At 37.5% G+C, this 141,083-nt stretch overlaps 2 protein-coding genes across 3 annotated transcripts; one reads left to right on the top strand and one right to left on the bottom strand.

The window, feature by feature from the left end:
- The first annotated feature begins 69,084 nt into the window (after positions 1 to 69,084).
- On the top strand, positions 69,085 to 91,303 carry oprk1.L (opioid receptor kappa 1 L homeolog). 2 transcript variants are annotated; one of them, NM_001355485.1, is made up of 4 exons: positions 69,085 to 69,547; positions 81,545 to 81,878; positions 88,728 to 89,080; positions 90,169 to 91,303. In NM_001355485.1, the coding sequence occupies exons 2-4, from the start codon at positions 81,571 to 81,573 to the stop codon at positions 90,684 to 90,686; spliced, it is 1,179 nt and encodes a 392-aa protein (NP_001342414.1). In that variant the 5' UTR covers positions 69,085 to 69,547; positions 81,545 to 81,570; the 3' UTR covers positions 90,687 to 91,303. Both variants share the same exon structure in this region, with proteins under 2 accessions (NP_001342414.1, NP_001342415.1).
- Positions 91,304 to 122,347: 31,044 nt separating this feature from the next.
- On the bottom strand, positions 122,348 to 124,626 carry LOC108718792 (neuropeptides B/W receptor type 1). Its single transcript, XM_018267260.2, has 2 exons — positions 124,385 to 124,626; positions 122,348 to 123,962 (listed from the first exon to the last, which is right to left on the bottom strand). Exon 2 carries the CDS (start codon positions 123,960 to 123,962, stop codon positions 122,997 to 122,999), a length of 966 nt encoding a protein of 321 aa, XP_018122749.1. The 5' UTR covers positions 124,385 to 124,626; the 3' UTR covers positions 122,348 to 122,996.
- Between the last annotated feature and the right edge of the window lie 16,457 nt (positions 124,627 to 141,083).

Below are 141,083 nucleotides of genomic sequence, written 5' to 3'. Positions count from 1 at the left end.
GTGCAATGTTTGTGGATTATGGAGGTTAGAGCACTGAATATGCAGAGATACTTGACACCTGACTGGTGACATCTATCTACTGATATGGACTTTTCCTTTTACTCAGTACCGTGGCTGTGGAAAAGAATATTCCAAATTGTATAGCATCTGTACAGACAGACTAAAAACTCTGAGAATGTTGTCATTTTCTTGTGCCATTTCTATAATAAATCTTATAAAATATTAGTTGAGTGGCCATCATCTGTGCAAACTGCTATTCCACTTCTACAAATCTGCTTGGGGACAAAACCAGACTTCCTGTCAGAGCGAGACGAAAAATCTATAAAGAATACGTGGGAAGCATTCATCTGAGGAAGAACGCATCTCTTCTTCTTTGTTGTGCTTCCTTTTTTTTTTTTTTCATTTGGTCTAATATGAATGGTTACAATGGTGGGGTTAAAAACTGCAGTGGGAAACGTCACTTGCACATAACTGAGAGGCGTCAAGGCGTTTGTTTCAACGCTGGAGCGAAAATGATAGAAACCTATTTTCTGGCCGCTCAAGTCAATGTCTTTTCTGTCGATGAACTATGAGTATCCTTGATGGAACATGCTGTTTCTGACATTATGAAGAAAGTGTGGATTTTCAAGTGCATTTTGAAGGCTCACTTTTTTAGACCACTAAAAATATAGTATAAAAATATATTCAGACACTATGGGGGTTATTTACTAAACTCTGAATGCAAAAATCACCAAAAAAATTTGATCTTTTTTAATATAAAATTGGACTTTTAAAAAATCACAAATTTTTCAGAAATTATTAAACCCAGAGGAGGGAAAAGTCTGAATCAGAACATCCGGCATCTCAGACCTGTCGAGGTTGCATATAAGTCAATGAGAGAAGTCCCAATGATTTTTTGATGTGTGCTGGGTTTCGTATAATACCCCGAATTTTTTGGAGTTTCGGGCAAAAAACACAAGAAATCTGAGTATTCGGGGTGAAAAATCGGAAAAATTGTGAAAATCTGATTTTTCAAAATTTTTTCAGATTTTTTCCCGCAATACAGAAAGTGTATTAATAAATAAGCAGAAAAAACCCAAGCGGATTTGGTGTTTTTTTGTTTCAGAAAATATTGAGATGAATTCAGACTTTGATAAATAACCCCCTATGTATATTTGCTATGATAAACAGATGATAGATAGAGATTGTGTGTCAGATTCCTTTCCATTTATAATGTGAGCTCTTGTGACCAAGGTCCTGATTGATAAAAGATATGGCACCTGTTTTCCAAAATGTTCGGGACCTGGGGTTTTCTGGATAATGGGTCTTTTTGTTATCTGGATCTACATACTTTAGGGGCAGATTTATTAAGGGTCAAATAGTAAATTTGAATTGAATTTTTGCGCCCAGGGAATTTCCTTCTTCTTTAAAGATTAATTATATCAAGTACAATGTACTGTTTTATTAGTGCATTAAAATAAAACAGTTTATGGGAGATGCCCTTCTTGTAACTCAGAGCTTCTGGATAACAGATCCCATACTGGTATATAATTGCAAGATTATTTGTTATCAATGAATTATTTGATCTCAGTCAAATGCTCTGCCTATGGGATCTCAAGCTACTATTGTATGAGAATGTAAATCTGAAAGGTCTCAGTCTAAGAGCAAGTAGTTTGAGGACCTTGTTACTTTATTAGGTATCAGATAGCAATAAAACCGACCCAGAGAATCAATTCAAATCATAAGCCAGAAACTGAGAGCACTATTTGAGTCTAAGGATCCTGTACAGACACAGGGTCATGTGCTAAAATAGACAATATTGTGTGTGCTTCAAGCAGTGGAGTTATTCAACCACCTTATTTAACCTTGTAGGTTGGGTGCAAAGCAGACCGGAAACCCTTGCCAGGGGTTTGCATAGATATACAGGAAAAAAACACCACTGAAGCTCCTCTTTGTTGCAAAAAGTGGAAACTTGAATTTATTAGGTCAATCAACCAGGGAACGTTTCAGGCTTACTCTTGCCCTTTCTCAAGCCTCCACAGTCCTTCCACAGAGTCCTCCCACTGCCAGCACAATACCCTCCCAACCGTTGATTGCCCCATTTTTGTAAAGTTCCGACGCCCTGCCTAGTGAACCTAAAATCAAAGAGATTTGGGAGGACTGTGTCGGGGTCCAAATTAAACTAGCAGTTGTTACCTGGACACAACAGTGCAATTAGCGGTATTGCATATGCAGCACGGAAGTGCATAGCAGCTGACCGGTGATCTGCTAACTGTATACCCCGAAACAGGTTCCCTTAACGCCACTGCCTGTGTTAGTTTTAAAATACTCTGGACATACTCATTTTAAAGTAACAATTAAAGCTAAGTTTTAATTGCTCTATATAGGAACACGGACACTTTGGGTGGGTGGTGCAGACAATATGGGTCATATTTTTCTTTTTCAGTGATTATTCCATTGACCCGCACACCACCTTTGTTTCCCAGTGAGGTGGTAGGTGCTTCCATTACTTCATTATTTCTACTCTCTGTTAAACTATATATAGGGCAATAATTGCAACCATATAATTAGATTTATTTTACAAATATTGGATGTATCTAGTATAGGTCAATCTAAAAACAACTGGACTTGCTGAGTAATCAATGAAGACGTTTCACTACTCATCCGAGCAGCTTCTTCAGTTCAACTGACTGGTGTGGGAAGTCCCCGGCATATAAACTCTTCCACTAATCCATTTACAATGGCACATTGTAACTCTTCAAAGTGCCATTGTAAATGGATTAGTGGAAGAGTTTATATGCCGAAAAACTTCCCACACCAGTCAGTTGAACTGAAGAAGCTGCTCGGATGAGTAGTGAAACGTCTTCATTGATTACTCAGCAAGTCCAGTTGTTTTTAGATTGACCTATACTAGATAAACCATGACCTGGATGAATGCAAATCTTCCTAGTCAAATATTGGATGTATACATGGGAAACCAGCTGCTCCCCTATATTTTTTTTTACAATATCTACAAGAAAACGTTAAATTCTGGTCATACCTGACGCTAGTGCTATATCAATGATATATTTATACTCTGGAAGGGTAGAAACTACAAACTTATTAACCACAATGGAACCTTGCCAGAATGGACTTCTTGGACAAACCAATTTACAGAAGCAATGACCAAACTATAGAAAGAACATGTGAATACTATTTTATGTGTGGACAGTGGACAAAAATCCAGGAGAAGATCATAAGATTCACTCACCAGTGATGGGCAAATTTGTCCCGTTTCGCTTTGCCAAAAAATTAGCGACTTTCCCACGAAATTCCACAACGTCAATTTATACCCCTGCGTCAATTTTGACGCCCACGTCAATTCGCTTCAATTTTGACACCCACGTCAATTCGCGTCAATCTTAAAGCCGGCATTAAAGTCAATGGGCGTCCAAATAATGTTGACGCACGGCAGTTTTGACGTGAGTGACTATTCCGACTCGCATCCATTTTTTTTTTTGAAAGCTGGTGAATTTTCGCCGCAGTTTCGCAAATCTATTCACCGGCAGTGAAATGCGAAAGTTCGATGCAAATTCACGCCTACCGAATTTATTCGCCCATCACTATCACTCACAACAAATATACACACAAATAGTATCTACGCTGTATTTTAAGGCACTGACTAAAGTAAAGTTCCAGCAAACAATCATGTGTGCTGTTTGGGAAAATGTATATCTTCTGCTATTAGGAACATTCTAATCCTAACTGGAAAATGAAATGGACTAATACAGATTGTATCTGAAAGCTAAACACACCCTTTGTTGAAATATAATAAGAAGGAGAGACGTCTTGCTAACAGTGGATCCACAACAGAAATAAACACAAAAGTCAACTCTCAAGAAGGGAAGGGGGAGTCACAAGTGCTTGGGCTGCCACACGTGTTCTTTATAGATCAAAGTGATTTTTTTCCCTATCATCCTTATACTGGGAGGAACATACACTGGAAAGATTGGTTTCATTATAAAACTAATGATTGGGTATTCATTTTGTAGTGTTCCTTCTCACTAATGTATGTTTGCAAAACTCTTATGACTTATAAAGCGAGCAGTGGAACCCATATGGCTCATAGAAAATATGCAAAAAGGAGATAGGAAATAATACATGTAAAAACACTCAATATGCAATTTGTAAGATATAGATCAAGATAGAGCAAGTACCTGCTGAGACCTTTTTGTGTAGGGAGGCTTTTTAGATTCACACGCTGTTGCTCTTAAAGGGATGGTTCGCCTTTAAGTTGACTTCTAGTACCTTATTCGAAGCAATTTTTCACTTGCTCTTTATCATTTCTTTTTTTGTAACTTTTTTTTATTTGCCTTTTTCTTCTGACTCTTTTCAAATGGGGGTCACTGACCCCATCTAAAAACAAATGCTTTGAAAAAGCTACAAATGTATTGTTATTGCTACTTATTATTACACATCTTCCCTATTCCGATTTTACAGTGGTTTTCACTCGAAAACATAATCAATTTGAGGTATTTCAGTTATTTTCCGCCGATAGCTCAATCAGTTCGAGTATTTGAGTTTTTTCACCCCGATTGCATTCAATTACGTTTTTAACATTCAGGTTTTTTCATAAATAAGCAAATATTCTAGTTGTGAGTTTATTCGAGGTAGAAAAAAACTCACAAACCTCCAAACTCGACCTCTGATAAATAACCCCCTAAATGTTTCCTTCCATTTAAAGACCAATTTATAATTTTTTAGATCTTTCTTTTTTAAAAAAACTCATGCGACTTTCCCCCCAGTATTATTTTTCTCTCCTCACTCGATTGAATATTTACAAAATAACTTGAAGCGATTAAATGTGAGCAAGGCAAACTTAGTTTACAAATAAAAATTGCATTATTCCATTTGTTTAATTGAAGCTATAAAATATTGACTGTTTTATGAATTAACAAAACCTAGAACATCAGCATCTGGAATTCTTCAGATACTGTACGCTCCCAATCTCATCGGCTTTAGGGATTTTATTCAAATTTTTCCAATTTTTTACATTTGATAAATCGTGAATATTTGAGTTTTAAAAGTATTATTTCCCACAATTTTTCTTGAACCCTGGAAAACAAGCAATCGCCAGATTTAATAAATTTTCCTTGTAGGTAATGATTATTGAAACTGCCCCATTTCGCATAAGAAGAATTTGTGAAATTTCACCAAATGCATTAGTCAATGAATCAATGGATGTTTTTTTCCCACATTTATTTTCATGCGAAATGGGCTTTTCCTTTCACCAAATGCGATGAGGTCACTCAGCCAGTGAACAAGATGCAAAACATACTAAATATATATATTGTTGTCTGTTTTTCTGATTGTGAGCAGACACATAATTTTGTGCTTTCTACTTGGCTCTATTTATTCAAAGGGGTTCCCTGCCGACATGCTTGCAGAAAATGCTTCTGCCAGTTCAGGCCTAATCAAGCTTATTTTATAATTAAAAATGAATGTAAAAATATACATGTTTCGTTTTCAGTCAGTCGACTGATGTAGTTGTGTTACAACTGGCCCCAGCTTGTATACCCAGACTTGAAGGGGCATATTAATCAAGGGTCGAATCTCAAATTTGAAAAACTTTGAAATTCAAAAAGACCAACCGAAATTAAGTTGAAGGTTTTTTTTGGCCGAATAAGTCCGTTATTGATCGAATAGGTCCATATTTGGCCGAATTCGAATCGTACGAATCGAAGTAATAGCGCATTCGATCGAATTCAAATCAAATCCATTTACAGTAGGTTCTAGGAGGTCCCCCATAGGCTAAAACAGCATTCGGCAGGCTTTAGATGGTAATGGTCAAAGTCGAATTTTTAAAGAGAGAGTGCATGATAAATTTCGATATTTTAATTTTTAGATTTTTTTCTAATTGAATTTGAACTATTCCCTAGTTGAAGTGCACAAAAAATAGCTTTGAAAATTCACCTTCACCTTTGATAAATCTGCCCTTAAATGTACAGATTACAACTAGTAGCCTTTTTAATAATTAGTGGTGCTTGCGAAGCAAAGCATCACTACTGTTATCTTGCAAACTTATTTTTATTCTTCTTCCGTATGAAAGTTTGGCGCGTAACTAGTCCCGCACCGTTTGTCCTAGACCCATGAATGAGGTGTCAAATCGTGCAGCTTAATCGGGAATGGGGTGGTATGACTTTTCTAAGGGGTGGGTGGTTAATTGCCCCTTGCGGGGGCAATTAACCACCCCGAAAAGTCCCATAGATTAACATTGAGGCCAACTTTTGACGGATTCTAGCGCAGAGAGGGAATCTTGTAGAAACGTTAAATTTACCACATTTGAAGAGGTTTGCGACCTGTGTCAGATGATACCCCACACGAGGGTATAAGTTTTACCCCCGGGGCAGGAGAGGTCCCCAAATTTGCCCCATTGACTTATAATGGGGAATTTATCGAATAATTAGTTTGTCGCAGACCCATGAATGAGGTGTCAAACCGTTCAGCTTATTCGGGAATGGGGTGTTGTGACTTTTCTGTCCTATTTTGGGGACCCAAAAAAGTGAGCGGAGCCGCAAACAACCAATCAGATTTTGACTTCAATGAGAAAATGTAAACAGCTGTAATTCTCACAGTAATAAAGCCAGAGCTCCCAAACTTGGCACCGTGGGTCACTGGGTGACTGCAGCCAAAATTTACAAAAAGTGGGCGGAGTCTACAACAGCCAATCAAATTTCAGCCATTCAATTAAATAGGAAAATTTTAAACTGCTGCCGCTCTTAGACGGTTAATGGCAGGGTCCTCAAACTTGGCACAGTTGGTCACTGGGGGACTGGGATTAAAATTAAGAAAAGTGGGTGGAGCCAAAACCAACCAATCAGATTTCTTTGATTGGTTTTTATGGGAAAAATTAAGAAGGCTGCCATTCTCTCAGTATTGATGTCAGGGACCTTGAATATCACAAATGTGGTCGCTGGGGGTTTCCACTTCAAGTTTAGAAAAAGTGGGCGGAGCCACCAACAACCAATCAAATTTCATTCATTGATTTTCAATAGAAAAAAATAGAAATGCTGCCATTTTTACACATTAAATGACAGCATTCCCAAACTTTGGTATGTTAGTCACTGAGTGACTGTGGTTCACAATTAGGAAAAAAAGGGGCGGGGCAACAACAGCCAATCAGATTTGGGCCTGAGTTTTGCCACGGCAAGCACCACTCACATTTTCTTCAGGAAATGTACCTCTCTAGTTTGCAAGTGTTACAATGTATTTGTATGTGTACATTATTTAACTAAATAATTATGAAGCACTGAATTAAATTGAGCCTTTCAACAGACACTGCCTCTTTCAATTTTACAAGTCCCTCTACTTCTTGATATTTTAATCATTACCTGAAACACAGTTTCCTTTCGATTTAGTAAAATCACGCTGCTTTTAATAGGTAACATTTTATTCAGAAAGCCAGCAGACAAGCCATTTAATAATTTAGAAGCTATTGTGAGTTTCATTAACTTGCTGAAGTGAAATTCAAGGGACAAAAGGGAATTATTTAAAAACAATCCCCATAGCTGCACAATTAGGAATTTTTATTCAAAGCCCATGAGGAGGAGTTCAAGGTTTTTTATTTTGGTTTAATAACAGGCCAGCGTGTAACCCTTTACCGCCTTCATGCATAAAGATTTTATAAATATGTGCCACAAGCCATGATTTTTCCAAGTATATTCAGCATGGAAAACAGCAGTGGATTTGGATTTACTGTACCATTGTGTTCTTCCGTACATGATGTTTTAAAACTTTTATATACACATTAACATCTCCATATATTACCCTTTTAAAACCCCTTTCCAGTATTTTAAAATTACGGTATGGGACCTGTTATCCAGAATGCTCGGGACCTGGACCGTATAAGGGATCTTTCTGTAATTTGGATCTTCATACCTTAAGTCTACTAGAAAATCATGTAAACTTTAAATAAACCCAATAGGCTGGTTTTGCCTCCAATAAGGATGAATTATATCTTAGTTGGGATCAAGTACAATGTACTGTTTTATTATTACAGAGTAAAAGGAAATAATTTTTAAACATTTGGATTATTTGGATAAAATGGAGTCTATGGGAGACGGACTTTCCGTAATTCCGAGCTTTCTGGATAACAGGTTTCCGGATAACAGGTTTCCGGATAACAGATCCCATACCTGTACTGCTCCTTTTTCTGTATCAATATCATCTATCTAAAAATCACAAGTACAGTTTTCCTTCTTGTGTATGAAACCTTGATAACAAAAAGGTAACATCCTACAGTGGTATCCATCCTTTATCTATGCCAGTATGATCATGATCTCAATCACAATTTTTTTTTTAATTGATTTTTGGAAAGACTTCAATATAAAAAAAAATAAACTGGCCTAGAAGTCTTAAAAGATCACAAATACTAAAGTATAGTACAGGTATGGAACCTCTTATCCTGAATGCGCGGGGCCAGGGGTTTTCTGGATAATGGATCTTTCCGTAATTTGTATCTTCATACCTTAAGTCTTCTAGAAAATCATGTAAACATTAAATAAACCCAATAGGCTGGATTTGCTTCAAATAAGGAATCATTTTTACAAATTTTGATTATTTGTTTATAAAGGAATCTATGGGAGACATCCTTTCCGTAATTTGAAACTTTCTGGATAGTGGATTTCCAGATATCAGATCCCTTACCTGTACATAAAATTATTTGTCCACTAAAAAGTTTCAAAATATTTCCATTCTCTTCAAGAGGAAACCATTAGTATTTCATGGTTTCCATATTGTGTAAATTAAAATATGATGCCGATTTATTAATTTTGGACTTGACCCTCCTGCTCTAGTTTATTTACTTGAACTGGAAGAACTTCATCAAGTTAAGTCGTGGAATAAAAAAAATAGAATCAAAAATATACTGTATGAAAGGGATACTGATGCTACAAATGAAACCTTTTTATACATCTATCTGTCACGGCCGGCACCCGATACCAGAACAAATGCCAAGCACCCTGGTCTCGGCTCGGCTTCACCAGTAGTGTGACCACCGTTGGGCTTCGGGAGGAGCCCTCAGCTTACTTGGGTGCCACCTGGACTTAACGAGGGGTGCAAGGCGAGATGTTCTGGCTGGCGAAGGGGCATGGCTGTTAGCAGAGTCTTTAGGCCGAAGGTCACGGTACAAAGGTCAAGGCAAGCGGATGGTCAGACAGGCTGGATCGAGGCAGGCGGATATCAGAATCGTCAGGCAGGCAAGGGTCAAAACCGGGTATCAATCAGACAGATGGGATCAGGCAAGAGAGTGGTCAAAGTTCAGGCTGGGTCAATATTCAGAGTTCAGAGTAGTCAGTATACAAGCAGGGTCAAACACGGGTAATCAAACAAGAATCAAGGTCAGGATCAGCAAGCGCAAGCAAAGGAAGCACCAGGATATCAATCCTATCACGGGCAGTAAAAAAAAAGCAGGAAGGTCCCTTTTAAACTTTCAAATTTCGCGAGTACGGAAGTACACGCTCACTAGACAGAACCCGGCGCATGAGAAGAGGAGCGGCGTGGTGGGCATCCCCGCCGCACCACTAGACCACTAGGGTTAGTAACATTCCTTACACTATCATTACATTTTATTAGCTTGCTATTTAAAAGTGCCTGATGCTTTTACATTACCTATCTGATCCTGCCTGTTCCACTATTAGTGGGGTTGCCATATTTTGTGCAGCAGGCTGAGAAGGGACAGTCAGGTTGGCAAAACAGTCAGGTTTATAAACTTCAAGTAAACTTCAAGCAGACAAAAGCAGTCAAATATCACAGACATGACCTATAGGTAAGTTCCAAAGTGTAACAATAAATTGCCCTGGTGGGCTAGTGGCTTAGTCTGCGGCCGGTGGGGACGCCCGCCGTTTGCGTCTTCTCCCTTTAGTGCCGGTGTCTCCTATGGCGCACGCGGCCCACACTTCCGGGTTTTACGTGTGATGTCATCACGGCACTTGGCGCAATATTCAAAAATCGTATTTAAGGGATTTTCATATGTAGCTTAGGGCACGTTGTTACGTCTACTTAGTTAGTTCCTGGGTGAATAATCCTGCTGTTATATTGGTTTTGACCCTTGCCTGTTTGCCTGACTATTCTGAACTCTGTATTCTGGCCATTGCTTGTTTGCCGATTATTCTGAACTCCCTAACCTTACCCTTGCCTGCCTGCTGACTATTCTATGCTCTCCAATCCTGAACCTGGCCTGTCTGACCATTCCTTGTATTCTGCCTGCATTGACCCGGCCTGTCTGACTATTCTTGTATTCTGCTTGTGCTGGCCCGGGCTGCCTGCTTCCACGCTTTGTTGTCTTCCATTCCAGTATCGGTGGTGAAACGATCATGCCCCTTTGCTTGTCCAGAACCTTTTGCTTTGCTCCTCTCTTAGTAAGACCTGGCGGCCTCCCGAGGTGAAAGGCGGCTGTTAAAGGCAGAAGCAAGAGCCGAGACCAGGGAGACTAGCACCGGTTCTGGATTTAGGGTGTCTTTTCGTGACACAAAGGTGGTTCTCCTTTATGTTAACGTTTAGTATGTAGAATGGCTCATTCTAAGTAACTTTTCAATTAGTCTTCATTTTTTATTTTTTACAGTTTTTGAATTAGCTGCCTTCTTCTGAATCTTTCAAATGGGGGTCATTGACCTCTAAAAACAAATGCTATTTAAAGCTACAAATGTATTGTTATTGCGACCTTTGATTACTCATCTTTCTGTGGTTGCTAGGGTAATTTGAACTTTACCAGCCAGATTGCTGAAATTGCAAACTGGAGAACCGTGTAAATTCGCTAGCGAAGTGGTCCTACTCTAGCGCTACTTCCCACCCTTACGACAGGCGAAGTTGCACTATGGCGAAGGGACGTAACTACACTAATTCACTAACTTGCGCATTTTACTGAACGTTACCTCTTGCGCCAGACTTGCCTTCGCCACCTCAGACCAGGCGAAGTGCAATAGAGTAGATAGGGCTTGCTTCAAAAAAAGTAAAAAATTTTTCTAAGTCCCAAAAAAACGCTGGCGTCTTTTACTTTTTTAAGGGTGATAGGCTGAAAAAGATCGTAAATTTTTATGGGGGTACCCTCCTTCCCCCCTACATTTCCTAACATATGGCAACTCAACTATACAGTGGGCACATGTATAGGGCAAAAGTGAAGCTGGCGCAACTTTGGATCTTAGTGAATTTGCCTAAGACTTCATTTAAAGGTGAACAGCCCCTTTAATGTACATTTATATTTTGTAGGGTAGTTTTTAATGTCGGTATCACTTTAATTCATCCTTTTTTAAATTTTGCCTAAAATAACACAAAGTAATAAATACACCACCCGTAGACTTCTATTGAAGCTTTTCAGATTTAAGTTGCTGCATTTTACAATTCACATTTTCAAGATTTTATAGATTGTTTTGGGTGATTTATTTGCAATAAAAAAAAATTATATATTAATAAATTTGTAGGGTTCAAAAAAGTAGAAAGTAAAGGAATTCTTCTATATTACTTTATGTACGTTAAGAATATATATCAAGTTTTAGCTTTTCTATATTCAGCTCACTTTTAGGTCATCCTAATAATCTGACCAGATATGCAATTTCACTGGTTTGTAGACGTAGCACATGCAATGTAATAGCAAACATATATTTTAATATAACAGAGCAAACTTAATTTGTGGCTTACACATTATAGTGCATATTGACTGATTCATTTTGCCTAGTATTGCTTTGCAAAATCTCAATTTATTTTTGCACAAATTAAGATAATTTATTTTTTACAGGATCATCAAATGTCGACAAACTTAGCATTTGTGCAGTTTGCCATGGAAGTTGGTAAAGACTTTGTACTTTTATTCTATTGATATATATTTTATACGGAACCTGGAATCTGTATGAATAGTTATTACATAAGGAAGATGCCATTGTAAACAATGTCACAAATATAATGGTTATAAGGCTGTATGTTGGCTTTTTATGTTTGCATTAAACCTGAGAAAATTGCATGTTACCCATGGAAAACAAATCATTTACATGCAAGTGTAAAGGCTCAGCCAGTGTAGCAATAAGATTATTTAATGAGTGTGAGACTAAAATACTGTTTACTACGCATTAATTAAAAATAATCAATAAATAGTTTCAAGTATAAATGTATATAAATTACATTTGTCTACTTCCTGCATTGCAAATGTTAAATTAATGTATATGCTGGCCCTGCCTATATCCCTTATAAGTAAGCAGAAGGTCTATCAACCAACCAACCTTTCAGATTATATCAGAGTAATTAAATAAATGTGAACAAAAGAACTGCGCAGAAAGTAATGGCTCACTGAAAATGAAATTTGTAATGTATTAAATATGTTCCAGTGAATTAAAATTATTCCATCCAAAGAATGGACAATTGCCATGCCTTAAATACATACTAAAAAAAAAATAATAAAAATGACATAGGAACAAAGTAGAGAATGTAATTCTAGAAATAAAGCAGTTCCCGCTGTGCATAATAAGAAGGAGACAGGTAAGTGTGGGGTTCTTTATTTCTGCAAGTGCCAAGCTGCAGGCTGAATGCTTTTCCATGAAACAGGCTCTCTGAAGAGACTTGTAATATCCATTTTATGCACTGCGGGAGGCATTCTGTTGTTTGTTATAATAAAAAAAGTCTAAACGCCTCCATATATATATATATATATATATATATATATTATATATATATATATAAGTATCTAGAATGCTCTGGGCCTGGGGTTTTCTGGAGCTCTTTCTGTAACGTGGATCTCCATGCCTAAGAAATCATTTAAACATTAAATAAACCCAATAGGCTGGTTTTGCCTCAAATAAGGATTAATTATATCTTAGTTTGGATCACGTACATGCTACTGTTTTATTAGTACAGAAAAAAATGTAATCTTTCTTTTACATTTTGAATTATTTGATTAAAATGGAGTCTATGGAAGATAGCCTTCCTGTAATTAGGAAAACATATTGTTCTATATATGTAAAAGATGAGGAATAACAGATACATCACCATACACCTTACATCAACATTCAGAATATTTTGGGTCGGGACTGCCAACCTAGGATGGATTAAGCCCTTGAATGCATTTTTAGAGGTAATAACTTTCCTGTAAACCCCCAGGGGTTCTTTGTATAGCATCTTCATTGAAATATTAGCCAGTTTTTGAACATAGGAGTATTGACTTACTGGGCTTCTAACATGGAAATGGTTAAATATATGTTCCGCATGGTTTTCTTATTAGCAGTGTTAATACATTTCACACGAAAACGGTTTATGTGTAGATAGAGTGCAGTTTAGACAATAGGGAGAACATACTGGGGGCACAGTAAAAACAAAGAATTTATAGGATCATTTACAAATACCCAGGACAGAAGTGCAAGGTCAAGAGACAATGGGGTCTGGCTGAACTCAGTACCTTATGATGGATAAAGATCCAGTGTAAGGAGCATAGCTCAATATTGGTGGGTGCAAGTCAGCAATGTCATAAGTGGAAGCCCTCATATTGTGGCATGGATCTGCCACCCCTCCCTTACTTGTACATCTTAAAAACATTCAAGTTAGGGGACAAGTAAGGGGCTGGAGGGGGTCACCTACGTGCCTCCACCTACCTGTCCATGAACACAGTGTTGTGAATGTAGGTAATGCAGTATTCAAGGGGGTGGCTGCAGGTCTCTGTATACCAAAATGGGGAGCAGAGACCTGCAGCAATTCATCTAGTGTGGATGCAAAGTACAAATTGCAAATTGTGCCCATTTTTCCACTTTGAACCCCATCTTCTGCTTTGTCAATTACCCCTTATGCTTTTTAGTATGGTATAATCTAAACTTGTAGAAAGGACACATCCAGTTCACATGTAAGCTAAATATTTTAATATCTGTAGTGCCTGGTAAAAACAAAGGGACATATAAAGTATTTATAACAACGTCGACTTGTTTGATTAATGCAAGAGTTAGGCTATAGTAGCAAATGCAGGTGTTAAACAAAAACACCAAAAATAGAACTAAGTGTAACAATGTTTGCTCACTGCCAGATAAATACGAGTGTTTAGTGCAAGTACATAGCCCTTGCCATTATACCATGTTTTGCGATCTTTAAAGGAGAAGGAAAGCTACTAAGGCAGTTTATTGCCAATAGATTAGCCACAACAGTGCAAACTAGAACTCCATTTTTATTCTTTAGAATGCTTTTCCATACCTGAGTAAACAACTCTAGACATTCTCTCTTTGTTTAGGATAGCAGCTGCCGTATTAGCTTAATGTGACATCACTTCCTACCTGAGTCTCTCCCTGCTCACTCATAGTTTGAGCTCAGATTACAATAGGGAGTGGAGGAAGGAGGGAGGAGCAAACTGAGCATGCTCAAGCCCAAGCCCTGTCGGTTTGAGTTGAAAACAGGAAGTCTGATACAGAAGCCCATGTGTACACAATAGAAGGAAAGAAATTCTGTGTTTCTTTTGACAGAGGACTCTGAGCAGCATTACTTTGAGGGTTTACAAGTGTGTTCATAGAGACCTTTCTGATAAAGCTTACTTAATGTTAACCTTTCTTTCTCCTTTAATAAGCAGTTCACATCTGCAGTCAGCACTAATATGCACTGTTGTGAAACCACAGTATGGCTTATTGTCCAACATATACATCAATACAGTAGAAACTCTTAGCAGTACAACCTACTTAGGCTCCAAGTACAGCATTAGTGTTTCCCTCAAGTTTTTATGGATTCCTTACCAAAAACACAGACACTGGAACAACAAGCATCTCTTATTCCCTGGGTTAGTATGGCGTTAGTATGACAGATCTACTTATATACATTAACATCATGGCTCATTTTGATTGTCTGCTTCTTGTGACAGCTAATTGCAGAATTGCAAGACAGAAAGGAGAAGTATGTGAGTATGATAAAACCATGGAGACAAGAAACCATGGACTTAAAATGATACCTTCCTTGAGTCCACAATTTGCTGTCAAATAATACTCTTATGCCTTCCATAGAGCAAAACTATAGACTAGAAAGAGCTTAAAATACAAATGTTAGAAAGTATTTTTGGATACTATTTGTTACATGTTAATATGTCTCCAACTAACTGCAGGTATGGTGTTTAGACGTAAGATGAATGGATCTGTGAGTAGACTGTAATCTTGCAATTCTTCCCTAGGTTATGTAATGCACATATATTTCATTATTTAGAATACGAGGTGCATTATTCTGGTCTCTATGCCAATGGAAGCTCTATATGTTTACATATATAAGGCCAAGTCTATAATGGAAGCTAATTGATTTTGCATGACCTTATTACTATAGCGAGGAGCATGCAGATGGGAGTATGTGGACCCCAGGGATATCACAACTCATCACTGAATTTACTTTTATTTATGTCATCTTCTACTATTCATAATAATTTGAGGTCATTACTGTATTTAAAGAAACATGTATGGGTAAAGGATCCATTATCTGGAAACCCATTATCCAGAAAGCGTAGAATTAGAGAAAGGTCATCTCTCATAGATTGCATTTTATCCAAATTTTTATAAATTATTTCCTTTTTCTCTTTAATGAAAACGAGTACCTTGTACTTGATCCCAACTAAAATAGAATTAATACTTATTTGGCCAAAACAATTCTATTGGGTTTATTTAATGTTTAAATCGTTTTTCAATAGAGTATGGAGATTCAAATTAAGGAAGGATCTCCTTATCTGGAAAACCCCAAGTCCCAAACATTCTGGATAACAGGTCCCATACCTGTACTATCAAACCCTTTCTTATGTAATTGCTATTAGGATTATTCTAGAATAGAAATCATGGTTGTCCAAGTAAAGCCCAAAGGACCTTTAGCACTAGAAGCCTGGCAAGTATACAGCAGTTTTGGTGAAGCTGAAAAACATACAACCTTCAAACATTACTTATTTCTGTAATTATTCTGTAATTCTGTAATTATTCTGTAATTATCCTGCAATTACTCTAATGTTATACCATATTAATTCATTATATTTTTTTTTGTATTTTTTGTTCCTAAATAGGGACAGAGTAATTCTGAAACTGAATATGTCCTTTTCATGTATATTGTTTTGTTATCCAAATCCTATTATGTGCAGTGATCTTCAGTTTATTCTCTATTGCATGTTTATGTATTGTTGCTAGGTAACACATTTATGTCCCTTTTATCGTAACTGTTTGTCTTTTCAAATGCTATGGTTGCTAAGCAATTTAGACTAGACATGAATCTTTTATAACCCCCTGACCAATTAGATATATAGATACAGTGAGCAGTGTACATTGTCATGCAGTCAGTGAGTCAGGTGGTCGCATGAAACGCGTCTCAGTGGGAGATGCAATTTATATACCCAGTATCTTATTTACACAAAGCCAAAGGAAAAACTGTTAATGAGAAAAAATGATGAATTATGTGTGTGAATCAGAGTGTGCCTTTGAATGGGGATCTGTAAAGAGGTACAAATTACTGTGATATTTTTAGGGTTGATTTAATTTTGAGGATACAACAATAACACATCTTATTCAGAGATAAAAGCCAAACACAGTAGGGTCAGACTTGCTAAAGAACAGCATCCTTCTAAAGCTAGCCACCAAGGGAATCCCTTCAGGAATGATTGGCCCTAGAGACATACAGTATCTGGGGTATAACTAAACCCTACGGTAAAAAAATGTGTTTATGCCGAGAAAAAACCTTTTTCCCTACTGGATCCCAACTGAATCCTCCATATTTCTTGGCCCACAAGCAACCTTTGTGTATTGTTACATCCTGGAGTAGCGAGAAAGCACCAGCCTCCTACAGAGTATGTGGGCCCCAGGGATATCACAACTCATCACTGAATTTACTTTTATTTATGTCATCTATTATTCATAATAATTTGAGGTCATTACTGTAGTTAAAGAAACATGTATAGGTATGGGATCCATTATCTGGAAACCCATACAGTAATGACCTCAAATTATTATGAATAGTAGATGACATAAATAAAAGTAAATTCAGTCATGAGTTGTGATATCCCTGGGACCCACATACTCTGTAGGAGGCTGGTGCTTTCTCGCTACTCCAGGATGTAACAATACACAAAGGTTGCTTGTGGGCCAAGAAATATGGAAATTATGCAGAGAAAAAAACCTAAGGTTTTTCCCTACTGGATCCCAACTGATGCTCCATATTTCTTGGCCCACAAACAAACTTTGTGTATTGTTACATCCTGTAGTAGCGAGAAAGCACCAGCCTCCTACAGTGTGTGTTGGATAACAAAGTAGGCACACACAAAATACACACAATCATCATTTTCAGGCATGCTCAAGTAAGTAACATAGAATCCAAACAATATTACAACAGTCCCATGGACATTCTAAATCATTTTCATAATAATAGGCTGGAATAGCAGTCATTTACGACTGCAAGTGTAGCATACGCAAAGTGCATTTTCAGACACAAATTGCTGTGTATTTTTGTTTTACCCACAAAGGAGAGCTTTTCCTATAATTCCAGTGTAGTTAAGGCTGCAAGGGGAGAGCAATTGCAAATTCAATTTAAATTGAACCTGATGGTACTTGTGTGTGGTAGCAAATTGGATTCAAGTTGCAGCTAATAGGTTCACAGTCGGGATTATGTTATTATGGGCTTCTTTACAAACATTCATATAAATATTTATAGTTTTTTTTATTTCTCTGAAACTCTAAATTTCGAGATTTATAAAGTTGAAAAACCACAAAATATTCTAATACAAAACTACTTGGACCTTTTTTTTAGCTATTCAGATTTTTAGAGGTTTTTAGATTTTTTTTGTTTAAAAAATTTTTTTTTTGTTTAAAAAAAATAGAATTTATAGACGTTTAAGAGCTTTTGAGAGTTTTGTTAATTTTCTTTTTTTCATTCATACTTTTTATAAATAAATCATTTATAATAAACAATAAATTACATAGCATTCGTGGTTTTAGAGAAAATTCGTTTATTTGTGGTTTCAAAAACCTCTAAAATGAGAATGTTGATAAATGGGCTTCCTTGGGATTATGTTATGTGATTTATTACTCAATACAGTTTTCACCACCCTCTGTTTTACCATAAAAAACATCCCTCCATCTTCCTCCCTCCCTGTGTCCCCTCCTTCCGTCTTCCTCCCTGTGTGCGTCCCCTCCCTCCATCTTCCTCCCTCCCTGTGTCCCCTCCTTCTATCTCCCTCCCTGCATCTCGCCCCGCCCCCTCTATTTTTCGGCGCAGTGGGCCCTGGGCAGACGCCCCTTAACTTGCTTTGTTGAAGCGGCCCTGTCCATATGTACAGCATGACCCTACGTGGGGCTGTGTTCGTAAATCACCCCTCCACACTTTTTTATCATTAAGAAGTTATTTAAAAAAGTTTGCCCTTTGATAGGCAATAACTGAATTTTGGCAGAATGAGCTAAGAACAATTCTACCAATATTTTCATAGAAGTATGTTTTATAAACAGGGAGATGGAAGAGATCTGCTGAAGTCAAATTTATATCAAGAAGAAATCTTTCCTTCAGAGCTGAGACACCAATCCCCTCAAATATCTCATTCAAGGTTGAGGAAACCACTTATGCAAAATACAGATTTTACTGATTTATAAATACAATTCCCATATGAAATCATTAAAATATGAAATCATTAAAGGGATCCTGTCATCGAAAAACATGTTTTTTTCAAAACGCACCAGTTAATAGTGCTACTCCAGCAGAATTCTGCACTGAAATCCATTTCTCAAAAGAGCAAACAGATTTTTTTTATATTCAATTTTAAAATCTGACATGGGGCTAGACATTTTGTCAATTTCCCAGCTGCCCCTGGTCATGTGACTTGTGCCTGCACTTTAGGAGAGAAATGCTTTCTGGCAGGCTGCTGTTTTTCCTTCTCAATGTAACTGAAGGAGTCTCAATGGGACATGGGGTTTTACTTTTGAGTGTTATTCTTAGTTTCTACCAGGCAGCTGTTATCTTGTGTTAGGGAGCTGTTATCTGGTTACCTTCCCATTGGTCTTTTGTTTGTCTGCTTGGGGGGGAAAAGGGAGGGGGTAATATCACTCCAACTTGCAGTACAGCAGTAAAGAGTGAGTGAAGTTTATCAAAACACAAGTCACATGACTTGGGGCAGCTGGGAAACTGACAATATGTCTAGTCCCATCTCACATTTCAAAATTAAATATAAAAAAATCTGTTTGCTCTTTTGAGAAATGGATTTCAGTGCAGAATTCTGCTGGAGCAGCACTATTAACTGATTCATTTAAAAAATTTTTTCCCATGACAGTATCCCTTTAAAATGGCCTGATTTTCCATTTTTCAAACTTTTGTATTTTGGTGAAACCTATGTTATCATGCAATTCTTTTTGTCCATTTCCCGATCCAGTTCCAGTTTGGTTGCCTTATGATGCCAAATAGAATTTTGTCAGTATGAGCTAGAAACAATTCCAGAAATATTATAATGGAAGTATGCATGGTTTATAAACAGGATGATGGGAGAGATCTGCTGAAGTTCAAGTTGTGTCAAATGTACATCTGAAACACCAATCAGTTCAAATATCGCATTCTAAAAACAGGTTTTTGCTTATTTATGAATACATTTCCAATATAAAATATGGGTAAAAAAACTTTCCATTTACTAATCTTTGTATTGCAGTTCCTAAACACATCAGTGTTTAACCATTTGGTTGCCTGGGTCTGGATGCTTTCAGTGATTTTTTGCGCACAGTAATACATAAATGCATCACATCTTTGAGCTGGTATTCAGTAGTACATGTATGGGACCTGACAGAATATACCCTGTAAGCTAGTTTTGTTTCCAATAAGGCTTAATTATACAGGTATGGGATCGGTTATCCGGAAACCTGTTATCCAGAAAGTTCCAAATTACGAAAAGGACATCTCCCATAGACTCCATTTTATCCAAATAATCCAATTTTTTAAAAATGGATTTCCTTTTTCTCTGTAATAATAAAACAGTACCCTGTAATTTATCTTGATATAATTAATCCTTATTGGAAGCAAAACCAGCCTATTGCGTTTATTTAATGTTTACATGATTTTCTAGAACACTTAGGGGCAGATTTATCAAGGGTCGAATTTCAAAGTTGAAAATACTACGAAATTCGTCCATCGAATTGAATTACTTTCGACTTCGAATATCGAAGTCGAAGTTTTTTTCATCGAATTGGGCCATTTGCGGTCTAAGTAAAATTGTTCGATCAAACGATGAAAAACTTAGAATCGAACGATTTGAAGTATTTCATCCATCGATCGAACGATTTTTCTTCAACTTAAAAAAACTTAGAAAACTGCTCTAGAAGGTCCCCATAGGCTAACATAGCACTTTGGCAGGTTTATGGCAAAGTATTGAATTAGAAGATTTTTTAAAGAGACAGTACTTTGATTATCGAATGGTCGAATATTCAAACTAATTTACTTCAAGTCGAAGTCGTAGTATCCAATTCGATGGTCGAAGTATAACAAAAAAATTTTACTTCGAAAAAAACCTTCAAAATAAGTGAATGTTAAATTGATGAGGGGGCTATTCTAAGCACTTTTGCAATATACATTCATTATTTATTTTTCTTTAATTCCAAGATATTAAGGGATACATGTACTGTTAATATGAATGAATTTTGTTACAACAGCGCCACCTGCTGGTCAGTTTCCCACCAGTCTGACCAGCAAGTAGTCAAGGAAGTTGTCAGGAGAAAGAAAGAGGCTGATGTTCTTCTGCTTAGGAATAAAATTAGAAACATTTCTCACATCTTTCCTAAGCAGAAGAACATCAGAGCAGCCTCTTTCTTTCTCCTGACAACTTCCTTGACTACCAGCAGGTGGCGCTGTTGTAACAAAATTCATTCATATTAAGAGTGCATGTATCCCTTAATATCTTGGAATAAAAACAAAATAAATAATGAATGTACATTGCAAAAGTGCTTAGAATAGCCCCCCCCATCAATCTTACATTCACTTATTTTAAAGGTTTACTTATCCTTTAACGTAAGAAGATCCAAATTATGGAAATATCCATTATCCGGAAAACCCCAGGTCCCAAGCATTCTGGATAATAGATCCCATACCTGTATCATAGTTTGTATCAAGTACAAGGTACATTTTTATTATTACAGAGAAAAAGGGAATCATTATAAAAAATTTGGATTATTTGGATAAAATGGGGTCTATGGGAAACAGCATTGCCATAATTCAGAACTTTCTTGATAAAAGGTTTCTGGATAACCAAACCCATATCTGTACATGCATATGTATCTTCCAGTTCAACTGATTTATTTTTTACCTTAGTCTCTAGTAGTGTGTAGCCATGGCTGCACCCCCATGGTTACTTCTTTACACAAACTATAGTAGTGTTTCTGAAGCAAACACACCAGTTTTACCAGTGCAGAGCAACAGTACGTTATATTGTCATTCCTTTAAAACACTTTGGAGTTGGAGTTACTGTTCCTTGAACAATGCACATGAGCATTGTATGTATTTTTATTGGAAAAAAGTAAGTATATCCTTGGAGCAACACTAAGGGGCAGATTTATCAAGGATCAAAGTGAATTCGAGGGAATTTTCTAAGTAAAAAAATTTGAAATTCGAAGTAATTTTTTGGATACTTCGACCATCGAATAGGATACTACGACTTCGAATTTACTCCGACTTCGATTCAAAGTAAAAATCGTTCGAATATTCGACCATTCGATAATCGGAGTACTGTCTCTTTAAAAAAAACTTCGCTAAATTAAACCTGCCGAAGTGCTATGTAAGCCTATGGGGACCTTCTAGACCATTTTTCTAAGTCTTTACACATCGAAGTAAAATCGTTCGATCGTACGCTAAAATTGTTCAAATCGTTCCAGTGATTTAATCGTTCGATCGAACGATTTTACTTCGATCATACTATGGCCAAATTTGGTGAAAAATACTTTGACTTCGATATTCATATTTTACACTTCGAAATTCGACCCTTGATAAATCTGCCCCTTAAACCCAGGTATGGGATCTATTATCTGGAATGCTTAGCACTTGGGGTTTTCCAGATAAGGGATCTTTTAGCAAATTGGATCTCCAAACCTTATGTCTGCTAAAAAACAATTAAACATTAAATAAACCTAACATGATTGCTTTGTCATTAATATGGACATGCAAAGCTTAGTTACAATCAAGTATAAATGTACTTATCAACTTAAATATGACACTATAGCACTTGGCATTCCCATATTGGATAATTGGTTTCCAGATAACCTGCGTTAGTTCTGTAAATATCTGCATACTAAAGTATAATGATGGTTGTTTCTAATCACCGCTGAGACTGCCTTTTTGCAATATAAAACCAAAATTCTGGGGGTTACATCACCATTATGCAATCATTTCTTTTGAGTCCAGTTTCGCTGCATATATTCTTACATCGTATTTACATCACGACCTGCTTGTTTTTGAAACATTCTGGAGTTGTTTGCATGTGGTGAGTAATTGCAATGAATGTGTATGGGGCCAATTTATATTCTTTGAGGTCTGCATGGAAACTGATAATACTGATTAACTGTATATTTTTGTCAGAATGATAACTTGTTATTCTAATATTCTCTACAGTTATTTTAAAGCTTGTGCTATAGCGGTAAACATTCTACTTATTCATGTCTCTCAAATATGTTCTATAATCAAATAAAACCTTACTGCTTATCAACTTTACTGCCTTAGTTGGAAATCCTATTTGCTTGTTTATGGAAGCCCAAGAGGCTAGTTATATGATGGGAGATTTGTAGTCCCTGTGCGCATTCTTGGGAAATTATCCTGTATTATCCAATTAAACATTGTTCTGCCTATGCTGCCACTCAGGATTAAAGGATAGCAAGCCCCAGAATGATACTATAAGGCAGAAGGACAATTTTCTGCTCAGCAGTTTATATCTTTACATATATTAGGGTGTCTTCTATAATATTCTTCTATAAGATGTACAGTTCATATCCAAGATGCTCTTGTTTGACTTTACCAATCAGTATGTCAAAGAGCAGGACAGACTGAAGTGTCTAATGAGATTTATCTGTGATTTCTATTGGCAGGTTCCTTAAATCACAATTAGCGATAAATGTTAAATGCAGCTGAATATTTAACTGAAAGTTAGTCTATGGAGCATGGCCCTCTCCATCCTCCCTATCTATTCTGTCTACTAGAGAAAGATAAAGGGAAATATAATTAAAGTGCAGATTTTCACTTCCACTAACTCTGCCAAAATTGCATCAATGTGTCAGGTGTATTTGCGTGATAAGATTGCAAATAGACTTCAAATTATATGTACTCTGTAAATTCACCAGCATATTTTCCCCATACAATAATTCACCCTTGAATTTATGACCTGTTATCCAGAATGCTCAGGACCTGGGGTTTTCTGGATAAGAGATCTTTCGTTAATTTGGATCTCCATTTCTTAAATCTACTAAAAAATAATCTATGCATTAATTAAACCTAACAGGATTAAATACATTAATCATTATTGGTTAATTAACCATATAATTAACCAATAACTTAACCAATAATTAATTATATCTTAGTTAGGATCAAATACAAGGTACTGTTTTATTATTACAGAAAAAAAGGAAATAATTTGAACAAAAAAATTGAATTATTTGATTAAAACGGAGTCTATGGGAGAAGGTAATTGGGAGCTTTCTGGATATCAGATCATATCCCTGTACAGCATACAGCTATAGCATATGTGGGATATTAGTATGCAGTATATGATGCAAAACAATTTCTGTAACCTGGATCTGCCCAAAAGCAAACATTGGTCCTTTTGATAAATTGTCAGATTTTCTAAGTTTTGCAGAAAAAATATATGATTTTTGCCAGTGTAAAATGAATTAAACGTTGCCGTACAGTATGGGACTTGTAACTTGAGGTTTTCCGTAATCTGGATCCCCATACCTTAAGTCTGCTAATAATCATTTAAACATTAGTTAAATCCAATAGAATTGTTTTGCCTCCAATAAGGATTAATCTTAGTTGGGATCAAGTATAAGGTACTGTTTTATAAATACAGAGAAAAAGGAAATCATTTTTTTTTTAAAAATTTATTTTCTTAAAATAGAGTCTATGGGAGCTTTTTGAATAATGGGCTTTCGAATAAAGGATCCCATACCTGTACTTGTCTTTGAGTAAGTTGCTCATGTTGCAACAAATTTTTGTTTGGGGTGAGATACTCCAAATTTTAACTTTGAGCCCAATGTCAACATTCCCTGTGTTCCCTTGTTTCTGTCTGGGCTTCTTACAGCTACAAACAGGAGAAAGAAAGCAAACTCTCCCTTTATTTCTTTCTATGTGTGATTAAAATACTTGGAGGAATACTTGGAGAAAATACAGCACAAAGAATAATATTCTCTGAGAGACAATATATTCTAATCTTTGTAGTCTGACATGAATAATAAAAAACCTCAGACATTTCTGCAAGCTTGTATAAAGGTCTTAGGTCTAATTTATGTAACCCTCCTCTTAGTTTTAAGCTTGGTTCCTGTCCATTTGCAATTCTCATATTCTGATGTGGACCATCGCAGCTTGCCATTACAGATTTAAATGAGAAATATTGTGTTTATCATCCATGAGTTTCATTTCATAGAAAAAAAAACAAAATAAATGAATTAGATGTTTTTTTCTGATGGACATTTGGGGCCCATTTATTAAACCTCAATTTTTTCTGGTGAAGGTTTTTAGGGGGAAAAAAAATCAGAATCCGAAAATACGCCATCTCAGATCTGTCAAGGTCATGTAGAAGTCAATGGCAGATGTCCCTGAAGTTGTTTCTTGACATTGTGATCTGCTGTGGATAATTCAAAAAAGTCGAGTTTTCACAGCTTGATTTTTCGTTTTGTCGCTCCGATTGTTTTTCAAGACAAATTATTGATAAATGAGTTCAATTTGTGGAAGGGAGTTTGGTCACCTTTATTTTCATAAAAAAATTAGAGTTTTAGTAAGTAAGCCCCTTAGAGCCCTTACTTGTATGACACTTAGGGATCTAAGTTGCTCAGGGACTTGAAACTCTTCCAATGCCCCTAGATCATCATATTATGCTGCACTGATGTGGTCATGAAATTGTGTCCCTTAGTGTTTGCGCACTCTTGCATTCAAGGCATAGCCCTATTCTGAACCTCACACTGGATTAAAAATCTGGCTGGATATGTAAACTACAACACATCTGGTGATCTAAATGATCTGCAAGGTTGGGAGTAGGATAGCAGATGCCTGTGTGGTTCCCATAGCTCGCCCTTCATAATACTGTACTGATAAACATAGGCAATTCTGTATTAACCAGGAAAGGGCTATTACGTTCCATTCTGGAGCACATGAACCTGCCCCTGTGGGCATTCATGGTGGGGCATTGCTAACACTTGTTTGTGGCCTCTGCATGATGTTAGTAAATGAGCTCTTATGTCTTCTACTTTGGAAGAAGGAGACTTGTCCAGCCCTTGTGGAGTGGTGAAGGTTTCAGAAAATTCAACCGTTTTTTTATTATTATTTTTTACAATTCAATTCTTTCCAGTTATAAGCTTGCTGTCCTGGCCCATAAGGTGAGCTCTTGAAGATTGGGGTCCCAATTTAAATATTATTCATCTTTATAGAGTATGCTGATATCAACATGGGCCACACCCCACTGCAGTCAAAGATACCCCTATGAGAGAATTACCCAGCTGTACTACCACTCACCTCCTAACACCCCTCTGCATGCAAATCCTCTTTATTGGCAAGTGCAATGCACTTCAAAGTTGAAACCGCCAATATAAAACTAAATTTATGTTCAAACCACCAAAAACTAATACTATAAACGACTGCTGATACTGATGAAATACTGGGCCAGATTCAATTCAGTGAGAAAAAGTTTATCACATGAAAAATCATAGACGAGATTCCATTCGAGGGGAAAAAGCTTTTCTCCAAATTCAGTTCCAGTTTTTTCCCATATACTTCAATAGAGTTTTCACATGATAAACAGTGAGATAAGTCTTTCTGAATTTAATTTTTATGTGATAAACCTTTTTCTCACTGAATTTAATCTGGCCCATTGTTGGATGTTTCACGTCATTGCAAATTAAATATTGATAGTACTACTTTGAGACTTGAAGTTAACCAACACTTTAATTGTGCTTGTATCTGTAGTAGAAATTAAGTTAAACACTTCTGAACTTCTGGTAGGGAAACTCAAGGCCACGCCACAGATTTCAGAACAGAAATTGGATACTGACCACCTTTAAAAGAGTTCAAATGCCGCTTTGCTGGCTTTTATTTTCAACATCACAAACCTTCAGCCCACTGGCTTCACTTCGGGGATAACATTCACTTAACATAAGCATGAAAAATCCCAATTCACACCCTCACTGGTGTTCACTTTACTCACGCTTTTCCTCTAGCCTTCACTGGCTTTCAGCAGACACAAATCCCAGAATCCTCTCTGGGACATACTTGAGACACTCTTGTCTCCTGTGAGGGTTTTCTCTTTACCTCTCTCCAGTCCTTTAGAGCTCTCTCCAACTCCAACACAAACTTTCCCTCCACTCAAGGAGGTTCTCTGGTGGCCCCTCACCCTCCTCCACTCAAGGAGGTCTCTAGAGGGAAGCTCTAAGGTGTTGCTCCACACCTCATTTTAACTATAGCTGCAGCTGCAAAACCCTTACATGGAGCAAGGAATGGAAGCCCACCCTCCTCTCTTCCATCCACTCCAGGGACCCTTAATCCATCTTTTCCCAAGTTAGTACAGAATTAAGAAACATTACTTGCTGCAGCAACATACTTTTCTATGGAGTTTTGATGTCATCAGGTTAGGAACAAAGGAAGCGCACATCCATAAGAAAATAACAAAAACCTGGGTGGTAGTCCATAACGTTTAGATCCATTCTGCAAAGATTGACAGCATCTTTGCAGAATGGAGATATATATATATATATATATATATATATATATATATATATATATATATACAACATAACATTGGTGTTATGTAGATTTGAACCCATATGCTAGTTACTCTGTTACCCATGTCTTCATAGAAAAGCCAAAGTTAGTCATAACAGGGTCACCAATTGGGTTTAACACTGTATAATCCTATAGTTAGTTTATATGTGTCTGTTTCCTTAAAGAGACACCAGCTAAGCCAGGTATTCCTTTCTTCTGCCTGGCTCTGTGAGCGGAGAGTTCGAAAATATATTCTGAGTTTACTGACAAAGACGCAAAGTACCATGTTTTTTTGTCACATTGGCACATTCAGATTTGCTTTTTGTGCCTTGAGGCAATAGCCATGAGCACACTTTTTTTGCCTGGTAAAGATTTGCAGTAAAATCTATGGTTTTAAAATTCCTTTTAAGACAAATCTGAAAGAGTCATAAAAATAAAAGTCCCATAGACCAATGTCTACTGAAGAAGGAGGTAAATAAGGACCTCTGGCCCCTCTATATGACTGATGAAACTGTATAGACTTCAGTATATTGTGCAAGGTCTGATTAGTTGTGAGTCTCCACAGATGAAAAAAATGAAACCATAATATCTAGCAAATAGCCTCTTACTCTTGCTTCAGCAGAAAAGTAATTGGCAGTAATGTTAGTAATAAAGGCTATACTGACAGTTCTAAAATTAAATTGAACATTGTCTCCAACCTCTCTCTTTGAACTAGAGACATATATTATCTTTTTATTTTTATGCCTTTTACTGATGTCCAGGATCATTAGGTCAGTCTTTACCACCTTACCATTCTCAGTTATCAGAGGAGTTTGATTCTCATTCTATAACTGTTCAGCTCTGGTTATCTGGAAAAGAGCCTTCATACAAGGCGTCTCACTGTTTGGGCATAAACAGTCCATTATTTCTTTCTTTTCGAAAATATAACCTTTATAGGTGGTATGAGTTCTGTACAGAAAGTGCTTTTGATGGTTCTGACTCCCAATTCATATTTATTATCCTTTTTTTCAAAACATTTACACATCAGTTTGCAGGGATTGTTTGTCATTCATGTCAGTCCATGTCCCAGTGGAGCTTACAAAATGCGGTATTGCAATATAATAGTTGTGGTTTGGCCATCTCTAGTGACGAATAGCAATAAGATGTTTGTTTTAAAGGGATGGTTCACCTTTAAGATAACTTTTAGTATGTTATAGAATGGCTAATTATAAGAAACTTTTCAATTGTCCTTCATTTTTTCTTTTTTATAACTAATTATTTTCTTTTTGATGACTCTTCTGACCACTTCAAAAAAACAAAAAAACAAATGCTCTGCAAGGCTTCACATTTATTGTTATTGCTACTTTTTATTACTTGTCTTTCTATTCTAACCCTCCTCTATTTATATGCCAGACTCTCATTCAAATAAAGGCATTAATGCTAGGTTAATTATGACCCTAGAAATGAGATTGCTGAAACTGCAAACTGAAGAGCAACTAAATACAAAGCTAAGTAACCCAAAAACTACAAATAATATAAATGAAAACCAATTTCAAATTGTCTCAGAATATTATTCTCTATATCATACTAAAAGTTAATTTAGTGGCGAACAATCCCATTAAAACAGCTGGCCAGTAAATGCTACCTGCTGTTTGGTTGCTAAGGTTTACTAGACAAGAAACAGACCATTTATTACATTACCCTAAGTTTCTTATCACATTCATGGAATAAAGATGCTATATTATTATGATCACTCTGTGTGTGTAACAATAACATTAAAGTCTATCCTAAAGCTTGACTTAATAACGTAATTGTCTTCTACAGTCAAGCTGATCTGTACTGGAAAAGGCAATTATTTCAACTCACTATAAGGAAGAATGTCAAGACCATTTTATCATTTGTTGTTCACTTGGCTAGTGATTTCATGTAGTAAAGCAAGCACGTAGAAGTGAATAAAGTTTTAACTGATGAAACAATTATGTAGACAACACCAATTAGTGGACCAGAAGGCCAAGTTGCTGTTAAGAAAATTACTCTACTTTATAAATGTTAGTTTAGATCAATCATTCCTAACAAGGGCACCCAGGCTGCTATATCTATTGAAGTAAATTGACTTTGAAGAAGCCATTATGCCCTTCTTTATCACACATTCCCTTATAATTCTTAAATCTGCCCTTTTTTGCCTCATCTGCTCTTCTCTACCCCACATTTGTGCTTTTCATTGAGTTAATATCCCCCAGATTAGAAGTGCCTCTCAAAACTTCAAGCTGACCTTTAACAGAACAGTATACTTTGGAACTACATAGATGGCTGTAGCATTGCAATTGCTGCTGAATTAGAATAACCCCAGCAACCTCCAACAACAGTTGCAAAATATCATTTGATATTGTGTCTGTCAGTGGAAAAATTTCCCGGGGGGGGGAAATCATTTTCATGGAAAAAGTGCTCCGCTGATGATTACTAGATTCTAAATTCTAACATTTTAGATAAATATTTGCACATCTTCAATGTGCTTCAATTTTGTTTTCATAGGTTGTTAATTTGAAAAGACTCAAAATCCCAGGCTAATGCTGACCTTCTAACATCCTTAGATATTTACTTTAACTTTACTTTCTTAATGCCTACACATGCCTAAAGGTCAGAACTGACTAACAAACACCTAGATGGGTATGTTTATAGATGAATGACAGCTTATTCTCTAAGGCAAAAGATAACTAAGGAATAACTTTAGCTTCTCTGCATTTCAATGCCTATGTTCAATGAAAATGCAGTTTATATCTCACAGAACTTTCAAGACACTTCTGCAACCTTAACCCCTTTTACTGCTGCAGTTGAACTAGCTGACTGAAGAAAAACGATTTTGTCTGAACTTGTTGAGATTGTCTCTGGACAATAAACATTTGGCTTCCCTTATGTGATTAATTCCTTAAACTCTCGTGTTTAAGAAAACTTGGATGCAGGTATATTTGTTGTTTTTGTTAGAGATTAACACATCTCCTGAAATTTGGTTAACATTTTATTTTTCCAGTTGGAAGCTTTGGGGAGTCAAAATATATGCCCAAACTTTCTCTGTTAGAGGCAATGTTACCTTCCACATCTTTGTGATAAGTTTTGGATATCACCATGTATCATCTTAGGAATCTAAGGAATGTATCATCTTAGGAAGACCTTTACGGCAAACATGTTTACATTGTGTAAAATGGATTCTGACATGGATCTCTTCATGTACAGATCTTGCGTGGGGGATGAGTTTATGAAAGTGGTGCCAGATCGAGGAAGGAGTTGCATTTTGGTAAGATGTTGATTAAATTGTAGAATTGCATTACAGGCATGGGATCTGTTATCTGGAAATCCATTATCCAGAAAGCTCCAAATTGCGGAAAGATCGCCTCCCATAGACTTCATTTTATCCAAATAATCCAAATCTTAAACAATGATTTCCTTTTTCTCTGTAATAATAAAACAGTACTTTGTACTTGGTCCAAAATAAGATATAATTAATCCTTATTGGAAGCAGAACCAGCCTATTAAGTTTATCTAGTTTTTCTAGAAGACTTAAGGTATGAAGGTCCAAATTACAGAAAGATCTGTTATCAGACCAGCACCAGGTCCCAAGCATTCTGGATAACAGGTCCTGTACATGTGATTAAATGTGTTGCAGAGGAGAGTAAGGTTTTGTGGCAGAATTATCAAGTCTATGAAGGTTTTCATTAATCCGGGTCATGGTCATCTGGTATTCCTAATGCAACTGGACATTCTGAATAATTTAGAATACATTTCAAAGCTCAACCCAGAACATGATTTTCTGGACTGATGTCTTAAATCCAACTTGAATTGAAGCATACGGATGTCTTTCATAGACAGAAACATAACTGCGCCATGGGTTCACTTGTATCTCTCTAGCAAATCTTTACATGGAAGAAGTGGAAAAGAGAGCTTTGAACATATTGAATCAAGTCATTGGTTCAAATATAATGAGGACACCTGGGCCAAAAGAAAACACAACAAGTTTCAGCCTTCACTGAATACATACACTCAGTGGACAAGAACATCAAGTTCACCAGGGAAGCTGTGAAAACCAGAAAAAGCACATTTGGATAGTACCATGTAAATAAAAGTATTTGCTGTTTGATTCACACCACACTCTAGAACATAAACAGGGTTATCAGAACTCTACACCACCAGACTGAAATGGTGTCATAAAATACAGATTATACAGACAAGGAATACATGCATCTCAAAGGAACTTTGAAACTGTTTTGATACCCAGTCTGGACTTTTTTAAACACATCATCGAGGTCAAGCAGGAAAACCAGAGGGAAGATGCAAAAACAGGTTAAAAAACATAGTAATCCCATATATGATAATTTTAACTCCTTCAAACCAAGCACAGAGCTGTACATTGGTGAGGCTAAACAATTCATAAGTGAATGGCACAATATATGAGAGCGAACTCCTCAGGACAAGGCAAGGCAGTCGTCTCTACATCTAAAGGAAAATGGAGACTCATTTGAAGACGGCAACATGCACATTTTGAACCAAGAAGATGGTTCAAAGAGTCGCGAAGAAGGCGATTTATGCTAAGCTGGAACAACCATCTACAAAAAGAAGGGTCTGGTACTTGTCAGCAACATAATTTGTGACCTTAACAACCTTACCCTAGTGGTTTCACACCAATTCACACTTCCAGTCATGCATTTTTAAAATGTAACATCTACCCCAACAAGATTCATGGTACCATTGTGACATATATAATTTTCCCACTCTGTGAGTTTCAACACCTACCTAAATATCTTTATTGAACTTTTGTGAAGTGGTGAATTTATTACCTTTAAGGGTTTAAAAAGCTACTCAGTTAAAGTGATTGAGCCATGTTGATGAGTGGTGAAACATTTTCAAAATTACTCAACTGTCCAATTGCTATAGACTTATGACTGCAAGATACAATAGTGAGTTTTGAAATGTTCGCAGAAGTCATCAGTTGCCCTAAATTATATAAAGGCATAAAAAAGCAGTGGAGGAATGCAAGAGGGATACATTTGGAGGGGAGATATAATTTCTGGTTATCCAATTTTAAGTGGAATTCAATATAGTTCTGTTCTGTTCTATTAAGGGGGTTCTTTATGAAAGACTGAGTTGTTTTCCATTAAAACATGAATTTTCGGGTTAAAAAAAATGTGGGTGTTTTTTTTAAAAAAAATCAGAATCCGAAAATACTCCAGCTAAAACCTGTCAAGGTCATGTAGAAGTCAATGGCAGAGGTCCCTTAAACCATTTGAAGATGTTTGTAGCCTTCATGATGTTCAGATTTTTTTGGTGGTTTCGCCTGAAAACTTAAACAATTTGAGTATTCAAGTTTTTCACCCAGACTACACTGATTCGAGTTTTTTACATTCAATTTCTTCATAAATTAAAAAACATTCGAGTTGTAAGTTTATTCGAGCTATAAAAATATCACAAACCTCCATTAATTGACTTGATGGATAACCCCCTCTATTTTGGCACATTCATTTGCCACATTATTGCCATGTCCCTACTTTATATACCCTTCATTATTTGGCACTGATTAAAAAAACTAATTAAATGGCATCATCATTGTTAAATGCAGTACATAATAATTGTTTTGTACTGTCAATGTACCCTAGAAATATTTCATCTTTTTTAAGAGTGTGCCACTCTTTGCCCTTGCTTGGGCATTCTCCAGAATCTGTGAATTAATTTCAAAAGCATCGGTGCAGAGAATCAGATGTATTGTTAATTTGTTATTTTGGGTGAAATATACTGTAAATTAACTGTTGTTATATAGTCCCTGAGAACTGATTGGCTAAAATTCTTGGAGAAAATACTTAGAATTATATATCATGCTGGGTTTATTCTTAGCTCTATTTAAATACATTTGCAGAATGATGCCATCATCTTCTTCCTCTTCTGTCTTCTTTTCTCCAGGCATGGGCTAACCCACCACCCAGTGATTATACTTTTAATTCTCCTTAAAATAAACACTCCTTCTTCCTAAAATAAACACACTGGGGTATATTCATCAAAGAGTGAAGTTAATAGTGAAGTTCCGCGACTAGAGTGAAATTCCGCCACTTTTCATTTCTATGAGATTTTTAAAGGCATATTTATCAAAGGGTGAACTTTCACTTTCACCCATTGATAAATATGCCTTTCAGAATCCCATAGAAATGAATTGTGAGCTGCGGAATTTCACTCTAGTGGCAGAACTTCACTCTTTGATAAATTTACCCCACTGGCTCAGATGGTATTCTCAAGTGAGTTAAAATTCTATACCGTTTAGGAAATAATCAAGTTACTCTACACTACAGTATCTCACTCTCGGCAACCTGTCACTCTTTATGCTCTCTTCATGCTGAGGTCTGGGTCAGATTTTGATTTACAGGTAGGTCTAATATGTCTTTTAGGGGGGCTCCCTTTCTTAGCAGAATAACTCAAATAACTAACTCCAGCAAAAACAAAAGGTAACAAAACAACAGACTTTGGCAAACACCCTGCACATGGAGAAACAGGATTTCCATCAGAGCTGGTTATTTTTAAAGCGTGAGCACCTAGGTTAAGGGTGCAACCCCCCTGACAGATGTATTAGACCTAACTGTCAATCAAAAACTGACTCCACCTACTGCATGAAGACAGAATGAAGAGACAGGAGACAGGTTTCTCAGAGGTGAAGAGTGAAGAGTAAATTATGTATTTGCAAAGTTGAGATCTTGATGCATTAGTAGTGCATGGAATCATTTGTGATATTCAAAACTTTCCTGCATTTTATATGAAAATGGATCTATTATGTACATTGCAGGTGCTGACAATGGAATTTAGTTAATAATAGTATTGTGATGCTGCTATAGACATCTCTGATTTCACTTAAGAAAAGAAAAATGTGAAATAATCGAAAAGAGCGGAATAAAGTAACATTGTCAAAATATAGTTTATTTAGGTGCATATTTATCAAACATTTAATGGGGAATCTTGTGTGAGGCTCTACAGAATTAATCTGTAATTGGTAGTGAACTGTTTTTAAGAAATGATTGGTCTATTTGGTATAGTGTAGCTGTACTCCTGCACTGGCTGGTAAGTAGCCAAAATGAACCCAACCCCAGCCTGTATAATTATTCTGATGGATTATACTTTATCTAAATCTACCTTCTCAAAATGCCATTATTAGTTGCCCTTAACATCTAACACACTTTAGCAATGGCTTTGCATTTAATTCAATTAATCCATAATAAGTCTGAGATGAAAGTTCATTAAGAGTACAATAGGTTAACAAATAAAAAAAAAAACCACCTCCTTAAAACACTGGTGAATCAATTAATGTTAATTAACATGATGGATAGTCTCAAATTAAGGAGCGCCTTATGCTTTAATCAGAGTTTGTGATGCAGTCACCCTGCAGCAAAATTAATTATGTGGAAAGAATTAACGGCATGCATTATTGTGTCAAAGGTCAAGAAATAAATGGTAATTCATAGAATCAGCTTATCTGTTTTTATTATACAGCACACAATACCAAAGGCTGGTCAACAGACACACACAAAAAATTGCTTAACTATTACACGCTTTCCAAAAAACGATGCTCCATAGAACCTAGTTCCAGGTTTACCAGTATTTTTCCTTATAAATATTGTATGATGGTTATCTTGCCTGAAGCTGTTGTTTTATTGATTATTCTGCAGTCATCATCAATATCTGTTAATTTGTGCGGATTATGTCACATGTGAAGATTAGTAGCTGCTCTCACAGCTGCCTGGAAATAGGTTTCCTTGTTTTCTGTGGGGGGCATACCAGACCCATTTAGCCATAGAAAACAATACAAAATTCCTGCTAGTTAGCAACAAGTGCCATCTGCATGACCATATGTTACTACAACACAGAGCTTTACAACAGCAGACAAGCATTTGCAATAATACATGTTATAAGGGATATGCATAACAATTCTTTTCAAGACTCCTAACAGTTTTTTTCACTCAGAATTCCAGCCCTCGCATTTATAATGTCCCCTGAGTCAACCTATACAACACTGATTACTGGCCTGTTACTCCCAATCTAGAATGAGACGCAAAATCGGGGGAGGTTTACTATCGTTGAGTTATTTCACACCTTATATTGTGACATTTCTATTCTATGTGTATTGTATATTGTGAGTAGGTTCCTAAGCTCAGTAAGTGACAGCAGCACAGAGCATGTGCAGTGAATTAGCAGAAAAGAAGATGGGGAGCTACTGGGGCATCTTTGGAGACACAGATCTTTACTGCTAAAGGGCTGTGGTTGTCTTGGGATGGTACAAAAGCCCAAAACATAATGTACAACATTTCTAGACACTTCTTTAGTTAAACTTTAGTTCTCCACTAAGGGTTTTAGTAGAAAAGTTTTTTTCAGGTCAGATTCAAAAGCAAAGAGTTATGACCCATGTGCCCAGCTCTCAAGTCTCTGATTGGTTACTGCCTGGTAACCAATCAGTAGAAACCAAGAGAGCCGTAAAGCAGAAAGTAGTGTTCTGTTCTGTTATGTTAGACATCCGTTCAATCAAGCATTTATACATTACATACTATATTGAAAACATTTTTGAATTTGCACAGCCTGTGTATTTCCCCAGTTTTGATTTTTATACTGAATAATACCTTTAAGGAATTCATGCAGGGTTACCTTTATGGTTGCTTGAGCCGGAATCCCTGAGCAATCATAAATCGGTCCCATAGAGTGTAAAGCGAGTGCAGTAGGCAGTGTAAAGAATAAGATATGGAATATTACAATATGTTGTAAACTACATTTAATTTTCAATGTCTACAGTTTAGCTATCCTATGGGAAGACAAAATGACATCACAAATGTAATATGATAGTCCCCTATGCATGGTCATGTATAACAGCCTGGCACCAGCTTTTTATGGCAAACTGCTGTTTGTATCCTGACCCATTCCCTGTAAATAATGCCAGATCACTACTGAATCTCCCAGTGTGGTCAAATCCTAGTGAACCTCAATAAATTGAATTTGAGTGATGAGCGAATTTTTTTTCACCAAGCATAGATTCATGGTAAAATTCAAAATTTCACCATCAGTGAATATTTTTGTGAAATTATGGGTTAATTTTGCTGCATAAAAACCACAATGACAAAACGCCAATTGACTCCAATATATTTCAAGCAAAAAAAGTCACTGCGAAAAACTGCTAATTGAATAAAATATGTTTAACAATTTTTTGCCACCGCAGACCAATACAACACCAATATAAATTAGCACTTATACTTTCAATATTTGTGAGAGTGGGCCCACATCATCTTTGCTTATTCTGCAGTTGGGTCAGTCATATGTGCAAGCATGGGCATTTTTTGGATTTGTTTGTTTCCATGTACCCCATGGTGCCTGTCAAATATCTGCACTTCCTACGCGTGACTGTACTTGAGTCATTGGTCATTGATTTTATCTTAGTCTCCTTTGTTCTTTTATTGTTATTATTGTTATTTTTATATTCTGGTTGTTCAGTTATGGCCCAGAATAAATTCTCATTGTTTGCTACCATCCCTTGTGACTGGCGTTCATTATTGCTTGATGTCACATAAAGCTTTGCCTGTTTTCTTAGATTTCTGGACTATTTTTGAATAGTATAAATTTAGTTTCAGTACAGTATGTAAGAAGAACTGCAATTATGAAATGGCATCTTTTTAATTCAATTTCAAATGTGATGTTCTAGTTCTCTGTGTTTCTTGGATCTCTGAACTTGTTAGAAATGAGCTATAGAGAGTTGCAGATTCTTAAAGGATTAGTAAACCTTCAAAATAAGTGAATGTAAAATTGATGAGGGGGCTATTCTAAGCACTTTTGCAATATACATTCATTATTTATTTTTCTTTGATTCCAAGATATTAAGAGATACATGTACTGTTACTATGAATGAATTTTGTTACAACAGCGCCACCTGCTGGTCAGTTCCACACCAGTCTGACCAGCAAGTAGTCAAGGAAGTTGTCAGGAGAAAGAAAAAGGCTGATGTTCTTCTGCTTAGGAATAAAATTAGGAACATTTCTCACATCTTTCCTAAGCAGAAGAACATCAGAGCAGCCTCTTTCTTTCTCCTGACAACTTCCTTGACTACTTGGTGGTCAGACTGGTCAGAAACTGACCAGCAGGTGGCGCTGTTGTAACAAAATTCATTCATATTAACAGTGCATGTATCGCTTCATATCTTGGAATAAAAACAAAATAAATAATGAATGTACATTGCAAAAGTGCTTAGAATAGCCCCCCATCAATCTTACATTCACTTATTTTAAAGGTTTACTCATCCTTTAATTATGAATTTTGCATCTAATTTTTTGGAATTACATATTTGGTAAATAATCCAAAAATGTATTGTGGCCCGACTGTGTTTGTTTATCAACATATTTTTCTTATTGTCTTATTTATAATGAATCTGTGGTGTTTTCATTTTATTAAGTATTTGCCTATTATTATTATTATTATTAACATTTATTTATATAGCGCCAGCATATTTTGCAGCGCTGTAAAGTAAATGTGTTTATACAACTAAATCACATTAATTACATAAATAGAACATATGGAGCTATATATATCACAACCAATACCAGTACAAAAGGTGAGAAAGGCCCTGTGCAAAAGAGTTTACAATCTAAAGGGAAGATAATAAGACACAAGGTGTGGGAGTGGGCAAGATCAGAATTAAGTGAGTGGGAAATGTATTACTGTATGTGCCTAGTTCCTCCTTTGTTCTCTGGCCTAAGACAGAGGATTGAATGTTGTCCTTTAAGAAAATACTTTAATTATTGGGAGATAGAAATTACTTGTTAGCTAAACAATTAAAAATGGAACATTATATCAATATATAGAATGATTGTGTGGTCAAAAGGGAGAGGTTGTTTAAAAGAATACACTCAAGAACCAGACATAAAGAGAATGACATAAAAAGAAGGGTAATGGGGAAAGAAAGAGAAAAGGGATAGAAGAACACCATACTTTTCTCTGCTCTGCATAGAACATCTCATTTGAAAATGCTAATACTGTTCTGAACCACCTGTGCGGAGAAACTTGGATACAATTCAAAAGAAGTAGGTAATTTGCCAATGGGCTTTTGCATAGGTGTTTTGGAGAAATATTGGGCCAATTTCAATTTGATAAGAAAAACATATTCCATGATTTATCTCATCTCATTTAAATTCTAAATAAATCTATGGGGGAAATCTAGAACTGAATTCTGAGATATGTTTGTCTGGTCAAATCGAATCTGGCCCATTGTGTGACATTAGAAATTTTATCCTTTTTCTGTGGGACTGAAATTCTATATTCAACTCTTTTATTAATCTATATATATATACACAACAGAATGAGCGCTTTAATATCACATTATTTTTTAGAATTATTTTATAGAAATATCACGTACAAAACTTATTTATGTATATTAGGAAAATAGTAGCAAGGAGAAAAGGTGGCATTTACTGTATGCAATATTATTATAATAATGAAGCAGAATATTCAGAATAGTTTGCATTCTGGATGGTTTTGCATAGAAATATACATTTTGTATTCAGAGTATTCACTTCAGTTTCTGTGTATTTAATATAAACTTGGAGACACACAGTTAACAGAAAATAGGAATACTTTAATGAGTTTTACAAGGGTTGAAAGCAGATACTCAGATAACAATGGATATTTATAGGTAATTGAATGCATGTTAAACCTTATCTTTTTTTTTGTGAAGGTCTGAGAGCTTCTTGAAATGTGATAATACCATGTCCAACATTCAATCCTGGCAAGCACACATCTGTAAAACCTTATCTATCAGTGGCACCTGATAACTAAGGGATGAAAAGAAAGGCTGGCAGTAATTCATGAACTCTGCGTTGTTCTTAAAGTAATCAATCTTGAAAATTCAACAAATCTCAGAAATGTTCAGACTTAATTGAGACTTAATTGTTTGAGCCATGAGCTAATGACCAGACTGAAGTTGGGGAGAAGTAATAACCTACTAATTTCAATACGACTTATCTGCAATCTACATTGCTAAGCTAGAGCAATGAATCTCAGTTGGGTTGGATGAGATGCTGATCGCTTGGAAAAGCACACCAACTATTCAGTGCTGGTACTCAACTGAAATAAAGAGTTGAGTAATTAATATAATCCATAAAGGTTAATGCTAAAAAATACGATTTGTGAAAATGAACAAAAAACGAACAGTAGTAAATCGGCCCCTTAATTTATTCAAAGCAGTCGTTCACCTTTAAATTAACTTTAAGGGGCACATTTACAAAGCTCGAGTGAAGGATTTGAAGTTAAAAAACTTCAAATTTCGAAGTTTTTTTTTGGGTACTTCGACCATCGAATAGGCTACTTCGACCTTCCATTGGGACTTCGAATCAAACGATTCAGACTAAAAAACATTTCACTATTCGACCATTCGATAGTCTAAGTACTGTCTCTTTAAAAAAAACATTGACTACCTACTTCGCCACTTTAAACCTACCGAGCACCAATGTTAGCCTATGGGGACCTTCCCTATAAGTTTTCTAAGCTTTTTCTGATAGAAGGAAAATCGTTCGATCGATGGATTAAAATCCTTCAAATCGTACGATTGGAAGGATTTAATCGTTCGATCGAACGATATTTCCTTCGATCGTGCGATCAAAGTATTTGCGGTAAATCCTTTGACTTTGATATTCGATGTCAAAGGATTTTACTTCGATGGTCGAATATCGAGGGTTAATTAACCCTCGATATTCAACCCTTAGTAAATGTGCCCCTAAGTATTAAGTAGAGAGTGATATTCTGAGACAATTGGCAACTGGCAGGGGCGAAACTACAAAGAAAGCAGACCCTGCAGAGGTATAGGGGCCCCATGGGGCCCTAATTAATGAGTAATTAGTATTAGTATATATTGGTAAAACAGGACAACCTCTGGAGAGTTTAGGGGCCCCTCAAATGATTTTGCTCTGGGGCCCAGTAAACATCTAATTATGCTACTGGCAACTGTTTTTTATTACATGTTGTGTTTGAGTTATTTAGCTTTATATTCAGCTGCTTTCCTGTTTTCGATTTCAGCAATCTGTTGCTAGGGTCCAAATTACCCTTGCAACCATGCATTGATTTGAATATGAATAGGCATGAATAGATGGATACTTAATAAGTAAGTAGCAATAAAAATAAATGTGTAGGCTTACAGAGCATTTGTTTTTGGGTTGGGGGGATAGCTGGTAAGAGTCATAAGGCAAATATTTAAAAAACTATAAATAATGAAGTTGTTTAGACCTGGCCGTTCTCTAACATACTTAAAGTAATACAAAGTAGCAATAACAATACATTTGTCACCTTACAGAACATTTGTTTTAGATGGGGTCACTGATGCCCATTTGAAGCTGGAGTCAGAAGAAAAAAGGCAAAAAAGTAAAAAAAAAACTATAAAAAATAAATATTGAAAAGTTGCTTAGACCTGGCCATTTTATAGCATACTAAAAGTTACTTTAAAGGAGAGTCACCCTTTAAGTTTACTAGAAAAAGAGCATGACTTGAAAAAAAACAACCGGAAATCTTTCACCCCATGAGTTAGCCAGTTAATGGAGTATGAAGTGCTAAAAGGGGGACAATCCAAACAAAGCATAATCCATTATGTGGGGGGGAGATATATGTTCACTGGTCATGTAATTATCTGCCTTGCAAGGAACAACATGGAGTAGCTTTATTTTCACTGTTTCCCCTGATTAGCTCAAGGAATAACAAAAACCATAGATTTTTCTTTATTAATACAATAGGCAAAGAGTATATTCTACACATACCCTATCCATCTCTCTCATATTGAACAAAGGGGTATTGTGTCCCTTTATACCATAGGCAGCAGAAGTTATTTTTGTTTAGGGGGTCCAGGCAGTAGTAGGCGCGTAATGGGCCACTGTAATTGTTTGGTCACGCCCACTTGTTGGCCACACCTTCACTTCATCCACTTTACCATGCGAATTTTCAGGAAAACCAAACCTCAGCAATGGGGGCAGTAATTTAGGTTTAAAAATGACACACTTTTGGTCTAAGTGAAGCCTGCCTAACTTGTTGACCCAGGGAAAGGAGAAAAACTCCATCTTTCATTGATATGGTACAATATAAACACGCACAATATAATTACAACTGAGTTGTTCCTCTCCCAGTTTGAAAGAACAAAAGAAGCATCTAATTAACCTGACTGCTAGCAATAACCTGTAACCCAATGGCCAAGCGTTTGTTCAAGTGACAGTGTTACAGAATGGTTATTGTTTTGTCTCAGTGACATATGATTCCATTATAAGAAGAGGTGGGAGGAATATTGTAACCTCTCACAATGTCCTTGTAAAAGTAATGTTTTTATTAAATTGGGGGTTTAGCCAGTGAATCTGACCTAAAATTAGTTATATAAATCAGAAGCTTTTTACAAAGCAACTTAATGCTACACTTCCAGCTTGTAGTGAAAAGGGTGAGCAGAATGTCAAACCTACAGCAAAAACAAATGGTTTAAAGTGTGACAATGAGATCTGACTGATTGTTCCTTTTAAGCTAATGTTTAGTTTGATCAAACTTGGCAGTTTTTACACTTTGATCCATAGACTTATTTTTCTGCAGTCATTTTGAAGATAACCAATGTGAGACAGATTATTCAAGAGATGATGTCCATGAAGTTCAGGGCTTGCTGAACCTGCCAATCGGTACAGTATCCCTACAACACTGAAGACAGTATAGATTAGTGCCTAGAACTCCCTCTTTTGGCAAACCCATCTCCTGCACAAACAGCTTTGCCCACGTTTAAAAGGGTTTTTCATCTTTGTGTTAAGTGTTAGTATAATGTAGAGATTGATATTCTGAGACAATTTGCAATTGGTTTTCAGTTTTTATTATTTGTGGTTTTTGAGCTATTTAAAGACTAATGGGTATATTTATAAAAAGAGTGAAGTTAGAGATCGCCACAGTCCTCTAGAGTGAAATTCCACCATTTTCCATTCATTTCTTTGGGATTTTTAAAAGATTATTTATCAATGGGTGAAAGTGAAAGTTTATCCTTTGATAAATATGCTTTCAAAATCCCATAGAAATGAATGGAGACTGGCGGAATTTCACTCTAGAGGACTGTGGCGATCTCTAACTGATAAATATACCCCTTACACTCTTAATTCTGTTCCATATTTTCCCATAGACTTCAATGGCATTTTTACATGCTAAACAACAAGATACATTTTTCTCATTAAATCTGGCACATTGTGCTGTTGTGTTCCCCACTTACATGCAATAGATTGTATATTCAACACGGTTTATACTCAAATACCTGACTGCTAGACATGTACATTCTATGTTTCTGAGTTCTATTCTGTTCCATGGAGATCATCTGTTGACAAAAATGCCAGTGTGGTCAGTATAAAACAGATTAAACATCATCTACCCATGCATGCAAGCAATAAGATAAATGGCACAGTGTTAGTTCATTCCTTGATGAAATTATTATGACTCTTCAACATGTAGGGGCAAATTTACTTAAGGTCGAATATCGAGGGTTAATTAATATCGAATATCGAAGTCGAAGAATTTACCGCAATTCGTTAGTTCGATCAAACGATCGAACGAAAAATCGTTCGATCGATTCGGAGGATTTTGATCCATTGATCAAACGATTTTTCTTTTACCAAAAAATACTTAGAAAGCCTATGGGGACCTTCCCCATAGGCTAACATTGACTTCGGTAGGTTTTACGTGGCGAACTAGGGGGTCGAAGTTTTTTTTAAAGAGACAGTACTTCGATTATTGAATGGTCGAATAGTTGAACGATTTTTAGTTTGAAGCGTTCGATTCAAAGTCGTAGTCGAAGGTCGAAGTAGCCCATTCGATGGTCGAAGTAGCCCATTCGATGGTCGAAGTAGCAAAAAAAACCATTCGAAATTCGAAGTTTTTTTTCCTCTATTCCTTCACTTGAGCTAAGTAAATGGGCCCCGTACTGCCAGTTACTCTCTAGAAAAATCAGGTAAATATGTCCATATCTAAAAATAACCACAGACTGAAATGATAAGTAATCACAAGAATGCTCTTTTTTTCGGCACCAATTACATAGTAAGAAGTATATTACTGAATAGGAAATAAGCAGGCAAGCGAGAGTATTTAATGTAATGGCTTGGTTTAGCATATAAAAGCCACATACATTGAGTTTGTTCTCTCCAGAGAAGAGAAGTTGTTTGGCTGATTTCATAATGTTACAAATATATGTCAGAGGTCAATGAAGAGGTATCTGGGGATCACTAGACTCTCAGAAATGTACCAGACTACCAGGGGGGGATGAAGGAAATCATTTTTTATTCAGCAATTAAGGACCTTACTTTTTTGACTCTCTGAGTATTAAAAGCAGCATCTTGTGGAATCCACAGTCAATTTTTTTTATATTCATAGTAGAATACCATTTTGTACATAGAGGTATGTGATCCCGTATATGGAAACCTGTTATCCAGAAAGCTCTGAATTAAGGGGAAGCAATCTACGTAGACTCCTTTTTAAGCAAATGACTAGTTTTAAAACTGATTTCCTTTTTTCCCTGTAATAATAATAATAGTAATAATAATAATAGTAATAATAATAGTAATAATAATAGTAATAATAATAGTAATAATAATATTAATAATAATAAAACAGTACCTTGCACTTGATAACTAACATGTTGGAGGCAATACAATCATACTGGATTTATTTGATATTTAGCAGACTTAAGCTGTGATGATCCAAATTACAGAAAGATCCTTAATGTGGAAAACGCTAGGTCCCAAGCATTCCAGATAGCAGATCCTTTACCTGTATATGTGCACATTGACTCCTGCATATATAAAGGGTCCAATTTATTATGGTTTGTAAAATTATTTATGCAATAAAAAAGTGTAATAAATTGTTTAAAATTAATATATAATCTCACATTCTGATTTATATGTAGCAGTCTCTTTCACATTTTATAAAATAAACCAAAACTCTATGGGGCAGATTTATCAAGGGTCAAATTTCGAGGGTTAAAAAACCCTCTAATTCGACCCTCGAAGTAAAATCTTCGATCAAACGATCGAACGATTTTAAGCGATCGATCAAAGGATTTTTATTCGACCAAAAAAAAACTTAGAAAAGTCCTGGGGAAGGTCCCCATAGGCTAATATTGTACCTCGATAGGTTTAAAGTGGCGAAGTATGAAGTCGAAGTATTTTTTAAAGAGACAGTACTTCAATTATCGAATGGGCGAATGGTCGAATAGTCGAATCGTTCGAATCGTTTGAATCATTCGATTCGATCGGATTTGACCAATTCGATGGTAGAAGTACCCAAAAAAATACTTCGAAATTAGAATTTTTTTCCATCCTAATTATTCATTCAAGCTAAGTAAATGTGCTCCTATGTGTAGGAACTTTCTGATTTAACTAACATATGGAATTATAATATTCTAATTCTGCCATCTATTAAAAATCATTTAAACATTAAAAAACTCAAATTGCCTCCAATATGAATTAATGCAGTTTAGTTACCATCAATAAGGTACTGTTTTATTATTACAGTAAAAAAAGGAACAACAGAAAAAATGACAGAGAAAAAGATTGAAATGATTTAATAATGGAGTCTATTGGAGATGGCCTTCCCATAATTGTGGATAATGTGTTTCCGGATAACAGATCCCATACCTGTCATGTTGATAAAATCAGAAACTTGCCTTAATTCCTGATAAGGACCTTAGTTGTGACCAGTGCCGTTTGTTAAATCAATGAAATGAAAGTAAAAATAATTTCAGTTATCTGCTTGCTCTATAGACTACTCTATTCTTCCTAAAGACGTTTATAGTGTGTGTGTTGCTAACAGAGGTTTCTAAGAGAAAAGCTATAACAAAACACAACACTTTCTGTTCTGTCTCATATCGGTATCCAAAAGTAGTCTTTTGTAAGAGTGCAATAAAATTGTCTTGTGTATTGATATTAAGACATTTTAGGATTTTGAATATTATATTTAGGATAACCATCGCCTTTCATTCAGACACAAGAAGCAAATTGGTGACTTCATTATATTGTGGTTATCACATTGTGGGTATTGCAGTATATGGATATTATAGGGAAAAAAGGAAAACATAAATAGTAATGTGATTTAATGCAATTTCAGTTCGTTTTGCATTAAGAGTACATGAACTCTTTAAGTATGACTTGAAAAGCCATCTCTAGATTATAATTTACTTTGGATGGTCGTTAGACATGAACTAATTATTCCTTGTGTATCAGACACAGAATCGTGATGAGACAAACTGCAGAAGAACATGAACATCATCAATGACGATTAATTAGGCTTACAGAATACCTTTCATAGATTCAGCTTCAGCAAAGAGGAGTTGCCTTCAGCCTAGTCAAACATGGCAGATAGGGGTTATTTACTAAACCTCGAATTTATCTGGTTGGGCTTTTTGGGGAAAAAACTTGAATTTTTCGTGAAAAAAAAACCTTGAGTTTTTCGAGATTTCTTATACCCCAATGCTGCAAAAAGACAGAATCTGAAAAATTGCCATATCAGACCTGTCGAGGTCCTGTTTAAGTCAATAGGAGAGGCACAAAACTCAATTTGAAGTTATGGTTTGTGCTGAGTTTAGCGAAAAAACAGAAAAAACGGGGTGATTCAGGAATAAAGCCCAAAATAATCAGACTATTTGGGTTTTCACTCAGTTTTATCTGTTTTTTTCCCAAACCTATTAATTGAAGTTTCTTTAATTAATAAATAAAGTTAAGCTAGGCAAGGGAGATTGGTCATGATTTTTTTGAATAAAATATGAGATATAAGTAATTAACCCCCTTAATGTATGTGAACTGTGCTAAGTTTGCACCAGGAAAAACTGTAAATCATACATTTTATATTCATATGTTAATCCTTTTTATGAAATATTCAGCCAGATTCCATTCAATCAGGAAAAATTATCTCCATCTTCAATTCCAAATATTCACATACGTAGACTTTTATTACTTTACCCTAGGGATGCAACGAATCCACTATTTTGGATTCGGCCGAACCCCTGAATCCTTCGCGAAAGATTTGGCCAAATACAAAACCGATCGGAATACTAATTTGCATATGCAAATTAGGGGTAGGAAGGGGAACATTTTTTTTACTTCTTTGTTTTGTGACAAAAAGTCACGCAATTTCGTTCCCCCTCCCTAATTTGCATATGCAAATTAGGATTCTGATTTGGTTAGGCCCGGCAGAAGGATTCGGCCAAATTCTGAACCGAATCCTGGATTCGGTGCATCACTACTTTACCCTGAGATAATTGTTTCCAATTAATTATAATCTGTTATACTCTGTTCTTAAATGTTCAGGATGCATTAATCTGAAATACCTTATAAGAATGTTTACTTACTATAATTTAGAAATTCTTACCATATTATTTGTAAATTCCAGCACAGACATCATCTTATCATTGTATTGTATATTTCTGTCATCAGCTCAATGAGATTTGGAATCTTGCCAGATTTACTCTACTGCACATAAAAATAACATGCACTAGCAGTGTCTGGGATGCCAGGAAAAAAGTAAGTAAAATGGCAGTTTAGCAATTAGACAGCTTTTCCATAAGCCAGTGCATGTTTTGCTAAATGGAAGCAAACAGTCCTGGAAAAAGGGATTAATGTCAATCCTAACATTTTGGCACCACTGTACAATGCATATTCCTTGTCCTTCATAGATAACTATGAGCCATTCACTCAAGATTTTAACGTTAGTTGGTCTCACACTCATTCAGATAATATCTTGACTAGTCTTTCATAAGAAACGGTTTCATAAGTTGATCTTTTGATCAGTCGATGTGGATATGATATGCTTTCTGGGGAATCACCAGTAAGTGTTCAAATGACTTGAGATATTGAGACTGACACAACCATGGAATACAATCTACATAATGTCATGCTTACTAAGCCATTTACATATGGCAGTTGGATGGTTTCATAATCATATTGTAATATTTCACTCATACCTTATAATCTCTAACTACAGCCTTGCTCTACCAGATACTGTATTTCTTTTGCTTCTATGTGGCTAAGAAAACTGAAATATTGACAAGTAGATGCACCCTAATACAGAAATACTTAAACATCGCTGTAAAGGAAAACAAGCATTCTTTCCAGAAATCCTCTTTTTGCATACACCACACTGAGAGGCTGATAGATTGATGTACAGAGGAAGACTTTGGGTTTTCGGAAAACTGGGCTGATTTTTTAATTGGCTACAGGCTCTTTGCCAGGGATGGGCTGCACCTCAGTGATGATGGTGCAGCCGCTTTGGGGGAGAAGATGGATTCGGTTGGGGGTACTGTTAAGGATATGGAGGACCACGTGTTCAAATATATAATGAACACAAGCTGATAGCAGTTATAATGAAGTTCTCAGGTCTCAAAATGTAAAAACTCGCCAATTGCAAGAAGAGGTCCAGGTGCACTGCCCTGAACCTTCAGCTGAGGGAGCGGATAACCATATTGAAAAAGAGCAGGCACTTCCAAAGACCAATCTTCCAGACATACTTGTAAAATAATTAGTAGTTTATTTTGGCACACAAGGATTCAGCCTTACACATATCTGTATCTATCTGGAAGATTGGTCTTTGGAAGTGCCTGCTCTTTTTCAATACGTATACAAAATTCTCACTCTGGTTCCAGTATCAAATGTATGTCTACTGGTAAAATCGAAGAGTTTGAGGTGTTGGCGCTGGAGGGGAAATATGATGTGATTGGAGTTGCCGAACCATGGCTGAATGAGTCGCATGACGGGGCATTTAATATCAGCAGCTATACTTTGTTTTGGAGAGACAGAGGCAATATAATAATGAGGAGAGCTATGTCTGTTTGTTAGGCAGGGTTTAAAGCTAATATAAAGGATGAGATGATGTTAGAAAAGGGCTCTTCACTGATTGTAAAGATCTTTACTTTTCTTCAGTATATACAATAGAGTAGTCAGAATTCATAGACCCACTTCATAGCTGCAGCTGAGTTTATTGAGTGGCAGACTCAGTGTAGGGTTCATAAAGCTTAATGTGAACAAGGCACCAGGGCCGGAAGAAATACACCCTTGGGTTCTAAGAGAGCTTTGTTCAGTTTTAGACCAGCCTCTATTTCTGATTCCCTCAGACTCGCTTTCATCTGGTAAGGTATCTATGGATTGGAGGAAAGCAGATGTCATTCCTATATTTAAAAAGGAATTACAATCTCATCCTGGGAATTATAGGCTGGTAAATTTGACATCCATGGTTGGCAAATTATTTGAAGGCTTGTTAAGGGATCACAGTCAAAAGTTTGTGCTAGTGAATGGCATTATGAGCAGCAATCAGCATGGCTTTATGAAGGATCGGTCAGTTAGAGAAATTTGATTGCTTTTTATTATGAGGTAAGTGAGATGCTGGGCTTGCAAAAACGTTTGATACAGTACCCCGCAAACGACTGCTTTCTAAACTATGGTCTGTTAGGCTTAATGAAGTAATTTGCACATGGATAGGAAACTGGCTACAGGATCGGGTACAGAGGGTGGTTGTTAATGGGACATTCTCTACTTGGAGTAAGGTTCTTAGTGGGGTCCCTCAGGGCTCTGTATTGGACCCACTCTTATTTAACTTGTTCATTAATGACTTAGGGGAGGGTGTTGTAAGTAATGTATCAGTGTTTGCAGATGACACAAAATTATCCAGCCCAATTAATTCCTTTCAGGATGTGGCATCCTTGTAACACGATCTTGACAAACTGGCAATCTGGTCGGCCAGTCAGCAACTTCAAGAACAAACAAGGCCTTGAGCTGTATTAAAAGGGGCATAGATTTGCAGGAGGAGGCGTTATTCTTCTACTGTATAGGGATGTAGCGAACTGCCGAGTATGTGTTCGCGAACGCCGTTCGCGAACACCGGCAAAAAATGCGAACAGTTCGCGAACTTCGAACATCCGAAAATCGTTCGATTCGAACGATCGAAGGATTTTAATCATTCGATCGAACGATTTTCGTTCGAATCGAACAATCGAAGCCATTCGATCGAATGATTTCATTCAATCCAATGGCTTCGATCGTTCGATTCGAACGAAAATCGTTCGATTTTAGCGATCGAATGGTCGAATGGTCGAACGATTTTGACGCGAACGCCTATTGGCGAACGTCGCGCGACGTTCGTGAACTTGCGGCGGACGCGAACAGTCGAAGTTCGCGTAAACTAGTTCGCCGGCGAACAGTTCGCTACATCCCTACTACTGTACAGAGCACTGGTAAAGCCCCATCTAGAATATGCCGTACAGTTTTGGTCTCCAGAACTCAAATGAGATATTATTGAATTAGTGAGGGTCCAGAGAGGGCAACTAAGCTGGTAAAAGGTATGGAGAATTTCAGCTATGAGGAAAGACTGGCCAAGTTGGGGATGTTCACACTGGAGAAGAGGTGTTTAAGGGGGATATTATAACTATGACCCATAGGGTGTTGTAAAATTTGATTCTATTTTATGTTTTGATAAATTTCTGATTTTTTTAATAAAGAAAGCTTGGCCAAACACCCATCCATGATTTTCCCTTATTTATCAATGGTACTATATTTTTTGGACTTTTCTCCCGAATCGCTTGACTTTTTCGGGTTATCATATTAAAACCAGTGCGCACCACAATATCTTAAAATTGGAATAGGGAAATGTGCCATTGAAGTATACATGACCGGTTTGAAATTCTGGGTTTTTGGATTCGGGCTTGACCCAAAAAGCCCAATCAGAGTTTTAGTGAATAACCCACCAATATGTGCTTTTTTAAAATATAATTCATTCTCAAGTAAAAACTTCATGCTGGGAGATTTTCCCTGCACTCTCTAAGCAAGAATGAAGTCAAACACTTTTGTGTTTAGCTTTCCCTGCAGTCAAAGTTCCACTAAAATCTCTATCATAAAAATGATTGTTAGGTTGGCTAATGTGTTAGAACTATGGTGTAAGTTGTAAAAGCCTTATCGGAAGTGGGTTTTGAAAACATTTCTTAGCTGAAGGTTTATTTGAAGTAAAGATTCTAAGATTGCTTTAGCCTATGAGGTAATGCAAGAGATGGGCAGAATAAATTGCTTTTCATATTAGAGTCTTTATAAGTCATCGGAAAATAAATTTCTTAGCTCACGCTGGATACTTGCATTTGTATGTGTGTGTATATAATTCTAAATACTTACAATATTACAAATGAAATGTATATTTACGCATTCTGAATTTTTCAAAACTCCATTACTGCTTTGAACTTTTCTCCTTTTCATAAAATTCCCATTATTGCCTGCCCAAGGGAGCTGAGAAAAACATTATGTCACATGGCACACACTTGATTTAAAAATATATACAAATAAGGTGTTGGTGGTTAAAATCTTTACGAGTACATTAAAAGCCCCTTTTTTCCAGGGTATGAAATTACATTCAGTAAATTGACTTATTAGATTTGCAGCCTTGCACAGTTATGATTCGAACAGATTTGGCTTTTGGCTCTGTCAGTCTAATAGTTTTTGCTTCCGCGCATTTTTCAAGAAGAAAGATCAGATCCATTGCTTCTGTGGTAGGAATGTGTTTTTGGGCAAGGGACAGGGTCAAAACAGTCACATTCTTTGGACTGATTTCAGAAAAACACATCTAAAAAGATATTTAAAATATGTTATATATGTACTTTTACTGGAATTTGACATATTCGGGCCTTATTTTTTAAGTGGTATCTGCATGTTGAGTTAACCATGCAATCTCGGTAGCCTTGAAAGACAGCTGTTGAACCCTAGGTCCCAGTTTAGCATTAGAAATCTGCTAATAACTTTTAAGTGGCTCAAATTAGAAAATTAAATTGGTTCAGAAACAAGAAATATCAAGTTCTAAGGCTAAAGTCACAAGGTATCTGAGAAAGACAGCCACATTTGCACAACTCTAGTTTCTCATTTTCCAATTAGTATCACTAAATATTTAATAAAACGTTAATAAGGAAGAAAATTTTTCCAAGCGGAGACTTTCACTGTTTTGGTATAGGCCAGATATAGTAAACCATGCATTAAAGGAGAATGAAATCCTAAAAGTGAATATGGTTAGAAATGCCATATTTCATATACTGAGTTAAAGGTTCTTTTTTTATTTGGTAGTAATAATCCAGGCCTTTAAAGTTGTCACACCATGAATTATGTTACGAGTGTCAGTGACACTCACATGCTTAGTGGAATTTGAGCAGCTGTTGAGAAGCTAAGCTAAGAAGTCATCACATATCATCAAGCAGAAAACGAGGTTTGCCTCATGTATCAATAAACTGAATTATTTACTTATTAGCCTTATATTGTGACATTTATATGATATATATTCAGTACATTAAGCACCAGTCCCTAAGCTCTGTAACCGAAAGCAGCACAGAGCATGTGCAGTGAATCAGCAGAAAAGAAATGGGGGGCTACAGGGTTATTTTTGGAGACACAGATCTTTACTGCTAAAGGGCTGTGGTTGCCTTGGGCTGATACAGAAGCCCAAAACATAATGTACAACATTTCTACCCTACTTCTTCAGTTAAGCTTTAATTTATTACACTAAATTATGTGGACAATGAATATATTGGCAGAAACCAAATATGAACATCCCTTTATCATCCAGCCAGGTTGATATAGCCTGTGTGGATGGAGTACGATGATGGGCCCTCCATGTAGCTTCTGTAGTGTGAAAAAAACTATTATTGAGAACAACGATTGAGAAAAGTTACCCCAAGAATTAACTGGATTTTACAATGAGAAAATTTTACCATGTTCATTGTCTTTTCAGGTTAAAAAAATAGAATGTGCAATATAAAACTTTGAAATCTTCATTGATTATAATCAAACATTCCCATTTTTAACAACCTACATTGTAAAAAAAAAACCAATGGATTGGATTAATAAGGCATTAACAACTACAGATTAGTTAATGCCTCCTAATGTAATAGTGTATATGTTCCCTGCATTTTATCATGTAGTCAGGCAGAGTCCTCCGTTCAACTCTCTTGATAGTGTGTTCCTATTGAGATTAATTCATTCTTGAAGTTCATGTGCAGGAAGACACTAGATAAGAAAGCTATTTAGCAGAAGGTATCATTTTTCAAGAAGATTAGAACCTATTTCAGAAGTGATTTAAACAGCACAGTCTGTTAGCTGGAAGAATATGTTCAGGTAATATAAACAATATGAAAGACCCTCAAGAAGTTACCAAGAAGAATACATTTCACAGATAAAGGTCTTAGCATAATTTTATGTTTAAACAACTCATATTTACCCTTATAAAATGACTTTCACTCACACATATCACAAAAAATACAGTATACAGAGGTGGGTGTTATATTGCTTGGACATATACGTACAGGAGATATCAGTACATTCAAGTGACTTCATGCAGAACAAGGGTATAGCAGCAAATATATATATATAAATACATATATGTATGTTGGGGGCTACAGTGGCTCTTTGGTCATCGTTGCTGCCCTGTGCTGGGGTCCAAAGTTGAAATTTGACCAGATCACCATCTGCAAGATGTTTGTTTCCCCCCTGCCCCACATTGAGCCCCTATGGCGGAATCTGGTTTCCTCTACACTCCAAAAAAATCAAGAAAGTTTAATGAATTCTGAGTGTTGTGTGAGTTCTTCATTCCTTAACTAAAGGTGCATACATGGACAGATTAAAGCTGCTGATATCGATCCCCACATTGAAGTCAATTATTGTGACGCCCATTGACTTCAACGTGTTTCGCAAATTTTTCGCTGTTTCATGAATTTCTCCACATGAAATTCGCCTATCACTATTATCGAGTACTGAAGCATGTAGTGTGTAAAATTGCATGTCCTCAGTTGAAATATACATTGCTGAGATCAAAATAGTCTCTGGAAGCAAAATTTGCATGTGAATTACAAATTGGGAGCTTAACAAGATATGTTCCCATGAGCATGCTGTACAGAAGGCCTAACAAGCAGAATGCTAGGAGTCATCGGAAAGATTGCTGACACTATGGAGCAATTGAGATGAGATGTCTGGAGCAAAGGACTATGCTTCCCCATTAGGCAAGCATGATGAAGAGTCTGGGTTAACTGGATAAATAGAGCAGAGATCCCCAAACTTTTGAACCCGTGAGAAACATTCAGAAGTAAAAGGAGTTGGGCAGCAACTAAAGCCGAACGATTTTTAGTTTGAAGCGTTCGATTCAAAGTCGAAGGTCGAAGTCGAAGCAGCCCATTCGATGGTCGAAGTAGCCAAAACAACACTTCGAAATTCAAACTATTTTTCCTATATTCCTTCACTCGAGCTAAGTAAATGGGCCCCTAACATTATATTTAGATTTTCTAACTCTTAAAATATTTTTATCTTCCAAATCTCTGTAATTTTTGCATTAAAACTGAAGGCAGGGTTTTTTTGGCATGTACATGGTTATTGTTTGATTAAACGTTTCCTGCTGATTTTAATTCCTGAGCTGCTGCTGTCACAGTTTCAGTTCTGATTGCTACAGAGATTTAGCAGGAGTAGCTCTTGTCTTTCTTTACCTATTTTTGTCTGAAAATGTTGTGTTTAAGCAATAAGAGAATACAGAAATAGGGAGTGTTGTCAATGATGAAAAACTCTTAAAGATACATTTCTTTACTGCAACCTACAGTTCCCAGATCATTTAAAGAATATGGGGTGCTTTAAATAAATGCATGTTGCTGAGCTGCACTATTTACATTTAAATGCAATCTATAGCCATAGATAGGTTTTCATAAAGGGTCCCTGATTTGGTAAGCAATTGGGCATTCCACAAAGGGTCACAAAAGTAACTTTATTCAAAGTTACATTAAAAATCACCATATTCTTCCACCCTATGCATTTTGTGTCCCAGGGACACTTAATCATGTGCTAACTCTATGCAGAAGGAGGAGGGTATTTAAAAATCTTACAGCTAATGGGAAAAGCCTTTAAAAAAACATACAAATTTTGCCTTAAAGCGACAGCATCATTCACATATAATATACATGTAGAAAAGATAAAGACATAGAAATGTACTGAAAATATTCAAAAATGTATAAAATACTTATACAATAAGACTATGGACTATTCTAAGCAGACCATTTGAATATGTATACACATATAAGTTTGTGAAACCATGTGGATATCTTTATGTGCAATCCAATGCTGTTCCTCTCCATAGTCTTTTTGTATACGTTTTATACATTTTTGAGTATTTTTGGTACATTTATGTTTTTATATTTTCTACACGTATATTCTATGTGAAGTTGGTTGTGCGAGACTGCAGCTCAAACGTAACAATGCTAGAAAAGAGTCGTTTGGAAAAAACAGTTGGTGTTGGAGCGAGATACATCAAATTTGAGAGGAAAAGTAACATGAAGGAGAAGAGTAAACTAATTTTAATAGTGTAGGGAAGTGTTATTTGCCCTTTCCCTAACTGCATAACCCTGTGACTTTAAATCTGGATCCACCAAAAGCATGGCTGCTGCTTGCACTGCAAGTTTTCAGCCACAGCCTGTCCAATCAGCAAGAAGGATTTGCTTCTGACCTTGTGACCTCTCTGAAAGAAGTTTGGAGCCAAAATGAAAGTGAGGCTTAGGTTAACCAGGAAGAAGAGAAGAGGAAAGCATGGACTAATACACTGAGAGCAGCCTGCAATCTCTCCTTCTCTCTTGTGAGTGTTCCTGCTGATTTATCTGAGTAGGAAGCTAGGGATTTCACCTATAGAACATTTACCCATATAGGGAATCCCATAGCCAGAGCACAGGGAGTTAGTTAACCCTTTCCAGTCAGCCATCATAGTGACTGGAACTAGTGCAGCTGCCTGAGCTATTGCTAGGGAAGTAATCCCTGTAGGATAGATAGGACTTCAGCCCTGTAGTGAGTTGCCAGCGTGTACACCGGATCTGGACTGTGGATTTCCCATCAGCCTCCGTGACACGTGCAGTGGATCCTCAGGATTTTAGGAAGCCTTTCCCTACACCAGCATTCCAAGCACAGTGTGGATTAAAGCTGCCAGACTGCTTGTCTGTATCTGCTCTGCCTCACAGGATCTCTTTCTTCTTTCATTATCACTGGGAGTTGGTGAGACCTTCACTTTACACACCCCGGGGTGCATCAATCTAGTGTTGCAACACATACCTCTTCTATTACTACTTTGGTATATACCCTCAGACCTCTAGTGTGCACACTCACCATTCTTAAAGTGACAGTGGACATTTTCATACCAAGGGTGATACTTATTATATTGTCTTATATTCATCGTATTATTGTTATTTTACTGTTCTTATTGCATTTGCATATATTGCATTTCTAATATTACATATTACTGCATATCTTGCCTATTGTGTGGTTTATTGTCTGCTACAATTGGTACCAAAATCACTGCTATTGCAGTTCCCAGGGAGTTGTATGCCACCAATATCTGGTTTTAGCCCTGGGTGGAGGCACTTAACTTATCCAAACTCCGCAAATCTCCCACTTAGCGGAGACTTGGGATCTATACTGTTAGCGCCACAGTGTGGCCCTGGATATTCCTGCCAAGAAAGGGTTACATTTTGGAGGCACTGCTGAGAGGACGATTTGTGGAATTTCAGTCACAATGTCTGCTATTACCCCAGAAGGAGTTAAAATGTGGGCTCTGCAGGAAGGACTTAATTGCCCTGTGCCTTTGCACTTGATCATATTCCCCTACAGTTACCAAATGATATGCTGGAACAGACACTGTCATCTTACCCAGGCCTGGCTCGTTCTGCTATAGTCACATCATCACTTTCACCCTTACAAGGATTGAAACAAGTGCTGTGTGTAGCTCAGTCTGAGCTTAACCGAGACAGTATACCTGCAATTATCTATCCAAATGGTATTTCTCCAAGGGGATGGCCTGTTATATATCCTCCTACTGTTCCTGCTATGCACCCACAATGCTTTTCCAGTCCCATGTCTGTGCAGCCAGACTCCTGCAGCATACTTATTAAAAATAACACTTCCCTACAATAGGATAATCAGTGGAGAAAAGCACGGAGTACAGAGGACAATATCATTTGGTGCCTTGGGAAATTAAAGAGTAAGCTCCAAGGCAGGGTAATAAGAAAATGTAGAAACGTTTCATATAATTTATGGCAATACTTTAACGACTCTGCAAAGGTTTGAGAAACCTGTGAAATGCATTGGAATTAATGGGAATTATAATACAGTTAAGGCATTTTTAGCTGTGCAATAGTATACTGTATTTACTGCCCAACATTGTCAGATAAGCTTCACTATGCAGCAAATGTTTTTCTTAGGGAAAACGGCTCCCATGTTGACAATCTCTTTTCCATCAATATTGAACTGTCTACCCTCACAGTTGCTCAGATCAGAAATTCCCACTGGTTAATGGTATAGGCAAGGAGTGCATAATAATATGGCCTGCATCTTTTTGTCTGGCCAAATTCAAAAACATAATCTTGCTGTTGACAAAACTGGGAATTTCACAAGCAAAAAGTTTGCTTGTTCCTAATTTCTAGCCTAGCCGGCAAATGTGAATAACAGTCCCGGGCCTTAGTCTTCACCATCACCAGCTATTCATGTATAAGAGGCAGGACAGGCCAAAGGCAGGTGAGAATTTTACAAGCCCGGCGTGCATGTTTTCTTTCATTATGAAAGTTTCCAAAGGAATACATCAGAAGCAGTATTTTGTCTTTAATTTTACCACAATGGAAGATGTAAGAAGGTGTGGTTAAACAGAGAGTATGCTTCCACTATTCAGAGAATTGTGCTCTTGGGACCTGGAAGCTGGAATATTTTTGGAAGAAACTGGCCAGGCACTCCATTCAACTGGTCCAGCTCAGATATTGGAATTCTGGCCAGTTTTGTACATATATTTATATACTGAGCACATAATGCTTATTAGCTCCATCTGTTTCATCTGTATCTATACTGAACTTGCTCTTCATCCATTGAAGTGACATTACAAAGGACCTGGTGTATAAGAAATCATTTCCAAATGGACATATGGGATTCTGTATTCTGTTCAACGTAATGCGTGAAGACAATTTATTTTCAATTCTATTTGTTGCTAATTTATATCGATAGACTTGTCTCACGTAAGTTAACTGGATTAAGAAGAGCACATGCCATTATGAACAAGAAAAAAAGCAACAAAAGGAAAAAGCAATTTCAAGCAAATCAATGCAAAAAAAATAAAATAAAATAAAGAAGAGAGAGCAGCAATTAAAAGTAAGAATTTTCAAAAGAGAAAATCAATTCTGTATTTTTGTAATATTCCACATGCTTTAAAAATAAGAACTGAAAAAGATGAAGTCAAAGGTTAATTATAAAAAGAAACGGTAGATGGAACAAAAAAACCTATCATTTTTGTAATGTCCTGCTGAGAGCACACTTCTTCTGTTCTTTTGCAGGTGAAAATTGAAACAGCTGTTTGTTATATGCTGCAGCTAATAGTTTCTACTAAATTTACTTGTTCAAAAATATAGGGAACCGCAGAAAGGAAATGTTTTATTTCTAGTTTTATATTGGGAATAAAACCGGAAGAGTTGCAGGCTTAAAATACATCAAGTAGATTTAGAATTCAATTCCAAACGGTCCTAGTATGGCTTATTTCACTGCTTGTTTTTATAGTTTTTCTGCATCTAATTTTCTGCAACTGTATTTTGTTTCATCCATGAATCCGTTCCATCATTCAGTCATTAATCTCTTCGGGATAGGTCACATCAGCGACAGCAAGTGCAACATTTCCATAATCCTACTAAAAATTAGTTACGGTTTTGCTTTTTGCATTGTTTCTTATTTTATGTACGATCGTTTCATGTGATGAAAGCAATTGGCTTAGCATATTTGATTCATAAAGTAGTTTTTAAAATATTAATCCCCTTTGCAGGTTTTCCCAGCACTCTCCCATTGAACTGTGGGGTCATTCTTCTGCAGAGGTGGCAGATAGTATAATTGGCCTCTAGTAAATGTAGTCCATACATTCAGCATGTTTACAGTTATTTTTTTACCCAACCCCTGAAAACCAAAGCTCAGTGTAATTTCAGTAATGATGCTTTACATTAATGAGGCCTATGTGTGTGCCCATATTTTAAATGAAAATTTTGGGGGAAAGGTTAAGCACTCAAGTTGTACTACCGTTAGTTGGACTCTTGCTGATGTCCTGCAATGTATTTTTGTTCTTTAGCTTTTCCCCTAGCAATAAGCAAATATTATTTGTGAAAAGGTGGAATTCATGCAGCCGCCATGGGGCTTTCCATCATAACAATATGATAGGATAAGTTAGGATATAAGTTAGGACTTTTGCAGCCAATCCCACTTAAAAAAAGGGAAAGGTGCCAAGGTTTTTTGAATTTTGATGCATTTTCAGCACACAAGATATGATGTAAGTGACAGAAAATTGAGTAAGATCTTTTTAGCACTTCGCCTGGTCTAAAGTGGCGAAGTCAACTCTGGCGAAAGAGCTAACGTTCAGTAAAATGCGTACTTTAATGAATTTGTGGAGTGACGATCGTTTGCTAGAGCAAAAAGTCACCTGGTGATAGAGTGCGAATGGCGATGGTCCAGTTTGCTACTGAATTGGCACCTGAGCCTGTTAGTAAATTGGCACTGTCCCTGCGGGTGTCAACGCTGGCAAAAAGTCGCTAGCGTTAGCCACTTCTTCTTAAGTAAATCTGCCCCTTAGTATTGAATGGGTGATTTATTTACAACACCGCTAAATGCAATTTCGCTCACAATAACCATGTTTTATTCCCCATGATTCCAATGGAAAACTTGACGCAATTGACCTTGCACTTCAGCTTGCAAATCGTTTGCAGTTACTATAATTTCCAGAATTCTGAGTGACGTATGTGCCCAATTCTGTGGGAACCCTGGACCTGCTGCCTGGTTTCAGAGGAGGCAGTAGCTGCAGGGTTCCCACAGCAACATGTGTCAATAACACTTGATTTGGAAAAGGAGGCAAGGGAAGGCAGAGAGTGCCGAGCACAATTACACAGAATTCCCACTGATTGTGGGAAAATTCACTGGGCCAGAACTTCTGTGTGTTAAGGGCATCAGTAGAATGATTGTAATCATGCATCAAGCCCTCTAAAAGTTTTAATGCTAAAGGTCAGGTCAGACCCCACTGTGGAGTCATTTGTTGTTCGCACAATAATTATATTTCCTGAAGTATGAAATGTCACATTTGATCAATTTTCTCCGAAAGGAAAAATTTGCCATGACATCAGCAATTTACTAAAACACAAATTTGTATGTCAAATGTTGATGAATTAACTTCACATCAATGTAAATTATAGGTGTTGTTTCTTGATCCCCAAGGCAGTTAGTCCCAATGCAATAACAATATTCTATCAGCAGTTAGCCTAAAGCAACAGAAACATGAAAATTGTTAACTAATTGGTTGCCATAAATTCTTGCATTGGGACAACTTTGCCCAGTTCTGCTGGAGAACATAGGTATTGGCCCTGATGTGTGTATGGAGCATTTTATAACGATAATAAAGACAACAAAGACTGGGAAGTGCAAATGTGAAAAATGGCTGCATTTTCACCCTCAATTCCTACCTAAGTGAATTGCAGCAGGTGCACCTGTGATGGCCTCATGGATACAACTCTGTCTCCCAGCAATGAGGATCTGTTATAGGTATCAGCAGGGCCGCCATCAAAAATCGCAGGGCCCCATACGAAAAAATTTCCTGGGCCCCCTGGGCTGCGCCCACCACAAGCCCCACCTACAGGTCTGCCCTCCCCATCCCACCCCACAGGTCCAACCCCCACCACACGCTAAAAAACCAAAACATTGGTGGCTATGGTTCCCACATGTTAATAAAAAAAATAAAGAAATATTGGTGGTCAGTGCCCCCCCATTGAAAAAAACATTTGTGGTCAGGGCCCCCCATTAAAAAAACATTTGTGGTCAGAGTCCCCCATTAAAAAATATTGGTGGCTAGGACCCCACATGGGGAAAAAAATTGGTGGCCAGCCCCCCCCCCCACATTATAAGAAAATTGGTGGCCAGGGCCCCCCTAACAACAGGGACCACAAAGGGTTACTTTTAGGGGCGCCCTGCCATGTTACACTTACTTCATTAGTGTGTCCCACCTGCTGTCAGTGAGCTGCCAACTACAGAAGGGAGGAGAGCACAGGTGGCTGCATCTTCTTCCAGTGACAACATTTTCTTCCCTTATTGGTCACAGAATTTAAAGTCCTGGTATAGCTGCATGGTGATTGGATGAGCTAGAGGAGAAGTTCAAACCTCAGCTATCCAATCCCTGAGCAGCTCAACCGGGACTTAAACTCAGTGACCAATAAGGGGAAGTAATGGACAGAAGATACCTCCCCTTGTGTTCCCGCCCTGCCTTCCCGAAGTCAGCAGCTCTCAGAAAGCAAGGGGGGCCGGCTAATCAAGAAAGTGCAAAGTGGCAGGCCCCCCCTTACCCTCGGGCCCCTACAACTCTCCCCCCTGTCCCCCCTGATGGCTGCCCTGGGTATCAGCTGCAATGGCACACAGCAGTGTAAATCAGCAACTGGCCATTACATGTTTAATTCTATTTTGCCTTTTTACCATTAAAATGCATTTTGTTTATCTCATACATATATTTAATTTCTGCTACTGTGTTAGTTCTATGAATAAACCTAAACATACATTAATCTCAATACATCTACAGGGATTCTGTTTCATTTTATTTTCTCTACTCTTCTGTATTAGTGTATTCTTAATTTCCTCCATTCAGATTCATTCTGTGGCCCCTGATCTGTGCTGTCTTCCTTTTTCAGCAAATGGCTTGAATACTGTTAATTCCCTTGATGTATCTGCATGTTTCTATCACCCCCCTGCATTCTCTCTTCTAAGCTGGAAATGTGACGGTCTTGATGTCTTTTTATTATTTACCATAAATCTCCTTAGTTACCCTTCTCTGGAATTTTTTTTTATCTTATATTAAAAGATATTTATATATTTTTGTTGACAGGGCCTAAAAAATGAAAACAATAATGAAGGTGAGGGTTAACCAGTAACCTGCAAAGTGTGAATATAAATTGCCATCCATTACCCTACAGTCTGTATTCTTCTTTAAGACGTTGTACCTTTTTTAGCCATTGTCTTGTTATATGTAAAATTCCATTTTGTTTTTCTCCAGTTTCCATAAATCAATTTTCATTTGGCTTACATCAGTCACTATTTAATCTGTGATTACTTTTCTTCCCTTTCACATTTTTCTATTAACCATTCAAATACAGGGCTCAACACAGCACTGTATTCAGGAGAAGTGGGTAGAGGAGGCTCCTGAACACCCCCTACCCACCTCCTAACTTGCATACCATTTAGACACAGGGAATGCTGACAGACTCAGGGTCCAAAGGGCTCCTGCCCTAATAGCAAGTCATAGGACAGGCAGTAAGGATTTGGCTGCTTTGTACCCATCAGTGTTGTGCTCTGCACCTACTGCTGGATTTATATTCTGGGACAGAGTGTTGCAATGCCCCTGCAGCAATTTCAATGTCAATGAGCACTAAGGGGCACAATTAACATATATTAATATGTTTTAATGAATATATATAATGCAAAATGTGAAGTAGGATGTACAGAATCCTTAGTAACATTGGACATTGACATTGGCCCCAGGCTGCTGAAACTCCAACATTGCTTTAGGGACCTGGTAGTGGATAGACACAGGAACTTGAGTCTAAGTAATAGCACTTTTCATGCACACTGCTGAACATGTATATTTATTGATTTTATATGACCATTTGCTAGATCCTGAGAAGGTTGCGTCTATTCTACAGTCTCTTTATACTACATTCATATAGAAATGGTCTACCCAGTTCCAGTTAACCCATCTTTATGACGTACAAAGCAACTGAAATAAATACATGAATCAATCAATAAATATTAATATGCATAAAATATTTGAACCTCAAAGAACTTTGATAGAAATATAAAAACAATGGAGAAAAGTTCCTTTGCAGTTTGGGATAGGCTAAAGTATTTCAGCTTTGTACAAGAAATGTATTAGCGTGTTCTCTTATTGACTTCTGTAACACTAGAATTCTGCAAAAGCTGTCTTCAGTAACTACAGTATGATGGGCCCATACCTGTATTTATATGACTTCTTAACAATAAGATCTAAAAACATGTTCTATCTTGTACAAAAGGAAAACAAAAACATTTCATAATAGTATATAATTACTGTAACTATCAACATTTTTGAAACACACAGTTTATTTTTAGGGGTGATGCATAAGAAGTACTCTGTCTGTATATAAAATATATATATATATAATACACAAAAGCCATGAATATCCTGTAAATTATATCCTTATAAACGGTGAGTTCTGATGTCATCAGTTATAAACAGTGAGTTCTGATGTCATTGCTGTCACATGACTCACTGAAACTTGTGTATTATAATAAATAAAGTACCCCCAGTTGTAAAATATGAGGATATTAGAAGTTACCTCGGAGTTCCATGACCTTCGGCCTCGTGTTTTTATATGGTCATGAAACTCCTCGGTAACTTATAATATCCTTATATTTTACAAGAGGGGGTACTTTATTCACTATATAATACACAAAAGCCATGAATATCCTGTAAATAATATCCTTATAAACGGTGAGTTCTGATGTCATCAGTTATAAACGGTGAGTTCTGATGTCATTTTAGTCACATGACTCACTGAAATTTGTGTATTATAATAAATAAAGTACCCCCAGTTGTAAAATATGAGGATATTAGAAGTTACCTCGGAGTTCCATGACCTGTATAAAAACACTCGGCCTTCGGCCTCGTGTTTTTATATGGTCATGAAACTCCTCGGTAACTTATAATATCCTTATATTTTACAAAAGGGGTACTTTATTCACTATATATACATGCTTAATAGTGTTTAGTACAAAGAAATACAAATACATTCATGGTTATAAGGTATCTGGCACTGTCCTGCCTAGTGGGCCATGCCCTGCTGCCACCAAACGTTTACCATGAGAATGACAGCGGGATTTTGCTAAGCTTAGCAAAGTGCTACTTTTGTAGAAGAAAAGCTTTGAAATAATTTAAATTTGAAATAATTTTTAAGTTTATCTCAGTAACACATTAAGCTTTAAATGCTCCTTTTGCTGATGGCACATAGGGGCATTTACTCTGCATTTGCTGCTAGTTACGTGCCCAAATGCTCCTGTGCCGCCTGTCACTGGCTTTCATGGACAATGCTGAAAAACACCAGATATGCCCAATGTGCCATTTGCCTTTTTGGACCACGGGACTATTTATGCTTTGTATACATGTATTCTATGTACTTTTAAACATTGTTATGGGAGCTATAAATTCTCTGCATTAATTAGCCAGGCACATACAAAGTAATATAAATAATTTTTATTTAATTTTTATAAATAAGTATTTTTGAGTATTTAAACCAAAATGTATTAATTTTTTTTCAAGAAAAAAATATTTCATTTGGCAAGGGGAGTAGGTGTCATAAATCTTACTGAATACAGTGAATAAGCAGAACCTGCATCAAGAAAAGGGAATGTTGGTCAGAAGTAGTGATGGGCAAATTCGAGCCGTTTCGCTTCGCTGGAAAATTTGCGAATTTCACGCAAAATTTTCGAAACGGCAAAAAATTCATGAAACTGCACCGGCGTCTCGTTTTTGACACCGGCGCCCATTTTTTTTTACGCCGGCTTCTGTTTTTACCGCCACCGGCAAATTTTTTTTTTTTACGCCCGCGAATTTTCGCGGGGCATTTCGCGAATTTAGTTGCTGCGAATTTGCGCCTGGCAAATAAATTCGCCCATCACTAGTCAGAAGCCACAGATCAGTGATAGGGATGTCGCGGACTGTTCGCCCGCGAACTAATTCGCGCGAACATCGGCTGTTCGCGTCCGCCGAATGTTCGCGAACGTCGCGCGACGTTCGCCAATTTGGGTTCGCCTTAGCAGGCGCTTATTTTTGCCCTCTCACCCCAGACCAGCAGATACATGGCAGCCAATCAGGAAGCTCTCCCTCCTGGACCACCCCCACACCCCCTGGACCACTCCCCTTCCATATATAAACTGAAGCCCTGCAGCGTTTTTTCATTCTGCCTGTGTGTGCTTGGAAGAGCTAGTGTAGGGAGAGAGCTGTTAGTGATTTGAGGGACAGTTGATAGTAAGTTTACTGGCTAGTAATCTACTTGATACTGCTCTGTATTGTAGGGACAGAACTCTGCAGGGATTTGAGGGACATTTTAGGTTAGGTAGCTTTGCTGGCTAGTAATCTACCTTCTACTGCAGTGCTCTGTATGTAGCTGCTGTGGGCACTGCTTCTGATCTCTCATCTGCTGACTGCTGCCTGTAACCCAATAGTCCTTGTAAGGACTGCTTTTATTTTCTTTTTTGTTTTTTTTACTTTGCTACTGTAAGAGCCCAGTGCTATTAGTCTAGCTGTGTTGGGGAGTGGGACTGGTGTGCTGCTCCTCCTAGTAGTTCACCACTACCAGCACCAACCAGAGTCAAAATTGTTACAAAGTATCTTATTTGCACCTGTTAGCTGTTCTGAGCTCTCTGCCAAAAGCTAATTAGGTTAGAAACTGGTTTTTTTCAGGCTGTTCAGTGCAGAGAAAAGAGGGACTGGTGTGCTGCTCCTCCTAGTAGTTCACCACCACCAGCACCAACCAGAGTCAAAATTGTTACAAAGTATCTTATTTGCACCTGTTAGCTGTTCTGAGCTCTCTGCCAAAAGCTAATTAAGTTAGAAACTGTTTTTTTTTCTGGCTGTTCAGTGCAGAGAAAAGAGGGACTGGTGTGCTGCTCCTCCTAGTAGTTCACCACTACCAGCACCAACCAGAGTCAAAATTGTTACAAAGTATCTTATTTGCACCTGTTAGCTGTTCTGAGCTCTCTGCCAAAAGCCAATTAAGTTAGAAACTGTTTTTTTTCTGGCTGTTCAGTGCAGAGAAAAGAGGGACTTTCCAGTACAAAAGAGGGACAGGGGGTTGAGTGGTCAAAAGAGGGACAGTTGGGAGGTATGCAAGTGCCACCTAGCTGTGTGAGCTTTTTCACATTCTGTCTAAATAACAATAATAATTCCGTGTCCGTAAACATCACCTGAGTGATGTTTTTACAGCAGCAATAATATATTCCGTATCCACTACTGTATACGTTGCCCTTGCAGGCATTGTTTGCCCAGTCTTTAACCAAGTGCCACCTAGCTGTGTGAGCTTTTTCACATTCCGTGTCCAGAAACATCACCTGAGTGACGTAGTGTGATTTCTGCCCTTTACAGCACAAAACGCAGCGCTGTGTCAACAATGTATTTTTCAGATACATTTTTGCCCTTGACCCCCCTCTGGCATGCCACTGTCCAGGTCGTTGCACCCTTTAAACAACTTTAAAATCATTTTTCTGGCCAGAAATGTCTTTTCTAACTTTTAAAATTCGCCTTCCCATTGAAGTCTATGGGGTTCGCGACGTTCGCGAACCGTTCGCATTTTTGGACGCAAGTTCGCGAATATGTTCGCGAACATTTTTTCCGCCGTTCGCTACATCCCTAATCAGTGACAGGGATTAATGGTCACTAAATAGGATTCTTGCTTAAAACTGCAGAATAACAGCTTCCAATATCACTAGAGAAATTATTCTACTTCTCCTCTCACTCAATCTCAGCAAAAGATGTTGTTACTTTCACAACTGCCATTAATTTTAGTGCTGCCATTCATGAACTTTCTATAACATAGGCAAGTGCTTCTCTGGTATTGACTCATTCCAAATGAGTTTCTACAACAATCCCTGAATCCTTGAATACATCCTGGGATCACTGAAGAATATGAATCATAACAAATGATAATAATCCATGGATCAATATATATTTTCTTCATTGTTTAACGGATTACAGAATACTTAAAATACTACCTTGAAGAGATACTTCTGGGCCTTAAGTGTATGAAAAAGTTCTGCCTTTGACACTTTGAGCAACCACTATGTATAGTGAAGGTCTGTGTAAATGAAGAGAACCAGTTGAAAGGTAGGAATATCCTGTGTATGTTTATACATTCAAAGCCTGATCATTTCACCTCAAACAATAAGATACAATAAAAATGGGATAAAGAACAGCAATGCCACTGGTGGAAGTCAAGTTTGCACCCCTTTGTACTCTAGCACTTGTATCCAACATGCAGCGGCGTAACTATAGAGGAAGCAGACCCCACAATTGCAGGGGGGCCCGGGGAAAAGGGGGGCTCAGACTGTGGGGTCAGCTTGCTCTATAGCTAACAAGAATCCCCCTTCCCCAGCCGCTCTTTTACCTGCAGCGGGATATCGGAGCACATGTGGGCATGGCGCTGGGGCAGTGGGTGGAGTCTTGGTGAGGAATGGGTGGAGTTGGTGCAGGAGTGGGCAGAGGTGGGAATTGGATGGGAGGATGTTGATCGGAGTGCGCTGGGCCAGTCTGAAGATTGTTTTGCAGGGGGGCCCATCACACTCTAGTTACGCCACTGCCAACATGACCCCTACAATAAGATCATAGGGAGCAGATCTCAGCTAAGCCATAGTTAACAGCTAAGGGTAAACCCCCATAACATATTTTATTACTCCCATATGAGGCAATAGATGGAAAAAAAGTGCATGACTTCCCGCCTGGGACTTTCAACTGGCCCCATGTTTGTCAACCAATTCACAGGCATAAGAATCAACAGAAATGAAAACCTAAACATCAGAACTGTGAAAGAATTCAGATGAGGGATTTTTTTTCTATGAAGAAGGAGCAGAAGCCTAGCCCTTGGGGTTGCAGTGGATGTCATTTACTTTGATACAATAATGCACAGAAAATTGAAATTTTTTATAGAAGGAATATCAACCTTGAATATCCAGTATAGTTTGTACTTGGATAGAAAAGCTGACCGAAAGATAGATTACAAAGAATGATGGTAAATCATGATGGTAAACATTTTCTAGTCGGACCAGTGTAGTACAGAGAAGAACTGCAGAGATTGTCCTTAGTTCTTGTTTTTTTTTTTTTTTTTCATTTTATTCATGAATGACCTTGAGGTTGGCATTGTAACTATCTCTGTACTGCTGATGATACTAAATTGCTTTAATGGTAGATAGGGAATGATTAGTGTTCTTCCTGCACAGTAAAAAAATACCAGGCATTGATAAATCAGTCCCAATAGGTTTCAAGCAGAATGCTTCTATTTTGCAGAGTGAATTGTTTGAATAAACTGGGTGACTCGGCAACAAACTTCTGAGGTTCAACTCTGACGAAGTCTGGATGCTTTTTGGACAAATTAAAGTACATTAAGGGGCAGATTTATCGAAATGCGAGTTTAAAGTTTAATAAATAAAAACTCACCCACTTTCTATGCATTCCTATGGGATTTTTAAAAGTTTATTTATCAATGGGTTAAAGTTAGAGTTCACCATTTGATACTCTTTTAAGCTACGGTCAGGTGATCCACTAGTATGAAAAATGCCTTTCCCTTTAAACAAAATAGGGAATGTTTGTCTATTTATTGCATCTGGTCATCTACAGCAAAGTCATCCCTGATATGCCCAGTCCTACACTCTACTTTCATCTGATTCATTAAGAATTCTGCTGCTTCATTATACATTTTAAACAGGGACTAAAGCTGACCATAGATGCACAGTTAATATAGTACGTTAACAAATTATTGTACAATATTCGGTGCGTGTATGGTGGGAAAAGAGCCGATCAATATCGGCAAAAGACTTGGATATTGGTTGGCTCATCAATTGCGCTCCACGGCAAATTTTGATTGCCCATTGTTAGTGCTGAATCATCAGATACAGGTAGAATTCTATTGTTTCTGCCTGTATATCTGACGATTCAGCTCTACACGTGTGTATTGAAATGAATGATCTTTCTTGGAAAGATCTTTTCCAAGAAAGATCGTTACATCTGTGGCCACCTTTAGTTTTATCTGCAACTTACCTGCTGCTTTCAAGGTTAAAACATGGTTCCCCTTTTATTGGCCACCACTGGGATCACCTGACTGTAGCTGGAAAGGGTTAGAGCTACAACATGGAGCTGACCATGGCTCCTGTATAAACCATAGCAAACAAGGTAAAGTTATACTCGCCACCAATTTTTAAAAACATTGAGCGTGGGCACAATTAGGCTGTGACCACAAAATTCATACAGACAAATACAAGAGGACATTAAGACATTTTGTGCATTTAGCTACTAATATAAATGCAGGGTTGGTCTGGGATACCAGGAAAAAACCTGGTGGGCCCCAGCCCTCATGGGTCCCCACTGGCTCAGACCTGTTCTCCCAAGCTGCTGATCAGTTGTTGCGCAGTGTCTTTTGCGCATGCGTCTGCAGCCGTGTCTTTCGCACATGATCGCATTTGCAAGTTTGGAGGTCGGTACGGGGCCACTGGGGACAGCCAGGAGGGCCCTTCATTTTGCAGCCCGGTGGACCCCAATGCTCCAGTTTGAATTGCTATTATTTTGGTTATCTCTGCTTTTGAAGTATTCATTTTGTAGCAGTTATGTAAGTGTTACCAGAGATGTCAATATCCTCAGTGTGCTTTCCCCAGTGATTTTTGGCTTTGGCCAATTGCTAGACTGTGTTTTTTTTGTTTGTTTTAAACTTTTAAACTGAATTACATCTAGAGTGGAGTGAGCTGAATATTGGTCAAGAACAGGACAATATTTTTGATACTCTGCAACATCAGAAGGTAGTTTTATGATATTGTGTGCTGTATTATATAAGAAACATACGAAAAATAATATGCTGTCATTAAAAGAAATGGAGCATCATTTTTTTGGGGGGAATGATTGCAATATTGAGATAACCAAGAGGGTTAAATCTGAATGGTTCTCACTGAGTTCACTGCATTGTATACTAAAATAGTAAAGAGTTCACTATGCTGCTATAGCAACAGGTAGAAATAGACTCTGTCCGAGAGACTGCTTTGTGTTATCTTCTTTAGAGTCGTGGTGGTTTCATGTTTTATACCTGATACATACATTTTATTGTCTCCTATACTGTAGATACTATAGTCATTAAAGTCCACGTTGAAGTTCTACTGCTGTCTGAGAAGCCTTAGCTTCACATTTCTTCCTTTTTCCCTTGTTTTATTGGTTTGTGTAAACCCTTTAACCCTTTGAATGGCTAAGGGATTCGTTTACGCTAATGAATTCCAGTGTGGTGTCAAACAGGTGAAACCTTTTTGGAACATGTAAGAGCTTCAGAGCTCCCTGCTGCTGATCCTGAGCACATACCAGTATAATCCCTGTACTTTACTCTCCAGTCTATATTTGTTAAATATGCTCCCATTGATGTGGATGCCAGTTAAACAGTTTGCTCCTAGACTTATCATTCTACACCCCAATTTTTCACCACTTGGTGCTGTCATGATGAGAGTTTACGATCCACCAGAGAGTGCTGCTACGGCTGCTGCTGTGTAAGGCAGGGAGATGGAGTGAGTGTAGGGGAGGGGCTATGGACCAGAGGCACAGGGAACAAGGCACACACGTAGGTTATCCCTGGGAATGAATAGGGAGAAGCTTTGGAAGAGAGAGTCAGGGAGGCAAAACCCATAGATTTCTTTTTTATTCATGAGACTTGAAAATACAGAAGCTTGCTGAGTTCACCTAGAGCTTAAGAGAGAATCCCGAGTACTAAAACTAGCAGACACATAGAGGAACGCTGCTTCATCTGCATCCTTCACTTCTTCAAAGCTGCCTGGAGCAGGTAAATTCCTTTTAACTACTACATTGCACACCGCAGTCACCCTTTCATGGTGAAATAACTGGAAACTCTATAAAACCGGGGGAAAGAAATCAGGATGTTGACAGCAGAGGAAAGTTCTAACCGAGCAAAACCTACTTGCTTTGAACTCTGCAGCTCTCTGGGTTTTTGTTCTGCCTGCAATTCGTTGAATGATATTATCTCTGTGAATGTGCACGTGCGGACTTTATTTCAAATCAATAACCATTTAAATATGAGCCTGATGAATGCTTGACTGTGGTAATAACTTATTTGCAAATCTTCATTTCATGAAGGGAAATGCTCAGCACAAATAGGAGGTTTTAATATGAAAGCTCAGAAATATAATGCTGTATGCTGTTCTGGGTTTTGGGTAAAGGGAATCTAGGGAGTTAGATGTAATATTCTCCCCACCTGCATGAACATACACACGTGTCCACTTTTACACACACATACATGGACACACACATACATTAATGGAGACATGTGCATGTTAATAGACATATAGAAAAAACACCTGAGCTTTGTCTATTTCAGTTATTTTTCAAAGACCATCTGGCACAAACATTTTAGATTATGTTAGTTGGGCAGAATATCTTCTAACGGAATGTGGGCTCAGATCCAGGCTATCTGAAGGAATATAACTCACTCCTGTGTGTATTTGCTGTACACTGAAAAGATACTTTACATCTGCCAAATGGGAAAAATAGGGATAGTGGGTGAAAGTCCCAAATCAATTTGGGAGTAAAAAGCAATGAGCAGCTATTCCTATGGATTCAAGATCTTAAAATGATTTTAGTTTTTCTAATTTATAAGCAATTATGATGTTAATGATCTTTTGGTAAAAGTCAATTTCCATCAATGTGTGCTTTGCTACCGCCAAGTTTACAGCTGTGGCTCACTAGATGTTGCTGATCTACAGTTTCCATCATTCCCTGTAAAGCCTCTGGGTGTTAATGGGATGCTGGGAGTTTTCACACAGTCTTCACCTAGTTAATAATAACCATGTCCCATGTCCAATCTAATTTCATGCTGTCATTTAGTACCTTAAAAATATTGGATGGTCAGTGCCCATATAATAAGGAATATGGCTTTTATTATTTAAAAAGGACATTTTTATGACACCAACAAGTCCCAAATGTGAAATGCGTGCACAAACATGATGACCAGAGGACGAATACAGAAAAACATCTGGGGGTGGAAGCAGGGTTTCAGTGCTTTGTGCTAAATGTATCAGTGCATTTTATATAGTCTTTTTTTCCATGACACATGGCTAGATTATAGCACAAGTGGAATGTAATTATCCTGAAGGGAAATGCATTAATGGCTATAAAGGCAGAGTATTGAAGATCAATTTGTTAAATAGGCAGCTATACAAAAGACGGAAAACAGAAAACTGTCAACATTATAGAATTAAAATGTTAAAGGTAAAAGGTTTATGTTGAAAATAAAATGTATAACTAAAAAAAGTGTCATATGATAAAGGAAAATGTAATCCTAAGCATGTTTTCCGTATACAATATTGAAAATAGTATCTGCTGATTGTGTACATTTTCTGCACGCCTTCTCCTGATTCTTGCAACAATGTTGCAAGCCTGTTGATTATCAGACCTGCCGGAGAACTGACTTCTGCTATACTGTTTAAAGTGTCAGAAACACAGAACAGAAAGGGGCAAAGAAACACTAATTCCAGCTATTTTATTGACAAATAACTTTTAAATCAGTGAATATTAGCATTTAATTTATATTGGAAAGTTGCTCAGAATCACATTTTCTTTTGTTATTCAAACAACTGTTTTTAGGGAGATCCATTTTAAAGGGGTTGTTCACCTTTGAGATAACTTTTAGTATGATGTAGAGAGTGATATTTTGAGACAATTTACAATTGTTTTTTATTTTTTATTATTTAAGGTTGTTGAGTTATTTTTTTTCAGCAGCTCTTCAGTTTGCATTTTAAGCAGTCTGGTAACTAAGATCCAAATTACCCTAGAAACCATGCTTTGATTTGAATAAGAGACTGGAATATGAACAGGAGAGGCCTGAATAGACAGATGAGTAATAAAAATTAGCAATAACAATACGTTTGTAGCCTTACAGAGCATTTGCTTTTCAGAGGGGGTCAGAGACGCCCATTTGAAAGCTGCAAAGAGTCAGAAGAAGAAGGCAAATAACTATAAAAGTATAAAAAAAAAAATAATGAAAATCAATTGAAAAGTTGCTTAGAGTTGGCCATTCTATAACATAATAAAAGTTACCTTAAAGGTGATCCACCCCTTTAACCTATATAATAGAAACTGGTGTTTAACAGCTGTAGAATCATTTTTATGTTTATGGGAAAGATAAGCATATTCTTTGTCCACAAACTTGCAAATATCCTTCAGAAATGGAATTGTAAAAGTACATTTGTTTATCCCATGAACTAGGAGGGGCCCAGGCAGCAGTGTCTGTTGAATGTTAGTCCTCCACACCAGTGCAGGGAAATTTGTCGCTCTCTGCCACTTGTACTACTTGTGTCAGAATTCACTATAGTGCGAATTTTACAGAATGTTACCTCTTTCGCCAGAGTTTCCTTCGCCACCTTATACCTTGTGAACTGATAAGATGAAGCTACAGTACATCCTCCTCAATCTTACGTTAGCAATATCATATCCTGTATGCCGGAAACTCATAAAAGTTCTAAAAGACGCTGGCGTTTTTTCATTTTTTAAAATGGGATTGCCTTCAAAAGTCCTAACTATTAAAGATTTTTGTGTTAACATTTCTTTACCAACCATTTGAGGGGTGTGTCACATTTGTTTTAGAGTGGGTTCAGGTCTACAGCATTAGAGGATCTCTTTTGTCTTTATTTTGCTTCCTTGGATACTTGTAGTGATGGGCGAATTTGCGCTGCTTTGCAGAAAAATTACAGAATTTCCTGCGAAATTCACGAAACGGCAAAAAATTTGTGAAACGGTGCGGGCGTCTCGTTTTTTACGCCGGTGCCCGGTTTTTTTGACGCCGTCTACAATTTTTTTTGATGCCGGCAAATTTTTGCGGGCATCTTGTGAATTTATTCGCTGGCGGCAAATCACGCAAATTTGCCGCAAATTCACGCCTGGCGAATAAATTCGCCCATCACTAGATACCTCTAATAAGTGGCCACTTCAAGCATTTGCACCAACATCACTAATAAAGACATATATGACTTATATGTACCCGCCCTATTCAAATTGACCTAAGCGTAAGAGTACTAACAAAATTTCGCTAGGCAGAAATGAATGCTAGCGAAAGATCACTAAGAAATGCTCGCATTAACTATACTGAAACTTTGCCAGGGTTTGGCTGCTGAGATACAACTTTGCATTTTAGTGAATTAGCATAGATTGTAACATATTTATGCCTGGCAAATGGCGCAAAGTGTGGCGGGGCGTTCGCAGACGAAAATTCACCCTTTAGTGAATTTGCCCCATGGTCTCTTTCGATATTGTACATCTTTTTGCTCTTGAACTTGAGCCCCCAGGAGTTGTGAATGACCCCTTTTGTGTTGCTGTTCAAGCATGCCAGTTTAAGGAAAACGATATCTCAGAACAATGTAGTTCTCTATAAAAAATATATTGCATAAAGCCGCCCATATGGAAACACTGCTTCATTTAAGAAATCTATTTAATACAAATATACTTTTTTAGTAGTATGTGTCATTGGGTAATCCTAAATAGAAAATTGCTATTTTAAGATCTAATGGCCGTCCCCTGAGATCCTGCAATTCACGGTGCACATAAACAAACCAAACAAACCATACATGTTAGGTCACATGAGCCAATTAACAGACAAAGTTATGTCTTTAACCCCCACACTTCTTCCTGTTACAGTTAGGGGCCGATTCATCAAGGGTCGAATATCGAGGGTTAATTAACCCTCGATATTCGACTAGGAATTAAAATCCTTCGACTTCGAATATCGAAGTCAAAGGATTTAGCTTAAATACTGCGATCGTACGATCTAAGGATTATTCCTTCGATCGAACGAATAAATCCTTCGAATCGAACGATTCGAAGGATTTTAATCCAACGATCGAAGGAATATCCTTCGATCCAAAAATCCTTAGGAAAGCCTATGGGGACCTTCCCCATAGGCTAACATTGACTTTGGTAGCTTTTAGCTGCCGAACTAGGGGGTCGAAGTTTTTTTTAAAGAGACAGTACTTCGACTATCGAATGGTCGAATAGTCGAACGATTTTTACTTCGAATCCTTCAATTCGAAGTCATAGTCGTAGTCGAAGGTCGAAGTAGCCCATTCGATGGTCGAAGAAGCCCAAAAAAAACTTCTAAATTCGAAGTTTTTTAACTTCGAATCCTTCACTCGAAGTTAGTGAATCGGCCCCTTAGAGTTGTAGTATTTCTGGTCAGGTGATCTCTGAGGCAGCACACAATGGTGGCTCAAGGTAAGAGATGTAAAAGGGCAATATTTACTAATATCTATGTTTCAGTTAGGAGAGATTCTTTATCTGATAGTTAAGTATTCATTCCGGGGGAAAGTTTTCCCTTTAAGGGAGTATGATGCCAGTGAAAAACCCTAAACCACAATGTAATTTTGCCTTTCCATCGATTTCAGAGAATTTTCACCAATTTCCACAATGTGGTATGGCTCAGTTTTGCTTATCAGGGATGTCAGAGGATAATGGCACATCTAATATGGCATAAAATAATGCCTTCATTTTCAGCAATAGTCTGGCATGATATAAATTATACTCTCTGAAATATACACCAGTTAGCTTTTTGTAATGAATCTTGCATAAAGATTTCACAAAGGGCAACATTAAAAAGTACAATGAAACTTTGGAAATACACCAACTGTTCAAAACCATTTAGGCCAAGCTTTATAAAGCTGGCTACCAGTGTCTTTGCACTTGACAATATCATTTTATTTGTATTCCCTAATATATTTCTTTATTAAACTGAGTTACCCTAAAAGTGTCCGAGGCACTCCCAAAGAGAAGGTTTTAATGGTTTTAATAGTCGACCAGTTTCTTCTTGTTTCAGATAATTAACTTTAATAGGTTTGTTTGAATATTCCTCGTCTGGTTTAAACCCTGCTGTGAATAAAACACAGGCATACCTGCATGAATTTATATTGGGTGTCCCTTAAAAAAGTTTATGGCTGTTTCTGCCTGTTGAGGGAACCCCCACAATATCTTAAGAAAATATGAACACAATGTTTCTTTCATTCAGCAAACTTGATAGCGCTCATCCTAAAGAAGCATCTCTTGACCAAAGTCCATTAAACTGTTGATCCAAAGGACAAAAAAAAATCCTAACTTATAGAGGCAAATCCAATTGTTGCCATATTATTCTGCTCTATCTCTGTATACTTAGGGAACTGTCCTTGCTACTGGAACTTTGTTACAATTTTAATGCTAAAGGAAGGCTATGTAGAAGGTTAGAATGGTTTTGACCAAACAGCTGGTATACAATTCTTATTGAAAACACAATAATGGGATAAAAAAAAATAATAATTTGAAATTCTGTTTTAATTGTATGTATATTTTAATTGCTTCAGTATTTATACTGTATCTAATTAAATGTAGTTTAATAAAAAAAAGAAAATCTCAGTTTAGGATATATGTGCATTTATTGTATGCAGGTGTAATTACATATGGCTGCCTCCATGGCTGGTAATTGTACATATAGGTGGGCTTACTGCAAAAGAACTCACAGCACTGTGTATATACCTAGTGGTTAAAGAGTTAAGTCTTATTGTTGCTTGCCTTTTTTAAAACAACTGCCTTAAAATGTCAGTACCATTTGCAGCGGAGATGGGTTAGTGCTGACATAGCAGACTATGGCAATGTTGGGGGAGGGGCACACAGAAATGCTGCCTTTTAGAATTGCATAATGAGAGAAACAGGGGTTAAAAGTCACTGATAGCTCAGAATAGAATAAAAATCATATGTATTTTAAATATTATAAACACTTAAATGTAACATTGTATGATATGGGAACCTTATCTGAAAACCCATTATCCAGAAGTCTCAGAATTACGGGGAGGCCATCTCCCATAGACTCGATATTAAGCACATGATTTAAATTTTCCTGTAATAATAAAACAGTACCCTGTGCTTGATGGGAACTAAGCTGCATGAATCTATTGTACTGGGTTACTATTTAAATTTATTGTTGTACAGGTATGGGACCTATTATCCAGAATGCTCTGGACCTGGGGTTTTCTGGATAAGGGGTCTCTCCGTAATTTGGATCTCTGTACATTAAGGGGGTAATTTACTAACAATTGAATTTCATTTTTTCCCACAGATCTCTAAAAATGTGTGGGTTTCTCATTGTTTTAAAAAAGCTCTAAAATTCAATATTTATTAAATGTAAAAACCATGAAAACAACTAATACAAAACTTCACCAGGTAAAAGTTGTGGAGGTCCTATAGAAGTCAATGGGAGCTGTGCTGATCTTTTTGGACCACTGTAAATCAATTTGGACTTTTAGAGGATTTTTTTACACTAGGAATTGGCCAAAAAGCTCAACTTTTTCAGGGTTTTTAAAGTATTTGTATTTTTTAACGTATTGGTCAATGTAATTTTCTGTGTTGTACTTTTTTATTTGGATTTTTTAATAAATCTCACAACATTCGTAGTTTAAGAGTTCGAGTTTAGTCGTAGTTTCAAAAACCTCTAAAATCCGACCTTTGATAAATAGGCCCCTAAGTCTACTTAAACTTAATTTAAACCTTAAATAATCCCAATAGGATTCTTTTGCCTTTAATAAGGATGAATTATATTATAGTTTGGATTAAGAACAAGTTACTGTTTTATTATCACAGAGAAAAAGAAAATCAATTTGAAAAATCTGAATTATTTGATTAAATGGGGTCTATGGGAGATGGCCTTCCTTCAATTCATAACTTTCTGGATAACGGGTTTCTGGATAAGGGATCCCATACTATACATAAGAAATGGTAATACAAATGACTAAAAACCCCAAGTCCCAAGCATTCTGGATAATAGATCCTATACCCTTCCTTGTATTACTGATATTTTAAACTGTACAGAAATATTCAGTACTTCAGAAATTGTTATGTGATGTAATTGGATAAATAGATCTGTGACAACAAACAAACAAAACAAAGACATTTTCCACTGGCAATGCATTGTGCCACACTGGTATTACGGGTCTAAAGACAATTACAATGAGTCAGTAACTAATAATTTAACTGTATCATAAAGTAATATTTACAAGGGACATACAGTATATATCAACATCTGCAGGATTCCCAGATATTTAAAATGTAATGGACTGGATTGACTCTAATATTTAGCTGGTCTTGGATGTCTAATCCCACAGTAGGCTTTGGAGAGGAGTAGGGGCCACAACACAAGGGGTGGGGTTGGGCAAGATCAGCAATGTGAGAATATTTCTGTGTACCTACAATGATAATTCATAAATATTGATTCCAGGTGTCAAGAAAATACTATGAGTATTTTAAATCACAAAGCTAAATGAATCAATATTAATTAAATCATTTATAACCATGTTGAATTATTTTATTATTGCCTAAGGAAGCTAAAGTGTGAAACAACTCTAAATGCCACGGGGGAAGAAAACAAAATGACAGACCGCACCTTGTATTATTTGAGTCTTCGCATATTCCCTCTCTTACCTTTTGATTAGAATTCATGCTTGAGGGCATTTCAGCGGAACTTTTATCTCTGCTTATCATGAAATGTACATTGTAGCTTTAAAAACCTGTATAGATAACTAATAAGAAAGCATTAACTCTTACTTTCATCCAGGACAATGAGTCCATCCATCCATTTTATCCTGTTGTGGCATGCCGCAAAGTCTTGCATTCTTTAATATAGGATATCATCAACATATGTAAAGTCCTATTTTCTTTAGCATGCCACCAGAATTGCTGCCATCTATCTCTCATGACTTTTTTTAGGGTGACATTAAACAAAAACATTACTGATTCTGATTCAGTCTTTGCTTTACTTATTGTAGTCCAAATGGTGACTTAACTTAGCTGATCCTTTCTCTTTCATGGCCTGATACAGTTTCTGTCCCTTAAAGAAGAAACAAACCCTTGCTACTAAAATCCCATACCCCCCTACCCTACATAGACCCCCTTCCCTGCTCCCCCAGCCTAGGTGGTACCTTTGCTAAATGCCCCTAACTCTTTACTTCAGGGCTGATCCTATAAAATATGGGGCCCAATTGGGACCATGTTGGCGGGGCCCCTAGACAAAGTGTTGCTGGCTACTGACACACCAAGTATTTAGGAAAATAAGGGCATACAGGCACAAAATAGAAAGGAAAGGGGCAGACAAGGTAAGAGAGTGAGAGGGATGAAATAGGGGCACATAATAGGGGCACACAGGGTAAGAGAGAGAGGGAGGAAATAGGAGAGTGGACTGGGCCAATTAGTTTGGGGCAGGCTGGGCCGATTCTGCTTGGGAGCAGGCTTGGTTGGATTGGGGGCAGGCAGGGCCTATCAAGGTTGGAGGAAAGCTGGGCCTATGTTGGGGGATAGGCTGGCTTATCTGAGTTGGGGGTGGGCTGGACCTATGGTTTGGGGATGGGCTGGACTCTCAAAGTTGGGGGCAGGCCAGGCAGCATCATGTGCTTAGGGAAATATTATCTGTGCTGCCCAGAGGTGCGGGGCCCTATTGGGCCCAATTGGTCCAATAGGCCTAAGGCCGGCCCTGCTTTATTTACTCCTGGGGGCAGATTCTGTCCAGCGGAGTTCACAGGCACCATCTTCAGCCGCTTCAGTAATCTTCTGCCGGCGCTTAGGCGAATTCCGTGACTTTCGGCACATGCGCAGTTGTAGCAAAAAGGAAATTGCTCCAACTGTGCATGTGCCGATATGCCACGAAGATTACCGAAGAGAAGAAGATGGTGCCAGTGAACTCAGCCACCTTGACGTTATAATGCAGTTTAATTCCTTTTCTAAAGCAGATCCTTGACACTTCAACCTTCTCTGTTGATGTATACACACATACAAAGGATACATTAAAGGAACAGTCATTCATCCTAAGAATGCATATCCTTTCGACAAGCTTGTTCAGCTGATTTTATCTGTTCTCAGTAAGGAAATCAGTGCCTCCTAATCCCTACTAGCTGTAAAGCAGAGTATATTTTTCTGAGGGCAGAATTTCTATTCCTCTCCATAACTTAACTCTTGTTTTGCTGTTTACCCACTTGTATTTTTTCAATCCCTTTTATTTAGGTTCTGAAGGGCACCCGTCTTCTGACATTCCATGCTATATACATCTCCATATATTGTTTTCAATAACCTTTTTCTTGCCACCTTGATCATTGTCTGCATCAGCAACTGCCTTTCTTTGTTCTTTGTGCTTTTGTAACATTCAGTTTGTACATTTGTTTGTTCAAACATTTTGTTTTTCAATTGGCTTAAAATGTTGACTGTTTTGTAAGAGGCAGATAATGACAGTTGCATTAAAGCAAAAGAAAAGGAAAAGTACATATAAATATACAATTTCATGAATTTATTGTCTGATGCTAAAAGGAAAGCCTTCATTTCCAGCAGATTTACTAGGATGTAATAATGTTCTCACTCCTTCATGCAGCTGGCAGGGATAATAGAAAATGTCTCTCTTCAACAACAGACATTTTTAGAAAATGTATTACAGGCTGGACATTGAAAATTTTAGGATTGTTCCTGGGACTGAAAGTTCCAAGTTAAACTGGTTGAATTGTTGCCCACATCTTAAACTCTGTGGCAACTATAGATACTATGGGAATTTTCTTTCTTTAAAAGAGAAAGGTTAAACTTTACATACCTATGTATTTCTACAAAATCTTAAACATTTGCTTAGTAAGGAAATGGTAGCAGTACATTTAATTTTCCTAATAACGGAACTTCATTCTAATTAGTATTTCCAAATAATAATCAGAATGAAGTTCAGTTATTATTTCCAAATAATTTGTGTAAATATTTGGGGAGTAGTAGTTATTCCAGAAGGTGAAGCTGTAGACTGTTAGTGGTGCAGAACTCCTTTTATGTAATCAGCAGTTCTCAAAAATTTCCTGTGATCTTTGAACAGGGGTACATAGAGATACATTTAAATCTAGTGAGGCCATATAGTCTCCTTAAAGGAACAGTAACGTCAAAAAATAAAAGTGTTTTAAAGTAATGAAAATATAATGTAGTGTTGCCCTGCACTGGTAAAACTGCTGTGTTTGCTTAAGAAACACTACTATTGTTTATATAAATAAGCTGCTGTGTAGCAATGGGGGCAGCCATTCAAAGGAGAAAAAGCTCAAGTTACACAGCAGATACGCCCTGTCTGTCTAATGGTGTTATCTGTTATCCATTAGTTAGCCTGTGCCATATAGCCGTTTTTCAATTTCTGCCATTGCTCCACAGCAGCTTGTTTATATGAACTATAGAAGTGTTTCTGAAGCAAACAGATCAGTGCAGGGCAATAGTACATGATATTTTCATTACTTTAAAACACTTAAATTTTTTGGTGTTACTGTTCCTTTAATCCCAGGCATTTTCCACCGACTTGATTGTCTCCATATGATTATGTTATGCAAATTATCTGGTTGACTAACCTGAGATCTATACATCTCTTGCATGGTAGTTTTAATAAAGTCTTTCATCCAGTTAGCTGAAATGTTAGGGGTATTTTCTCTCTCTTTCTTAGCTAAATTCACCAAGCAGGTTTTACAGGACCTTTTATCATATTTGTAGGGTCATCAAATGCTCTGTTTTGCAAGTGCTTAGACTTTGCGTTTCTGCAGGGGGTTCATTACTTGTGGACATCTGCTAAATCAATAAAAAAAGGGTTAAGAATCCAAGTCAGCAATAAGGGATAAGAAGAATTCCTTCACTGAAGCTATAGCGGTTAGCCATTTTGGGATTTCCAACAATCAGCTGCATAGCAAAGTAGTAGCAGGGCGGTCACCTAAAGGGCCTCTTACAGCCTCTTTCCAACAATCAGCTGCATAGCAAAGTAGTAGCAGGGTGGTCACCTAAAGGGCCTCTTACAGCCCCTTGGGTAACATGCATATGGTCAAGTTCCCTTGGGAACTGGTACATAAGAGAAAAAATGAAAGGAAAAAATCAACACATTAAAATGGACCACTTGCCTACCACAGGTGGCGTGAAAAACACTGAGGATTGGTATCGTTATTGTTCCACTTGTCCAACCAAACAGAGAGAGAGGGAATACATCTCAGTCTTGTTGCTATTTGGGATGTAAGGGAAATAGGTTCTTCTAGCTTTTCTTCTCCTTTTATGTTGTTCCCCACACCAGTTAATCTAACAATGAAAAAAGGAGGAAAGGGAAAAAACAAGCCCATAATATAAAATATGCTTAAGGGAACTGTTCATGCCCTGTATCAAAACCAAACTTACCTGATCTGGCCTTTGCTAAAAAGAAATTGTACCCCCCTAAGGAGGTATGCTAATAACCTCTCCCCTCTATTGTTCAACAAATCATCAGGAGTGCATATTTGTGCCCATATCAGTGAGTATCCCCAAAATCTGCTCAAGGGTCCTTTATACTACAGGTATGGGACCTATTATCCAGAATGCTCGGGACCTGGGGTTTTCCGGATAACGGAACTTTCAGTAATTTGGATCTTAAGTCTACTAGAAAATCATGTAAACATGAAATAAACCTAATAGGCTGGTTTTGCTTCCAATAATGATTAATTATATCTTAGTTTGGATCACGTACAATGTACTGTTTTATTATTACACTAAAAAGGGAAATCATTTATAAAAAATTGGATTATTTTATTATACTGGAGTCTTTGGGAGACAGCTATAACAGGTTTCCGGATAACAGATCCCATACCTGTAGTCTCATTTGTCCTCTTTTCATTGTGTAAGCCAGCATCAGTTTCTTGGTATTGATGCAGTTAACCACATATATTCTATTTTGTCTTGCAAAGATGATGGGTGATTTTATAATAATAAAACTGAATTTTAATTTCTCACTATGTTTCTTTTTGTGTAGTATTTTCTAAGGCTATTTTCTCATAAATGGTGATGGAATCTCCAGTACAGATTTTTCGAGAGGAAGAAGAGGTTATACTAGACAGAGCTCCAGTGGGCAATACCTGCTCTTCCAGCTGTGCACCTGCATGTCCTTCAACTTGCTTTCCCAACACAAGCTGGCTGCTAGGCTGGGATGATCATGAAAATGTCAGTGTGTACCCTGATTTACCACTAAATGAAGGCAATCACACGAGTATCTCACCAACAATTTCAGTAATAATTACTGCTGTCTACTCCATGGTTTTTGTGGTTGGCTTAGTGGGAAATGCCCTAGTGATGTTTGTAATTATCAGGTACGTTAACATTAAATAATAAGTATTTGTATTATTTCATATATTATAAAAACAAACTTGATAAATAGTTAATTTATTGTTCTCATCAAAGGGTTTCATCTAAAATGTATCTAAAATCTGCAATTAGGAAATAAGCACCTTACCATAAGAAGGTGGGTGAGTTTTGCTTTGACACAGAATTTTTATTATGGGCCCACATCCTAAATGTCTTCTTCAGCCCAGCCTTCTTTTTGCAAGTTGAGTCATGAGCACAACTTTGAATATAAATACCAATTATTTGGGTTTAATTATTTAGGATAATATAAATTATCCTGAAGAATAGAAAAAGAAAAATTGCCAAAATTGAACAAAATCGTATTTTGTTCCAAAGCTTATTATGTGCATGTGTAATCAGTGATTTGAATCTCTTTCCAGCCAATTAGCAAAAATGCTTTTAAATAACTAGACAATTACTTTGGTGTCTGGAATCACCCATGCTGTTTCTGACAAATGGTGTTTGCAATGCCATTTATCCATGATATATTCCATCACTTGATCTTTTGGTATCTAAGATTCTCCTTCAGTAGTTGCTATAAGCCAGTGATCCCCAACCAGTAGCTCGTGAGCAACATGTTGCTCTCCAACCCCTTTTATGTTGCTCCCAGTGGCCTCAAAGCAGGTGCTTATTTTTGAATTCCAGGCTTGGAGGCAAGTTCGGTTGGATAAAAACCAGGTGTACTGCCAAATCAAGCCTCAATGTAGTCTGACAATCCACATAGGGGCTACCAAATGGCCAATCACAGCACTTATTTGGCACCCCTGGAACAGTTTTCATGCTAGTGTTGCTCCCCAACTCCTTTTACTTCTGAATGTTGCTCACGGGTTGTAAAGGTTGGGGATCCCTGCTATAAGCATTCAACTGGGTTGCAAGCATTAGTATTAGTATTGGTAACTGACAAAATGAAGGAGACTGTACTGTTTGAATTTTGTAGTGATTAATTGTTATGTGTGTACCATCCCCAAAACACATTTTCACTACAATTACAGTACTCAGATGCAACATTAGTCCTGCTCCCTGGTGCATCTGCTTTCTTTCAGCATTAGTGCCGACTATGGATCATTTAATGCAGTACTAATAGCTCTGATAAGATTTCACAGCTGAGTTCAACCCTGTCATCCGTCAGCCATGTAGTGATGCTATTACACAGAAAACAACAGGCGTCTGTAGTTAATTTATAATAAAACCTTTATATTTGCTGCCTTTCCTTACAGTAACAAATTATACTATTTTTTTCTAGCAACAAAAACAAAATTAAGGACCCAATCATTATCCCAACCTATCATACAATACTACTTTGAAGCCAAATAAATGTTTTTATATATGTTTCAAAGTTATGGGCAGCAAAGCAGAGCAGTTGGGAGGTGCAGGCCCCCACGGGCGTGGTGACCCATTGGTGCCAATCGGCGATATATCCAAGCCACACATAAGTGCATTAATAGAAGCTGCCATCACAACATCAACTGGCAGGGTATGCTGTATCCACACTACCCTAACCACGAAGAACCATTTTCGTTGCTTCAGGTGAAAGTTTAGTTTCTCAAAACTAAAGGGACGCTTTCTGGTTATTTGTTCTATGAAAAAGACCCATTATCTGTCTATAATGTATTTTTAAAGAAAAATCATGTCCCCTCACAAGCACCATTTCTCCAGAGAAAACAACCCCAACATTTACAGTCTACCCTCATAGTTTAAATATTCCATTCCATCTGCTCGGTTTTCAGCCTTGTGAAACTCCACCAATAATTTAGCCAATGAATGAAATATGATTGATACTCACTGTGATTTATTTCTATCAACAAGGCTTAGTTATCATCAAGCACATTCTTTTCATTATTACAAAAAGCAAAAGCAAATCAGGCAAAAATAAAAAAATTGGCATTATTGTATTTCAAAGGTTTTTGTAAAATATATTCCATACTTTTAATGAAAGCATTGGGCTGAATTATCAGCCAGAATATAAACAGAGATAGGTTTGCCACCTGTCCAATTTTGAACTGAACATCCAAGTTTTTCAAAGGACTGTCCAGTTCAAAACTTCTGTTGGGTTTAAAAGTTGAGAAAACTGAAAGAAATCCAGCCAATTGCATATAAGTGATGGAATAACCCCGACATAATAACCCCGGCATCATAGCCCCAGCCAACATCATTGTGCCCACCCCCAGCATTACTGCCCCACCCCCAATGTAATCAGTCACAACCCATTTGTTCAGGTTTAACTACTGGAAAAGGTGGCAATCATATTTATATCCTTCTGAAAGGAATTGTTCAATGTAACAATAAAAACTGGGTAAATAGGTTGTGCAAAATACATGTTTCTAATATAGTTAGTTAGCCAAAAATGTCATTTATAAAAGCTGGAGTGACTGGATGTCTAACATAATAGCCACAACACTACTTCCTGCTTTGCAGCTCTCTTGGTTTCCACTGATTGGTTACCAGGCAGCATCTGAGCTGCATGCTAAAGGATTAATTGCAAACTCAGTGAACAGTTATGTCCCATGTGGCCCCCTTATAGTCATTGACTAACTCTGAGTTAGAGAGCTGCAAATCAGGAAGTAGCATTCTGGCTATTATGTTAGACATCCAGTCACTCCAGCCTTTATACATTACATTTTGGTGAACTAACTATATCAGAAAAAAAAAATTGTTTTGCACAGCCTATCTATTTACACAGCTTTTATTTTACACTGAACTGTTCCTTTAAGGAATGTGGTTCAAAACTGCACTGCTTACTCAAGGTAAAAACCATGCCAGGGCAGAGACAGAATTATGTTTTCATCTCTCAAGTTAATTCCTTTTTTATGCAAGATAATAGTTGCCAAAGTTCAAGATTATTTCAGTATATGTGACATGTAGCGTTTGTCCCTAGAAATGCTGCAGACTTTTGAAAATAAGTAGCTTGACGATACTACATCTAGAAACTAATATCCAGAATCTTCTCTCATTCTATAAGACAGGAATGACTAAACTTCAGCCCACAGGAATTCTGGGAGTACCCCAGCTATCCCTACTACAACAGTTACAGTGGAAAGAGTTGCTTAAGACACAGTAGACAAATAGAATAATCATGTCCATTTCGTATGTCATGTATGGGGTTCTACTAATAGTAGCAAGATACAATGGTCAAGTGCAAAGATGACCTAAAAATGATTCCCATCTATGAAATGCCAGATAATTCATGAAAGAAATATTACTAATTATTTCAGACAACAAATATGCCCTTCGCTCAACTATTTTTCTGTGTTTTACTTTATGTCTCTTTCTGTTAGTGACATTTTTACTCAGTTCATGAATTTCTTTCTCCACCATTCCTTCAATTACAATAAATTACTCTTTCACATGTCAGATAAGCCTACCTTGTACTAAAAAGTAATAGCTGCTAGAAATATTCATATTTTTTTCTGTTATCTGTAAAGGGCTTGTAAATGGTGGTTACATTTTGCAAGATAAAAAATGAAGCCATAATGATATAATTAATAATGATTAGTTAATTATTTTAGAAATTGTTAGCACCAAATGACTGAAATGATTTTACTGTATGAAATGTAAACATCAAATAGATTGCTATTTTTGCTAATCTTTTTTTTTTTAAAATCACAGTTTTGACGATTTTCTTTGTACATAAAAAAGGGGAAGCTGCAAAAACATGAAATCGAGTTCTAGAGTGCTTGACCCAATTTATAAAGTGTCAGAATAATAGAATTTGCAGACTGCAATGGTTTTTTTTAACATCTTCACCTATTTAAAAAAAATCCAGCTTTGATAGATATGTTTCTTTTTTTCATACAATTTCTAGGTTATATTCCCTTCTGATTTTAATGCATTTTAATGCAGTAATGTTTATAAATTACTTTGACATCCAACATATTGTTAATATTTTTTCCCAAGCAAAACTTGATTATTTCAAATGGAAGGGTGAAGAACAACTTTTTGGCAAAATGAGATAAGAAATCACAGATGTTTTACTGTTTAGTTGTCGTCATTAAAGTGCTATGAAAATAATGGAATTTCTGTAAAATTGCATCAACATTTCTATCTCTAAAATGTCATCCCTTCAGCCTACCTATAAAATTTGTAAAATTGTATAAATTGAAATTTCTAACATTAATGGAAGCTTGCGAAATGTGAAACACATTGGGGCTCATTTACAAACACTGTGTAATTTTCACATAGACAGTAACCCATAGCAACCAAAAAGTGATTCGCTTTTTTTGCAGCCAGCTGCAGGTTGATCGGTGTAAGTAATGATTTGATTGGTTGCCATGGGTTACTGCCCAAGTGCAAATATGCCCAGTGTTTATAAATGATCCCCATTGTTTGCACAGCACGCCTACATTAACCAATTATGTAGCTGGATGCTCTATTCAAATAAATTGTCCTTGTTAAAAATAAATGCGGCAAATATTTGCTAAAACAGAAAGAACACATTTTTTATTTTCTCTCTAAGCAGTTCAAAATATTAATTATCACAGATAAAAAAGTTTAAAATGTATATATTAACAGCAAACATTAATAAGGCTATCATAAGATGGAATCATTTTATAAGACTAATGCCATCAGTAAGCCAGAATATTTCAATAGTTTAATGAACCATAAAAAAGTAGACTATACTCTAGTATTTATTTTTCTTTCTATAAAATATTTCTAGCATTGACCTGTAGAAAAGCAATTTTTTTGCATATATCATATATTTACTTGATTAGAATAGAATAGGATGCATAATATTTTCTACAGAAATGGGGAATGAAAGGGCATTTAGCAAGGAGAATAGCGTCTGCTTAAAAATGAGCATAAAATCTAAAATCTTGTGCCCATGTAATCTGCCAGTTAGTTAAATGGAATTCTATTTAACTAAATGACTACACAGATGCATTTGAACACTTGTCTGCCCGCACAGGCAAGCAATAAGCCTTATGTTCCATAGAATTGGAAATAAAATGTATTAAATAAAACTTGCACGGACAAAGTGTCATAAACAAATGTATTTTTTTTAAAAAATGTAATAGCAGATATTTTAAGTGATAGTATCCTATGGCATTCTTTGGAAGTAATCTTGCATATGACCTCTTTGGCTCAAGAGCATCAACTGGCACAGAGCTTACAGAAACAATATAAAATGAGCCATAGAGCTTCTTAATCTTGATCTGAGTAGATTGAAGCAAGCATTAAAGAACTAAAATAACAGATTAACTGGAATATATATTTCAAACCAACTAACCCAATTAAAGTATGTAACTATACTACACCACCATAGATTTTACATTTAGTGGCACACTAATCTTTTCTTTATGCTCTGTGCAAATGATCTGCATGTTTGGGGTTTACTCATCACTATAAATTTACATCATTTCTAGTTTCGTTATACTGACAAAGCTAAATGCAATGTTGAGAGAAGTGATTAAATTAATCTTGTGCTTGTGTTGCTTCTACATAAAGGGCAGAGACACATGTGAAGATACGGGGAGATTAGTCGCCCGGCGAGTCCACTGGCTAGAATCTAAATCACTGGCGGGATGGCACTCAGAGCACTTCGTTTTCCGAAGTCGCCCGAAGTTGCCTCACAAGGAAACTTCGGACGGCTTAGAATAACAAAGTGCTCTGAGCGATCAGAGGCAATTTATCGCCCGGTGACTGAATCTTCACGTGTGTCTCTGTCCTTAGGGGGGGATTTATCAAAGGTCAAATTTTAGAGCTTTGTGAGCTTTTTTAGACCTCGAATGAAATCACAACTCGAGTGGTTTCTAACTTAAGAAAAAAACTTGAATGTAAAAAACTCGAATCAGTGCAGTCGGGGTGAAAACCTTGAATACTGTTGTATTTATTGATTTTTCAAGCAAAACCCACAGAAAAAAACTTGAACATCATGAAGGCTATTAACATTTCAAATGGTTCAAGGGACCTCTGCCATTGACTCCTACATGACCTTGACAAGTCTTAGATGGTGTATTTTTGGATTCAAGCTATTTCCAGCTTCAGGGTATAATAACGCTCAAACAATTCAATTTTTTTTTGACCAAAAAACACCCTCGAAAACTAGATTTTTTTTTGGAAAACACAACTCAACTTTTAATAAATAATCCTCTGTATTATATCACATGACAAATATGCAATGTTCTTATTTATGTTTTTTTTTAATTCTTAAAAGTGTTTGCAGTCCTAAGGGCAAAACATCTTCATTCTAGTAATAAAAGTCTATTGAAATCATTTACATGGTATTATAACTGTACCACTGTTTGTGTTTACTTCTTGCAAAACGCTGCTGACATCTTTTGTATTCTGATTTTAGAAAAATGAATTTTATTTAAAAATGAAATTTATTTAAAATTAAAATCAATTTTAATTTATTAAAACAGCCTAATGTTAAAAGCACCGCGAATAAAAGTGGGAAACTAATCCAAATACTAATAAGAAAACTTCGAAACCCTCTAACTTTCTATGCAAAAACAAATGAAAAAAAAGCCAAAAATCTCTAAAATATTTTGCAATTGAGGACAATTCCCACTTCTACATGACTTGTATAATTTTGTGTTTTTCTTCTGTAATCTCCCCTTCCTCCTCTTTATGACAATTTTTTTTCTTTACCTATTTTCCTGTTATGATAGCTCACTGAGTAATACTTTGCAACAATAGAAACAATTTGCTTATTGTTATATTAGTTAATATCATAATTTAATAAACATAATTTGGGGTGTTTGAATTGTATTTTTATATTCAAGTGTCATTCAATCATTACAAAGGCATTTTATACCTGTAAACCAGCTTTTGCCTTTAAACCAGTTTTCATGTTAGCATTTTTTTTATTCCAACAGGTATACCAAAATGAAGACTGCTACCAACATTTATATTTTTAACCTGGCACTAGCCGATGCTCTAGTTACCACTACAATGCCCTTTCAAAGCACTTCATTCTTAATGAATTCTTGGCCTTTTGGAGATGTGCTCTGTAAAATTGTGGTTTCTATTGACTACTATAATATGTTTACCAGCATATTCACCTTAACCATGATGAGTGTTGATAGATATATTGCAGTGTGCCATCCTGTAAAGGCCCTGGATTTCCGTACACCTCTAAAAGCAAAATGTATCAATATATGCATTTGGATGTTATCATCCTCTGTTGGCATATCTGCTATCGTACTTGGAGGGACAAAAATTAGTGATGGTGAGTACACAGATTATTAACTGCATGTAATAGTGATTTTGTTTGCAACATGTAGGGGCAGATTTATTAAGGGTCGATTTGAAAATCTGAATTCGAATTCAAGTTTTGAAAAAAAATTTATGGCTAAAACTGTCAAATTTGACTAGGGAATTATGCAAACTTGATTAAATTTTTTAAAAAATTCCAATTCGATTTTCGAGATTTGTGCCTGTGACATAAGGGCTCGCATGTGGATGGTTCCCAACCAGTGGCTTGTGAGCAACATGTTGCTCACCAACCGCTTATATTTTTCTCCCAGTAGGCTCAAAGCAGGTGCTTATTTTTGAATTCCTGGTTTGGAGGCAATTTTTGTTGGCTTAGAAACCAGAGGCACTGCCAAACAGAGTCTCCTGTAGCCTGACAGCCAATCACAGCACTGATTTTTGCACCATCCAGGAACATTTTTCATGCTTGCATTGCTCCCCAACTCTTTATATATAGGGACCTGCTCTAAGGCTTGCACTTCATATTACAAATAGTCACAACTGGAAAATTGGCACACAGCTCTTTTGTGTAGGTGAATGAAAGTAAGCCCATGTGCTTTGTGTATGTCATTCATATTGGCACAGTTCTGGTCCAATATTTGTGCTGTGCTTTATTTTTGTAAATGAGCCCCATGTTAAATTATGTTAAAGAGAAAAAATTCTTGGTATTTTTTAAGAACTGACACTTTCCATGGAAAAACAAGAGACTTCTTTGTTCTTTTTTTTAAAAAAAAGTTAGAAGTTAAGGCAGTGACATTTTGAACATTATTAGTATATTTATAAAAAATTAATATGTAAATATCAGTAAATATTTTTAGTCTTGTTGCCGTCAGGAGCATTGGCCACATCTATGGGGAGCAGGTCTCGGTGAGCGGGGCCCATAAAGGCTGAGGCCCACTGTTTTTTTTTCCTGTATCCCACTGGCCTAGTCCAATCCCGAATCTTGTAATATTGTGTCCCGTGTAGTATTAGTTAGCTAACAGTCTATACATGATATAGTGTAAATCAAATGTTTTTCTTGCCATCACTGGTTAACATCTCATGTGCTCATTTTTTCTCCTTAAGGTTCAACTGAATGCGCCCTACAGTTTCCGACTCACTACTGGTATTGGGACACTGTGATGAAAATGTGTGTATTCATCTTTGCATTCATAATCCCAGTATTTATCATAACCATCTGTTATACTTTGATGATCCATCGGCTAAAAAGTGTCCGCCTTCTTTCTGGGTCACGGGAAAAGGATAGAAATCTCCGTCGTATTACAAGACTAGTGCTTGTCGTGGTGGCTGTGTTTATTGTATGCTGGACCCCAATTCATATTTTTGTTCTGGTAGAAGCACTAGTGGATGTACCCCAAAGCATTGCTGTCGTGTCTATTTATTATTTTTGTATTGCACTGGGGTACACAAACAGCAGCCTAAACCCTATTCTTTATGCGTTTTTGGATGAGAATTTTAAAAGATGCTTCAAAGACTTTTGCTTTCCTTCAAAGCACAGACTGGATCGTCAAGGAAACAGCAGGGTTGTGAACACTGTGCAAGACCCAGCCTGCAACAGGGGCGGTTCTCAAAAGCCCGTATGACTAGCAGTGGAAATGACGTCATTAACGCCACACGGAAGAGAACCAAATGAACTGGCATTAACTCAGATTACTTCTGCTGTATAAATGCTGTGTATATAAACTGCCATATATAACTCCTGCTGTAAATAGCCATGTATATACAATATATAATTTGTCCCATATTGTACAGTATTTTTACCTTGGGCAAATATGTTACTTTTTTTTAATGGAATAGATCAACCAGTAAGGGTATGATATCACAGGCAGAAATAAAATGCTCATCTCTGTCAAATAAATACTGTAAAATCCTATATTCCTTATATGTATTTTTGGCTAATTAAGCCCCTAGAATTAGCAGAAACACTGAAAAAGTCTTTGGATCTTTTTTAAAGCTCAGTCTGGAAAAATACAAAGCAAATATAAGGATTGCACACTCAGTCTATGTAAAAAGTCAAAAAATGTATTGTATCAAAAACTTACAGTACATATTAGCAAACAGCCCTACGCATTTCAAACACATTTGTGGTCTTCATCAGGGGCAGAATACACATCAAATACAAAAAAAAGATAAAAAGGGCCCTTTCAGTGAATATATTCTGGTTTTATATGAATGTAAGACACTATTGATCAACAATATGTTTAAAGTGATAAATACTGTAATCTTTGTATATAAAAATGTAATCTAAAAAGAATTGTACTTATATAAGGCTTTTACAGAAAACAATATTACAATCAGAATTTATTTGTATTTCTGAAAAACAATGATGTTTTGTAGTCCTGGTGTTTCAATTTCACGACTTTACAATTTACTGCATCTGCTTATGTATTTTGTAGTAGTGGAATAAAGTCTTTACATGTTGCAGCATTTCTAGGCATCTTTGCTATTTTATTTTAGAGGGTCCAGATATATCATTTGTGTGTCATTTTAATGAGAAACAATAGGCAGGTGTTTCAGTGGGTAGCAGTCACAGCCTTAAAAACAGGAAAATACGCCAAATTTTCATATAGTTGTTTGCTGCATGGAGTAATGGAGTCAATAACAACCAGTCAATATCACCGTATTTCCTTCTAACACGTGTGTTTGTGAGACCTAAACCTTCTTAGGCACTTCTTTACTTGACTTCACTGTTTAAGTTTTGTTCAGTAGTTTTCATGCAAAAAGGCTTGAGGATGTTGCACTTGAATTTCAAGGAGTTTGCATCACATTCCTTCCATATTGGTGCAGCTACAGGGCAGCAAGATGCTGCCTGTCATTTAAGGCAATACATACGATTAGGGGATGGGAAAAACATCACATTTTAGGGATTTACTGTAAGGGGAGTATCCATTGGTCAATGGATATATGAAGTGTATTTGTCATACATTACACATTATTGCTAAATATCACTTTTATGTGTACCCGTTTGTCTCATTTGAATTGTGGGGTAATCCTACATTTACTGAGAAACAAGGACGGCTGCAGTACAACGTAATGGAAAACAACTGAGCTTTAGAATGTCAGAGGTTAGATGGTTGTGGCATAGGGGTCTTACTTGGGATAGGGTGATGTGGAAAATCACAGAATAGATAGTGTTGGAATATATGCCACAGGTTGTTGACAATGTAATTCTCCTACCGCACACCTGTAGTTCATCAATCCTGCAATTGGTGGTGCGTTCCTTCCGTTGACTCGGCCGGGTCCCTTAGCAACCAATGTGTATAAGAAACGGATCCGCACACACGCTGATTAATGCAGTCGAGGAATATCCCCTTTTATTCAGCCACCAAACATCAACGTTTCGGGGGGGAACACCCACCCTTCATCAGGATACAATTATTTGTGCAGTAACCCATTTAAACCCAACTTCCCACGCCTTCTTTTCCCATCATGCAACTTGCCACAAAAATTAACCCTTATGTGGAATACAGGAAATTTAACCTATATATAACATACAATGAAACAATCAATTTTGATAAGACAGGTTACAAAATGATCTTTTTCTTTTTCTATCTTAAAGTGTCCAAGTGCAATAATTATTATGTATAAAAATGTAGTATCAAAAAAATTTTTAAAAAAAATATTCACATACATTAAACACCATATTGTAAAAATCCATGTGTTGTATAAATATTATAATACCTTACTGCCCTCGGAATTTTCTAATAACCCTTAATATTATATATTCATGCTGGGAGAAATGATTTGGGATCATGTTCAATGCAGAATTTGATTTAGCAGAATGAAAGGGATCTTTTGGTTCTTATTCACATTATTCCAAGGGTGGTGCTACTGTGGTTGGAAATAGTTCCTAGATTGTAAAGTTATGTAAATAAGGATATTTTAAAATGTATCCATTTAAATGGGGGAATATCAATTAGTCATAAGCTAGTGGAGAATGAGACAGGGATTTATATGTAGGACTGAGTTCATTTAAATATATTATGGTTTGGAACAATTTAACAGTAGAAGGAGTGGAACAGATGCGACAGACTCATTGTAGAGGGATCCTTAGCAATGTTGGTGATTGCTGTAAAGGCATACAGAGTTTATGGTAAATGGCTTTACATTGGATAACTTGGTATAATGTATCCCTATTTGGGCAGTCATTGACTTAAGTTGAGTATGTTTTATAAAATTGAAACCCCTGTGTATCCATAGGAGCCCAATGGAAGTTGGCATATGCCACAGATAGGCTTCCAATGGTGATGATAATGATGGAGATTTGCAGATTTAAGGTTGGGATATTGTCACATTGGCAAGGAATTCAAATGTTACTTTCATTGTAACTCAATGTCATCAAACTGTGAATTCTTATTGTATAACAGTTAAGATGATACATGTTAGGACACACGTATGTCTGCAGGTGCAGTTGCAGTCTCCACAATTTTCCCACAGTCACTTGCACATAAAACTACTTTCAGGTTCTTGCATCAAAATTTACTCCTTGCACTTCAGTATAGTTGCGTTCAGCTCCCATCAGTCCTTCAATTTGAGAGACTATTGATGCAGGGGAACCCTGGAGTTACTGCTACCTCGTGACCAGGGGGTAGCTCCAGGGTTCCCTCAGTGCTCTGTGTCAATCGCCACAGTCCAGTTGCACCAAAAGGGTTGAGCGCACACAGCACTCACATGTCGAACACTGGAAATGATGCAAGTGAACACCAGAAATTACACCAGGCAGACTTCAAATATTTAGGCAATTGTGTCTATTATGTGATGAACCCCACAGTAGCATTAAATTTAGTGACACAAATACACTTGCAGTAGGCCAAAACCAATTCCAATAAGATATAAATCTATACACAAAAACAAACAGGATGATACATGCATGGTTTTAGTGCAAGTCACTTGCTCTAAAACCATGCAGAACCAAAGAGCACTTCCCAGCCAGGCAGAAAAAAACTACATAAATTGCATTTTTATCTGTTGCTGGATTTTTAATTTGTATAATTGCATAATGCTCAGATATTTGATTTACATATCCAACACAAACAATTGCCCCATTTATATTTACGATATAAAATATGTGTTTGCTTAATTCTATAAAGTAATTATAAAACGTGACACATTATTTAAGCAGGTCCATGAACTGGATCTTCTGTAAATGTCACTGCTCTAAATTGACAATTATTATGCTTCATTTCTGATGCCTATTCATGCCATACTAATGTAGATTTTCAACTTTCATTGGCTAGTTATGGTATATTGTTTACCTATTTCAAGGGAAAGGAATATGATTTACTGCAATATTTTAATTAAATTACTTACAATATTTAAATAAGGCTATTATGTTGGACCAATGGGTTTAAATTTTGTTTTAAAGCAATGCACCTGGGTCTCAACAATGTCTCTACCTCTGGAATTGTTATATTTTTGTGCTAAAGTGATAAAGTTACTGTCAATGTGACTTTTCTGCTTCTCTCTTCATAATAGGGATTGCAAAATAGTCACAGAGCTGCTTAATGGAATACTTTACGTTTGTAATGTTTTAGTAAAATTATGTACAATTTTTTTTCAAGTATAAGGTTTTCTTCATGCACAAACATAATGCACAGCCTACGTTTGCCTTGCACACATTGCTAGTAAGCCTGTTGTTTCCATCCATTTTCTGGATTGGTGTCTTCACCTCAGGGTCGGACTGGGCCGGCGGGACACTGGAAAAAACCCAGTGGGTTCATCTGTTGATTTATCATCAATGGACCTATACAAAATTTACCCCATTTCATACTGGGACAGAAAAGTTTGAGACTGGTGGAAGACAGACAAATTATGTTACCCTGTCACCCTTCTTACATTACAGGTAAATGCATAAAATGAAAAGTAACCAGAAAGTTTTGGAATGAAAATGTTTGGAGCTGGCACAGGCTTCACAAGACATCTTATACTATAATTAGTGTAGTACTTAGAATGTTTTGGCCACCAGAAAAATATCTTGGCTAAGTGTATAGTTGTCTTTATGCCAAGACTGTGGAGATGGGAACCCACCACCTTCTTCCAACCACCCCTTAGCTGAATTTTGATAAAACTACTGTGTGTTAGGATTTCCCTAATTTCCCCAATTCAGCACTTCCCTGCAAGTTTAAAATCACAAACTGGCCCATGAATACCTTATTCACTAGCAAAAACTCTTTCCTTAAAGAAAGAAATCCATCCTTAGGAAGAAACACATCCAAAGAAACCAGTCCAGTAATGAAGCAAACTCTTGTTTTAACTGATCAATAAGAGAGATAAAAAGACACATTTTAACCTGAAGCGTTGTAGCAAGACTGGAACAGGCTGCCTGCAATTTTGGATGCATGACTATTATTATGTAGGTTAAGGCTGTATCAGGATGCACAGTTTGCCACAGGGATAACAAGGAGCCACCCATAATTCAAAAAAGATATCATTTTGAGTTTTAAGGTTCTTAGACCCGAGGCAATATGTAATATGAAAAGTAAAACCTATACATTGCACAGAGGGGTCAGGTCTGACAAAAGACAACTTTAGTAATTGGTAAATCATTTTAGAAAAAAATGCTAATACCATGCTTGGAATCAAGTATAAATTCAACATCTGGGTTTTAATGAACAGGTAGGGTAGGTAAAGAACAGCTCACAATTCTCATCAGCTTGTACTTGGTCATGATTTAAAATAGTTAAATTGTAAGAATATCACACATTACACAAGATTCCTGCTGTTTTGCATACATTTAGGGAAAGGGTCTTCTCACTCAGAATGTGATTCACCTTATACAGTCATAGTAACATAGTTAGTGATGGGCGAATTTATTCGCCCGGCGCGAATTTGCCGCGAATTTGCGCGTTTCGCCGCCAGCGAATAAATTCGTGAAACGCCCGTGAAAATTCGCGGCAAAAATTCGCCGGCGTCAAAAAAAAATTTCGGCAAAGCGAAACGGCGCAAATTCGCCCATCACTAAACATAGTAAGTTAGGTTGAAAAAACGACACCCGTCCATCAAGTTCAGCCTTTCAACTCTATTTTAACCTGCCAAACTGCTAGAGGAAAGCAAAAACCCCATCTGAAGCCTCTCCGATTTGCCTCAGAGGGGGAAAAAATTCCTTTCTGACTCCAAAATGGCAATCAGACTAATCCCTGTACTATGAGCTATCTCCCATAACCCTGTATTCCCTCACTTTCTAAAAAGCCATCCAACCCCTTCTTAAAGCTATCTAATGTATCAGCTTGTACAACTGATTCAGGGAGAGAATTCCACATCTTCACAGCTCTCACTGTAAAAAAACCCCTTCCGAATATTTAGACTGAACCGTCTTCCTTCTAATCGGAATGGGTGACCTTGTGTCAGCTGGAAAGACCTACTGGTAAATAAAGCATTAGAGAGATTATTATATGATCCCCTTATATATTTATATGTTTTCCAGATGATAACTATACACACAGAGAACATTCCCTTGTTAATGACCTGGAAATAACCTAGAAATGACATGATTGGAGAACAATAATGCCAGGCTGCTGTTCCTAAAATGCAAACCTATTAAAGAAGACCTAGTGAATTTAATTAACTAATTCCTTCTCAGTCTTTGCTACTTTTGCAGAAGAACTGGAGGCGTCCTGCTATCAGGTGAAAAAATAAGAACCAATGTGTTTTTAATTTGTAATATTTATTTTTTCCCCGAGATATGTTTCCTTCTAATACTAGATGTTGTATTGCTTTTTCTCAACATCACACAATCTCTCTCTTCAGCCAGGTAATATGGGAAAATGATGCAACTGATTATTATCATCATATATAGCACTTTCTATATAAGCGCAAATTAGACAACACAACAAAAGCTTGGCACATTCACAGATATGGATTTGCATGATACAAATAATTCTAAAGGCATCTGTGGGAGGAAGGCTCAAGGACATTATTTTGTATATATTGTTTCCTTAAAAAAAAGACAAACAGTTGCCATAACAGCAGGTAAAAAGAGACACACAATATGAATGAGCAAGAGTTGCAAGCTGCAATAAATATTGGTAGAAAAGGACTGTAAATTCAAAGTGGGGAGGACAAGTATTACAACATGTGCAGCCTCGAAACTGCTGACCATTTTGAAATTTTAACCCTTGCAATGGCCTGTTGGACTTCAGATACAATGAATTGTGCACAGTGGCTCAGCAGTTAGCACCGTTGCCTTGCAGTGAGTCATGAGTTTGATTCTGACCTGAGCTCTTTCTGCAATAAATTTATATTCTCTTACCATGCCTATGTTGGTTTTCTCAACTACTCCAATTACATACGAGCACATTGTTCACCTGATGGGATGAGGTCAGCTCACCAAATGCTCTAATGAACAAATGACTCCTGTGACTGAATTTCCAGGAAATATTATTGTTTTACTCAACAACAAAACCATACAACGTGTTTTATCATTTTCAAAATTCATTCCTGGTCAGTATAATAAAGCAAGCGAAATGCGAATTACACAAATTCAGCACTAGCAACTGAATCAGTGGTAGCAAAAAACAGTATCAAAACAGCAGCTACCACTTTCATCTTTTGAGCCAACTCCTACCATTAAAAGTGCTGTGAAAACTAGTTTCATTTATGTTCCTAGGTGCTACATATCATCTGATGTCTTTCGCTGTCTTATTCTAGTTACAGACTTGCTATTACCTTTGGTCTCTGTCTCCTAGCTAATCCTAGTTTAGTCCATCTGTTCATATTGCTTCCATACATATTATGCAATTTATCTATTCTGACCACAATCTCCAGTCTTGGTTCTCACTATCACCCCCATCAATTCAATGCACAGTGAGTCCTTTATTTGAGCACATTTGCACCACCAGATGCTGTACAATAATAAAGGTAGTGTGAATGTGCCATCACTAGTACAGTTCTGATGTACCTACATCATGCCACTGGTGCTCTTAGTGCAAAAGTACCAATGATTGCTAGTGCCTTTGTCTGATTCTTAAAGGAGAAGGAAAGGTTAAAACTAAGTAAGCCTTATCAGAAAGGTCCATCTAAATATACCAGTAAACCCCAAAAGTAGCGCTGCTCTGAGTCCCCTGTCAAAAGAAACACTGCATTTCTTTCCTTCTATTGTGTACACATGGGCTTCTGTATCAGACTTCCTGCCTTCAGCTTAAACCTCATTGCCCTGGGCAAGAGCATGCTCAGTTTGCTCCTCTCCCCCCACCCCTCCCTTCTCTACTGTAATCTGAGCCCAGAGCAGGGAGAGACTCAGGCAGGAAGTGATGTCACACCACATTAATACTGCAGCTCCTATCCTAAACAAACAGAGAGTTTCTACTCAGAATATTATTCTACAGAATAAATATAGCATTCTAGCTTGCACTATTGCAGCTAATCTATTGGCAATAAAATACCTCCGTGGCTTTCCTTCTCCTTTAAGGGGTTATGTAATAAATGGTGGAGTTTGCTACAGTTGCTTATCGTCTATAGGAAGCAATCAGCAAATACTATTTATTCTTCACCTGTTTAAAAACATCATATTGGTTACTGCACATGGTCAGAATTAGCCCTTATAGTAAAAAAGGGGTTAGATTTATTCTGTGTTTCTGTTCTGCTTGATCTCCTGGTAGACAAACTTTCCTGCTTACATGACTTTGCTGACCAGATTGACCTCTGATGATGCTTCTTACTTAACACCATTGGTGTCTTGAACTTTTATCCATGTCCTTGATTCCTGGTCATGAATGCCAAGTAGCCCTGACAGATGCCATCCATGTTTGTCTGACGAAGGGGTCCATCCCCAAAACGTTACAATGCTAATAAACATGCAGGGGTTCGCGCTGCTTCACTAGCCATTGTGTCATTGATACTACTTCATCGCTTACTCATTGGGAAAGGTAACGACCTCTCTAATCAACACGGGGCAGACGCAACAGGAGAGGAAGGGGAAAGAGGAAACCGTTGTTCGTATAGCCATCCATGCATCTGCCATTAGGATTCCTATCACATTTGCACTAATACACTTATTAATATTAATACCAATAGTGGAATACAGACTTTGACCACCACAGTGCTCGCTTGTTTAATCACAGTGGTCCAAATGTCGTTTTCTGCTTACAGTCACCTGCTATTTTCTTAAAGGGATACTGTCATGGGAAAACATGTTTTTTTCAAAACACATCAGTTAATAGTGCTGCTCCAGCAGAATTCTGCACTGAAATCCATTTTTCAAAAGAGCAAACAGATTTTGTTATATTCAATTTTGAAATCTGACAGGGAGCTAGACATATTGTCAGTTTTCCAGCTGCTTCCAGTTATGTGACTTGTGCTCTGATAAACTTTAATCACTCTTTACTGCTGTACTGCAAGTTGGAGTCATATCACCCCCCCTCCCCCCCCCAGCAACCTAACAACAGAACAATGAAGGTAATGAGATAGCAGCTCCTTAACACAAGATAACAGCTCCCTGGAAGATCCAAGAACAGCATTTAATAGTAAAAGCCAAGTCCCACTGAGACTGATTCAGTTACATTAAGTAGGAGAAATAACAGCCTGCCAGAAAGTAATTCCATCCTAAAGTGCAGGCACAAGTCACATGACTGGGGCAGCTGGGAAACTGACAAAATATCTAGCCCCATGTCAGATTTCAAAATTGAATTTAAAATAACCTGTTTGCTCTTTTGAGAAATTGATTTCTGCTGGAGCAGCACTATTAACTGATGTGTTTTGGAAAAAACATGTTTTTCCATGACATCATCCCTTTAAGTAAGCATACCAAACAATGGTATTGTGTGCTATTTGTATTAATGAGATATGGCTGTTCTAGAAGGGTTTTTTAACTGCTTCTTCTCAATTAAAATACAATAAAATGACAATTAAAATAGGATAATTAGCCTAATGATCACAAACCATTAGAGATGACCATTTATTATTTGTTGAAAGAACCTGATTCCTTAAACAAAGATACTGTACTTATACTGACAACCTAGATAACTATAAATTTGATTTAAATAGCAGAGAACAATATGGGTTTAATATCCTCTTAAAACCAGAAAATAAGATTAATTTGCCGGTAATCCCTTAAAGCGATTATATTTATTTGATGCCTATTAGATATTTTTATAAAAGTGAAGTAAACGGTATCCCCAAGTGATATCTCTTGAAAAATAGCTCTGGATAGTTCTGGAAAAATGCTCTTTGCAGTTTTCCCAGGTGTTAATTTGATTAAGAAGGCTCAAGATAGTGTGAGCCCTTTTGGGATACTTATCAAATCCAATTAACACCATACAAGCTTAGAAAATCTTTCTAAAGATGGAAATACTAAAAATGAATATGTTGTTATTGTTAAATATTGATTTACTTCAAAAGTCTTGTAGTCATGGTTTAATCTTATGCAACTGAAATTGTTGTACTGCCATTTAAATCATGTTGTATATGCTGAATGTCGGATACTATGCATACTTGGCTTGTGATTGGCCCATGTATGGCTGCCTCTATTTTGGCCAATTTAAAATCTAATCTCACTAACATAATTTTCTTATGGGAACTCAATATTCTACCGAATTTTACATTTTTGCCATTTTTTAAGAAATCAGATCTATATTTTCCAAGCACATTGGTAAGAAAAGAGGAGGGGGGATGTAGTTCCCAAACATGTACAAAATTTCCCAAGCATCAGATTAAAAGTAACTACAAATCTGTAAAACATGGCAATGAAATACTGTGGCTTGTAGTACACACAAACACACTACACAAATAGCAAATACTGTATATAGTGATGAGTGAAGTTTTTAACAAGTCATGAATTTCCTGTGAAAAAAAAAAACTTGCAAAAACAATCCCATGTGCTGCTTGAAGATAGGGGTTTTGTTTTATGCGATGATATCCAATAGTTCTAAAGAGAGTAGTTTGGCATTCATCTGTTCTATGGAGGTTTAAATGGTGGAGTCTGAGAAGAAGCATCTTGAGAAAAACATTTAGTGATTGTGCCAGGATTTCAATAATGTACAAATAATGGGCACAATTGAATTCCATGTGAAAAACATATCTCATGGTTTATCACATGAAATATTCAAAGTGAGGAGGTAAACATTTTCTCCTAATTCAGTTTCCCATACACTTCAATAGAGTTTTCATGTGATAAACAGTGAGATATGTTTTTCTCAATGAATTGAATCTGACTTTGTGGGAAAATCTTGAATTGAATTAAGAAATTAACTTTTCTCATCAAATTGAATCTGGCCCATTGTCTACTGGAGATGGAAATGTTAATGAATTAAAACATATCAGGCAGATTCAATTCCGTGAGAAAAAAAGGTTTATCACGTGAAAAGTCATGGACAAGATTCAATTTGAGATGCAATTCAATTCAGAAAAACTTAAGGTTTATAACATTAAAACTCGATTGAAGTCTATGGGGAAAAACTGGAACTGAATTAGGGGAAAAGATTTTCCTCCTGATTGAATCGTCCATGACTTTTCACGTGATAAACCATAAAATAACTTTTCTCACTGAATTGAATCTGGCCCTTTATTGTCTAGTCTCCTTTCATTTGAATTGTTCCACTATTCAATTTCTAAATCTCAGATCTTGCATTTTTCATGAGAATAAAGATTCTCTTTTCTGGTAAACCATATCCCTAAAATAAACACTGAGAAGAAATACAAGAGGCACAAAAGCTGCGTTTGGGCTTCTGAAACCAATAGTGTTCCACTGGCCATCTTCCTCATGACATAGTATATATTAATACTATATGTTGTACTAAAGAGGCGCACCAGCAGGAGTGGCTTATGGAAAATGGGCTTCACCTCTGGTCCCCAAGTCAAGAAGTCTAGATTTTCTTTTCTCTCTTCTTTTCTCTCCTTTGTCTCTAGTCGTTGAGATAAGTTTAGATGAAAAAATCATCATGAAAAATTAGACAGAAATAAAATATTTGATCCTACGATATTTTGTGCTGTACATTACATATCATGCCATTTGAATAAATATATATATATATATATATAATATAATAATAATAATAATATAGTGAGCAAAATATGACTGGGGTTAATTACTTAACAGGGCTTGCTTTTTATTGGCATAGCAACTGACATTAAGATATGATATACAGTTCTGCCTAACAGATTGCATGAAATCCCTATGGAAACTGCAGAATTTTGCTGTATTTTACAATATGCCAATATCAGTAGATAAATGGAAAGTCGTGTCTGTATATTTGTCTTAAATTGACAGCCACCCCAGTGAAACTATACTTTGCAGAGCATTGGCTAAATACACTTGCCTATTTAGTATTCAGAAATATAGTAGTTCAGTGGGACAGATCTTTTTGTAATTTGGATCTTCATACTTTTACTCTACTAAAAAGTCATTAATCATTAAATAAACCAAATAGGCTGGTTTTGCTTCCAATAATGATTAATTATATCTTAGTTTGGATCAAGTACAAGGTATTGGTTTATTATTACACAGGAAAAGGAAATTATTTTACAAAAAATTGGATTATTACAGACAGATAAGGGTCCACTTTTATCAGTCACAAAACCTTAACCATTAAACCCTGTCTCATTCTGGAAAGCCCCACCAGTCCACTATTCTTGTCAGTTCTGTTGGGTAGGATGCCTTACAGAAACTACACAAAGGGTCCAACAAAAAGTGTAACAACTCACCACATTATGAAAAGGCCCAGGTGCACCCCTCTGAACCTTCACCAAAGGGAGTGGATCAAACCGAATATCTGATAAGCAGGAACTCAAATAAGGCAATCTGCCACCAGGCGAATAAAAGAAAGTAAAGACTTTCTGTCATGAATAAGCAGCCTTACGCATTTCATGGTCCAAAGTGTTTGGAACATGAAACACTTAAGGCTGTTTATTCATGACATAAATAGAGTCTTTACTGCATTTATTTGCCTGATGAAAGATTGCCTCATTTGAGTGCCTGCTCAACAGATATTTGAAAGGTTTTCATAGTTAGTTAGAAGTCCTGGACTTGGTTTATAAAATAAAGAGGCAGTTTGGCAAAAATTGATAAAAAAGAGCCATAGTTGGTCAGTGCCATCTATTGGTAATAATGCATAATGCATCCCATTAGCCAGATTCATGTTTCCTGGTTCTGAAATGTAACATCCTAAAAAATAAAATGCCCTAACGGGTAAAGATAATGATTCATTTTATAATTAAATAAATAGATAGACATATCGAAAGGAAAGACTGTGGTCTTAGATGGAGACTAAAATGTTGGCCTGTTTTTAAATAAGAATTAAATAAAGGATTATTCGTTTTTTTTATCCCTGGTTTGCACCTCTTTCCTTTGCATTCTTGTTTGATTGCTGATAGAGTAGTACCTGGGGTCCGAATTCCCTTTGACATGGGAGTGCTGAAATATTTTTATATATATATATATATATATATATATATATATATATATATATATATATATATATATATATAAATAAATATATATATATATATATATATATATATATATATATATATATATATATATATATATATATATATATATATATATATATATATATATATAGATCCAAGTAAAGCGAATGCACACCAGGAATCTTTTTGTTAAAAATTTACCTAATATTTTATAACAGGTCTGTTTTAACTTTTTCTCAATAAAATATTATGTAATTTTTTTAAAAAAAAGGTTCCTGGTGTGCACTCGCTTTACTTTGATCTATATTTACACATGTTTACTTGTGAGTAGCACCTGGGTCAATTACTAAACTGAGTGGAGTGCGGTTGAACAATGACTCTCTCTCTCTCTCTCTCTCTCTCTCTCTCTCTCTCTCTCTATATATACAGAAATGCATTAATTTAAAATGCTTGTGCAGTACCTTACAGTTGCAGTTACCTCTGTCTGCATGGGTTCCCACCAGGGACTCCAGTGTCCTCCCACATTCCCAAAACATGCAGGCAGGTTAACTGACTCCTGATAAACTTGACTATAGAAGGTGCTAACTTCCCTGGGACAGTAAAAATGTATACAATTTATAAAGTACTGTGTAACATGTATTAGTGCTATATAAAAATCAGATCAGATACAGTCAATTGAAAAGTTCCCAGCACACATTCAGTACTTGTTCCAACAAACAAGAAAAAAAACATGGAACAATAAAGATATACTTCCCAAATGTATATAGGAGCTCAACATCTTCTATGTATCCCACTGAAACCATCTATTATTTATTATTATTTATACAGTATCAACTTGTGAGAACCCCAGCACTACAGGGCAGCATATTATATGATATATTCTAACTGAATCAGAGAATACAAAATATACCTGTATACAAGAATCTCATATGAACTGTTATTTCCAAAGGTCTCTAAGGTATGATGCATCTTGCTGACAAAAATATATTTCTGTTACAGCCTCATGAACATTTTCTTTGGTTATGTTGTCCTATGGCTCCCTCTGTTGACCAACTGGTGGCAATATAATTTTTTCAGTCTCATGATAAAACTGGTTAGGGAAAAAGGTTTTTTTGTAACCCAAGCTGAAGAGGTAGTTAGTGTAATGAGTAAATTGTGGCAAAATTTTGTCATGTGCAAATTATTTTGTGAAACTGCTGCAAAGATTTGTCACGGAAAATTTTGCTGAGACAAAAATGTTGCGAAGACAAAAAAAGTCTCCATAAGAAAAAAACGTCCATTAGAAAATACGCCCACTGACTTTAATGCATTTGGACAAAAACGTCACTATAAGAAAAAAAAAACATTGACTTTAATGTATTTGGAGTAAGAAAAATTGTACCACATAAAAAAAATGTAATGTCCATTGACTTCAATGCATTTCATACATTTTTCGCGAATTTTTGTCTCATCTCTAGTAGTTAGTATTTGAAGCTTTATAGTGAGGTCACAGTTTAAAGAACGTTATATTCCAATCCTGGTATGTGCTACAGCTAAAATCCAAATGCTACAAAACAAGAGGCTAAAAAAATTATGCTGAAAACTTGTAGTATACATAATGTAAGAAAACCAGGGTAAAAGTGGCCTGCCAGTGTACCGGAGGATCGCCTAGTGGTTTACAGTCCCTTAAAGCATTTCTTAATTTCACCATTAGCTTGTATAACCTCTATATTGTTTGATACTTTCTCCTTTTAATTGTTGTGAGTCAGGACCCTGTATTTCATGTCTGGGGTGGGCCCTAGAAAAGAAAATAAATAAATAATTTACTTAATATATATAAATGCAATGGAAGTGTGACTGATCAGTCCAAATTAGCTACAAGCATACAAAAAAGAAGGGGGATTGATCAGTAGACATTCCCTGGTCCCCTGCTTCATAAATAATTAGTATTTATGCAAGTGCAGGTAAGCCACCATACCAAATTAAGGTAAACCCCACATGGTGGTCTTATTTACCTCTGGTCAAAGGCTGGCGCCTCCCTGCATGGTAGCATTTCTTGTGATAAGTGTCTCTTGACTTGACTTCAGTCAGAGGGTTTATTCCTCCCCTGCCATTAGCTTTTAAAGGAGAGAATTTGCCAAGACCACAGCATCCCCCCACTGTGGCTTTTAAATAAGAGAGGCTGCTCAGACCAACCATTTTTAAAACCAAAAGACCACCAATTAAAGAGACGAGAGTGGTGGTGCTACAACCACATGGAAGCTTGGCCTGCAGCATATATGCTAAACTTCCAGCAGAAGAACTTTGCTACAGTACAAAAATACAAAGAAAGCCTGAAGACTCACCCTGGTAGTCTAGTGGGCCTTCGGGGACGAGACGCCCGCCACGCCTTCGGAGCAGACGCCCCGCTGCAGGGATCCTCTTAGTTCAAGCACAGGCTTTGCTATGGCCCACCCAGCGCGCACTTCCGAAATTTGGCGCCTTGCAAGCGCCACCCACACATACATTGGGTTTCTGGAGAGGTTATTCAGTGGGGATCAAAATGTAAGGGCTCCTATGAACTCCCTTCAGATGGTTGCAGTAACCTCTTTAGAGGGGTTGCCTTCTCCTTATACGGATTTCTCCGATGTGTTTTCAAAGAAGGCCACTGAGACTCTATCACCTCATAGGCTATATGACTTGGTTCCAGGGTCCACTCCCTCTAGAGGGAGAACATATCCCGGAGAGAGGTTTTCTTAGACCCTCTAACTCTCCTGAAGGGGCTGGGTTCTTTTCCGTGGGCAAGAAAGATGGGGACCTTCGCCCATGTATTGACTATCGTGGCCTTAATAAAATGACAATAAAAACTGATATCCCCTTCCATTAATCTCTGAGATATTTGATCAAGTTAGATATGCCACAATTTTTACTAAACTAAACTTGATTTTAGGGGTGCGTATAATCTCGTCCGTATTAGGGAAGGGGATGAGTAGAAAACGCCCTTTAATACCAGGGATGGCCACTATGAATATTTGGTCATGCAATTTGGCTTTTGCAAAAACCCAGCAGTTTTTCAGTAATTTGTCAATGACATTTTTCAGGATCTTCTTGGTTTATATGTAGTAGTTTACCTCAATGACATTTTGATTTTCTCCTCTAATCTGGATGACCATCGTAGGCATGTACGTGAGGTTTTAAGCAGATTAAGGGAAAACAATCTGTTTGCCAAATTAGAGAAATGCATTTTTGAGGTTTTTGCAGTACCTTTTTTGGGGTTCAACATTTCTAGCAAGGGGTTGGAGATGGATCCCGGGAAGATTAAGGCTTAATTAGACTGGGCTCAACTCCTCTCATTACGTGCAACCCAAAGGTTTCTAGGTTTTGCAAAAAAAAAATTCTATTGTGGTATCCAAAATTACGGATCTGACTAAAAAGGGTGCGGACCCCAGTATGTGGCCTCCTGAGACTATTCAAGCTTTCTTAAAAAATTAGTTTGTTTCCGCCCCTACAACCCCACCTTTTATTGTGAAGGTAGATGCCTCTGAAATTGGGGCAGGGGTAGTTCTCTCTCAAAGGCTTTCGATTACCAACAAGGTGCATCCATGTGCTTTTTTTTCAGGAAATTCTCGTCTGCTGATGCCAATTATGAAATTGGTAAAAGAGAATTATTGACTATTAAATGGGCCTTTGAGGAATGGAGACACTTGTTGGAGGGGGCTAAACATGCTATTACTGTTTATACTGACCACAAGAATATTTTATATATTGAGTCAGCAAAACTTTGAATCCAAGACAGGCCAGATGAGCTTTATTCTTTACCAGATTTAACTTTTCTTTAACATACAGACCTGGTTCTAAGAATACTAAAGCTGATGCGCTCTCTAACAGCTTTGCGTCAAACCTGTCCGAACCATTAGTATGTGTTTCTATTATTCCTAAAGCGATGATTGTGGCAGCTTTGGGGTCAGATCTTGCTACACTTCTATCTCTGGCACAGACATTGGCCCCTGGGGATACTCCTTCTGGGAGATTTTTTGTTTCGGAAAATCTGAGGGAGCAGGTACTTAGTGAGGCTCATAATTCTAAAATGGCAGGGCATCCTGGTACTACTTAAACTACCGCTTTACTGGCTAGAAATGTCTGGTAGCCTTCATTTAAACAATGTTTTTTAAATACTTGTCCTGTTTGTCAAAGGTTGAAACCTTTTAGGAATTTATCTCAAGGCTTGTTAAGTCTTTGCCTATTCCTGATAGACACTGGTCCCATCTGTCTATGGACTTTATAGTGGATCTGCCTCCCTCTCAGGGGAAAACTGTGATCTGGGTAGTGGTTGACAGGTCATTTTTGAGTCATTTTATTCCTCTTCCACACCTTCCTTCTGCTAAAACTCTGGCTGAAATGTTTATCTCTAACATTTTCAGACTGCATAGTTTTCCAATCAATATTGTATCTGACAGGGGAGTACAATTCATGTCTAAATTTTGGCGAGCGTTTTGCTCTTTAGTGGGAATCAATTTATCATTTTCCACCGCATACCATCCCCAAACCAATGGACAGACGGAGAGAGTTAACCAGTCCCTTGAGCAATTCCTAAGATGCTATGTGTCTGATAACCAATCTCTTGTTGTTGCCTTGGGCAGAATTTGCTTACAATAATACATCTCATGCAATCTCCGTTCTTTGTTGTGTATGGTGTGCATCCCAAGGCATTTTCACACTGTGGTCTTTTATCCCATTTACCTTCTGTTAACTCCTCTTTTAAACATTTTGCTAAAATTTGGACTGGGGTACATGATTCCCTTTCTGCAACTGCTGTTGTTCAAAAAAGAGCAGCCGATTCTGTAGGGAGGCACCCAAATATCAGGAGGGAGACCCGGTCTGGTTATCCACAAAGAATATCAAACTTGAGGTTCCTACTCTCAAGTTGGGTCCCAGGTTTATTGGTCCTTACCCTTTTGTGGAAATTATTAATCCTGCCTGTGTTCATCTTAAACTACCTGCCAATTTCAAAATGTCTAACTCTTTCCACATTTCTCTTGTAAAACCAGCCATACAGGTACGACAGCAATCTTTTCCTCCTCCAGTATTGGTAGAAGGTTAGCCCAAATTTTTAATCCAAAGACTCATTGACTCTCGCCTTGTGGAGGGTGAGTTACAATACTTAGTACAGTGGAAGGGGTATGGTCCTAAGCAGAACTTCCTGACAAACCTAGGGGTCCAAGGGGCCCTCCTCAAGGGGGGTGTAATGTGAAGACTCACTCTGGTGGTCTAGTGGGCCAGCAGGGACACCTGCCACACCTTCGGCGGGGAAGCACACCGCAGGGATCCTCTTAGTTCAAGCGCAGGCTCTGCTATGGCGACACGGAGCGTGCACTTCCAGGTTTTTGTGCGTCGCGAGCGTCATGACATCATCGCAATGTCGCCAAATTCGAATATTAAAAGGGGCTCTGTGCACAAACTCATTGTCCATTGTTAGGTCTAACTTGTGTTAGTATCTGGGTGTGCTTATTATCTGTTTGATTCCAGATTTGATCCTGTCTGACTATCCTGAAATCCTATAATCCTGACCCTTGCTTGCCTGACCATTCTGAACTCCACTGATCCTGACCTAAGCCTGTCTGACAATTCTGATCGCTCCTGGTTTTTGACCCTTGCCTGCCCGACTACTCTTTTGAACTCCGTCTGTACTGACCCCGGCCCGATTGATAAATAAGAAAGGGTAAAGGGTAACATCCCAGAAGTATCTAATAGTAGTTAACAATTCCACTATAGCCCCATCTCCCCAGGCCCGATGTCTTGGGGTTATTTTAGATTCTACCCTGTCCTTCACTCCTCATATCCATGTCAATTTCACCTAAAGAACATATCCAAAATACGATCATTTATCACCCAAGATGCTGCCAAAATTATTATTCACTCTCTCATCATATCACGTCTAGACTACTGTAACTCCGTAACTACTATATCAACCTTCCCCACCAGAGACTGTCACCTCTCCAGTCCATAATGAACAAAAAACACTTATTTAGAGAAGCCTACCCTTACTCTGTTTAAAATACAAACAAAGATCAGCACCTGTGGCAATAGAAATTAGAAACTAATATACGTTTGATTTTATTGGCACCACCCAGTGTTCATATAAATTACTACAAGGGTGCCCGCTTCACACTGTTGGAAATCACATAGGTATTCACATACATGGTTTTACAACTGTATTGGTAAAGAAACGTTTCCGTGTTTTATCCCAAAACACCTCCACCGGATGGCCAAAGTGCCTACTTACAAACCGGTGGTTTTGGTATCAAAGATCCTTGCACGGATTTTTCTTCCAGTATAAGTAAGCCTCCTGACTCCAATATGGAAATAAAATCCAAAATTTTGTAATACTATTTAATAAAAACATGTATTTAAAAACAATTGCACTCACATTTATGTTTTTTGAATTGAGTATAAAGTTCAGAACTTGCCAATGTATTGTTCCAAAGAGGTGGTCCTGCCGGCTTTCTTGGGTTCAACCTCGTGGTGTTGCCGTCCTGTGCGACGTCTCTTTCTCCTGACGCGTTTCGTTGGTTCTCCCAGCTTCCTCAGAGGCAACTTACTCTGTTTAGCTACCAAATGCAATACCCTATACTCACCCACTCTCACACCTTATCTTATTCCCTTCCCCTTTAGATTGTAAGCTCTTTTGCACAGTGCCTTCCTCACCTTTTATACCAATACTGGTTGTTATGTATGTAACACTGTATAATATATGTATGTAGTTCATGTGACTTCTTTGAATAAGCAAATTTATTTTACAGTGCTGCGCAATATGTTGGTGCTCTAAAAATACATGTTAATAATAATAATCTCAAATATAAATTGTGGCTATTGCCCCAGTGTCTACAACATAAAAAAGAAAGAGAAAATACAGCGACAGGTGAAAAAAAAATCTCTTTAATATAGATCGCCATCAAACTTTTTCGGAACCTGGATTGCTATCACTAGAAAAGAAATGTAATTCATCACCTTTTACTTCATAATTATTCTACAGAAATGGCTAACCTCAAATATCATATTCTTTTTATATCAAACTTATAAAATGCACTCCAATGTCTCCATTAATGTTATGTTAAAGATTGCTCTCCTTTGTGAGTAGGTTTCTTCACAAATTTTTGTTATAATAGAAATCACTAAATAATGGCACAATTAAAGTGGTAATCTTCTTCCTACAATCATAAGTAAGGCTATTACTGTTCTAAGCCATTATTAAATAATTTGATAACCATCTGTGAAATGCAATGTGAAATGAAAAATGATGGCGCCTAATTAGAGAGCCTATTCCAATAAGGTGAAATAGCGAACAGCCCCTCTCATTGAATTTTGACAATTATATTTAGAATTTTGAAGAGCATTATGATATTTTGTGCCACTCAGCTTGAGTGTAAAATCAGTTTTATTTCACAATAGATGATAGAACTGAGAGCCTTTAGCAATGATGCAAATCATTCTCAACTTTCAAAAAAGCATTGCTTAGTTTTTTTTGGTGCAGTTTTGCAGGAGTAAATACAAAGTTTGATTTAAAGGACACGGAAAGTCTAAAATAGAATAAGGCTAGAAATGCTGTATTTTGTATACTAAACATAAACATGAACTTACTGCACCACAAAGCCTAATCAAACAAATGATTTATGCTTTCAAGGTTGGCCAGAGGGGGCTGTCATCTTGTAACTTTGTTAAACAACTTTGCCTGACCCTGACCCTGCACATGCTCAGTGTTGTCTGGGCTGCTTAGGGATCGTCATAAACAAAGCTGCTTGAATTCTGCATGGCTGGTAGGTAAGGCGGGGGCTCCCCCTGCTGTTCATAAGTATGATTGTTTCCCTGCTCAGCAGTTAGGGACCATCTGACAATTCCTATCCACAGCAGTAAATGAAGGGAGAATTTCACTGCATAGTCAGGTTTCTTATAAAAACGGTACATATTTTTTAATTAAAGTATATTGGAGATAGGTTTGTTTTTCATTAAAGAAAGTAAAAATGGAATTTTATTTTTTTGCCTTTCCTTGTCCTTTAATAACAAAATGCTTTAAAAAAATTTCTGGATGCCATTTACATTGTTGTATAAATAAGTGAAGCTGGTCTGGTAAAGACATAAAGGTTCAGATTCAATCCAGTCAGGAAAAGTTATCTCCTGGTTTATTAAGTAAAAACTCATGGACAAGATTCAATTCAAGGAGAAAAAACTTTTCTCCTAATTCACTTCCAGTTTTTCCCAATAGAGTTTTCATGTGATAAACCATGAGATATGTTTTTCTGCACTGAATGGCATCTCAAATTGAATCTTGTCCATGAGTTTTCACATGATTAAACTTTTTTCTCATTGAACTTAAATCTGGCCCAAAGCTTCTCAATTGCACCAGTGCAGATACACAGAGCAACAGTCAGATCTATGCTTTCATTTTCTAACTTATGAAAAGTCTAATTATTAGACCTGGTATCCAATATCAAACAAACAGCAGGCAGCATTTAAGGTCAGCAAAGGCAATCATCTGATGCAACTGGTTCAATAGACCTGATAACACAATATACATTTTGAATTAAAAGGAAAGGACTCTTCAATCACAATAAGTAACAAATTCTCAAAAGTCACAATCAGGGGGTGACAACCGTCAGAAAATCAATGCACAAAAAAAATAAAGGAATAGAAAGAAACCCCGTCTATGACAATTAATTGGTGTCTGGTGATAGATTCAACCCCTACCAATAAGATAGGTGATTGACTTAAATTAAAGTGCAGTGCATGATTGGACTCGAATAAATTAAGTTAAAAAATACCAAAATTCATTAGGAAGTGCCCAAAGTTTATACACACGTGCTTAATAAAAAATTGATTTTAGGTAAGGTGCCAGGCATACAATTATCTATTACTAAAGGATAAGTTAATGAGAAAAGTTTAAATCTAATTGATTATGACCAAGGATTGGGTAAAGGTCAATCAGAGAGCTACGGTCTTGAGAAAAGATAGAAGGATATAATGAAAAAATAGAGGGTGGAGCTGTCCCAAAACTAACTGCCTATTAATTTCTAAGGCTGGGACACCACAAAAAGGAGGCAGGACAGGGTAACCAGGACTGTGGCCTTGTAAATTAACTTGCCCTGATCTAGTTGGAGACTAAGTTAAACCTGAAAAGCCACAAATCACTGGCCACTTAGAATGGAAAAAAGATTGTGTAGATAGCGTAGAGCTGCTTAATTTCTCTGGTTTTTAACAAACTTTTATCTTTGGGTTATTTAATGGGCAGGGTTCATCCACTGTTGCTAGGGTCGTCCTTCTATCTACGCAATCTTCTTTCCATTCTAATGGGCCAGTGTCTGTCTGTCTGCGCAGTTAACATATTTTTACTAGGGGCAAAAACTACTACCAACAACAGAAGCACAGAATGCTTTATTACGTTTGTTAGCCCATACAGTATGTATCTGTACCAATATAAGGATATCTGTGCATCTGAGCAGTTAATTCACTCACGCTAAGTTATACACCCTGATAATGCTTCTAATTATCAGCTCATCACTCAACAGTGCAAATCCTAGGGTACTGTATATACCGAAGGGTAGACTTTTCCCCACTGTTTACTATAGTTCTCCAATTTTTGGAGCAAAGAAATGGGTCAGATTTGCCCATCATTAGAGGTGAAGTATTTCTCTGGAAAACTGTAGTCATCTATTTGGTCACCCTTTGATAATATGTCTCTCTCTGATACCATATTGACAAAGCTGTAGTATACTAATAATAAAGCGCTTACTGGCCTGGAAGACTTGATATCTAATGGTCTTAGATGGATTCCAAAGATGGTTAGAGCATAGCTTTTTTAGGGACCCAATCCTAAGGTCAACAAACCATGTATAACAAAGACACTTCTAGAAAATATACTTTAATTTAAATGCCAGCAGACTGCAATCAGTGAGGTCAAACAACTTGCACTTATGTTTCATTGGTTTGATAACCCCACTCAAGCCCATACTGAATGGTGGTTGTCTTCTCTGTGTACAAAGTTGGAAACTGAAGTTATAATATGAAGCCCATTCTTCAACCACTGTAAGGGACCATTGGCAGCTGAATCTAGAGGTCAATAAAATAGCCAATTGTTGGATCTCTTTGGTTTCTGGAATTAGAAAACAAGGGATTTTGGTAATTTTTGCTCACATACAAAAGTGTATGCACAGAAACCGAGATGTGAGAAAAAAGGGAGTGGACCTGCCTTAAAGGTCAAAATGAAGTGCCACTCACAGTAATCTATTGTTTGAGGTGTTGAGTGCACTCTGTGATCCTCTCTGCAGAAGTTGAATCCACACGACAATAATTATTGCAGCAGGACTCCGAACCTTGATTTAAACTTTTATTTGTGCAAAAAACACGGCAAGCCTTGATAAAGGGCTGGTATAGCCTGAAACGTTGCCGTGTTTTTTGCACAAATAAAAGTTTATCAACCATAGACTTTCACTCCCATCCTACAATGGGACTAGAATTTATGATTCTGTGAATATACTGTGTGTATACTCTCAGCTTTATTATTATGTAAAATGCCATGGTAAAGAAGAGTCTCAATGGCTTGCTTTGTAATATTTCTGCACATTTAGCCATTACATGGTACATTTATGTCATTCTTTTTTTTTTTGCTTTTGCTAACCTGAATGTAAATCTGCAAACTCTAATTCTAGTACTTCAAACTGACTGGTTAAAATGTTTGAAATCCGTTTATTTCTGTCACACTTCCCATAAGCGAACAGTTTAAACCAATCTCCCCATAAATCCTGTATTTGCTAGAGAGTACACTGTAGTGGAACAAATACACTGCATTAAGCATGTCATACACATCTGTATTTTCTGTTCCTGCTCAAAGCTGTGTAAGACAATAATCTGAGAAAGCGATCTTTGGCCTACAGACATCCCAGAGATTTACTAGCATTAATTCCCTCCAAGCTATTTACTTTTGTTTAACCGGTTTTGTCCAACTTAATTCCTATGAGGTCAAGTGAAACTGAGCTGGCTCTGAAGAGGCATTGGAGCAAGCAGATAACAATGAGTGGCAGTCAGGGGACCAGGATACAACTACTGCCCTCTGTTGGAATGTGTAGGCAGGTATAACAATAATAATTGCATGATACTGATAATATAGTATTATTATTATTATTAGCTAGTATTTATAAAACCCTAAATATTGTGCAGTTCTGTACACCCAAAGGGTTTATGCATCAAACATACAAGGCCATTTGCAAAGCTTAATTCTGTGTGCAAAGTATATACTGCACAATTTTACTTTGGAAAATCCATGAATCTCTTGCCAAATTCAGAGTGCAGAGACCTGCTGGCATAGGCACCCTCCCTCACACCCCAACCCTTCTCCTACCTTGTGGATACTGGTGCCAGATTGTCAATACCATGTGAGAAGCACAGTACAGATTACTCCGCTAATTTGGTGTGCTCTTAAATCCTTAAAGACACCCATAGATTACAAATTTCCCCAAATTTTCCAATTTCTGGTTTACTTCCCAAAAGTACTTCCCGGATTTAAACGTGGGGGTAAACTATAGCAACCAATCTCGGATTAGCATTTTTTGGACAGCTGCAGGTAGAACAATAAAAGTGAACATTTGATTGGTTGCCATTGGAAACTTGACCAGTAGCACATTTGCCCAGTGTTAATAAATAATCCACAGTGGATTGCGTTGCATCCTATCCTACACAAGAGGCAAAAATGACCCTGTGTGCCAGCCATACAATGGACACCTTGGCTGGAGCTGATGCAGCTGTGTGCACTGGAGGCTTTGACTAAAAAAAAAAAATATATATATATATATAAAAATTTATACAGTATGTATATATATATTGCAAAGTTGCATATTTTAAGTGATGCTAACAGAATCCCTTAATTTAGTGGGTTGGCTCTACAACCATACTGCCAAATCACTGTTACTATGCATTGCAATACAAAATGTGAAAAACAGTGCTCTTACATCTTGTACCTTGAACCAAACACATCAAACAGGTTCAAGCATAAAGGAATGGGGGTTAATTGGGCTCTAATTTTGTGCCTATATAAGTGCCCAACACTAGTGATGGGTGAATTTACGCCGTTTCGCCGAAAAATTCGAAAATTTCCCGCGAAATTCGCGAAGCGGCGAAATATTTGCGAAGTGGCGAAAAATTCGCGAAACGGCGCCGGCATCTCGTTTTTGGCGCCGGCATCTCGTTTTTTACGCAGGCGCGAATTTTCCCAGGAGTTTCGCAAATTTATTCCCTGGAGGCGAATCGCGCAAATTAGCCGCGAATTCGCGCCTGGCGAATAAATTCACCCATCACTACCCAACACTATGGGGGCTATTTACTAAACTCATGATTTTTTTTTTTTTTTATAAAATCAGACATCACAAAATCACAAATTTATTAAACCCCGAGGATGGAAAAGTCCGAACCTGAAAATTCAGCAACTCAGACCTGTCGAGGTTGCATAAAAGTCAATGTGAGAAGTCCCAATGATTTTTTTGAGGTGCGCTGGGTTTCGTGCAATACCCCAAAGTTTTCAGAGTTTTTGGGTGAAAATTTTGAAAAAAACGTGAAAATCGGATGAAAAAATCCGAAAAAATTGTGAAAATCAGATTTTTTATCGCAAAGCAAATTTTTCGGGAAAATGTAATAATAAATAAGTGTAAAAAACTCACGCATATTTGGAGTTATCGGAGTTTGTAGTAGAAAATATTGGGATAAATTCGGACTTTGATAAATACACCCCTACATCTAGCAATCATAAATTAACCCTTGTTTTTCTCAGGTTTTTGAGGATCAGTTCAAAAGTAGGTTTAGAACCACTTATTTGCCATGTGTTAATCATTATGTTTAATTTTGTAAAGATTTCATATTATTCAGGGGGATTATGAAAACTCAACCCAAACAGCTTGGGTGGGGCCCATTTTTTAGATCCTGTCCCAAGAATTATATCACATGCTATTCTTTCTTTGTGTATATGTAGTGCTGTGGTCAGGTGCACTCAGTGCCCACGCAAGGATTTAGGCAAGGATTTAAGCAAGAGCAATAGATTCCATTGATATGTGTAGCACACCCGTGAGTGCAATTTTGCTGTGTATTGAGGCTGTATATGACCAGGCTAACACTGCTATTAGTGTGCCCCCGACCCCCCAGTGTACCCGGGCAACTCCCTGCAACTCCCGGTACCTGGTGTGGATAAATGCAGCAGTAGATTCAGCCAGACAAGTCCTTTGCAGTAAATTATAACTGGTTTATTAACAGAGCACCGGCAAGATCATAGGTTACAGTACTTTGATGTTCACTGGCAGTTATAGAGTAGCCTCCAACAACAATATTCCCTCCAGGGGGTTAGAAGATGCAACAGACGGAGTAGAAATCAATATGGATCAGTAACAATAGACTTGGGAAATAGTTACCACTCTCACTGGCACTATCCCTCTGGTGAAGCACTAAGGCATGGGTTTCTCAGCCTGGGGTCTTGTATCTTGGCACCGGACTTGATCCTCACCTCACCCACTGTATTCAGCCTGGGATCTTGGGTCTTGGTATCCTATCTGGTCCTCAACTCACCCACTGTAGTCCCTGCACTAGTGGTTCAAATACCACGGGGTCCTAACCCCACTATTTCTCCTCGTTGGAGCCACGTCTGCTCTCTAGCTACCCTGGGCTAACTTTCACTCCTAGAGCGACTATTACTGTAGTACTATCCCTATCTCACGCTTCACTAACTTTTCCGGCAGACCTGGTCCTGTAGTACCGCACACTGAGGCAAAGTCCCAGGACAGACCCAGACCTCATGGTGCTAAACCCTTTTATATTATCACACAGTGCCATCTAGTGGACAATCCCCAGGAACTAGTGTGGACCCAGCTAGGGACATAGGGCCCTTAGGTGTCCAAATACTAAAGAGGAATGCCTGAGTTAACTACACCCAAATCTCAGGGTCTCTACATTCTCCCCCCACTTAGAAACGTCAACGTCCCCGTTGACAAACTAAACAGTTACTCTCAAGTGCACAATAAATCACATTTTAAATAACATTTACTATTTGTACATCACGCTTCAACAGCCTCTCCAGAGGACTGCCCATGGTACAATGGATCCTGTAAACAAAAATATTGCAAACATGCATTTTTCCTGAGCACTGTATCAATACTTTAATGCAACCTCATACTAGGTCCACGGCCGTGGCCCCCAAATCCTATTACCTCCGGATTAACCCTACATATTACCAACACTGTACTTAAATTCTTTATTCACATTTCTATTATTTATGCACTTAGGTGGGAAAAGGGAATTGGGATTTTGGGACAAGTGTCCCTTAACTATTTACAGTCTCTGGGTTGTTTGCCAAAGTCCTCCTTCCAGGTGGGTGCGATTCACCCCTAGAGTGGCTAAAAATAAGGAACCCACTACAGAGTCCAACATGGTTTCAGTCATGCTGCAGATCAAACCTGGATCTCTTTTCTTTATGAGTCCTGACTCCAGGGGAAGCCTCCCCAACTTGAAGTGTCTCAACCCAGAGATGAATAACAAAAATAAAGCTCCATTCCTTGAACTCCATAAACAGTTAGCAACGAAGTGCAAACAAAAGACTTACTCCGGTCAACTTTAACTGGGGGTGGTTACTTCACCCTTCCCCCCACAACCGAAAACAGCACCCTCCAGGGTGTGGCATGACCAACGGTCGCAGAACTCTATCACAGTCCCTGATCACCCTTAGGACTTACACCAGGTACGTGAAACGCCTTTTAACATCCTCATAAGACGTGTAATATCTGGGGTGAGGCTTCTCCACCTTCTGGCCTTGATCCCCAGTGACTTCCACACTGAACAGCCTCGGGATAGGATTGTACCGGCCGCTGCTGTGGACTGCGTGCTTCAGCACGGTGCGGCCCCACCACCATTCCTGCTCCAACATGCAGACATATTCCCAAGCCTGCATTCTCTTGGAACTTTCTGAGTGTATCAGAATATTAGGGGGCATTTTCTCCTTCATGGTGATTTCTTCCACCACCCAGTCATGCAGCTCGTTTTCCACCCTCTCATACACCCAGAGTGGGGCATAGGGCATGTAATACCCCCAGAGTCGGTTCACCCTGAAATTTATGACTCTCTGGATGCGAGACACTGATTTGAATATAGTGGGATCAGCCCTTCCAGGCAACACCCAAAAGTTCTTTTCCTCCTCAGGACTAACTTTTGGCGGGGCCCAGAAACTTGGGGGGAGTTTAAACATAGGCTCAGCTGCCGCTCCTCCTTGTTCCTCTGGTTCCGCCTCATATTCCTCCCAGCCAGGGGCCGGTTCACCTGTGGATACACTACCCCCTTCGGCCGAAAGGGGCACACCACCCGTGGGCACTTTTCCTTCCTTTAACCCCTTCAGGTAGGATATCGGGGCCAGCACCTCTTCCTGCCCGGATTCCACATATGCCAGGGTAGATTTAGGTATCCCCCCATCTGAGCTTGTCCCTCCGCTGGACACCCCCCGGGATGTAGATCGGCCACGTGGTCCTCGGGCCCCAGGGGACCTACCCCGAACTTGAACCGGGACTCTCCGGCTAACGGGAGCATTAGAGTCTCCTTCTGCAGGCTTTCGCACTTCAGCGGAGGCGGGTGGACTAGCGGGCAAGGCCTTTGGGGTGTGGCCCATAAGAGTGGTGGGTGGGGTAGGTAGCGCAGGTGGCGCGGGTAGGGCAATGGCACTATCCTCCCCCTTGTTGGTGTCTACGATTTCAATAGGGGTGCCCTGAACTTCCGCTAACCCAGGCCCGGGTGCGGACAATTCCCCGCTCACCTTCCCATCTCCTCCTTCCGCTGGGGATGGCGCCATAACAGTCGGGACCGGAGTGCTAGGCCTGGACACAACCGGGTCTTTGGCGTCCAGCAGAGGCCCGATCCAACAAGGCCGTTGACACTTTGGGCATATGGACGCAATCTGCTTCAACTCCGCATAAACCATGGCACTGCAGCCTCCACAAATAGGAACCGGGATAGGGTTCCCCTCATCCGTCACATCAGCCGCAAACAGTCCTGGTCTCTCCTGCAGTGACCTGTAACTGGCTTGGTCACTATCTGACATTTCTGCTTTTCGGGCTTGCCTCTATGACACCGTTAACAGAGCTCTGATACTGCGTCTGCTCTGCTCACTAGCTGGTCTCACAATGCCCTCCTAAGATGGCCGCCGTGACATCAGCAGCCAGACCACTCCTCCCAGCTGGGCGCCAAATTTCCCATACTGTCATTGGTTGGTAACACACCTCCTGATGTCGGGGAGGGGTGGCTAAACAGGGTGGTACGGCTGTCTATTCGCCCACGTCACTCACCCAAGTTTCGCGCCTTTCCTCTGGCGCCACTTTACACGATCCTGATTGGTTCTCCCCACCAATCTGGAAAAGTGGGCACACAACTTTCCGGTCGGCCCTCTCCTTCAGGCAACAGTAAATTTAGGGCGGTCAGAACTCAGGCTGCAAGCTGCGCTAGGTCAATATGCCTTTTTCCTCTCTGGTCCGGCACTGCAGCGCCTGTCACACTTTTCTCTCACAGCAATGAATTCAATAAAGCTATCCCGGATGAGCCCCCAAATGTAGCACACCCGTGAGTGTACTTTTGCTGTGTATTGAGGCTGTATGTGACCAGGCTAACACTGCTATTAGTGTGCCCCCGACCCCCCAGTGTACCCGGGCAACTCCCTGCAACTCCCGGTACCTGGTGTGGATAAATGCAGCAGTAGATTCAGCCAGACAAGTCCTTTGCAGTAAATTATAACTGGTTTATTAACAGAGCACCGGCAAGATCATAGGTTACAGTACTTTGATGTTCACTGGCAGTTATAGAGTAGCCTCCAACAACAATATTCCCTCCAGGGGGTTAGAAGATGCAACAGACAGAGTAAAAATCAATATGGATCAGTAACAATAGACTTGGGAAATAGTTACCACTCTCACTGGCACTATCCCTCTGGTGAAGCACTAAGGCATGGGTTTCTCAGCCTGGGGTCTTGTATCTTGGCACCGGACTTGATCCTCACCTCACCCACTGTATTCAGCCTGGGATCTTGGGTCTTGGTATCCTATCTGGTCCTCAACTCACCCACTGTAGTCCCTGCACTAGTGGTTCAAATACCACGGGGTCCTAACCCCACTATTTCTCCTCGTTGGAGCCACGTCTGCTCTTTAGCTACCCTGGGCTAACTTTCACTCCTAGAGCGACTATTACTGTAGTACTATCCCTATCTCACGCTTCACTAACTTTTCCGGCAGACCTGGACCTGTAGTACCTCACACTGAGGCAAAGTCCCAGGACAGACCCAGACCTCATGGTGCTAAACCCTTTTATATTATCACACAGTGCCATCTAGTGGACAATCCCCAGGTACTAGTGTGGACCCAGCTAGGGACATAGCTGCCTGAGTTAACTAAAGGGCCCTTAGGTGTCCAAATACTAAAGAGGAATGCCTGAGTTAACTACACCCAAATCTCAGGGTCTCTACATATGAACAGGCATTCACATTCTCTGATGTGTTTTTTTCTACTAGACAACATATAAAGAATGTCTAATATATGTATCGTGGTGAGATCACCACTAGGATACCTGGGAAAGTCCAGCACAGAGCTTATTTATGCCACAGGTTCCTAACAGAGTGGTTCCGGGACTGTCCAGCCCGGGTTTTTTTTGTTGTTGTCCTGAGACATCTCAGGTGGATAATTAATAAGGCAGCTCAAGCCAGAGTGTAAAGCTCCTGTCTGGGAAAAGACACAGGAAAGCTGCCTGTATGAGCTGACTGAGAGGGATTGAAAATACCACAAGGTTTGGGATTTTGTATATTCCTGAATGTACTCTGTCTTGGGAAGACAGGCGGTAGGTCTCCTCCTGATTGTATTAGAAGCCCATTGAGTGGCAAGGATTTAATTTGAATTGTTTGTTTTGTTTAAGTTGCTGCAAGTGACAATAAACTGCCAAAAAGAGACTACACTCTCATGAGTGGTGCTTGTGCCGTGGGCTGTGTTACTCCAGAAAACTGATCCCAGCTACCTAATCCCTTACAGTATCCATTCATGTTTGTTGTGTTCACTGTTCAGCCTCTCGGTGTTTTGTATGTGATACTTAGACTCCAGAAACAGGTGACTTTCTGCATGTTTATTCAGCATGGAGAGAAACTGCTGCACAGCGCCCTCTATATGACTCCAGTGGTAAAGTCACAGACAAATACACTACAATGTTCTCTTATTCACTTACTTACTTACAGAATTTCTTCTGGAGTCTGGGACAATTCTTAAATCAGTTGTTTGTTTTCAAATGAACTTATAATATCACGTGAAATTTCTGAGACAATTTGTGTTTTTTTTTTTAGTTATTAAGTTTATTATCTAGCATCAAGTTTGCAGTTTCAGCAATCTGGTTGCTACAGTCCAAATTACCCTAGTAACCATGCATTAATTGGAATATGAGAGCAAAATATGAATAGGAGAGGGCCTGAACAGATAAGTTATAAAAGTAGCAATAACAATAAATGTATAGCTTTATAGCGCAGTTGTATTTTATAATAGGTCAGTCAGCCCCATTTGAAAGCTGGAAAGAGTCAGAAAATAAAGGCAGCTACAATTCCACTGTTACTGGCTGTAGTTTATTGTGTCCAGCAGATGGCGACAAACACTTGAACACAAACCTGAACCAATTCACTTTTATCCACTAACTGTTAATCTGTGCATGTGTATAGTGACATGAGTACTGATTAGTATGTATCTGCAGATTGGGAAATATTACAACTGCAAATGTGTTTCTTGAATTAAAAGACTGGGATAGATACAAGGAAAAATATATGCTTTAATACATTTTATTTCATTTTTGCATTCATGGGCCCTGTTTGATCATCAATAAATAGCCATATCCATGTACCTTTTGGGTAAATGATCAGTTTTTATTTCGAAGCATACAGTTATCTGAAACATACTGCATCTGAATAAAGCAAGGCACTCAAAAACATTTAATTTGGTATTCCAAAGTCCTCTTCATTGCTAGCCACATCCATGTTTTCATTGTCTCCAGATATTGTTGCTCAACATTTGAACTAATAATATATGTATTTATATATATATATATATATATGTGAATTAAGATGCAACAATACAATAAAAATTGTGTGCAGTAGTTATAAAAGCCCTATTACCCCATAAGCGAGTGATGCTATAGCATCTTTATTTCCTTAAAACCAAAATCACAAGCAGAATTGGATAGGTATAAGAATTGCAGCCTATCCTGTGCAAATGCATACAATATAATTGCAAGGAGGCGTCATATCTGCATACACAAGAATAATATATCTATATTCTTCAGAGGCTCCTGTATATCCCAGGTATGGTTGTTCATGGTGTTTTTGTCAACCCAATGCTCAGAAGACAAGCCCGACTTGTCAACAGCAATTAAGGAGTTAAATAAAGGGGCCGGCAACTTTGCTGCTCTAAACCTTGACCCCAAAGAATAGGAGCAAGACAATACCCTCACATTACTATATATATTTGGAAACCCTAATTTGATGTAATTGCTCATCATGATGATCTGCATTCTAACAATTTTCTAAAGCTTTTCCTAAAACTATCATCTAAAAAGGCATAGAGGAAGGGGTTGAGACAGCTGTTTGCATAACTCAAGCTTGTTATGAACAAGGATATTCCAAGTACTGCTGGAGTCTGTGGGATATCGGTAGTTAGGGCCACCACCGTGCTGAGATGGTACGGAGTCCAGCAGAAGAGACACACTGCAAGGATGACCACAACCATGAAAGTCACTTTCTTCTTGGCTTTATCTAAGGCTTTTGCATTTGTGTTTAAGCGCATTTTTCTTAATTTGTAAAGCATCATGGTATACAGAATGCAGATGGTGGACACAGGGATTGCAAAGCCCATGATAAGAGTGTAGATTCGGCTCATTTGCCACCACAGGCTCTCTGGATTGGGAAATACAAAAAGACACTGCAAGCGGCCATGCTCCTTGTGAATCTTGGCAAAGATAACAAAAGGCAATATTATGATAGTAACGAAAATCCATATGCAGAGACTTACAATTTTCGCAGCCCTGTAGGTGCGGTAAGACAACTTTTTAGACTCTACAGTTGCTACAACCACTAGATATCGGTCAATGCTCATGACCGTTAAAAAGTATAGGCTGGAAAAGGTATTGTACTCATCAATGGATATAATAAGCTTGCACATAAACTCACCAAAGGGCCACTGTAGTAACAGATAATCGACTATGTTAATGGGCAGCACCAGTGTGAAGAGTTCATCGGCGATAGCCAAGTTCAAGATGAAAATGTTGGTGACCGACTTCATTTTTGGTGCCTTGAGAATAACATAAATAACAGCTGTGTTTCCTGTCAGTCCAACAGCACAGATGATAGAATAGATGATGGGCAAAGCCAGATAAAAGTTGGGAATGATCTGAGGCATCGATCCATTCAGCCACTCTGACCTCCTCGACAAGTTGGAGAAAAAATTCAGGGATATGTTTTCCATCTTCCCGAAGCATCAAATAAGACCGACAAAGAGAGACAATGGGTAATTAGTTCCAAGGCTTGGGCTTCATGGGATGAAGGAACAATGAACCTTATTCAGATGAAAACAATTGTAACTTGTAAAGGGACAATTCATCACTTTCACATAAATCCACATGCACACAGTCACACACATGCACACAGTAACACACAGTCACACACACAAACACTGCTGTCTTCACACATCTGAACTTGCTATTTAGATTATCTCTTGATTCCAAGTCTTTCTGTCTTATTTTACAATTGTTTGAAATCAAAGCTTGTTAAATTCAGAACTGTTCTTGAGTCACTTCATCATCCAACAAACGCACCTAAGACAACTACATAAACACATGCATAAAACATTTTCATCTTTGCAAATGCAATAATAAACATGATCCATACCTTAATTCCTGCCTTTTGTGTGTCTTATTAGGATTTTTCTATTTTTAGAGCTGCCTTGTGGCTGCATTAGGAAGTGATGCCGTGGAGCTCAGATGCGAGGGAGGCTGGAAGCTGAGGATCTGATCTGCTGCTCTGCGTTCTGATTTTTTTCCATTGCAATTCTATGCGGGAGAACTGCTCCCCCCACCACCTCCCTCACTTGCCAATCTTTGTCCACTTGCAGAATAAAAATGTTCTCATTCCTTTTTAGGGGAAGTACTCGTAAACTCTTCAGTTCCGGACAATACTTTATCATTACAGGAAAAGTTATACATTTCTGATTAAATGTAGAAAATATCCTTCCTGATCAGTGTTAGAAATGTCTCTATTTACTTTCTTGTTTTTATTGTGCCATGCCCCAACGCAATGGCTGAATTGCAAATCAAATATATATATATATATATATATATATATATATATATATATATATATATATATATCAAATATATAAATATATATAAAGTTTTTTCTGTTAAAATAAAATCCTTTTTTTCTCCATAGTCCTGTGTGTGCTAGCTTTTTTTGAGCCATTGTAAATACTAATACATAGCTCTGCACCCAGGCACCTTATACCAGTATACGTGCTGTGCGGCATTTCCAGTTCTAAATATATATAAAGGTAAATTTAAATCACTTGGAAGCTATATGCATGCTCAAAGAAGGCAGTATACATAATGAATAAAGCCAATGACAGTTTAGAAGCCTGCTTTTCCTGTTAAAACTATGCTGAAACCCCACAGAGGAGCAAAATCAATATTAAATATTATATTTGCCACTAAGCAAATTTGTTGATGAAAATTTGCAGCTAAGTTTTAGGTGAATCAACAAGATGAAATGAAATCACCAATTCATGATTAAATCAGGGTGAATGGAGCAGTGGATAGATAATTCATACAATTCTATTAATCAGAAAAAAACAAATTGTCTTTTTGCTGGTTTGACAATGTTAACAGAATTCAAGGATGGACTCTAATTCCTGCCTAAAATTATTTTAACTGTAATCCATTCTAGCTAGTTTGTATTAGCTGTTAGTTATTAAACCTCACATTTGGATTGGATTGGATTGGTCACTATTACAGGGATCCCCAACCAGTAGCTCGTGAGCAACATGTTGCTCCCCAACCCCTTGGATGCTGCTCTCGGTGGCCTTAGACCAGGCGCTTATTTTTTAATTCGAGGCTTGGAGGCAAGTTTTGGTTGCATAAACACCAGGTGCCCTATCAAACAGAGGCTCCTGTAGGCTGCAAGTCCACATAGGGGCTACCAATAGTCAATCACAACCTGTTTTTGGCACCACCCAGGAACATTTTTCATGCTTGTGTTACTCTCCAACTTTTTTTACATCTGTATGTTGGAAAAAGGTTGGGGACCCCTGGATTAGTGTGTGATCCTTTTGGCACAAGTCTACTGTGAATTGTGACCCAACCTGCTGTGGGAACCCAGGAATTATCTCAATGTACAGAGTGGTGGTAGCTCCAGGGTCCCCCAGTCAGACTTAGACAGCAGAAGAAGCAGGTTGGATGCTGCAATGAATGTGTTTGGCTGAATCCTTTGATGATTGGCTTTGGTATTTACAAAAAGTTTTGTTCATTTTAGTGCAGCTACAATTATAAATTACTCTTTTATAATTTTTGGTTGTTGTTGCAATTGTATGATCTTCTGTAAGTGTTACACATTGTTGTTTCTCCTTTTAGTATTATGACGTGTTTTGTGGGGGTGAGGCTAGTTCATGGTTTAATTATTATCATCATCATTATGATGCCAAGGTCACAAACCAGGGTCACAGAACAGGATTGGATGGCCCTGTCCACAAGAATTTACCTTTTTTGTGAAATCTTTTTAGAATAAAGGTGGTGTATTTGACACTCAATACACATCAGCCACTGCTTCGTGTTGCAAAATCTTACACTAATCACATCTAAAGATCAAAGCAGGCTGTTAGCAAGTTTGGATTTGGGGACCCTGTGTGAGCACAATGCCACCCACACCAGGAGGGAGACATCAGTGTTGGTGGCCATGTTGGGGCATACACATAAGGGACAAGTTGACCAATCCTACGTCACATGCATGTGCATAATTTGTGAGCTGGGTCACTTGCCCATTGTATGCATATCTTGCATTAACCAAAGTTTTTTAGATTCCTTTCTTTTTCTTTTTTCTTTTTTTAAAGTAAGCCATTCTTACCCAAACCTTTATTGCTTTGCTCTTTGGCTGCTCTTCCAGTCCTACCCCTCATGTTCCAAGTTTATGCCATAATGCTTTCAGACAAGTTTGCTAGTCCCTGTTTGCCATGTGGCAATTACAAAATTTAATTAGAAGCCCATTAAATGTTAATTAGAAGGAATTAGAAGGAAAATACATGTAATTCAATTCTTAGGGCTTATGCCAGTACAAAAAAAAGAGAAGATGAGAAATATTAATCAACTAATAGAATTAAAATTGACACCATTTCTAAACATATAAAGCCATATGTTATTCTGAGCAGTGCTAATTAAATCTCAGCCCTAAAAAAATCCATTCAGAAGCCAATGCGTGGATGGATCAAATTAAAGTTGTCACGTGACTGCTCAATTCTAGAGACACAATCCAAACTCTTAACTACCGATGGCTTCACAGAAACTAGTGCAGCTGCAGGATACATCAGAATATTTTCTTCTAACTTTATTTGTAAGTTAAAGGAGATCTAAAACCAAAGCATGAATTGATGTAAACTTAGTGCTTCTCTGAACACTTTTGCAATTAACTTGAATGATATTTTCATTTTTAAACTGCTTAACTAAACTGAAAGTCAGCAAACCAAGGGTCAACTTATTTCAGGAAGTGCATAGAAAATGCATATACAGCTTGAGTTGCTGTCACTCTTGCCCTTCAACTAGCTGATGAGCTGAAGCCTGACTAGCATTATAAATATGTCTATTAGTATGCTTATATCCAGAAAATCGCTTAAATTAGAAAATTTATGAAAATTAAAAAAGTGCACACTCTGCATGAGATTATACCAATTCATGTTTTGGGGTTTAGATTCCCTGTAAGGGTTTGCTGTTACAAAAGCATGGACGTTGGGGAAATAAAACCATTCCATTACAAATACAACCTAAAACTCAATGTTTATTTTGGAATTACAAATACAACATAAAACCCAATGTTTATTTTGGAATTTGTTTTAAGCCTTATCACACTCTCAGTTTATAACGGGCAGACCCAATATGTACATATCCCTTCAGAATTACAGTTATGTAGTTGTACCATTAATGTGGTTCCAATATTAAAAACTGTCCATTAAGTCCACGTCTTTAGTCCCCGCATCACTGACCCATATAAGTGGTCGACATAAAATATACTCTCGCATGTCTCCTTGGAAGCATGAAGCGTCTCTCCTCCAGAGGAAACATGCAAAATGTTCTAGTGTTTCTCTTATCTTGATAGTTCTGTAGTTTTCATGTTTATTGGCACAGTTCTTCCCTTTTCCTTCTTATAGACTAGTGCCCAAAACTGCACTGCATACTCAAGGTGAAGTTTTCCCATGGATCTATAAAGAGGCAAAATGATGTTTTCAGCCCTCGAGTCAAAGCATTTTTTTTATACAAGAGAGTATATTATTCACTTTAGCAGACACTGACAAAGTCTAGACTTGAAAAGTCTGTTAACCTTTCCATGAGGTACAATCTATCATTGCTATGGATACTGCATCCCAATGAAAAATTAACCCAAATGCTCTAGAAACCCAAACCTGTCCAGCACAAGTACAACAGGACATTAAGCACCTGAGATTCTGCTTAGTGATGCACTGTTTTTCCTTATTACACATGCATTTCACAGCCAGCAGGCCTATTATATATGCAAACCACTCCAGAATGAGTATATACTGATAAATTAGAACTAACCCCCCCAGCAATTCCCTTTAAACGACTCTGACCATCCAAACTGATACTCTCTTACCTGTATTCCTAGGTCAAAAGTTTCCTTTTTAGATCATCAGAGTAGGTAGGAGCACTCTGTGCAGAGTTCTTTTCGTGAAGAATCCTACTGGTAGATACATAAGATCATTTCAAGAAAGTGTTTAGGAAGTAACAAAATATAAGGTTACTGAAATTAACTTTACAACATTGATCCAGGGACTGCTCCTATTGCCATCTTGGAGTCAGGAAGCAATTTTTTTTCAGATAGGAGAGGCTTAAGATTTTTTCACCTTCCTCTGGATTAACTAGTAGGCTTCATTTGGTTTCATTTGGACATGTTAGCAGACGTCATTTGGACAGAAAGGATGAACTCAATGGATGTGGCTTTTTTTTAACTAAGTTACCATGCCATGCCATTCCCCACTCCCCATTCCAAGCTGTGGTTGGTAACTATCAAATGCATAGGTGGTGGATGGTGAGTAGTGATAGGCGAATTTGGCGTGAAACGGCGCCGGCGTCCATTTTTTTACGCCGGCGTCCTTTTTTTTGATGCTGGCGTCCATTTTTTTGGCAAATTTTCGTGGCCGTTTCGCTAATTTATTCGCAGGCGGCAAATCGCTCAAATTCGCCGCAAATTCACGCCTGGCGGATAAATTCACCCATCACTAATGGTGAGATGAAAATTGGGGAGATTTGGAAATTACCCAAACGGAGGATCAGACCATCTTAGGTGACATTAGTTGACAGGCTACCTTTTAAGGACTGAGCTCATAAGTTAAAAAAGACGGTTCTATTTGCTTAAAGGGGTAAAGTCATTAGAATAAAGTATATGCTAAATATTAAAATAATGTGTAACATTATGTAAAGTAGTATACTGTAGTTTTATAAAAAAAAAAACAGTAATACTATGACTACAGACACAAGTGCAAAGCTAGACAACTCAGGGGTGCAAAGTGGTGCTGTTGAAATGGGGTACATGCAAGTCTCTGCACCCGTTTTGCACCACTGCAGAAAAGAACAAAATATTGTATGTTTTAAACAGCATGACTTTAAATGAAAATGTCATCTCATTACTCTCTACCATGGTCCTCTAAAATGCCCTTGTTTATGAATTCATACATAGCGAGGAATAACACCTTCTCTAATACATATGGATATTATATGTAACCAAGGAGTCTCTTCATCATACAGAGACATTCTTTTGATTTTGAACACACAGTAGAACTCATTTTCTGCATAAAAAATGCATAACTGTTCTAAATGACTGTTCATCATGAGCTTTTTCTACTGTTATGTGGTATGTATATGATAGAATTCTTCATATTCATCTTTATGATAGTAGAGATGTTATCACCAAAGCAATACATCCCTGTATGTGATACTCCTCCTCTTCATCCATAGACCTGAATAATATAGAACAATAGTTGCAGCATTTCTATCTGTCCGTATCTCTTCGACATTGCATTTTGCACGTAATTACAGAATGAGCTGGTAACAAGCAGCCTTATAAGAAAAGTCAGTCAAGCAGGAAACATAATTGTCCTCTGCTCTATTAGTGACTTTCTGTATTGAACATTTCCACCTACAGTATAAATAGTAAAAAGGGAAAATATCTTTCAATTAAAAGAAATAAACCCATTTTATTTTGGTTTTACTTTACTCTAAACAAATAAGATTAAAACATGTATGAAATAAACCCAGCTATATTTCATTTTGTTTCATTTGCATTGTTTTCTTACTGCAGAGATGGGGTAAGTTTTTCCTCCTATAACTTAATTTCAGTATGTTTGGTTACCTCCTTCACCCAAATCTCATCTTTGGATAGTTTACATCTTGTTGAACCTAAAATTATGTGTAGACAGATACACCTTGTAAGCTCCCCCTGACTTGGATGGATTCTGTTCTCAAGCTAGCTTTGGTCACTAGTACCCTTGCCTTTAGGGAAGATCCACCTCTATTGGCTATAAGAGCAGTTTTTTGTTTTTCTAAGCTGTGAAGAGATATTTTTATGCTCTCCCACTGGTAACTCACTTTTACCCCTGTATGTTCTCATGTCATATGTTCCCAAGTCTATAAAACTCTGTGATTCCTGTCTGACTCTTTGTGAGTTTAGGCTCCAAGGAGCTTATGTCAAATAGACTATTGTCTTTTACCTCAAGTGATCTCCAATTCCTGTATTTCCACAACAAACCTTTTCACCCAAATAGTATAATAGATATGTGTGCTTCAACAATTCCTCTATGTGTATGTCTGTTTTTATGGCTTGCATCCTATCTTTCTAGAAAAGCCTCAAGCTGCCCCAAGTTTCTCTTATTTGAAACAAGGTTTGCTTTTTAATTCTGCTAAAGTTGGGCTACACTCCAGCCTACCTGCTGGAAGCCAGACAAACCTGAAAATTCTCTGCAGTAGAAGCGAGAGAAACATAAATGGACACTGTCAATGTTCCCTCTATGGTGTACAAACCAAAATTTTGAGGCCAGTGCACACAACAAATTGTGGTGCGCACAACAGATTTTGTGTGAACACACACAATTTTGTATTAATGCTGACCTGAGCACAGATTTACTAAAGGGAAAATTCGCCAGAAATCCAAACCGCCGGAAGATCGTCAATTTACTAACAGGCTTAGCGGACCATTCACTTGCAAAAGAGTACCTAACTAACAAAGTTTTGCGCCCTTTCCGCAGGTGCATTTTCACTCAGTCGAACAATCATTACTCCACAAATTCACTAAAGTGTGAATTTTCCATTATGTTACCTCCTTCACCAGCTTAGACCTGGTGAATTGATAAAATGAAGTTCCATCCTCCTCAATCTTATGTCAGTGCTATTATATCTTGTATGCTGAAAAGTTATAAAGATAATTAAAAAAAACACTGTTGTTTTTTTCATATTTTAAAGTGGGATTGTATTTAAAAGTTGTGACTGTTAAAAAATTTTTGTTTTACATTTTTTTTAAACTATTTGAGGTGCATGCCACATTTGTTTTTAGGGTGGGCTCATGTCTAGGACAATAGACAGACAATAGAGCATTTTTAATAACAATTAGTGGCCACTTTAAGCAATTTCCCTTACATCACAATTAAAGACATGTGTATGACGTATATGTACACGCCCTATTCAGATTGACCTAAGTGTAAGTCTATTACTGAAGTTTCGCTAGGCAGAAATGAACGTTAGTGAAAGTTATGGAATGCTTGCGCTGATGAATTTTCCAGTTAGTGAATTAGCATATTGGTAGCCAATTAGCACATGACAAAGTGGTATGAAGTGGGGCGAAGCCGCACACACAAATTTAAAATGTTAGCACAAAATATTTTTTTTGCGCACATAGCTAAGAAGAAATTAGAGGGAACATTGCACACTGTCTCCACCAAAAGAGGCTTATATTTTTGTAGGGAGCATACTATGAGATAAAATGCAATATAGTTTGCATGGAGCTATTGCCAGTAGTGTAATAACACCTGGCCAAAAGACATTTTACGTTTACCATTGTGGAGTTAATACACCAAAATTTGCTTAATTGTGTACATTTAAATGTGAAACTATCTCATTTGTTTGTTCAGATATGCATCTGTCTCATGTTTAAATTTTACATGCAGGTACTAAGATATAATATATATTTATTAACAACATTGTTACCTAAAAGAAGGTATTTAAAGAATGGCAAAATTTTGAGTAGGATTACATAAACATACATAAAATCTGCAGAAGATCCTGTTCATGACATCGTACATTTTATAGGACACAAAGGAAGTTTAAATTATCCTCTCTTTGAGTCAAACATAATTTGTAACCAGCCCCCCGGTGAGTAATGATAGTGTGATAAATAACAACCTACAACTGTAGATCAATGTTAGCTATTACATTTCTCAGAAAAGGACGTAAGAACTTGCAGAATCTATAAGTGACAATAAAAATCAGCTCTTCAAAGTACCAAGTATTTTGCTTTTATTTTTAAGTAAAAAAAGTGTACTTTAGCTTCAGAAGTATTTGATTGTGTGTGGTTATTTTAACAAAAAACATGTATACAAATTTTTTGCTCTATATCTAACTGATATACACACACTAATTAATATCATATATGAACGTCGGCATCACTTATACAAGACAATCAGAAAGATACAGTACCATTATCTTCAAACATCAAGGGGAGTTGGATTATCACTGTCTGAGGTACAGTTAAGGGAATTTTACTTGTACTTGCTTTGTATGAAGTATACCTTCTTCTTTCTGCATCAACCCATGGTCATTACTTGAAATATGTTGAATACTAAGGGGCTGGTTAACTAACATCAAAGCAAATTTCATTTTTTTCATTGAATCTCTAAAAAATTGTGGTTTTCCTATTTTTTTTTTAAAGCTCTAAGAAATTGAAATTTATTAAGAGGGTTATTTACTAAAACTCAAATTTTTTCAGATTTATTATATAATGGCAGATGTCTCTATCCCAATTTGAAGATATTGTGGTCTGTGCTGGGTTTAGCCTTATAATCCGAAAAATTTGGGGTTTTCGGGAGCTAACCCAAAAAAGTTGACAATTCGGGTGCTGAGTCCTAAAAATTTGTACGATTTGAGTTTTCATTCGATTTTATCGTGTTATTTTTCCCCCGACCCGATTTTTTATTTTGCTGATAATTCTATATGGATAAATTGTGGATGTGAGTTTGGTCAAGCTTGGTTTAATAAAAATATGAGCTAAATTTGAGTTTTAGTAAATAACTAAGACAGTTGTGGTCCAAATTTAGCTTCCCGTGTTCCATGAAGTGAGTGTTGTGGTCTAAGTTTGCAAGGGCAAACAGGTGTGACTTGCTGCAGAAGTTTCTGAGTTTGCAATTAAACCTTTCCCTTTTGTTACATGAACCCTTTGTTATGAGAACAATAAGGAGGTTTGTTGCTAAACTCAATTTTTTCTGGTCAAGGTTTTTTTGAGCGAAAATTTATTTATTGTACCCTGAAGCTGCAAAAAGTCCAAATCCGAAAATCACCCATATCAAACCTGTTAAGGTCAAGTATAAGTGAACGGGAGATGTCCCTTTTACAATTTGAAGATATTGTGATCTGCTCTGGGTTTTGTCGGATAATCCAAAAATTTTGTAACCCCCAAAGATCAAACAATTTGAGCATCAACTCCGAAGAATTTGTACGGTTCTTGTTTTTCTTGATTTTCTTGATTTTTCTCCTGACCCGACATATTTAATAAAAATCTGAGATAAATTCGAGTTTTAGTAAATAACCCCCAAAATGTAATACTCCAAATTCATACCAAGTGGTTGCCCAGTTCTTAAATGAAAAATCCACTTTGCCTCATTTCTTAATAATCCATCAAGGATATTGCCACCTCAATGATGCTGGTACTGAAACATAGTCTGTACATGCGGCAAAATGTATAGCAACTGTGGTATCAAACTTAGGGGCCCTTTTATTAAACCTCGAATTGTTCTGGTTGAGTTTTTATTATACCAAAAAGCTGCATCAAACCTGTCAAAGTCATGTAGAAGTCAATGGCAGATGTCCCTGAAGATGCTTCTTGACATCATCATCCACTATAGCTTCCATTCGATAATCAGATAAATTCAAGTTGTCGCAGCGACAATTTGATAAAGTCGAGTTTTCAGAGCATCAATCATATGATTTTTTTTTTAAAAATATTCTTAGGATTAAAGATGGGGGCATAATACTGTATAAGCTTTATTTTTATATGTTTTCCCCTGTTTACTCGGCACCACCAATAATGCACCTACACAATTATTGTCATTGCTTAGTTTTGATACCACATGTTAAGCGAGTAGTGCTTGGGCTCTGTGTGCCAATGTCCCTCTAACAGTTCAAAGCTTACTTCCTTTCTTGTCCCTCATTATATCTTTTCAGGCACTGGTCTTGTAGAGAATAACTTTAACTAAGGGTTAACATAGCAACATATAACAGCAAACTGCAAATGTTGGCTTGGTCTTCCATACACTCTCAGTACAGGAACAAGAAGAAGAGAATATGTGACCAGCTGCTGTCCCTCGCTTAAGATGACAGCGCAATATATTACATTGCCCCGTTTTTAACAAAGTCTCCCCTGAGCATACAATCTATATTATATTATAAAATGATTGTTGTCAAAAGACTTTGCTAGGGATCTCTAACTCAGAACATAGTCCTGTAACTTAGCAGGCTTTATTACAGTCCTTCCAAAGTGAGTGTTTCTTTGTTCTCCTGTTGGCTGGTGACCTGCTGGGATTGGCTCATTAAAGGGATACTGTCATGGGAAAAAACTTTTTTTCAAAATGAATCATTTAATAGCGTTGCTCCAGCAGAATTCTGCACTGAAATCCATTTCTCAAAAGAGCAAACAGATTTTTTTATATTCAATTTTGAAATCTGACATGGGGCTAGACATATTGTCAATTTCCCAGCTGCCCCAAGTCATGTGACTTGTGCTCGGATAAACTTCAATCACTCTTTACTCCTGTACTGCAAGTTGGAGTGATATCACCCCCTCCCTTTTCCCCCCAAGCAGCCAAACAAAAGAACAATGGGAAGGTAACCAGATAGCAGCTCCCTAACACAAGATAACAGCTGCCTGGTAGATCTAAGAACAGCACTCAATAGTAAAAACCCATGTCTCACTGAGACACATTTAGTTACATTGAGAAGGAAAAACAGTAGCCTGCCAGAAAGCATTTCTCTCCTAAAGTGCAGGCACAAGTCACAGAAAGTCACTGGGGGCAGCTGGGAAATTGACAAAATGTCTAGCCCCATGTCAGATTTCAAAACTGAATATAAAACAATCTGTTTGCTCTTTTGAGAAATGGATTTCAGTGCAGAATTCTGCTGAAGCAGCACTATTAACGGATGCGTTTTGAAAAAAACATATTTTCCGATGACAGGATCCCTTTAACTGTAGAGTCATCAGTCACAATTGGTGCTATTGGATATTCCACTGGATTTACAGCAGATGTATTGTTCATATCTGCCGGTAGATGCACCTCATCTTCAGCTGTTGGAATAGTAGTGTCACTTCTCAAATGGTGTATTCTTCTACGGAATCAAGCTCCACCTGGAGTCATTATCGTATTTGACCTTGGTTCCGCTGTAGGTTTCACAATGACTGTCAGTTTTCATCCTTGGGAAGTCTGAATCCTCACTCTCTCTCCCATCTGAAAGATTGGTAAATCTTTCGCATTATGGTTATAGTATTGTCTAAGAATGGGAGATTTTTGTAGATTCAATAGCATTTTGTGAGCTTTCTCAGGGACTTTTGTTTTAAGGATTTCAGTTGTTTCAGGTAAAGTACTTCTCAACACTCTTCCCATTAGTAGTTGAGCAGGAGTGACATTGGTACCTGAGATAGGCATGTTGTCCCTTGGAATGCCATGTCTGTCAAACACGGATTGCAGTTCTGCAATTATTGAGTGTGAAGTTTTATCCGGAAGTTTTAGGATTTATGGATATTTGGAAAAATAGTCCACAATCAACAAAAATGCCTGACCTCTAAAGTTAAAAAATGTCAGCTGCAAGTTTTAGCCATGGAAGTTCTGGTATATCATGTGATAAGAGTCTTTTTGTGGTTGGATGGTCAGTTTTCCACCGTCTGTTCAATGTATTTGTACATACTGGGCCAACACATGATCATTCGAGCTCTTGCTTTGGAGCGTTGTATACCTTGGTGTGCACTATGAAGTTTTAGCATTTCTGCTTGAGAACCTTTTGGTATCACAACTCTGTCACCAGAGACCAGAAGATCATCAACTATTGAAAATGTATGACGAATTGGCCAATATTGAAGTAAGGTAGATGGCATTTGTTTCTTTCGCTGTGGCCAACCTTGCATATGCATGTCTTTAACTGTTTTTAGGGTATCATCCTTTTGTGTTTCACCTTTAGCATTTGTAGCAGCTCGGGATGCTACTTCTGTGGACTGCATTGAGTAAACAACTTTCTCATAAAAAAGTTCCTCACCATTATCTGCACTTTTGGTATCAACTGCTCTGGATAGAGTGTCAGCAATAGCCATCAGTTTTCCTGGGGTGTATGATACAGATATGTCATACTTTTGCAACTGCAGTAACATCCTCTGTAGTCGTGCAGGAGCTTGTCCTATAGGCCTTTAGAGAATGGCTTGCAGAGAATTGTGATCTGACTGTACTTTTGCATTGGCCCCATAGATGCACTGATGACATTTCTTTGTTGCAAACACAATTGCTAGCAGTTCTTTTTCAATTTGTGCATAATTTTGTTCTGCAAGAAGAGAACATGTGACCAGCTGCTGTCCCTAGCTTAAAGTGACAGCGCAATATATTACACTTCCTACTTGCTGAATGACATGTTTTTCTGTACTGTGGATAATATAAATATTAATATTTTATCAATAATGATCAACTACAAGGGAAGAAAGAACAAAACAATGTACCATTTCTGATATCCTACTTCACTACATATACTGCAGACCCCATGGTTACAGGGGGCCTGGACAACAGGGGGGACCTAGACTACAGGGACAACTTTAACATAGTCCTTCTCCCCAGCCCATCACCTACCTTACTAAAAACTTGGGTGCCACAAGCAGTTATCAAACAAGCTGAATATTATTTTTGCAAGGGGTCGGCACTTTCAAGGTATGCTCATGCCTTAGACCAGTCAATATTTGGGGGTCTGAAGGACCAATTCTCTGGAAAGCTCAGACACTGGTAAATAATGAATTAGAGCACGTCAATCTTATTCTATTGAATCAGTAGTATCATTTGATCACTTCGATTACTGTTCCTGCAAAGTAATATCTGTGCCCCTCTTAACTTCATAAGCCACAGTACATCATATTTTATATAACATATTGTGATGGATTATACATACTCCAAAACAGAAACCTTTGACATATATTATCTGCTCAGTTTTTTAGGTAAACTGAGCACTTTTGCCATTTGCATCAGACTTCTGATACCAGATTTTCAGCTCAACAGCTCTTTCATAGTCAAAGTATCAGCATTGCTGGCTGCTGTGCCACCTGTATATTCAGTTAAATCTAGAGTCACCAACACTGACAATAAAATAAATCAATTATGATGAAAGCCTAGTAAAACAATGAAAAATTGACAATGTCCCGGAAATATATTTTTGTTATTGCTACTTTTGATTACTCCTTTTTCTATGCAGACCCTCTCCTATTTATATTCCAGTCTTTTATTCAGACAAAGGCATGGTTGCTAGGGTCATTTGCACCCTAGCAACCAGATTGCCAAAATTACAAACTGGAGAGCTGCTGAGTATAAAGCAAAAACCCCAAATAATTAGTGATGGGCGAATTTGGGGCGTTTCGCTGAAATATTTAGCAAAATGGTGAAAAATTTGCGAAAGGGCGCCGGCGTCCGTTTTTTTTTTTACACCAGCGAATTTTCGCAGTGGTTTGCGAATTTATTCGCCGGGGGCAAATTGCGGGAATTTGCCGCAAAATCGCACCTGCCGAATAAATTCACCCATCACTACAAATAATAAAGAATGAAAACCAATTGCATTTTGTCTCAGAATATCACTCGCTACATCATACTAAAAGTTAACTCAAAGGGGAACAACCCCTTTAAGTACAGCGTAGTTTGTATGCTCCTGCTGCTTTGAAGGTACAACATATACAGGGTACCCATGAACAAGAATCCATCTGAGGGTGCCATAGATAGTTTAAGTATTAGTTTAGCAATGCAAGAGAGCATAATCAATGCTGATGCTATTCCTGTAGATACTGTAGCACCCGCAAGATCAACACAATCACCAGCACACTGGCATATACACACAGGCCAGCAAACTGACAAATGAACACTTTAGAAAATACTTCATACACATATCAGCACTTTTATAGCTGCAAACACAACAGCGCACACAAGTGCTTATATACACAAATAACCAGACACACACACACCAGATGGGCATTGATTGAATTGGTGCCAGCTGTATTAGGGCACCTTTCCAGGCCAGCAGTCATTTGTGCTTTCAACAAAGAATACAAATAAAAGCTATTCAAATAAAACATTGCATGAGCTATACATAAAAGTTTTCATGATATTGCAACCACTTCTGCCATCACTACCAAACTGTTAAGAAAAATAAATAATGTGTTTTCTACTCTAAACCGAGACACCTCCCTCAAGTCCTCTGGTTTCTAATTTGCACTACTATAATCTTATGGCGATTACTGGAACTTGCCTGATGCCTATGACTGCCTAGAACTCCTTTCTGTGTGTCCCAGTACAGGCATATAGATCTGCAATATCAGCAGAGTTATAGTGATTAGAGTATACATTAACTACCACTTGAAATGTTTGCTTCTTAAGAAGTTAAATAATTTTAAAGTGGACAGCTGTATAATAAAAGTCCTTATCAAATTCACCATGAAATCCAATTTTTTTTTATTTAAGCATTCATTACTTAAATTTAAAAATCTCAGCTGTCAATCAAATATTGCTAGTCCCTCCTCTATGCCTTAGGCATAGAGGCGGGGCAAGCAATTACTTTCACTTTCCATTCAGCACTTCCTAGATGTCACTGCTCTCCACACATTCCCCCAGTTCTCTTAACCATTTAATTGTGTAGCCAGGGCATGGGGATGGACATCAGGTCCCCCATTCTGGTGCACAAACAAGATTCTGCGATGATACAAGGCTTGTCTTAATAACAGTGTCCACAAAATGGCTCCTGCCTGCCTGCTATAATTATGATTTCCCAACTGAAGGAAACAAGATTGAAATAATTTATACAGTGTAATTGAAGTTCATTTTGCTTGAATAACATGATAAAATAGGATTTGGAATAATTTATTTGGGTGACGGATCCCCTTTAATGGCATGTGAATGTTAAAATGGACAATTATCATGAAATTTGAACAAGTGCAGAAAAATAATTTAATGAACACATACACACAGCAAAAAATATGGAACTTTTTCTTTCTGTATCATTCTCTGACAGTCATTACATTCTCAAAAATACAGACGAAATCTAACCATGACGGGCATCTAGCCTCATGCCATCTCTTATCTAATCGTATCTCGCTTATTGAAGTTCTACCTGCAACCCATAATATTCCGCTGCAATCAATCTTTAGCTGTCAGTATTATTTACCTCTCTTCTAAACCAGTCCTTTTGAGCTGGCTACAGAAGGCAAACATTAATCACCGAACGAGTCTATTAGTATTATAATGATCATTTTTCTCTGAGCAGCATGCAGTTTGCCGTTGTTAGTTCTTTTTGTTACCTGGGAATATAAACATATCTTATGTGACTGCAGGTTCCAAACAATTTGATTCACCGGCACAGAATAGAAAGACTCTAATTCCAATATTATCAGCACGATAACGACTATAGAAAACTAGGAATCTTTTAATATGGTAATTTAAAGTCAACACAGAGACAGTGCTATTGATAAATGTGGGGAAATAGAAAATAACTAAGCAATTGGATTTGCTGGAAAACAATTGCTGATTTCACAAAAAATACATTTTTGAGCTTGGCACAATAAAGAACATTACATTACAGCGGATAATGAAATGCAGATTTATGGACCAGTTTTAATAGGAGATTTAATTGGGACCTGTTTCTAAGTAAGTTATTGATTAACATTAGATGTGGGAAAGGGATTATACCTTTAAGCTGAATGTGCCTTTCTAAGTAAGAAAAGGGTGAAAAAGTAATTACAGAGAAGATACTAATGCTTTGCGTAAGAGTGCAGCTGTGAATATAAAACAGGAAACATCAAAAGGAACACAAGGATGGTATGAAAGGTCCTGAAATATAGGTGGAAAAATGTCTGTTTAAAAGTCTGCTTTATAGGACAAATGTGTCTTCACATTTATATACACACAAATGTAGAGAGAAAGATCTAAAGGAGTCTTATAGGGTGCACATGAAAGAGTTTTACAGTAACAGCAAGACGGACCATGCAGTCATGTCTCAGCTAAATCAGTCTCCAGTGTCATTATTGATGTATGCTTGTTATTCTAGGATTTAAATACTTAATGGCGTTCATGATGATTTGGTGCTCAAGATAACCAGGAGTATGTAGTCAAAAGGCTTAGCACTCAGTAGGACTCATGGGGGCAAATTCACTAAGCGCCGAACGCTAGCGTTACTTCGCTAGCGTTTGGCATTTTCGTTACTGCGCAAATTCACTAACGAACGCTGGCATAGTTTCGCTAGTGTTACTTCGCACCCTTACGCCTGGCGAAGTTTCGCTAGCGACGTAACTACATTATGTGTGTTTTCTACATTATGGGTGATAGGCTGAAAAAGATCGAAATTTTTTTTGGGGCTCCCCTCCTTCCCCCCTATATTTCCTGACTCATGGCAACTTACCTATACAGTGAGCACACGTGTAGGGCAAAATACAATTTTTATTTGATGTTTTGAAGCTTTTCTAGCCATTTGTAGTGCTGATACGTATTCCTCCATTGAAATTTGAATTTGGCGCCGTATGCAAATTAGCCTTCGCTAGCGTAACTTCGCTTTACTTAGCGAATCAACGCTAGCGCAACTTCGCAACCTTACGCTACCCCTGAGTGCAACTTCGGATTTTAGTGAATTTTGCGAAGCGCTGGCGAAACTACGCCTGGCGAAGTTACGCCTGGCGCAACTATGAATCTTAGTGAATTTGCCCCATGGAATATATAAACACGCAGAAAACGAATCAACATATAGTGCTAATGTTTGCCACATCCAAATATACCCAAACAAAATTCCAAAATGGAACCAAAATAAAGCTCCTCCCACTACAGCTATGGAAGCCATCACTG

This window comes from Xenopus laevis, chromosome 6L, assembly GCF_017654675.1.
Source record: "Xenopus laevis strain J_2021 chromosome 6L, Xenopus_laevis_v10.1, whole genome shotgun sequence".
Lineage (NCBI taxonomy): Eukaryota > Metazoa > Chordata > Amphibia > Anura > Pipidae > Xenopus > Xenopus laevis.
Note: the sequence above shows the minus strand (reverse complement) of the source record. Positions and strands in the feature narration are given on the sequence as shown.

Bases quoted from the DNA above. Each gene is read 5' to 3' on its own strand.
- oprk1.L (NM_001355485.1), top strand. From the start codon at position 81,571: ATGGTGATGGAATCTCCAGTACAGATTTTTCGAGAGGAAGAAGAGGTT. The intron at 81,879-88,727 runs GTACGTTAACAT...TTATTCCAACAG, and splicing joins GTGATGTTTGTAATTATCAG to GTATACCAAAATGAAGACTG. The intron at 89,081-90,168 runs GTGAGTACACAG...TTTCTCCTTAAG, and splicing joins AGGGACAAAAATTAGTGATG to GTTCAACTGAATGCGCCCTA.
- LOC108718792 (XM_018267260.2), bottom strand. From the start codon at position 123,962: ATGGAAAACATATCCCTGAATTTTTTCTCCAACTTGTCGAGGAGGTCA.